The 144179-nt window shown below is 31.6% G+C and overlaps 6 protein-coding genes across 22 annotated transcripts in view; 3 read left to right on the top strand and 3 right to left on the bottom strand.

Annotated features, from left to right (window-relative positions):
• Positions 1 to 303: 303 nt before the first annotated feature.
• Positions 304 to 33574, bottom strand: LOC139520500 (ADAM 17-like protease). The gene is made up of 23 exons (XM_071313168.1): positions 33455 to 33574; positions 30775 to 30904; positions 29776 to 29903; positions 28985 to 29073; positions 28426 to 28526; positions 28025 to 28113; positions 26196 to 26329; positions 25530 to 25616; positions 24757 to 24846; positions 23783 to 23921; positions 19481 to 19594; positions 19039 to 19044; positions 18541 to 18659; positions 18050 to 18119; positions 17284 to 17413; positions 16112 to 16219; positions 15742 to 15801; positions 14189 to 14259; positions 13573 to 13700; positions 12572 to 12650; positions 9828 to 9916; positions 8949 to 9002; positions 304 to 5598 (listed from the first exon to the last, which is right to left on the bottom strand). The coding sequence occupies exons 1-23, from the start codon at positions 33510 to 33512 to the stop codon at positions 5455 to 5457; spliced, it is 2217 nt and encodes a 738-aa protein (XP_071169269.1). The 5' UTR covers positions 33513 to 33574; the 3' UTR covers positions 304 to 5454.
• A 46-nt stretch (positions 33575 to 33620) lies between these two features.
• On the top strand, positions 33621 to 40270 carry LOC139520499 (H/ACA ribonucleoprotein complex subunit 2-like protein). Its single transcript, XM_071313167.1, has 4 exons — positions 33621 to 33866; positions 35518 to 35587; positions 36193 to 36298; positions 39879 to 40270. The coding sequence occupies exons 1-4, from the start codon at positions 33698 to 33700 to the stop codon at positions 40002 to 40004; spliced, it is 471 nt and encodes a 156-aa protein (XP_071169268.1). The 5' UTR covers positions 33621 to 33697; the 3' UTR covers positions 40005 to 40270.
• Positions 40271 to 55859: 15589 nt separating this feature from the next.
• Positions 55860 to 70866, bottom strand: LOC139520502 (DDRGK domain-containing protein 1-like). Of its 2 annotated transcripts, XR_011663898.1 has the most exons (9): positions 70692 to 70866; positions 63996 to 64127; positions 62910 to 63028; positions 60598 to 60699; positions 59964 to 60086; positions 59072 to 59110; positions 58057 to 58113; positions 57049 to 57462; positions 56686 to 56942 (listed from the first exon to the last, which is right to left on the bottom strand). XR_011663898.1 is itself a non-coding variant. In XM_071313169.1 (8 exons), the coding sequence occupies exons 1-8, from the start codon at positions 70786 to 70788 to the stop codon at positions 57226 to 57228; spliced, it is 906 nt and encodes a 301-aa protein (XP_071169270.1). In that variant the 5' UTR covers positions 70789 to 70850; the 3' UTR covers positions 55860 to 57225. The 2 variants fall into 2 exon arrangements, 1 of the variants encoding a protein (XP_071169270.1); XM_071313169.1 differs by having other exon boundaries at positions 55860 to 57462; positions 70692 to 70850.
• A 1675-nt stretch (positions 70867 to 72541) lies between these two features.
• LOC139520503 (C-terminal-binding protein-like) lies at positions 72542 to 97194 on the bottom strand. Of its 16 annotated transcripts, none has more exons than XM_071313184.1 (11): positions 97041 to 97194; positions 89535 to 89685; positions 87798 to 87931; positions 86377 to 86540; positions 85388 to 85532; positions 84644 to 84850; positions 83974 to 84072; positions 81577 to 81702; positions 80243 to 80350; positions 77005 to 77175; positions 72542 to 76311 (listed from the first exon to the last, which is right to left on the bottom strand). In XM_071313184.1, exons 3-11 carry the CDS (start codon positions 87862 to 87864, stop codon positions 76070 to 76072), a joined length of 1329 nt encoding a protein of 442 aa, XP_071169285.1. In that variant the 5' UTR covers positions 87865 to 87931; positions 89535 to 89685; positions 97041 to 97194; the 3' UTR covers positions 72542 to 76069. The 16 variants fall into 16 exon arrangements, with proteins under 16 accessions (XP_071169285.1, XP_071169283.1, XP_071169279.1 ...); XM_071313182.1 differs by having other exon boundaries at positions 96950 to 97194; XM_071313178.1 differs by having other exon boundaries at positions 80219 to 80350; positions 96950 to 97194.
• Positions 97195 to 101727: 4533 nt separating this feature from the next.
• On the top strand, positions 101728 to 122442 carry LOC139520476 (E3 ubiquitin-protein transferase MAEA-like). The gene is made up of 9 exons (XM_071313126.1): positions 101728 to 101840; positions 105542 to 105724; positions 106665 to 106868; positions 110260 to 110382; positions 111125 to 111201; positions 115678 to 115789; positions 116986 to 117119; positions 118005 to 118200; positions 118795 to 122442. The coding sequence occupies exons 1-9, from the start codon at positions 101802 to 101804 to the stop codon at positions 118894 to 118896; spliced, it is 1170 nt and encodes a 389-aa protein (XP_071169227.1). The 5' UTR covers positions 101728 to 101801; the 3' UTR covers positions 118897 to 122442.
• A 17211-nt stretch (positions 122443 to 139653) lies between these two features.
• Positions 139654 to 144179, top strand: part of LOC139520477 (zinc-binding protein A33-like) — a 5859-nt gene continuing 1333 nt past the window's right edge. The window contains exons 1-2 of the mRNA XM_071313127.1: positions 139654 to 139674; positions 143723 to 144179. The exon at positions 143723 to 144179 is cut by the window's right edge and continues 1333 nt beyond it. Coding sequence (XP_071169228.1) covers positions 143736 to 144179 — 444 coding nt within the window. The 5' untranslated portion in view covers positions 139654 to 139674; positions 143723 to 143735. The remainder of the gene's footprint in view (positions 139675 to 143722) is intronic.

Below are 144179 nucleotides of genomic sequence, written 5' to 3' on the forward strand. Positions count from 1 at the left end.
CAGCCAACTAATCAACACTTATGTGTTGACATCAATTCTTATAAACATGGTCATAATTCTAATAGCTTTAAATAAAACTTTGTATTATTCAAATACTATATCACAAATTATAAAGTAGCTATACTTGACAAAACCCTATTGAAATTTTGGGTCCTCAATACTCTTCAACTTCACACTTTATTTAACCCTTTTAACTTTTTTGATGTGAGTTTCATTGATGACTCTTTTGTAGATACACGTCAGGCGTACACAATTACAAGTCCTGTATCTTTGATGAGTTTTTCAGACCGTAATATTATACAATTTAGTCATTAATCAGTATTTTATTTCATAAAACAATGAATAAATATAGAAATAAATAGATCAAATAACATGATAGCACTTGTATACATAGAACATGAAAAAAGGTGTCTAAAATGATAGAAAATCTAAAAATGTATAAAAATATAAAATAAATATATGAGCAAACATGTGATGCATTAACTCACCACTGCAATCAGTGAATACAAACTACCAATGTAAAACAATTGCTTGCTTGCTTGTTATTTGTATAACATCCAGTGACAAATATTTCAGGATTTCCCATCGAAAAAGTAAGAAACTTACATATATTATTTCAATACAAATATTCCCTTCCCCAATAAGTAAGATATGAAAAAGCACAATAATTCTTTAATAAATTGCTTCGCTGAGTGCAGCCTGATACGACCGCAGATGTTGAACCCTGAACAGTTAGGGCAAATTTGGACACAATATTCAAGCTTGATACTGTTTGAATTTGGATTGTGATTACATTTTTGACAGAGTATAGGTTTCTGACGCAAAATTAATGTCAAGATCTTACAAATCTATTGTGCAATACTGTGCAATTAAAGATTCTTCTTCAAAATTTTCAAAAATTTGAAATGTAAAAAATTTGAACCCCTTAAAAAAATTTGGAACACCACAAACTTTTGAATCCCCCCTTGGAGCAATTACCCCACACTGAATCCTAGCCTTTCCTTTGTAATATGTAAACTTGTAGTACAATTTCAGAGATATTAATACTCTTTAACACAAGTTATTGCCAAGAAACTAGAAAAATGCTTGTTTTTGGCCCCTAATTCCTGCATGAATTGGGCAATTACCCCCAAACTCAATCTCAACCTTCCTTCCTTTTGTGATATGGAACCTTGTGGTACAATATCAGAGAGAGCCATAAACTTACACACAAGTTATTGTCCAAAAACTACAAAAATGCTTGTTTTTGGCCCCTTTTTTATCCTAAATTCCTAAACTGTTGGCACCTTAACCCCCAAAATGAATCAAAACCTTCTACTTGTGGTATTGAACGTTGTGGTACAATTTCTGAGTAATTGAAATACTTATACACAAGTTAAAACAACTTATTATTCTAAAAGTAGAAAAATGATTGTTAGGCCCCTTTTGAGCCCCTAATTCCTAAAGAGTTGGGACCATCATCCCCAAAATCAATCCCAACCTTCCTTTAGTGATATTAAACCTTCTTCTTAAATTTCATAGAGATCCATTGACTTAAACTGAAGTTATTGTCCAGAAACCAAATGTGTCTTCGGACGACGCAGATGACGACGACGACATCATACCATTAAACAATCCAAAAAATTTGTTTGCGGTCGTATATAAAAAGTATTTTGACCAAATTCTGTTGATATGAACTCATTCATACACAGACAAATACATTTTTGTTAATTTAGTCAAAGCAGGTAACAGAAACAAAACTAATATTTAATCTTCTAGGGATTTAATATTATTTGTGGGATACATGTACCACTTTTAGAAAGTATATACAAACAACAATTTTAGATATTCAATGAAGCACACATTTTCTATAGGGTTTTATGCAGATTTTGACTTTAACAAGACATGAAATATTCATGAAAATACCATGCCTCTTCCATCCACAAAAATTATTACCCACCAAAATATTAAAATTAAGAGTATGACTGATTGTTATGATATTACAATTAAAAAAAATATGTTAATGTACCGGTAGGTAAAATGAAATTTATGTTGACAACTAAACTTGGAAATAAAAACAGAAAATCAAATGGAATTGGGTGCACAGATAATTTGTGATAGAAAAAAAAAAAATTGTAAAACAAATTTGTTACTGGTAGTGCAAAGAGGATATTCTTTTAACAATTGTTTAAATGTTTTATGGAGAATTTTCAAAAAAATATCTGTGCTTGTTTCCCAACTTTTTCTCTTGGTTCTCTTTATTTCATAACACCTATTATTTTAGGAAGAAATAAAACTATATGAAGGGAATTCAGTTGGTCACTGATTCTTACATTTATTAATGCTGAGCAAATGGTACATGGAAAAAAATAAGGCATATATGACTCTGTATACAAAAAAAAAATCCAGGTAAAATACTTAAATGAATTGATATTTTGCCTCTATTGTGCATCTGGAGTTACTCTCAATGCATACAAGAAAACTAGGTGAAATATAAATGAAACTCTTAAAATGAATAGCACAACCTTACAATGAAAAATTGCACATTAGAAAATTATGGTTTATAATACACATGTTATTATCAATAATATAAAGGTGGGGGAAATTTGCTGCAAATATGGCACAATTTCACTTCTTATTAGGTTTATGTCATAAAGTTCAAGTTTTTTGTAGGTGTACGTCATACACGTAACAGGGGCGGATCCAGCCATTTTAAAAAGGGGGGTTCCCAACCAAGAGTAAAGGGCCACTGTCATACTTACCACAGAAAGAAATTTTTAATAATTGAGAATCTTGTGAAAACCAAATTGGATACATATTTGAAAATTAGTAAATATTAATGTTGCAGTAATGTTTTTTTTATCCTGCTTGATGATAATACAGAAATGTTCACCAAAAAACTACTGGGACACACTTAAGAACACATTGTTTACACTTTGTTAGGTTTATACATGTAAAGTGTTAAGTTATGAGGCTGATATTATACAAAATATGATATAATAGTAATATGTTAATCAAATTAATATAGTCAAAATGATACTTATTTCAATCAGTGATAAAGCCTCTTAACACTTGTTTTCATAATGAACGACCATAAATTAAAACTAGAGACTCTAAAGAGCCTGTGTCGCTCACCTTGGTCTATGTGCATATTAAACAAAGGACAGATGGATTCATGACAAAATTGTGTTTTGGTGATGGTGATGTGTTTGTAGATATTACTTTACTGAACACTCTTGCTGTTAAAAATATATCTATCTATTAAAGTATTATGCACTGTGCCCAGTAGTTAGAGAGAAAAACATTTTGTAAAAATTTACCAAAATTTGTGAAAATTGTTTAAATTGACTATAAACGTCAATAACTCCTTAAGGGATCAATTGACCATTTTGCTCAAATTGACTTATTTGTAGATCTTACTTTGCTGAACATTATTGCTGTTTTTAGTTTATCTCTATCTATAATAATATTCAAGATAATAACCAAAAACGGCAAAATTAACATAAAACTACCAATTCAGGGGCAGCAACCCAACAATGGATTGTCCGATTCATCTGAAAATTTCAGGGCAGATAGATTTTTACCTGATGAACGATTTTACCCAGTCAAATTTGCTCTAAATGCTTTGGTTTCAGAGATATAAGCCAAAATCTACATTTTACCCCAATGTTCTATTTTTAGCCATGGCAGCCATCTTGGCTCAATGATGATTATGGCCAAATTTGGTTAAATTTGGCCCAGTAGTTTCAGAGAAGAAGATTTTTGTAAAAGTTAATATACCACGACTGACAACGACGACACGGACTACGGAAGCCAAGTGATGAGAAAAGCTCACTTGGCCCTTCGGTCCAGGTGAGCTAAAAAAAACATTCTCTCCATCTGCAGAACTTTTAATACAGACAAAAACAAAATGATAACTGATGCATAATAAATGAAGATTAAAAAATCATGTCATGTCTTGATTAAAAATTCTTGCATTTCAAAATGACTTATTTCTCTTTAAAATTCAACAAATAAAAATCTATATGCATTTACATCCTTCAAAATATGTAAAGTACTAAAAATCTAAATTATTATTCAGTTAGACACCAGTCATTTGACCACCTTTCTATGTAAATGTCCCGAGACTCCTGATGAAATTTGTACATTTTAGTTCATTTCTCAAAGAAAGTGCCAATAGAAATGATCATGTAGTTCCAGAAGCTTAGCTGAATCACTGTTTTAAATTTTACACTGGATATCAAATAAAACAATAATGTAAATATTTGGTAGTATTATCCTTTTACTAATGACCACAACTTGACAAATCTTCCTTCTGATGTAACAGTCAAGTAGTGTTCCTTAAGCCACAATTCTGTAGTTGTAAAAATTCTTGTTTTTAAATAATAGTATCATCCATTTTGTTTAGATTCTAAGAGTTTCACTTGGCAGGTAATACTGAAAATAGACCAAAGTTTAGCACGAATGGGTTGCAATGTTTTCTGTATGTAAATTTATGTTAAATATGCATGATCTTTGCTGCCAAAACAAATAAATGAGGTACAAACAATTAATACTGCACAATCACATTTTTGTTATTCTTGTAAAAAAACACTGAATATGGTGTAACACTTTCACAAGAATGAGGTAAGCATTCAGAAGTTCATCTTCTGTAGCGTTTAGAAAAGCATGTCTTTTTTTTCTTTTTCCTTTTTTATATTATTTATATTATATTTATTTTATTTTATTAAAAATTTTCATGACCATCCCTCATAAGGATTGTCAAAGTTTTAGTAAAATCTTCATGAGAACATAGTTAGCCTTGTTTAAACATATATTTCGTTGTTTATGTCTATACATCTTCAAAAGAGATTAAATTACTCTAAAAAACTTAACAATATTATATTCCTTGGATATTTACCCCATAAAAAGAACTCTAAGTTAAAAATCTTTGAAAAAATGGGTATCTGTGAAAAGTGATCAAGCTAACATAGCTTGATTGAAATTTCCCAAATTCATCCTGCGTTCTTTGAATAAAACACTATATAGTGGGATATTTTGGAAAGTGTAAAGTTTGGAATTTTGAATAATTAAATAAATGATTGAAACATAACTTGCTTATTAACTGAGTTATCAAATTATTTACTGAGTTATCAAATTATTTACTGAGTTATCAAATTATTTACTGAGTTATCAAAGTCATAAAAAATTGTTACTAGCAATCAATAAGCAAAGGATTTCATCTTAAAATATTTGCTCCTTTATTTAAGTGTATTTTAAGAACCAAAAGAGCCGAAAGAATCCATTGACAGCCTGTGTAAATAACCCACTATATGGTAACCAAAAGATAAGAGAACTAACAAAATTTACAAAATTCAACTTGTAAAACATATTGCTGACATAAATATTGCCATAGTTAAGTTCATTAGCTTCAATCCGAACACTATCAGGTACTGCCTTGTTGAGCAAAACTTGATTTCAATTTATATTTCAAAGTCAGCGGAAACCAGACTCTGCTGCTAGGTCTTCGTCCAGTTCTGCTCTTCCTCTGTCACGTCTCATACGTGGTTTAAGAATTCTAGTTCCTAAATTTGTTATGGCACGATCATCTCTACGAAGAAGTACTCTTGCTCCCCTCCCCTGAAAAAAAAATTGTTGTAAAATAATATGGTAATGGTAATGGTAGCACAAAAGCATAGTTAAGTTTAAAAGAAGAGTGCATACACATAAATGTCTCGCCTGCATTCTTGACCATTGATTTTATGTTGACAGATAACGGTTTTGCTACAATTATCACATAAACTTTAAAAAAAAAAAATATTTAAAAAATTTAAAGCTACATGGATAGGATTATAGAATTTTATGCTCAATGCACTACAGGGCTTCCAAAAAACATTTGAGCCAGCCGGACATTTTATATCTGATCCCGATTTTAATCCCTTAAGACTTAGTCACAAAAGGCAACTATGGTAAGCAGATGGCCATTCCAATGATAATGACATTAGATTAAACCAGATGCTCCGCAGGGCGTAGCTTTATACGACCGCAGAGGTTGAACCCTGAACGGTTGGGGCAAGTATGGACACAACATTCAAGCTGGATTCAGCTCTAAATTTGGATTGTGATTAAATAGTTGACACAGCATAGGTTTCTGACACAGAATGAATGTGATCTAATGAACTTAAAATTTTTGTTTTCTCTTAGAGCAATTCACTATGCTGTTGAATATTAATCCTCTCAAATGTTTGAAGAAATTTTCTTTTTTATTTATGAAATTTCAAATGAGAAAAATTGAACCCAATTTTTTTAATCACATCCCCCTTTCCCTTATTCCAAAACTAATCTCAATTAAAATTTCTAATGGAGTTTGCAACAATAACTACTCATTTAAATACATCATAAAATATTAAGATGTAAAAAAACTGCTTGTTATCACTGAATGGTAAAGATTATTTTAATTTATCAGTTGGTAGTAAAAAGTGAATATACATTGTATATTGTATATAACAAAGGTTTAAGTTGATTCTGGACAAAGAAAGATAACTCCAATTAAAAAAAAATCTTGCTATTGCACAATATTTTGCAATTAGATATTTCTTGCTTACTATTCTGGACAAAGAAAGATAACTCTAATTAAAAAAAAATTTGCTATTTCACAATATTGTGCAATTAGATATTTCTTGCCATTGCGCAATACTGTGCAATTGAAAAGACTTGCTATTGCACAATACTTAATATAATAATTTTAGATCCTGATTTGGACCAAATTGAAAACTGGGCCCATAATAAAAAATCTAAGTACATTTTTGGATTCAGCATATCAAAGAACCCCAAGATTTCAATTTTTGTTAAAATCAGACTAAGTTTAATTTTGGACCCTTTGGACTTTAGTGTAGACCAATTTGAAAACAGGACCAAAAATGAAGAATCTACATACACAGTTAGATTTGGTATATCAAAGAACCCCATTTATTCAATTTTTGATGAAATCAAACAAAGTTTAATTTTGGCCCCCGATTTGGACCAACTTGAAAACTGGGCCAATAATCAAGAATCTAAGTATATTTTTAGATTCAGCATATCAAAGAACCTGACTGATTCATTTTTTGTCAAAATCAAACTAAGTTTAATTTTGGACCCTTTGGACCTTAATGTAGACCAATTTGAAAACGGGACCAAAAGTTAAGAATCTACATACACAGTCATGACAGTTAGATTCGGCATATCAAAGAACCCCAATTATATTCAATTTTGATGAAATCAAACAAAGTTTAATTTTGGACCCTTTGGGCCCCTTATTTTGTTGGGACCAAAACTCCCAAAATCAATACCAACCTTCCTTTTATGGTCATAAACCTTGTGTTTAAATTTCATAGATTTCTATTTACTTATACTAACGTTATGGTGCGAAAACCAAGAAAAATGCTTATTTGGGTCCCTTTTTGGCCCCTAATTCCTAAACTGTTGGGACCTAAACTCCCAAAATCAATACCAACCTTCCTTTTGTAGTCATTAACATTGTGTTTAAATTTCATTGATTTCTATTTACTTAAACTAAAGTTATTGTGCGAAACCCAAGAATAATGCTTATTTGGGCCCTTTTTTGGCCCCTAATTCCTAAACTGTTGAAACCAAAACTCCCAAAATCAATCCCAACCGTTCTTTTGTGGTCATAAACCTTGTGTCAAAATTTCATAGATTTCTATTAACTTAAACTAAAGTTATAGTGCGAAAACCAAGAAAATGCTTATTTGGGCCCTTTTTGGCCCCTAATTCCTAAAATGTTGGGACCAAAACTCCCAAAATCAATACCAACCTTCCTTTTGTGGTCATAAACCTTGTGTTAAAATTTCATAGATTTCCATTCACTTTTACTAAAGTTAGAGTGCGAAAACTAAAAGTATTCGGACGACGACGACGACGACGCAGACGACGACGCCAACGTGATAGCAATATACGACGAAAAATTTTTCAAATTTTGCGGTCGTATAAAAACGATTTTAAAACTTACTTTGATATGAATTTGATGTTTGGATGTAAACTGTTAAATTGGCAGTGCATCATTCAAAGTGTGCACATCAGCGTGCTCATATCTGCCATAGACTCTTTATTTGTGCTAAATGAAATGTCAAAAACTTTATTTTCGTTTTTAAAATCACGTTTTTCTAAAACCGGATGTTGACTTGACAATGGTAAAACATGGACCATAAACGGATACGTAAAATCCGTGTACGTTTACAAAGCATGACAACAAAATACTTGAAATGAACGTTTAGATACAGGTATCAATGATAATTTTAGCATTTTGAAGAAATAAAGGATGCACAATTAAATTTCCCACCTTTGCACATGTGCACACATGTTCTAGTTCATTCAACGTAGTTCTGACGATTTTTCATTTAAACCTTTTAAAATTTTTCATCAAATAGATAAACTAATTTCTTATAATTTTAATCTTTTGAACTTAATCAATGAGCTACAAACCGCTGAAATGTAAGAAAATAATTGTGAATAGACCGATCAATTTATACGATGTCCGGTACTGAACATAGTTTACCTGTCACCTGAACAGGTAGATATCACCTGTCTATCAACTAATTAGTCTTGATTAAAATTAGAAAGTATTGAAGTAGGGGTTGTTGACCAGAAATGTGTGGATGTTAAAGGCAAAAGGTTGGGTCAAAAAGATCGGAATTATGTTAAAATGACCGAAAAAGCCTTGAAAACTAAAATGTATATGACCGTTTCATGCTTTGCCCAGCCGGACTTTTACCGGAATATATGACTGTTTTGGAAGCCCTGATGCACTATTGTAATTCTACTTTTTATAAAATATTTTCAGACAGACACAAAAATTCAGTCAGTTTTGGTGGTTATTGCAATTTATTGTGCCATGAATATTTTTCTTTGTTTCTTTAAAATTTTCTTTATTTTTTAAAATTTTAATCAATGCCTGATTGAAAAAATGTAAACATCATAAAAGTAATCACCATTGGATCCATTACATCCCTACTTTCTTTATCTTCTTCAGATTTCTTTCGATCCTGAAAAAATAATTATAAATCATATTTTCTGTAAATGCTTTTTACCTCATATTTGAATATACTGTAATGGTAAATAAAATTCAGATAACAAATTTTAAACTTCTTCACTCCATTTACCTGTTTTAAGCATTTTTTTTTTTTACATAATACAACATAATCGGTACATATTTTTCTGCACCAGATGCACATCTCGACTATCCATGTCTCTTCGTTGATGCTCAAAGCCAAAATATTGGAAAACAACAGTCTATATGAAGCAGATTTATGCACCTTATGTAAGTGGAAGAAGAAATATAGACATGGAAATATTTACTCACAACAGATGACTTGGTTTAGCAAAAAATGGAAAACCAAAATATGACATAACTCAAGAAAGACACAAGAGATAATCTTCATTGTGTACGTCACAGATGTCGACACTGAAAACTTGAAAAATGGTCAACCTTTTTTTTTTAATTTGGCTATCTTCCATATTCCATAGTCGGGGAAAATCATAAAAAATGTTAATGACGTCACACTCGCATAACAAAATTATGTCATTGAGCTGATAGACAAAATACTGTCAGCCAATTAGAAGAATTGTTACATCCAAATTAAAATTATTTTCAAAGCCATACTTTATTACCTGAACTAAAAGCAACCACAATGGTATAGATGGAAGGCTAGACAGATAAAATTCCTATGATGCCTTGCATATATATTTGTCAAACTTGTATCGTTGAGCTGTCAACTCATTGACAGTTTCCGCACATATCCCTTTGTCAATATGTAAATGCAGAAAGACAGACAGTTGGATAAGTTATGTCCCCTTAATCTTATACTTACATAACGCTCTATAATTACAATCGCTATGATCCAAACTATTGCAGAAAATAAAAGTATCGTCCATACCAAATTATTCTTCATAAATAATGCTGAAACATAAAACAGAAATATCAGTTCATGGCCACTTTAATCACTTATAAAGTTGATATACTATTGTAAACTATGGAAAATTGAAAATAATTATTATAAAATATCAAATGACATTCTTTTAAATGATATTCTTCCCCTAATAAGCAAAGCACTAGTTGGTTAAAACAAAATGGAACTGGTGAGAACAGAATTTATACAGGAGAAATAAATATTCATTTACTGTCCTAATACGAAAATTTATCAGGTCAATGTTAAACAAAAATTCAAGTTTTTTCTTTGTAACATCATCAGACATGGTCACCTTATCAAAAGAAATAACAGAATAATATAGTTAAGTAAAATTCAGATAAAAATAGGGAAAAGTACATTTCTTTTCATTCAATTGATTGAATAAGACCCCATTCACACTAGGACATTTTTATCGATTTAAACTAGACCGGTTCACTTAAGATCGATTTAAGGGCCAGTGTGAACGCTTTGAATCGATCTTCAATCGGTCTAAACTAAAACACCAAAAGAGGTAGTTTAGTTTGAATCGATCTAAAGTTAACCGATCTTACTTTAAATGTGAAAGCTGAGATCGGTTTAAACTAGTACGATTGAATCGAAAATACGTATGCGCATGTACAGCACCAAAACTATCTTAGAGGTTCGTTGTCTAACCCATATTTCTCTGTTTACAGACATTTAAGAAAACATTTTGTCTTCGCCATCGCATAGATTTGCGAAATCTGTATCTTCATTTCTTATGATGATTTTTTTTCTTTTTAGGAACCGCAATACTTCGTTGTGTTGTTACTTTGTTACAACAGATTTTTTTTTTAAATTAAAGAAAACGGCAATAACACCTGTACCAAAATGTTAACTTCTGATTCAGGAGAAACAATAACTTTTTTTTTTTTTTTTCAAGTGTGTATGTCAGAGTATCAATAGATGAATTTAATAAATCAGTTCTATTTATACACAATGTTTACAGTTTTACGGGTAAAAAGGTTAGATCGATTGCGTTTTTAATTGTAGTGTGAACGCAGTGGATCAGTTTAGACCGATAGAGATCATTATGACTAAAGATAATGTGAACATTAAATGGTTTTATTTAGATCGATTCAAATTAGATCAATTAAAAAAAATGCTAGTGTGAATGGGGTCTAACACTCAATTTGAATGGAAACTTAAAATTGGCTATCTTTTATTTCATAAAGGATGTATGTAAGACACTAAACATGTGGTATGTGTTATTAACTCCAAGTTTTGACAAGTGTATCAAAGTTAAATATCAACAGTATTTAAAATGTTAAATGGTGTCTTTGACATTTTCAAATCTCAAGTGATTTCCTTCAGCCTTACCTACCGTAATCAGAAATTTTAAATTATGAATATCAAAAGATATGAGTTTCATATCAATATTTAACCCTCCACCATCACAATATGAATGTAAATACACAGAAAATTGAAAAAAACAGTTCAATCATAAGTATATGAAGCCTATGTCAGACTCTATATAAGTTGTGATTAAATCTTACAAGGAAACTATAAAGGATTTTCAAATCAATCTCTAAATACATATACAGATAATCCATTTTTAACAAGGTCCAAGGGCACTCCTGGAGTAGACACAAATATGAAACTATTGCAAGAAAAATTGATAAACTGAACAAGAATGTGTCCAAAGTACATGGATGCCCCACTTGCACTATCCTTTTCCATGTTCCATGGACTGTAAAAATTGGGTAATAATCTAATTTGGCATTAAAATTAGAAAGATTATACTATAGGGAACATATGTACTAAGTTTCAAGTTGATTGGACTTCAATTTCATCAAAAACTACCTTGACCAAAAACTTTAACCTGAAACTCCCACTTTCATTTTCTATGTTTAGTGAACCGTTAAACTGGGGTCAAAAGTCTAATTTGGCTTTAAAATTAGAAAGATCATATCATAAGCAACAAGTGTACTAAGTTTCAAGTTGATTGGACTTCAGCTTCATCAAAAACTACCTTGACCAAAATCTTTAACCTGAAACTCCCCCTTTAATTTTCTATGTTCAGTGGATCGTGAAACTTGGGTCAAAAGTCTAATTTGGCTTTAAAATAAAAAAGATCATATCATAAGCAACAAGTGTACTAAGTTTTAAGTTGATTGGACTTCAGCTTCATCAAAAACTACCTTGAACAAAAACTTTAACCTGAAACTCCCACTTTCATTTTCTATGTTCAGTTGACCGTGAAATTGGGGTCAAAAGTCTAATTTGGCTTTAAAATTAGAAAGATCATATCATAAACAACAAGTGTACTAAGATTCAAGTTGATTGGAATTCAGCTTCATCAAAAACTACCTTGACCAAAAACTTTAACCTGAACGGACGAACGGACGAACGGAGGCACAGACCAGAAAACATAATGCCCCTCTACTATCGTAGGTGGGGCATAAAAACAAGCTGAATGAGATTGCTGCATAAATATATCCATGAATCAAAGTAGAATTGACATTTTGAATAGTGTATTTTAAGCATATCGGCCAACCTCTGAAAACGCTCAAAATGGGAGTGTTGGCAGATATGATTTTGAGAGTCCCTTTTGACTCCCTTGGTGAAAAATTATAAAGGATTCTGTATTTAACTGATTGAATGAGTATGTTGTACTATATACATACCAATTTTATCTACAGAGAAGTAATCAAGCACACTAAACAATCTTTTAATCAAAGGTGGGTCTGACTTTTCACAATTTCCCTAAAAAAAAAAAACTTGAATGCTATATAAAACATTTAGATACAGAGAAGTAATCAAGCACGCTTAACAATCTTTTAATCAAAGGTTGGTCTGACTTTCCACAATTTCCCTAAAAAACAAACTTGAAAATAATATACAACATTTATTAACAGTTTACCTTCATCAAAACATATTTGAACACGATAATTTGTCTACTTGCCACCATGCCACACACCAATGATGGCATAACAAGTGGCCATATAAGTACTAATTGTACTATCTGTGTGAAACATTTTCAACAACAACATGGACACAGCCATTTTTTCTAATTTGACAGATTGGATTTTTTATTCATGATATAGAAAAATATTCTATTTCTTTAAGTTATGAAATATTTTGTTTTGATAAACCTTGAATAACATGATTTAAAAAAAATCAAAATGTAGAAGAAAATTGAAAAAGTGAATATCCTTAAGCTGATGAGATCAATCTTTTGTTTTTTGTATGCTAAAAATGTGTGCACAGTCAACGCTTTGACAACCCGATGAAAATGATCATCTGGGACCTCTTGTCATCATGAATGATAGATTTTATTGTGTAATGAAGTTGATTTAGGAATAATACGAGATTGCACTTAGCCAATCAGAATAACGTATTATAATGATACCTTTTTCCCCTTCCCCCTCTACTACGTAACTGATAAAAATTTGGTCTTTTGCTGTCCACCATTTTAACATGCATGCTGATGAGGAATATGATGTGAAGGATGTATAAATATGCAGCAATGATCTGTTTAGATTGTTCTCATACTAAATATATATGAAATACTTGCCACTAGACATTTGGCAAACAACATTAAATCAACACAATTTATTCTTTAAGAATATTTACTTCTAAAATAAGACAGTAACAATATTTACTATCATCTGAACATTATACTCACACTACCATCACAAAATCCTTCTGCACAAGGCCTACCATTTTGATGATACTGATTCATTCCATTATTATTGGTTGTTGGCTTGCAATCTCCATTACTGTCTTCACAACACTGTTTACAGGAATCTGTACCTTAAAACAATATGAAGATGTACAAATACGTTTACAAAGCACAATTGAGTTAAGATACTACCTTAATTTTTTTCAAAAATACTTGAAATGAACATAAGATAAAGGTTTTAATATGTTTTAGAATTTTGAAAAATTTAAATTTATAATTAAATCTCACATATGTGCACATGCACACACATGAACTAGTTTAAATATCTTATCAGTAATTGAAATACATATATTCTTATGGAACATAGTTCAGGACAATGAGGTAACTTTGAATTTTCTTACAGTCACTTAGAGCAGATCTTCTAAATAAAATAATCTGACTACAAGAACCTTAGAAAAAAGTCATTGTCAGGTAAAAGTCATTGAAGAATTTTAGAAAGAAAAAAAATGAATAAACAAGCTGCAAAATTTAACTTACTAAAATAAGTTATGAAGTATATGTTTACCACAGATGTTTTTATTAAATCTTCCATTTTCTTTTAAGAGTTAATTTTGTTTACCTAAACAAATACAGCTAGTTTTGCCTTTTGACTGGCAAATATCAAGACATACTCCATCCTTACAGGTGCCACTGAAGGAAAATAAGAAATAAGTTTTAAAGACAAAATATTATTATGATGTGTCAATTGCATAGTTTTTATTATCTTGTGTTTGGTTTTTATTATCTTGTGTTTGGTTTTTTTCTTCTCCTCAATTGAATAATGATGTTATACTATAATAAAGAAGACATTATTTTAAGCATTTTAGTAAAAACAAAACAAACTAATTTTGGTTTATAAAAATGTTTTTCAGATCATGAGTTGTTTTTAATTGGTTTTTGAAACAAACGAAAAAGGGCCAAACCACACTCTGTAACTTTTTTGTTTAATAATTTTCAAGTTTAAAAGGATACAATTTGCTTAGAATGTTCCAAAAATAAATGTATTGTAGGGGGGAGGTAGGCACTTTTTATTTGACCCCATCATGCATACATGCATACATTTAAATTGGATATTTAATTTAAACGTTCAAGCAATCTTTCTTAAATAACCACCACCATCAAATTTTAATAAAAGTGCCTACTTCCCCCCTTACGATTAATTCTGGAAAAGCCTTTATTTATCTATAAGGCATGTTGACTTTTAGCTTTAAACCAAGGTGGTTATATACAACTAATAATACTGTTGAAAGAAGATTTTACTTGCTTCTTCATTGTTCTGGATTCTGGTTTTTATTTGGAATATATATTCAACATGTTCAGTTTTGTAAAGTGGTTTTGAATTAGAGAGAAAAACATTCATGTTTGTAGAAGGGCAAAGTAAAATTCTCTATATGTACTGTAATTGTATATAAATTCTTTAATAGAAGAAAACTATTTAAGAAATCAATGCTTATTTTAGTTGTTTTTTGGGGGTGTCAAAGTGTTGACTGAAGCATATTTTGTATGAAATGCAGAGGCACCACAATCAAATAATTTGTGCTTTTTTTATAATTAGGAGATAACTGTATTGTATTTTAAGCTCCGACGGCATCAATTGGGGATTTGATGGTCGCAAATTAAGTTTACTGGCGACGCGTTAGCGGAGACAGTAAACGGGAATTTGCGACCATCAAATCCCCAATTGATGCCGTCGGAGCTTAAAATACAATATTGTTATCTCCATTCTAATGAAACTGACAGAAAACAACGTTAAAACATGTATTTAAAATCTGTCATATGCCGTCTGCGCTTGTGCGTAAGTCCCATAGCATCAAATGTCAATTGATGCCATGTAAGAAAGTGACGTTATCCAATCAAAATGAACGTTACAAACGTTGTTGCATTAGAATTACAATTTCATGCCAAGACCATGATTTTTTTTCTTTCTTATATTTACCTGTGCACTTTAATGTGCAAGCACTTGTTATTATATTGATGTTTTGGGAGGCGACTTTCCTGATATGGAACTTGTGCCCTGTCATCACACATGTAACATATCATTTTTATATAAGAGTATTTTTTTAAATTTTTAATGACACATGATTGTTGTAAGCCAATCAAACTAATGAAAAATACATGTAATGTAACACTTACCCATCCTGACAAACAACACCTGATAGCTTAATTGGTGCTGGACATTTAAAGTCTATTCCTCTAAGAGAGTCAAGGAACTATATACTAATAAAAGAAGACATTTTATTTACAAGGTCCATTCTGCATTTTACTTTTATCCTTTCCTCCATAAAATTTTATCTTTATATACATTTTCAAATGACTCAATAGTCAATACAGGATTCAGCACTACCCCCTTCTTCCTTTAGGCAATCTTGATAATCATATATAATTTTAAAAGTGAACAACTTTAGTAACTTTAAAAATCCCCTTTCCTAGTGAGGTATTAAATTAACGAAAATTTATTTTAATATTTACAAAGCAATCAAAATATATTTCACATAAAGGATACGTGCAATTGGAAGGCCCTAAACAGTCTAAATCATCAACTGCTAAAGAATGGCATCTTTGCCCTGCTGGAGCAACATTACATGTTTTGCAACAAGCAAAGTTCATTTCACTGAAAAAGACACCAAATTGTTTATCATCAAGAAGACAACAGATTACAAAGAGAATAACATAATAATAGTTCTTAAATCTTGGGACAATCTAGCCTAGTCATTAATCAGAAATGTCCTGGCATTAAGTGTTCACCTTACTGCAATATTCACCATAATACTTTATGCATCTCAGCCTTGGGAGGCAACCATAGATGGGCAGCTAACCGCATGGTGGACCTTCGCTTCCAAAATTTCAGGCATGTTTGTTCATTATTTTTGTTGGTGTACTACTGAAACTTAGCTGCACAAACATAGCTCTTAGGTCCTTATGATGTTGTTTCACTATTATAGCCAAAAGCTAACTGAAACTGACTCCAAATATGGATTTGCCATTTTGACATAATTCAAGAAAAAATTGGGATTATGGTGACTTGAGTAACCCCTGTATCACTCAGATTACAATTCTATCTTGACAGGTAAGTTGATATTTAGCCTATAAAATACAAACTTACCTGTCAAGGTAGAATTGCAATCTGAGTGATACTGGTGTTCCTCAAGTCACCATAATGAGATCTTGATGTTTTCTTTTCACAGACACTTATTTTAGGTCATAAAAAAGACACATGGAGTAATAAGTTAAACTGTGAGCTACTGCTCACTGATGATATCCCACCACAAATGGATAATTTTGATAGTGTTAAATATGCAAGTGTTCTGTAAACAAGAAGTTGTTGAGTGATGAATCTGAAAACAAATGGTGAATTGTACTTATACATTCAGAAATCCTTATAATGTAGATCCTGAGAAAGATGCAAAGAAAAATATTCAAGGGACAAATGAACAGAACAGATGGACGGACAGACAGAGGTAATAGGATGCACTGTGGTTTAACAGGACTTTGAACAAACAAATTAATGTCAAATCATGGAATCATTTCATGTTAGTTGGTTAACTAAAGTTTCAAAGTCTAAGAAATTAAAATGAGATTGAAAAAAATGTATGGCTGGCTCAATTTTCCAGCTAGCTAGCATTCCACAAATAAAACTTAATCTGCAGTAACACAAATGTTTTGAGATTAACAAACCTGCACTTAGCTCCTGATCTGAGTTCACATTGTGCATTACAACAAAAGTCCCCTTCATATCCTGCATCACACTCCTCCCCTATATCAATACGACCATTTCCACACAGTCCTCTCCCTCCAGTAGATTTTGCTTTAAAAAAATTAAAGAAAATTAATTCAATTGACTTTGGAATTTCTGTTATTATATTGCGTTTGACTTTTGCATCATACCAACCATGCGAGGGCTTTATAGACAATTAAGATTGTTAAAAAAAACATATTAAATTAAAATTTGCGTCTTCTGTTTGGCTGACATTGTTTTGTCTATCAGCTCATAGACATAATTTTGTCATTTGACAGTGACTTCATCAACATTTTTTCATGATTTGAATATATAAGTATCAATCTTTCAGATATTTTAATACATTTACAGTAACTGCTGGACCTGAAATTTACAGTTGCGTTAATTTTTGGTTTTCTTAATTTAATAATATTCATTTTATTTAGATAGATAAAAATATACAACAGTTTACTCATCATTACAAAATGTATACTGTAAATTCAGAAATTATTGAAATGTTATTATTATTGTGAAAAATAAAACAGGGTTATAATCACAATAGTTTAAACTCACTTTTTGAAATGTTTAATTTAAGGTAAACTAGATTCTTTCTCAATATTGCAAAAATTAAAATCAAATTTAAGACTAAAATGACAAATCGCAACAATTAATGCAAGCAATAATTTCTGAATTTACACCATAATCCTTTTCAAATATCACTATTACCATCAAAACAGCTGAATCCTTTTTTCGACACCACTTTGAAGATGAACCTTTTACTACATGGAGAAAATATCTACAAAAAAAAAAAAAATGTTGGGCTAGTGTAAAGATATTTTCATGTAGACTTAACCAAATTCATTTCAATTGTCCACCAAAACTAAAATCAAACATGTGGCAGATTTTGGTTGAACTGAGAGCCAAACTTCCCAATCTGACCATGACCTTACCACATGTATGTAAAAGTACTGTACATCAATCCACCTACTGTAAAATACATTGAGATAATAGTAGTAGTGCATCCTACTGTAAATGACTGACTCTTTATTTCATCTAATCTTATGGTTTGTTTATTTTCTGTGGGTACCAATTTTCGTGGATTAAAGACAAATTGTATTAGCCTGGATCCTTAATATTGTGGTCTGCAAAATTACTTACAGAAAGTAAAACCTTGGTTGAAGGGGGATTTTAGAAGTTTTTAAGTTTTGAACCCTAACCTGATTATTGGCATCATATCCTGTAGTAGCCATATAGTACATGATATATTTTCCATTACTGCTCACATCTGGTGCACATTCACTAGAATCTGGATCATGTTCACTGCCCCAGTTATGTCCTGTAAAACATGTCAATAAGGAAAATGTGCTCAACTTATATATGAATTATGGAGGTGTGAGTCAAATTTGATAAGACAGCAACAAAACAATACAAATTAATGAGATAACTGATCTTCAAGGTCACTATATGGCAAGTCTTTAATTCATTGTCTCCACAACATTCTGTTTAATTTTCTTGCGTGTTACGATAAGGTATGTAAGCAAACTTTTATGATTATATTTGGATTTCATAATGTTATAAACACTGATGTGTTTCTGCCTACTTTTGAAAATTGTCAGCTAAATTAATGGTGTTGGTGTTAAATGCCCAGTGGCAAATGTTACATACATTCTCAAAATAGATGAACTTAATGTTATGGAATAATAATATTTACATACCCAGCTCTGTGTTTCCATCATTACAGCAACAATCAGGTCAATGATATGAAAAACAAACATTTTTACCACATGAATTAAAAGATATTTATAGCATATTTATATATTGTATAAATCATCAAAATCTATTTTTATTTAAGCTTGTGCATCACAGTCAAAAGGTCAATTACATGTTACATAGTTTATTAAATTTCAGTAAAATATTTATAATAATTCAAAAGTTCACATTATAAGAATCCCATGTACTAAGTTTAAAATTGATGTCACTACAACTTCATGTTAAACTATCCAACAAAAAATATGATATGGGACAATGTGCCATACTATTTAGGCAGGACATAAAAAGACTAATGTCTTATGTAAAATGATATGGCTTCCTGATCTTTTGGTTTTGAGGTTACCTAATAAAGACCATTCCAAGATATTTGACAATATATATACTAACCGTGTGATACAGTAATCAAAGCCTGAGCAGCCAAAGCTCTAGACCCTCCAGGATTCTGGAAACTACTAACACCAGTGTTAACTGCAATTTTCTGTCCAGTTCCAATATATGCAGCTGTTAATATAAGTACATATTCATAAAATCATAAATAAGCATTTTTTTTAATTTAATTATAATTGGGAAAGGAAACAAAGACACTTCTTAAAAAATATATATTTTCATATAAAATAAAAATGTATCAACACACAGTACAACTAATAGACAACCATTTGTTTTCTACAGCAACACCTTGCTTATCTAAAATTACAGTTCTGTATTTTGATTCAATAAAGTCATTAGAGCAATATTAAGCATGGAAATATCTAAAGAATACCTGTAATAATATGCCAATAGATAAAATGAACATATGCTTATAACATGAAAAACTTTCATTTCCCTGTAATACAATATTGAAACACAAATGAAATGATGTATTGGGTATCAGGTAATCACTATTAAGATACCATCTGAAGCCTCATATGGAATTATTGGTACAGTGTTTTTAAAATTATCTCCTTTTTACCAATTCATGTTAGCGAAGATGCATATATTGCAGTAAACCTAGGATTGCAAAGTTGCTAATTTTCTAACTAAAATACCATTGCATGCAAGATTTAAACATGAATCCTCAACATTAAGAACATTAAGTAATTTCAACTACTTTAAGTCAATAACATGTATATATGCTTCTTGCAAATAATTTATTCAATCATTCATTCATTCATTTATTCATTCAAAGTTAAAATGAAATGGTAAGCCTGATACTTAACCTTATTCTTATACAACAGATGACAATTACTATTCATTTCTACAAAATATATTCTTATTTAATATATAATTCAGAAACAAATAAATACATCTTACAATATCTGTAAACCTTGAAAAAAGACCATACTGGACCTATTTTTTTAATGCAACTTAACATAGCTTTTCATATGTTTATAAGTTTGATCCATGGTTTTCAATTTTCTGGGTATGAGCATTCCTGATGAAGGGAAATCCAGAAAAAAAACCTAAAGACTCAACAATTTTTGTTTTAATGCTTATCACCAAAGATATCAATGCAGTTATTATAATGTTCTTACACGTTTTAAAATGTAAATGTCTTGCAGCAACCTCTATACTGTAATTTTTAAATCTATTTTCCAAAAAATATTTCCAAGTACATGTAACTATATGACTGATTTATATCAAATAAATACTATAAGATATAGAAATTTAAAAAGTTTTATTGTTTATTTTGCCATGATATAATTCATGTTCATTTTAATTTTTTGACTAGGTGAACACAAAGAAAAATATTTCTTCAAAAGCTTGCTATGTATTTAAACCAAATTAAAATTGTAAAAGTTTGCATTTGTTTAAACCATCAGATAATGATAATAAACCTCACAAAAAGTTATGGCCAAATAAACAATAAAACTTCAGACATTTCTTCATCTTATGATATCTTTTTTAATAAAAAAAAAAAATCCTCATAAGGTAATTACTTGGTAATATATTTTTCAAGAAAAAAATTTCAAGAAAAATATTGATCTTAGTTGAAATGATAGGACATTTTTGGAGTTGGAACTCACTTTTGTCCTATGACTATAGTAGTTCCAATGAAATCAGATATAGAAACAATGATATATTGAAACAGAAAGAGTTAAAGCCAGATAAAACTTTCCAGCATAATTTATCTACCAAGCATATAAAGGGTGCTATAAACAGTTTCGTATAAAAAAAACTAGGGGTTATTCCCCGACTAAAAATAACCATGGAGGGAAACCCCTGTTTATTTACTCAATTGGTGAAAAAGTATCATGTTTTTTGTATTTGATTGTAAAAATTAGTTAATTAGCTTTCAATTAAAACAGGTTGAATGATTGAAATAATTTTAAAAATTATATTAACTTTACATGTTTTGAGGGGAGACAACACTGTAAACATCTTGTTTTTTTGGCAGTGAAAATTGAAAACTTATTTGCAGCCACTGTAGCTCTTTTCGGAGCAGGAAACCGTACCCTGAAACAAGATTTTTTTTAAAGGCCAGGTAAAAACCTACAAATTTCATACAGTTTTGATTATTTAAAATGTGCATGGATCATGTCTTCATGGGTGTGCACATGACCTGGTTTCAAGTTTTTTATGTTCAAATTAGACCTTTTTTCCCCCCATGTTCATTGGATGGAATATTTTTAATATATTAAAAGTACACATTATTTTTATTTCATTATAAACTAGAGAACATTCTGATTCCAGTGATATCTAGTTTTCTACAAGTATCTTTATTAATCAGTCCACCACTAAGGGTCACTTATGCATGGTCCCTCAAAATGTGACGTCATAGAAAAAAACTGTTGATTGCACCCAAAGTGAAGCTGAAAAACATCTTAATAAATGCATTACAGCTAATAATACTAAACATTGACAAATTATTCCCTTCCAAAAATTCATGCAAAAATAAAACAGAAAATCAGCATCCATATCAATTCAATATTAAAAAACAAAAACTGTTATATACATTTATATATATGATAAACATGACTAATACATGCTTTATATTTATCATATAAGAGGAATACATTTTTATTAAATTTTGCTTGAAACAGACCATAAAATAAGCCAATACAAATATCGTCAAAAAAACATATATTTATGAACTTACATCTTGCCACTGAAAAATACACAGCAGCAAATATTACATGCATATTCAAAACAAATAAATGTCTATCATGTAGTTAAGGAAGAAAATAAAGAAACTAAAGAAGGCCAGTGACCAAAACATCCTAAAAATAGTTTAATTACGACAATAATAAAACAAAAGGTCAAACAATAAATCTACCAATAGGATCAAACTCAGAATGGGTTTAGAATTTATACTGCTAGTAGTGATCAAAATATATTTTGAAGACTGATAAAGTGTTTTCTCTAACTTTTGTGCTATTTTCACATTTCCTGACCGGTGTGAGAAAATATTTCTTCTCGCTAGTGAAAAATCTGTTCTCGGCAAATGATTGGTTGAAATTTAATTGTGACGTTAAATTTTCTTTTTTTCTTTTGAATTTTTATTGTGACGTCATGAAAAAAGGCGACCATGCCTGATGACATCACATCAAAAGTACACAACTTTCCTCAAATCTATGAAAAGGAAGGATAAAAATCATTAGAGAAACAGATTCCACAACTGTAACTCGTGTATTAAGGTATTTCTCCACTCTCAACAGTTAAATTTTAATTATTTAAAAAGCTCGGCAAGTCTCACGCTTTAAATATTAAAAGTTAACTGTCTCGAGTTGAGAAATATTGTAATACACTTGTTGCAGTTGTGGAATCTATATATTCAAAAAAATATTGTAAAATTGTATATTCTATAAGCTGTATTGCTTCTGAATAAAGTATTATTATTATCAGCATCTTCAGTTCAGAATTACCTGTGCAAAAAACATCTGATCTTTTGATAAACATTACTTCTAGATATCTAAAGGATCGTCTTTTAAAACCAATATTTCATTTTCCTCTTATATAAAAATAACAGTATGTTTTGAATAACCAGTGCTGAACTTAATGAACAAAGATTTATGAACACTGTTCTTCCACAATGTAAATAAATCTAATTTGTAAATTAAGAGTAAAATTGACCAAGATATTTGCTCTTGTATTTAATATTTTAAATTGTAAGCATTTTTAAGGTACATTTGTTATTTTTTATATCCCATCATCAAAGCTTTCAAATCAAGGAAAAAAAAACATTAAAACAAATTGAGGGTAAATAAACATAAAACAAGACAACATTACAATTGAACAACAAAATATTCAACAGATAGGTGATTAAATTCAATTCATTTCAGGAAGGTCCTAAATATTTAAAACAAGGAAATGTGTGATGACTGAGACATTTTGTAATATTTAGTTTTCATTTTTGGGATACCATAATAGATTGAATTTTCTGCAATTAAGCGATAGTAGAATGAACAGTTAATTTTGATATGTCAAATTAACTAGATTGTTCATAATATCTAAAACACTCTGTAGTTTTTGCATCTTTATTCTATCATATGGGCCTCTGAACTTTTATACAACAAGAATTGTTAAATTAAATTATTGTCTTAATTCAGCAGCAAGTCTGAATATCAATATTGACAGCTTTTTTGGTACAAAATCATTATTATATTCCTTTCTTATCGGCTGTTTGGGATATTGACCTAGATGAATTTTTTTTCCTTTACAGAAATGGTTTTAATGTATAGCTTTAAGTAACAGTATTCTGACCACTCTTACCAAAAGAACATATTCCACCGGGATCTGTATTTCTCCAGGAACCAATGTAAGCCAAACCTAATTTTCCTCTAAATTGTTGGTATGTAAACAGATGTCCAAGACAGAATTTGGTCATTTTTTTATGATCAACTCCAAACCACTGAAAACATATAAAACAGACAATACAAAATAACAATACATGTTTAATAATATGAACACATAAAAGTTTAATACTGTTTCTCTACAATTTCATTAATTATGTTCATTTTTATTGAAAATTAATTATAAAATAAACCATTAGATTACTTCAAACTATCTGTCTGACTTTTAAACACATAAATGTAACAATCAGACTTCAATACAAGTAGATGGCAACAAACAAACTTATCAAGAAGGCTTTTTCTCATTTAGATTTAATGAATATTAAATTACTTTTTTCTTCAAAATAAGACAGTGCCCATATCAATTTGGTGTGTAGAACAGGTTCTCTTTTGCTTACAACCTATAACTACCTCATGATATAAATGACAGGATCAAAGTTGTGTACACCAGACTCGTGCTTTGCTCCAAAAGACTCATCAGTGAAACTCACACCAAAAAAGTTAATAAGACCAAATAACATGTGAAGTTGAAGAGTATTAAGGACCCTGAAATTTTGAAAGTTTTATAGCTCAGTTTGTCTATTCCTGGGATAGAAAATTCTTAATTTTGGAACAATTCAAAGTTTTGTTAACAGATACCATATCTGAAATAATGAACACTTTAATGATAATTCATGTCAATACAGAAGTGCTGATTCTCGGGCTGGTGATACCCTCAAGAACTTCCACCAGCAGTAGCATTGGCCCAGTGTTTGTAAATAAACTCATCAATACAAGGAATAAAACTTTGTACGCTAGACGTTTCAGCTATAAAAGACTCATCAGTGACGCACTAATAAAAAAAGGCAAAAATAATGTGTGAAGTTATAAATAAGTGAAATAATAAATACATACATCTAACACAGCATCCATATCATTGGGTCTAAGTGGCATGTTGTAGTGGTCCCCTACAGATGGATCTTCTAAAGTGTCATGGACCTTCATCTATAATCAAATAATTGTGTAACTCAATTTGCTTTTGTGGTATGTTTTATAAGTAAGCATTCTTTCGTTTCTGACAAATATTTTTAGTGAAGTTTCAATTTTACAAGATGTTTTGTTGTTTAATTAATAATAGAAAGTGTCCAACAGTAGATACTTATATAAAGTGACTCATGCCAGCATACATAGTTAACACTGCTCTATTCTGTAGGTGCCTGTCACAAGTCAGGAGCCCTTAATTCAGTGGTTATTGTTTGTTGCTGTAAATTGTATTTGTCTTTTGTTAGTTGTTTTGTACATAAATCAGGCCATTAGTTTTCTCACCATTATTTGTATTGTTTTTTATTTGTTATTTCAGGAGGGGGTTTATAATTTCTATGCAGTTTGGGTTTTGTTCATTGTTGTAGGACGTACAGTAACCTTTAATATCAGATATTCTTATTTTCATATCTAATCATTACAAAGTATTGTTTTAAAAAAGAATACTGTAGTACATGTTACAGGTTAAATAATGATAAAGAACAAAAGGTTTCTGAAAAAATGAGTCTTAATGAAAATAGTCACTCACTTGTATATATTTTCTAATAATCACTATTTTTTAATTAGTATTCATGTATATCTTTCAATTTTGTTAGTATTATGAAGACAGCAAAACCCTTCATCTACAGTAGGATAATTTTAAGTACCTCTTTTATTTGAAATCCTAAATTAGTAACTCCTTCACCCCAGACTGTTTTCTGATATATATTATTCACTCTTCCTATCATTCCAATCTATAATAAAAAATACAAACACATTATAAACAAGGAAAGTAAAATAGTTACAGAAATCTTAATAAAAATGAAACAAAAAGCAAGGGATTGTTTTAAAGAACAAAAGAAACAAAAGATAACCAAGCCATATGTTGATGTAAGTTAAATGTGTAAGTTAATATGTTGGGGAAAAAAAACTGTGTCAAAAATCCATAACAGCAGATGTAGAACTTTAATATGGGTGCAATATGTTTCGAAGAAGTTTAGGAATATGGATTGAAAGCTGTAGCAGTTCATTACACCTAAAAGGTACACACTTTCCCTTGTCTGCATGCCTGACCAAAAACACCATACTATAAGTGTGTGTTTGGCTAATCTCCTGCTTCTGTCATGAGCAAAAATATCAACATTCAAATGTTTTTAGGATTTAAATAGTTCTCAAACATCTAACCCTATTCCTTTGTCATTCTTACTTATTTAAAAGGTTCTGCAGGTAAACAGATGGATATAAGCCTAAAGACTGACCTCAATTCTAAAGACTGAAAATTGACTTAATATTTGCTTGACAATATAGATTTTGGCATTAGGATCAATACATACAAGATATTCTCCTGTGACTCTCTTATCACTGCGTCCAATCTCTTTAAAGAAGTAATAATCAGCTACAGCAAGTAGTCCACACATGGTGTGTGATCCAACATGTGGATAAGTTTGTCTTTTCTTTCTAATATGACCTGAAGCAACAAAGACTTTAGTGTGAGATTTACTATAACTTCAAAAATGTAATCAGGTTTTAATTGATTGATTGATGGTTGCTTTAAGACACCTCAGCATAAAAAGACAATATTGCAGCAACAACAGGGATTGCTCCATTGCATTAATATATTAGTCTCAGTGAAAAATTTGTGATCTTACAAATGCTCATTGTTCACCATATTATTACAAAACACTCAAAATAAACTATCCAACTTTTGTAATACTACTAAAAAATGACAAACGCAGAAAAACAATAAAATGACTTCTTTTTCCATCCAAATGATTTTCAAATTTATGGTGTGTTAAATCATATCATATGATTATTTTTCTTATCAAAATGTATTCACTTTAAGAAAATTACCCCTTGGGATGTATGTTAAAATACAGTCTTCCAGCTTAATAATACCCCATAAACAAAAACAATTACAATATGAACTGGTCAATATTTGTTTTTTCCAAAGAAGTTTCAAAATGACATATAATTTTGTGGATGCTTGCGGTCATTTCAAAGTGCACTCATCGTACTCACACATCAAAATTCTTTAACCCTTTCCTCCATAATGACGCCTTTTGATGCCACCCCCTTTACTCCATAATGACGCGTTTTGACGCAGTGGAGTACCTCAGTTGAAATGCTTTGACTACGAAATGTCTGCATTAGACTTAATAAAATTTGTTTCCAATATGAAAAGGATATTCACAACAAGAACTATCTTTAAAAAAGATATCCGACGTATTTAAATTTGAGTATATGTTTAAACTATAATTTCGTGTATCTATTATTGAAACAATAAAAATGTAAAATTTTTAATTATTGCGATATAGGGAAAATCTCCATAAAGATATATGTATCAGTTATCAGAATGTGAGATTTTATTATTGTAATACTCACCCAATCGCAATATTCACATTTATAAAAAAAAAAGAATGGGTCCATAGTACACGGATGCCCAATCCACACTATTATTTTATATGTTCAGTTATAACCTTCAGAAGCACAAAGATACCATTTAAATAACGTTTTCTGTGTTTGTGTTCAGTATTCCTGGTCCTCGTATCTTTCTGTTTACATTCACCAAAACAACGCGGAAATCTCACATGCGTAGGTGCATTCTAAAAGTCATGTACGTTCATACAACAAAGTTTACATTAAAAATTATATAATTGTCCTGAATAAACAGCTGTCACGGATGCAAAGAGCTATTGGAGAAACAATTATTTTAATAAAAATATAAATCTCTGTAAGATCTAGTTCAAATATTTATAGTTTTTCACTTGCTTTCCATCACGATAATTAACGAGACGTTTTTTCAAACACAACCAAATCACCCACCATGACAGCATTTTGTCCAATCACAGAAAGGATTTTCGAGCATGCGTATTCTGTTGCACATAGTTAAGCGTCCTTAAGTTCAAAGGGCACAAACCGAAACTATACCGACTACGTCGGAAAAATATCTAACTTAAATTTATTCGATGAAATATTTTTTTCTTGCAATGCATTAATACTTTAAAGCATATTTTCAGCATTTTATTGCAAAATCCTATGCTATTCAAGTATGCCAAAAAAAAATACATCCTTAACTTGCCAAAAATCTATATAAAGTATATACATACTTTTTCAATCCCAAGGTCACATTGGATACATAAGGTCAGACAATTATTATTATTACCTTCATCATCATTGTTAAATAATTTGATATCATCATCCAGTTCTTCATCTTGTTCCTCTCTAAGATCCTTTGTTTTACAAAAACTTTCTCTAAATACAAAAACAAGTTACTGTAGTATATGATAAACAATATTAAGGGAATGTGAGTTCAAATAAAAATGAATTAAACATATATAACGAATAAATATTTTACCTATTCAGGTAAGATTGATGTATTTTACTACAATTGTAACTTGAGGTAAAAAATAGTTTTTTTCTGTCTACACCATAAAATTGGTTTGAAAAAAATCCAAATTAGCAAAGCATAATGATAATATATGAGTTAGATTTCAGAATTTATAGAATTAATATACAGTATATATTTTCTCTAGGAAGACACATTATAATCTTGAGTCTTGATACCTCTTTCCAGCAGTATAGTCCTCTGGCTTCCATTTAAGGTCTGTATGTCTGTAGACAATCATTGAATGATTATCAGACTCTGGAATATGTCTCCAAGATGGCTGAAAGAATATAATTAAAATTATATTTATCTGTTAACAACCATTATCAACTCTTTCCATTATTAACAAACTTTTAATCAATATATGTAAGACAGTTGCATTGTTACACATATAATGATAACAATTGGTTACTGAAATATATATTTAAATGCAAAATTTAACCCATCCACAGAGACAATGTAAATTAGTGTGCCATAGTTCTAATCTAGGCTAGGCATATCCCTTATGTTCATACATTTAATGATGTTCAGAGCTGGCAAGTCGAGGAAAGCTGCATTTTAAACTTTGGTTCACAGCTGCTCATACTCTATATCATTATCTATTCTAGCTAAAAATACTAAAAAAAATATTTTATTATAAATTGTATCCCACATATATCAGGATCTTCTAACTGACTTTTTGATCATAAATGGTGAAATTTTGTCTTTCACATTTTCCAGTTTGATTAGGTCTATTACCTCTATGTAAATGGTATCATGGGGATTTCTTATGGTTGCATGTAAATCATTCCTCTCCCAATGTAACTGTACTTCTGACTCTGAATCACCTAAAAAAATCAGTTGAATAATAATTAATCATCAAATCAGCACAAAGCCTGATAGAAAAAAAAAAATCAACACAAAGCATATAGCATGTCATAATTACTCCTGTCAAATAGAGCATTGTGCATAAGCCACCTTGGAATTGTGTTACTCTAAATTGTTTTATGAAATCAGAAAAGCAAAATAATTTTTGTATTTGTTATTCATAAAAATTTGATAACAAAGTTAATCCTTTTCGGAAATAAATGAATGGATAAGAAGATTACAGGTACAAGCAAAATTCTTAACAGCCATTGGCTCTTTGGTTGAGTTGTTTTTCGACACTTTCACTATTTCTACTCTCAATTTTATTATCATACAAAGGATATCTTAAATAGAGTAGATTCAAACTGAATCTTTCACTATGACTCTCAAGTTATACACAGGTAACAGTTTTAAACTGCAGTCTACTATATTTTATTGTTAAATGTTTTTCTTCAAGCAATATTTTCAGTTTTTTAGTTGACATATTTTAGAAAATCAAGGAATCATTAAAATAATCTTCTCTCGTGCAAACATTTACTCAAAGAACGAGAATCATTAAGAATACCTCATTAATAGCCTAATGATAGGTAATGCATGCATGTTTTCTTTAAAACGTACAAGTTAAAAGTCCAAAATTAAACTGTTTACAGTGGGCATATTGGGTACTAGCATCTTCAACTCACCCTTCAAGGTACCAGTATAAAAGTTTCCAGTGTCAATATCAAGTGGTCTCTCCACTCCATTACTGCTTACCACAGCTTTGAAATCATCAGACACAACTTTAGTTTGCTTCACATACAAATGAAAATTTCTGAAGCAAAAAAAAAATTTTTGTTCACCATTTGTACACACGAGTCACAAAAATCAAATGTTCTAAATAATTATTTTGATATATTTCCTTGTTATGATTTTTTTTAAGTTGCAGAGTGATTAGGTATTACGTTATCAGTTTATAGTGATATATATGATTTAAAAATTTAAAACTTCTGAATAATGTATGAAGCCTATCATGAAGAACCTCACTGTAACTCTAAAATACATTGTTTCTAATTTTGTCATGGCAGGGCTTTTATTGGTGACCATACAGTATGGGTCTATGTTGAAGGTTATAAGGTGACCTTAAGTTGTTCACATCAATGTCATTTGGAATTTATTAAATAATTGTCTCATTGGCAATCATAGTCATGATAGTAATAGCATATCACCTTATTCCTTTTTATAAGTGGTACATGTAAGTGTACCAAACTTGAATTTTTCACCTAATGTTTGCGTTATATATTACCATGATTACAGATAGGATATATTATTTCTTTTTACTGCTCACTGAAATTCAATATTTTTTATCTTATTTGTCAGATACCACTTTTGTCTGTATAATTTCTAACATTATTACAAATATTTTTTTTGAGTGTTGTTGTTTTTATTGTCGACATAAATATTTGTTTAGTAAATGAGAAATAAATTGCCATACATTTTATATCAATATAAATGGACAACAGTTCTTGTGGATTGAGTGGGGAAAATGTACTTTTATAGATACTTAATTCAAAGGCTTTGATGAATCTAAAAAATAGTATATTGTAAATTTCAACTCATAAATTTGTGGTTCAGGTTAATCATACACTAAAAAATTAATGACAAATCCACAGACTTTACAACATATGTACAAAACAAAACCATACCTCCCTAAAGATGAGAACCAAATTTCATGCAGGTGAGAACTTGGGTGTGGATCCACACTTCGTCTTACACGCTTATTTATATCAACTGTCTTCAGGGTCTCAAAATAGTCCAAATTACTTGATATATCAGCTGAAAAAGAAGATATAAAGTCCATTCCCAATGTGAGTTTGATTTGAAAAAATTAGGAAAAAAAATCCGAAATTTTAATGTACAAAAATCAAATTTTAACACCTAAAAGAAAATAAAAAGAGGGTGCAATGCCTCAACAATACTCAAGGGCCTGTGAATGGGTGACCAGTTGACTTTTTGTTAAACAGATCATTTAGATATTTCTATATTTTATTTTAAAGTCTAAGTTGACATAAAAGTCAATAATGACACAAGGTAAAATGCTTTTTCTATAATTTCAACTTGTGACTAAAATTGATTTTATCTTATCAAATTATTAAACCCCTTTTTGGTTTTATAAAACGAAGAATAATTGACCAGGGTTTTCAAGAACATGCAGAGCAAATATTTCAGCATCTCCAAAATTAGTTTTTCCAGAGTGTTTACATCATACCTGTCAACTGACCCGGATTCTGCGGGTGTGACCCGAGATTTTCACAATTCTGAGGGATCACCCGGATCACCCGCCGGTAAACTTTACATTAGAATGAACTTGCAGATTGTGTTGATGCTTTAAGAAATAGATCAGATGTAATAAGCATTGGGTATAAGTTTCATAACATTTGGTTGAGGCAACTAAAGTTTAAGAACAGAAACTAAACATTTTGCATTTTTTCCCATTTATAAAGGTGCATAACTCGAGAATGGTTAAAGTGACCCCACCATAATTCAAACTTGATCTGTATTTTGTGGTAATAAGCATTGTGTATAAGTTTAATAATATTTGGTTGAGCGAACTTAAGTTAAAGAACGAAAACTAAAATTTTTGTAATTTTTCCATTTAAAACAGGGTATAACTTCAGAACCATACACCTCATCGTTATTTCTGGCTGAATGGAGAATCTGTCCCATTTGAACTATTGACGTCAAACAACAATTACTTTTCCATTTGCATGTACATGATAGCGCCATAGTACCGGGATATTCCACTCTGGCACCGAAGTCTTTCCCGTACCAGGAAGTATCAGGTTCGTTCACGCCCAATACACTTTCGCACCCTACACGTTATCACCTCGCACTTTCGCACCCAAGGTCCGTTCACACTCTACATGTTTGCGCCCGATTTTTATTCAAATTCCAGTTGAATAATTGGAAAATCATGATTGTTGTTATAAATTGCTTTGGTGTAAATAAAACATTCAAGATTTTAAATGAAAACACAAAAGATAATTGTTTTTAACAGCTTGGTCCCTTTAATCTGAAACAATAAAATAAAGCGATACACTATTATAACCAAAACATGATAAAATTTATTCAACACACACAAAAAAACGTAGTCAGAATCACACTTTATTTTGAAACAAGTCAATGAAACAAAGTTACATGTATAGCAATACACTAACCAAAACATGATTAAGAGTTATTCAACACAAAATAAAACGTTGACAGAATCCCACTTTATTTAGAAAGGATTATTTTTTTTTTTAACAATACACTATCCAAAACATGACTAAGATTTATTCAACACAAAAAAAAATGCTGTCTCACTTTATTTTGAATCAATGACAACAAATATAAGAACACACTTGCCAAAACTTGATTACAAAGATATAGTTATTAAACACAAAACCAATTAAAATTGGGCGCGAACATGTAGGGTGCGAAAGTGAAAGGGGGCGAACATGAGTGGGTGCGAATGTGAATCAGCGCGAAAGGACCTAGATTCGTACTACGATTGAAGAAGAAAAAGGGATATCCTTCCCATTGCATTTGGAGATTTTGAAAGTTGCTTTTTTTATACAGGTTGGGAACAAACCCCCTGTATGGTGATTATACCTCTATAGAGGGATAATCCTTCTATAGAGGGGTAAAATTATCCCTCTATAGAGGGGTATTTTTGTTTAGACTGAATTTAAATCAAAATAGGGCAGAATGGCATTCTCTACTTATTATGGCAGTAACCTGGAACAGTTGATGCACCAATTGATGTACTTAATTAAATATGCACATGCCCAGTTTGATGCTTATCTGACTAAATATAAAATCTATTGTTCACCATGATTGAAAGCTGTGATGATCAGGTAAATTCTACTCACTTATGCCTCACTGAACAGAATTTCTATTGTTAGATTTAAAATGAAATTTAAAGGTCAACTATTCCCTTTGTTGTTGATCAGGTGTTCAAATAGGTTTACAATAGATTGCATGTTTTGTCACTTTAGCAGAAAACTGGTTATCCCAATTTTTAGTAAAGTGCATATGTTGATGCATATAATGCTAGAGATTAGAGCCAATATAACTAGAAAATGCCATTCTGCCCTAATTTGCTTTAAATCCAGTGCAAACAAAAATAACCCTCTATAGAGGGATAATTTTACCCCTCTATAGAAGGATTATTCCTCTATAGAGGTATAATCCCCATACAGGGGGTTTGTTCCCAACCTGTTATAGTTCAATAGTTGGCACCTTTTATATGTGTTATGGAAATTACCAACATGGATAGTTGTTTTTCTGAAAAATCTTCCCTTCAAGATGGAAGAAATGTATTTTGTGTGTATATTCAATAATTACCTCTACTCGAAAATACACAAAAAGAAGAAATAATGATAACCGAAAGTAGTTTTTCCATCACAGCCTATATTATCTGGTACCTTGTATACAATTTTGTGTGGTGTAAAGAAACCAGTTCAAAGTCTGGATCGCCCGTGTGATTTTAGATTGCAGTATTTTCATCAATGTTAAAAGCTATTTTTATCACTTTAGCACGTGGAGGGACCAAAAATACAAAACAAACTCTAAAAAGCACGCTGTGAAATGGGAAAATCAAGCAAAGAAAAACGAAGATCTGAGGTAGAGGATGAAGCAGGGGACGGAGGTGACAGTAAAGAAATATGGCAAGAGAAAATCAAGTACCAGAGTTCTATTTCCCAGCCGTTAGCCCCAAGAAAATTGACAAAAAGAATTTACAAAGCTGTTAAGAAAGGTACATGTACATGTAGCTAAGAATGAGATTGTTTAAATGTTATTCTCTGTTGTTTCTGTGCTTAATGAATGACTTATGTTCATAATAGAGCTTTCTTTAATAAAATATTTTGTAATGCCGACTACTGGTTCATCATAAATTATAAATGGACAAAAGTGGCTGTGTTAGACCTCACAAATTGTCTACCCTTTGAGTACAGACTAAACTGTCCCGTTGGAAAAGACTATCAACTGGCAGTAGATCATACCCGTAGCCCGAAACCCCCCCCCCCCCCTTGAAATCAAATAAGCACTTTTAAAGCCAACGTTTTGTTCAAATTGTGACTTAAAGTCGAGTTCACAAGTCCAATGAACCCCCCCTTGGAAATTCCTGGCTACAGGCCTGTAGATGATAACAATGTTAATATGACCTCACACTCTATTATTATGCAGAAGTTATAAGAGGGGCGGAAAGGGACACAGGCACTTGTTTCTATCCATACGAAGGTCGACTATCCATATCTATTTATATGGATAGTCGACCTTCGTATGGATAGAAACAAGTGCCTGTGGAAAGGGAGGGTATCTGCACGGAAGAACGCAAAATAAAATTGCCATTTCATGACAAGCGAACAATTAAAAATTTCCTGCTCGTTGATCTTTTTAACAAATTTCACAAAACACAGTGAATAATGAACCTTTTTCATGGCTGCACGTGAAATAAAAATGGCAAAACACGTTGCACAAAAATAACCCTTTACCACCCTCTTATAATTGCCCTGTATTACATGGTGGGAAGTTTCCCATGCTGGAATAAAACTTCAACACATCAAAAAAATCTAAAATCACTGGGTTTTCTAAAACAAAATTTAAAAACAACATATCCACACATAAAATCCCAGGCATACCAAGCACTCGTCAGACTCAAACTTGAAAATTCCTGTTCTGTTTGGGACCCTCACACAACCAAGTCTGTATCCAAAATTGAGATGGTCCAACGACGAGCTGCACGGTATGACTGCAATAAATACCATAATACAAGTAGTGTTACAAACATGCTTACGACACTTAACTTACCATCATTAGCAGAACGCAGACCGCATAAGATTGGTAATGATGTACAAAATATAATATCATCTTGTTGCTATTCCATCAGTCATACTCATAAAAGCAGACTCAAGAACAAAAAAAAATGTACACTCTCATATAGGCATATTCTTACATCGAAAGACTCCTACAGACATTCATACTTTCCTTACACAATACCACAGTGGAACCAGCTCCTTGTGGTACTAGTTCAGGCACCATCCATTAATAGCTTCAAAGAACAGCTCACTTCAGCTGTTTTCTGTTCTATTAATTAAAAGTATCAATTTAAATTGTACATAGTTTTAATCACAAATTTAACATTTCATTGCACTTTAATTATATTTCGTTTAAATTAGGGTAAACATGTTGACCACATCTTCCTATATCTATGTAAATAGTCCACGTATGCGAACAGTATGTAATCATCGAAATCAATGAAATATTGTATACCTACAGAAGAAGAAGAAGAAAGTTTATGGAATTTGAAATAGTGAAAATTTTCAGTAAGTTACTAGCTTTAGTTATGTTGCTGTTACAAATCAGTTTGATATGACTATTTCTTTCATGTACTTTTATGTTTTCAGCTTCAAAACAGAAACAATTAAGAAAAGGTGTGAGAGAAGTGCAAAAATTTATTAGAAAAGGAGAAAAGGGGTGAGTACATTTTTGTACATCTGACTTCACAAAAAGTACATGTAGGAAGTTTTTGTTGGACTTGTCAACCAGGAAATGTTAAAATCACTCCTGTTTATCTGACATCACAAAAAGTACAAGTAGGAAATTTTAGGCCACTGCTTACAAAATCATGACTGAGAGCATCACTCATGCAAATACTTTATTATGAATTTTATACCATCTGCTCATCACTCATAGACCACTTATACTCATCATTCATTATATTTATGGCTGTTTACTTCATTGTTTTTATTGTAATAAACAATTTTATTCATATTTTTGTTAAAACAAGGCAATTGTGCCTAACATATATATTACTGAATTCAGGTTAATGTTGTAGAAATCTATTTGTAAGGATATTACCAGAACAAAGGTTATCTGTAAAAAGTAAAGAAACTTGAGAGTTAGCACTCAAATTTAGGCAGTGGGGCAACAGGACATTAATACTTTTAAAAAGTAGGCCTAAGAATGAAGACAAATACTTTTTAAATGACTAATAAGAATTTGTTATTAACTCATACATTCCCTTTAACACAATGGACAACACATATTAACATGACTAATGAGATTTTCTTTTTTACTAGGATTGTTATATTAGCTGGTGATGTAAGCCCAGTTGATGTTATTTGTCACATGCCTTTGGTTTGTGAAGAGGAGGGACTACCATACTGTTACACACCATCAAAAGAGGTATGACTACATTTATGTTGTTGTTTGAAATTTTTAATGCTACAGGTTATGCATCATACCATGATGTATTGGTACATGTCTCTCAAAAAAGAAATTTATCAGTACATGAAAATTCTCTACACTATCTAAAACATTTACCAAATGTAAGACTTGAAATGAAATATTAAAGTTTTTTCCTTTCAAGACGAAGGTTAGACAAAATGATGACAACCGAAACTAGTCAACCGTTGGAAATATAATAACACAGAAACTATGTCAAAAACACAAAACACAAAAAACTTTTTCCAGAAAACAACCACTATCTGACTTTTGGAAGGAATTTAGATTCTACTGGAGGGTAAGCATTTTTATTTGCTTGTACATGTACAACTTCCATACAGAATATTCTGTAAGTGCTTATTCTCTCAGTTTCTTTTAAAAATTGAAATGATACTGGTAAGTGAAAGCAATTTTTAAAAATGAAAAGGTTCTCTCCTGTTACTCCCTCCTGTTACTCCAGCTTCCTCCAGCAGTTAAAACTGACTGCCACAATATAGCTAATTGTGTGGAAAGTGGTGTTAAAGACCACAAATAAATCAATCATTCCTTAAATTCTGGTTTTCATTAGAAAGGTGTATATATATACATGAATATACATTTTTTCATGGATATCACAAAATTTTGAATTGTTTTCTCAACTTTTATGTGATTTATGTGAGAATAAAAATATTTCTAATTCTATAATGCTTTCTAGCAAAGTAAATTTTGTTATGGCAGTTATCTTATAAATGAATAAAATAAATAAGCTGATGAAAACTTAGACAATATTTGCAAATAAAAGAATTACTTGATGCAATTTTGTTGAAAAATTATCAAGGCTAAGAAAAGACATCAAAACCACTCAGCCTGTAATACTCTTTTATATAAAAGAAATATTTAAACTACTTCTTTATTAAACGTCTACTCATCGTAAAATTGAATTGATTTTGAATACTTTTGAATAGATAACCAATATGTTTGCTAGTGATTTTGTATTAAATACTATTGTCAGTTTGAATTATTTCCCTTGAAAAAGCTGGTTTTCAATAATTTATTTAATAATTCATTACCTTTACACTCATTTAAAAAAAGAATAAAGGAAAATAAATTTTAGCACTTTATTGTAATCTAATTCAATATATTGATATATTTTTAAATCATATTTAAATAAAATTGTAGATAATAATGTACAAATATAGTCATGTTATACATGTTTTAAAATAGTGACATATTACTTTTTAACATTGTTAATGATGCTCCACTAGTGGCACCCGTTAGTACTGCATTAGCTCAAATGCGTACTTTATCTTTGTACGAAGTAGGTGTTGTGAAATGCCTATTCAATTTTACAAATATATATATATATATCATCTGTGTTAAAAACAGCAGTTAATTGTTGCTTTCAGAGTTTCCAAAACCCTTAATTGGCTATTGGCTAAGTAACCTGTTTAATAACTATTGGCTGTTAAATAAATGTAAAGGACTTCTGAATTCAGATAATGCTATAAGGAAGACTTTTTCCCTTAAAATATTAGGATCATAAACTAAAAAAGGAAACTACAATGGATTAACTTATTTTTGTGGATTTGGGAAAAATTGTAGTTTTGCTAAAGCCAAAGAAAGTTGGTACTAGTTGACCTTTTAGATTTATAGTTACCAAATAATCCACAATAAAATTGGTATCCTACAACTAATAATGAATCAACCCTAAATAGTTAATACCAATATTATTGTGGTCAAGCCTTGCGCTTTAAATATTAAAATTTAACTGTCTCGAGTGGAGAAATGTACACTTGTTGCTGTTGTGGAATCTATATGTCTCACATTTATTCCATAAATATTATACAATGAACTTTTTTCATAAATTAAGGGAAAAAATAAGCCACTTCTGGTTTGATTTGACACTAGAAAAGGTAAATTTTAACCAGAAATAATCTAAAAAAACTAGGAAGAGGATATATATTAATCAGAAATGTGTTTACTAATACAGAAATATTTTGTAGTTTTAAAATCTACATGTAAAGTGAACATGTTTCAATGAAAATAAAACTTTTTTGAGTTGACAGATCAAATGTAAACAATTGAATGCAAGTGATGTGTATTTCAATAGATGACTTTCACCGGTACATTTCCTATGTCATATGCTCAAGTTGAAAAATTTTCGTCACATTTTTCTCAGGAACTACAATACAAGGATTTCTGAAATTTGTTTTAAGGGTTAATATAAGTCAGCTATACCGTGTGATGTGTTTTCAGATTCATCACTCCACAACTTCCTGTTTACCGAACACTTGCATATTTTTACACAATTAATATTATCCACTTGCGGCGGGGGTATCATCAGTGAGCAGTAGCTCGCAGTTTCACTTGTTTACACTGATTTGATTGACCAAGAGTCAACAGCTGTAGCTCATTCTTTGACAAGTTTTGTGGCTCCAAGATGTCAAATCTGACCACCAACCTTGGGGGTTTAGTGGGAGAAATTTCTACCTGAGGTTCATATAACTTGACTTGTGAACTTTGATACAGGTTTATTGTTCAATATAAACTTGAGTGTCATTATTACTTAAAAGTGACCTAGTGGTACATGACCTTGGTGAATTTTTAAATGCAACCTTGTGAACTGAGGAGGATTACCCTACTGAAGCCACATTATTAAATTTACCGTAATGGACAAGTCCTGAGTGTAGCTTGGGATACTGACTCACTGTTTGTAGAGCACAAATTGGGAGTATTACTTGTACATGTATATTAATTCAATACTCAAATTATCTCCCCTTAAAAGTGTGGTATTTCATGATGTTTATAAAAGATATATAAATTTAATCTGTATTCAAATATTTGTCCAAAATTTAAACAATTATTTTTAAATTTGAACTTTTCATTTGTATGCAGTACATGTATTGATAAATAGTGAACTAGATACTAAAATTAAATTTTGTTACAAATTTAAATACAAATGTACCAAATATTCAATCTTATTAAAATAAGTTCTCATCACTGTGACACGGCGACATATAAAAAATCGAGGAGCAAGTGATGAGAACTTATTTTAATAAGATTGCCAAATATTTGATTTAGTATTGTTGATAGTCTATACATTCCTTCTACTTTACACACTTGCTATGCATGCGTCACCCGTCATAGTGTTGCAATGAGCACACTATACATCTTTGACAATAGAAGGTGTAATGTTATACCTCTGAAATAAAATGTAAGTCGTGAATATATGTAAAAATCTAATGTAGATGACTAAATATTATATATTATATAGTAATCTTGTTTTGTGAATTAAATGATGTCAAGGGTGCTGAAAAATTCACTTATGTTGTCCATATGATTTGTTTGAATATATACTAGATCAGCTTGTCCTTATGGTCAGATATGCTGCTGTCTATGTCATGCTGTGCCTTTATTCAGAAGATGGTTGTAATCAAAAATTACCTTTTAGTTTGAACCAGTTCTAACTTTTATATTTTTCATAGTACATGTATCTCAAATCTATAAATGTTAATACCAACACTTTTTTAATAAAAATTAATATGTTTTTATTTTATGTTAGGATTTGGGAACAGCATGTGGTTCAAAGCGACAGACATGTATGGTGATGATTAAACCAAATGATGAGTACCGACAATTGTATGATGAATGTTATGAACAAGTTAAAGAACTTCCACTTCCCATTTGATGAACGATAACAAACTTTAACAGGTTTAATGGAGAAAGTTTTCAATTTGAAAGACATCTTAGTTTGCAGTGCAATACCATTTGGAATAAAGATGGACTGTTATATGAATAATATGGATTAAAAAATAGAAATCAATTGTTAATGAAACGATCTGTAACTTGCAAATTTATGTACTGTTTTGAGAAATAAGTGTTTTCAATAGGAAACTATGAACATTTGTTACATTTATGACTATAATTGTTTTATAATAAACTCAAGATATGAGATGCAGACTTTCAGTTTGAACCAAATTAAGTTCTGTCACTTTGTCTACATGTGTATATACATAAAAGGAAATGTAAGGTATAGGTCCATGCAAGCTATAATGGGCCCCCAAAATAACTATTGTAAAAATTTTCAAACATGAAAACTGATGGTCTTATCACAGTGATTGATGACTGCAGTACCCAAATTTTGACAATTTTACCTATTACCGGTATGTCTGTTTTGTTCATGCATCGTTGTAAATATAATGGAATTTGATGCGACTGTGGTACAAGTGAGAGGTTTAGCCCTATAAATCCAGGTTCAATCCACATTTTCTACATTTGAAAATGCCTGGAGCAAGTCAGGAATATGACAGTTGTTGTCCATTCGTTTGATGTGTTTTATTATTTGATTTTGCCAATTGATTAGGGACTTTTCATTTTGAATTTTCCCCAGAGTTCAGTATTTTTGTGATTTTACTTTTTATCTATAAAGATAACTAGAAACACTTGTTAACCACATCAACAAATGTCACAACCACTAAACATCAGGTTTCTGAGACAGATTCAAACAAATGGAATTGAGAATGGAAATGGGGAATGTGCCAAAGAGACAACAACTCGACCACAGAAAAAAAAAAACAACAGCAGAAGGTCACCAACAGGTCTTCAATGTAACGAGAAATTCCCACACCCGGAGGCGTCCTTCAACTGGCCCCTAAACAAATATATACTAGTTCAGTGATAATGAACGCCATACTAATTTCCAAATTGTACACAAGAAACTAAAATTAAAATAATACAAGACTAACAAAGGCCAGAGGCTCCTGACTTGGGACAGGCGCAAAAATGCGGCGGGGTTAAACATGTTTGTGATATCTCAACCCTCCCCCTATACCTCTAGCTAATGTAGAAAAGTAAACGCATAACAATACGCATTTTAAACATTTTAATAGGCACCAACCTTCACTCTACCTTGAAAATGAGGTTAAGGTCAGATGACCACTGCCAATTGGACATGTACACCTTCACCAAATATAGTAGAGTTATTTCATACATATTGAATAAGAAAAACGGACCAAAACACAAAACTTAACTATAAACCACTGAACCATGAAAATGAAGTCAAGGTCAAATTACAATCTTGCCATACACCAAATATACAAGACCTATTGCTTATAGTATCTGAGATATAGACTTGACCACCAAATCTTAACCTTGTTCACTGATCCATGAAATAAGGTTGATGTCAACACTGTATGACAGGCATGACAACACTGCAAGGTACGCACATAACAAATATAGTTATCCTATTACTCCTAAGAGAGAATTAATATTACAAAAAAGCATAATTTTTTATATGACTGCAAAAATTGAAAAATTTTTGGTCATATATTGGTATCACGTTGGCGTCGTCGTAGTCCGAAGACATTTGGTTTTTCGCACTACAACTTTAGTATAAGTAAATAGAAATCTATGAAATTTTAACACAAGCTTTATGACCACAATAGGAAGGTTGGGATTGATTTGGGGAGTTTTGGTCCCGACAGTTTAGGAATTAAGGGCCAAAAAGGGCCCAAAATAAGCATTACTCTTGGTTTTCCCACCATAACTTTAGTATTAGTCAATAGAAATCTATGAAATTAAAACACAAGGTTTATGACCATAAAAGGAAGATTGGGATTGATTTTGGGAGTTTTTGTTCCAACAGTTTGGGAATTGGGGGCCAAAAAAGGGCCCAAATAAGCATTATTCTTGCTTTTCACACAATAACTTTAGTATAAGTAAATAGAAATCAAAGAAATTTAAACACAAGGTTTATGACCACAAAAGGAAGGTTGGTATTGATTTTCAGAGTTTAGGTCCCAACAGTTTAGGAATTTGGGGGGGGGGGGGGCAAAAAGGGGCCCAAATAAGCATTTTTCTTGGTTTGTGCACCATAACTTAAGTATAAGTAAATAGAAATCTATGAAATTTAAACAAGGTTTATGACCATAAAAGGAAGGTTGGGATTGATTTTAGGATAAGGGGGCCCGGCCCAAAGGGTCCAAAATTAAACTTTGTTTGATTTCATCAAAAAATGAATAATTGGGGTTCTTTGATATGTTGATTCTTAATTTTTGGTCCCATTTTCAAATTGGTCTAGATCTACATTAAGGTCCAAAGGGTCCAAAATTAAACTTAATTTGATTTTAACAAAAATTGAATCCTTGGGGTCACTTTGTTATGCTGAATCTAAAAATGTACTTAGTTTTTTATTATGGGCCCAGTTTTCAAGTTGGTCCAAATCGTGGTCCAAAATTAAACTTTGTTTGATATCAACAAAAATTAAATCCTTGGGGTTCTTTGATATGCTGAATCTAAACCTGTATTTAGATTTTTGATTATAGGCCCAGTTTTCAAGTTGGTCCAAATTGCGGTCCAAAATTAAACTTTTTTTTATTTCAACAAAAATTGTATATATGGGATTCTTTGATATATGCTTAATCTAACCATGTATTTAGATTTTTTATGTTTGCGCCCGGTTATCAGATTGGTCCAACTTGAGGTCTAAAGGGTCCAAAATTGAACTTTATTTGATTTCATCAAAAATTGAATTCTTGGGGTTTTTTGATATGCTGAATCTAACCATGTAATTAGATTTTGGATATTGGACCATAATAGGTAATGTCCAATTTAAAGTTTTTAAGTTTAAGTTCTTAGACCACATTCATTATGTGTCAGAAACCTGTGTTGTGTCACCTGTTTAATCAAATTTAGACCTGTATCAAGCTTGAATGTTGTGTCCGTACTTGCCCAAATGTTCAGGGTTCGAACTATGCGGTCATATAAAGCTGCGCCCTGCAGAGCATCTGGTTAAAAATTACTTGATTGATATTTTTTTTTGCTCACCTGGTCCGTCGTCATTTGTCGTTTAAACTTTTACAAAAATCTTCTCCTCCTACTGGGACAAATTAAACCAAACTTGGCCACAATCATCATTGGGGTATCTAGTTTTAGAATTGTGTCCGGTGGTCAACCAACCAAGATGGCCACCATGGCTAAAAATAGAACATAGGGGTAAAATGTAGATTTTGGCTTTTATCTCTGAAACCAAAGCATTTAGAGCAAATTTGACATGGTTAAAATAGTTTATCAGGTCAATTTCTATCTGCTCTGAAATTTTCAGACAAATCAGAGAACCCCTTGCTCTGAAATTTTGCAGTTTTTGGTTATTTATATATTGAATATTATTATAGATAGAGGTAAACTGTGAACAGCAATAATGTTCAGCAAAGTAAGATCTACAAATAAGTCAGCATGATCAAAATGGTCAATTGACCCCTTAAGGAGTTATTGCCCTTTATAGATTTTAACAATTTTCGTAAACTTTTGTAATCTTTTACAAAAATCTTCTCCTCTGAAACCTACTAAGGCAAATTTAACCAAACTTGTCCACAATCATCATTAGGGTATCTAGTTTAAACTAGAGGCTCTTAAGAGCCTGTGTCGCTCACCTTGGACACAGATGGATTCATGACAAAATTGTGTTTTGGTGATGGTGATGTGTTTGTAGATCTTACGTTACTGAACATTCTTGCTACTTACAATTTTCTCTATCTGTAATGAACTTGGCCCTTTAGTTACAGAGGAAAATATTTTGTAAAAACTTACCAAAATTTACCAAATTAATGAAAATTGTTAAAAATTGACTATAAAGGGCAATAACTCCTTTAAAGGGTCAACTGACCATTTTGGTCATGTTGACTTATTTGTAGATCTTACTTGGCTGAACTTTATTGCTGTTTACAGTTTATCTCTAGGGAGCTACCATTTGATTTTTATGGGGGGGGGCTAGGATGAAAAATGTTGTCCTGCATTTTTTTTTTAGCTGTAATCTCTGTCCTGCCTTTTTATTTTTCATTCTGTTCGGTCCTGCCTTTTTTTTTTAGTTTATCCTGACTTTTTTTTACCTAAATTGTCGTCCTGACTTTTTTTTTTGTAAGTGTCTCATCCTGCCTTTTTTTTTACTCAAAACTCCTGTCCTGCATATTTTTTTCAAATTTCATCCTAGCCCCCCATAAAAATCAAATGGTAGCTCCCCTATCTATAATAGTATTCAAGATGATAACCGAAAACGACAAAATTTTCTTAAAAATTACCAATTGGGGGCAGCAACCCAACAACCAGTTGTCCAATTCATCAGAAATTTCAGGGCCGATAGATATTGACTTGATAAACAATTTAACCCCTTGTAAGATTAGCTCTAAATGCTTTGGTTTCAGAGTTATAAGCCAAAATCTACATTTAACCCCTATGTTCTATTTTATGCCATGGCGGCCATCTTGATTGGTTGGCTGGGTCACCGCACACATTTTTAAAACTAGATACCCTTATAATGATTGCATCTAAGTTTGGTTAAATTTGGCCCAGTAGTTTCAGAGGAGAAGATTTTTGTAAAAGATTACAAAAATTTACGAAAAAAAATGGTAAAAAATGACTATAATGGGTAATAGCTCCTTAAGGGGTCAACTGACCATTTCGGTAATGTTGACTTATTTGCAGATCTAACTTTGCTGAACATTATTGCTGTTTACAGTTTATCTCTATCTATATAAATATTCAAGATAATAACCGAAAACGTCAAAATTTCCTTAAAATTACCAATTGGGGGGTGGGGGGCAGTAACCCAACAACCAGTTGTCCGATTCATCTGAAAATTCCAGGACAGATAGATCTTGACTTGATAAACAATTTCACCCCATGTCAGATTTGCTCATAATGCTTTGGTTTCAGAGTTTTAAGCCAAAATATACATTTTACTCCCTATGTTCTATTTTTAGCCATGGTGGCCATCTTTGTTGGTTTGGCAGGTCACCCGACACATTTTTTAAACTATATAGCCAAATGATGATTGTGGCCAAGTATGGTTAAATTTGGCCCTGTAGTTTCAGAGAAGAAGGGCCAGGTGAGCTAAAAATGTGTACGTTTACCGGGCCGACCAACCAAGATGACCACTGGCTAAAAATAGAACATAGGGCTAAAGTATAGATTTTGGCTTACAACTCTGAAACCAAAGCATTTAGAGCAAATCTGACTAGTTAAAATTGTTTATCAAGTCAAGATCTATCTGCCCTGAAATTTTCAGATGAATCAGACAACCGGTTGTTGGGTTTCTATCCCTTAATTGGAATTTTAAGGAAATTTTGCCTTTTTGGTTATTATCTTGAATATTATTATAGATAGAGATAAACTTTATTTATAAATTAAGTGTTTACAAAATTTAGAATTTTTGAAATACTAAGGCTTTATACCTCAGGCATAGATTACCTTAGCTGGATTTGGCAAAACTTTTAGGAATTTTGGTCCTCAATGCTCTTCAACTTCGTACTTTATTTGGCCTTTTTAACTTTTTCGGATTCAAGCGTCACTGATGAATCTTTTGAAGACAAAACGCGCGTCTGGCTTATATACAAAATTTAGTCCTGGTATCTATGAAGAGTTTACTTTAAACAGCAATAATGATCTACAAAAAGTCAAATGACCAAAATGGTCAGTTGACCAAAATGGTCAGTTGACCACTTCAGGAGTTATTGCCCTTTATAGTCAATTTCACCAATTTTTCTTAAATTTTTGTAATCTTTTACAAAAATCTTCTCTGAAACTACTAAGACAAAATGTAACCAAACTTGTCCACAATCATCATAAGAGTATCTAGTTTAAAAAAATGTGACCGATGACCCTGCCCACGAACCAAGATGGCAGACATGGCTAAAAATAGTACATAGGGTAAAATGCATTTTTTTGGTTTATATCTCTGAAACTGAAGCATTTAGAGGAAAACTGACTGGTGGCAAAAATGTTCATCAAATTTAGATATATCTGCCCTGAAATTTTCAGACAAATCTGACAACCAGTTGTTGGGTTGCTGCCCCTGAGTTAGTAATTTTATGGAAATTTTGCAGTTTTTTGCTATTATCTTAGATGTTATTACAGAGGCTCTTTAGAGCCTCTAATTCTTTTAAATTTTATCAATTTAGCCATATGTATAATTTTCAATCTTCCCAAGATTCAAGGAATGGCATTTAGTCAAATGATTTTCTAGTTACCATCCATTCCTATTTGAATTTTCCAAACTCAAACTGTTAAATCTTGAATGCTAAAAGCCTAAATGTCAACCAAGTGCTCCGCAGGGCACAGCTTTATACGACTGCAGAGGTCCAACCCTGAACAGTTGGGGCAAGTATGGACACAACATTCAAGCTTGATACAGCTCTGAATTTGGATTGTGATCAAATTCTTGACATAATATGAGTTTCTGACACAAAAGAAATGTCAAGATTGTACAAATCTATTATGCAATATTGTGCAATAAAAGATTTCTTCTTCAAACTTTTCAAAAATTTGGAATTTGAGAAATTTTAGAAAAAAAAATTGAAAACTTCTACCACCCCCCTTTTTTTTTTTTTTAAATAAGTCCAAAACCTGACATTTCTTTATACATTATTTACAAGAAGTGTAAAGGAGGTAAATCCGAACATACCAAACATTGTTTGTTAACTGTTTTTGATTTACCTCCCTTACACTGCTTTTAAATTGTTTTACCTGTCCATTGACCAAAAAACCTAGTTACCCCCCTTTTTTGCCCCTAATTCCAAAACGTTTTGAGCCATAACCCCCCAAAGTCAAACTAACCATCCCTTAACAGTATGGAAACTTGTGGTATAATTACAGAGAGATTTGTCCACTTAAACACAAGTTATTGTTTGAAAATTACTAAAATGCTTATTTTGGGCCCCCTTTTTGGCCCCTAATTCCAAAACTATTGGGACCAAAACCCCGAAAATCAATCCCAACCCTCCTTTAGTGGTATTGAAACTTCTGTTAAAAAATTTATAGAGGTCCATTCTCTAAATCTAAAGTTTTAGTCCTGAAAACCTAGTTTTCCCCTTTTTTTTTGCCCCTAATTTCTACTTTTTTAGTCCCTAATTCCAAAATATTTTGAGCTATAAACCCCCAAAGTCATTACTAACCATCCCGTCATGGTATGGAAACTTGTGGTCTAATTTCAGGGAGATTCATACACTTAAACACAGGTTATTGTTTGAAAACTACAAAATTGCTTATTTTGGGCCCCTTTTTGGCCCCTAATTCCTAAACTATTGGGATCATAACCCCCGAAATAAATCCCAACACTCCTTTAATGGTATTAAACCTTCTGGTAAAAATTTATAGAGATCCATTCTCTAAATCTAAAGTTATAGTCCTGAAAATCTAGTTAACCCCTTTTTTTGCCCCTAATTTCGCCTTCTTTAGCCCCTAATTTCCGAAACATTTGAGCCATAAACCCCCAAAGTCATTACTAACCATCCCTTCATGGTATGGAAACTTGTGCTTATTTTGGGCCCCTTTTTGGCCACTAATTCCTAAAACTATTGGGACCATAACTACCAAAATAAATCCCAACCTTCCTTTAGTTGTACATGTATAAAACATTCTGGTGAAAATTTATAGAGATCCATTCACTAAATCTAAAGTTATTATCCAGAAACTAATGTGTCTTCAGATCACAGGTATTTGGGGCATGGACCCCCCTTTTTTGGACCTCACTAAAAAAAATATTGTTTAGTGGTTTTTTTATTTATTTACAATATTCTACAATGTATAAACATTTATCATATACTTAGACTTAATAACATATAAATTTTATCGTATGATAATAGCATTAAATTGACGTAAATTCCATATTTTTCGAATTGGTGCTTAGCGGGCTGATATGAAAAGTTTATCACATGCTTCGATTGTTATCACATGCCTTTCCGTAACGTTATCACATGGCATTCCGGTAATACTCGGCCAATTCCGGAAAATACACCTCAATGCTACGTTTTCAGTGAAAAACATTACAAAGTAGTGTACAAAACAATTTTTTTGAATACTGGAAAGTATATTGTTTAAAATAATAAAAAAATAAAAAAATAAAAAAACAAACAAATTATTTAATAAATGCATTTTTTGAGTTTTTCTGAAACATAATTTAGAAAGTTTCTTTAAAAAGTTGACTTTTCCAAACAATGATCATTATGTATATTGTTGAATTATTTTTTTGTCGATTCGTCCATATTAAAATGTGTTTTTTTTTCTCTCTCTGTTGAAGCATATGATAGAAAAATTTCATATTGAATGTATCAAATTTTGGGCCCGACGGCCGTGAACTTTTTTACTCTTTAAACTTCGGGAACCACGTAAAAGGATCAATATATGAATCTGTTATTTTTCTCTACTGTTGAAGCATATGATAAAAAGATCATAACATGTCATTGTTCATATCGCATGTATTATCAGCCATCGGTCAATATCAGCCCTCGAGCCATGCGGCTCTTGGGCTGATATTGAACCTAGGGCTGATAATACATGCGATATGAAAAATGCCATGTAATAATCTGATAATATCAAGTCTCAACAATCCATTGCTAGTCGATTACAATAACTTTTTTACTATCCATACGAGCCCCAAGTGAAAAAAGAAGTGTTTATACATTGTAGAATATTGTAAATAAATTTAAAAAAAACCACTTAACAATATTTTTTTTAGTGAGGTCCAAAAAAGGGGGGTCCATGCCCCAAATACCTGTGCTTCAGATGACGACGCAGACAACGACATGATACCATTATACGATGCAAAAACTTGTTTGCGGTCGTATAAAAATCAGACTCATCCACAGGTAAGTGGTCAAATAAATTAAATGTATTTTATGGCTGCCAACAATTTCTATGCAATAACCTTTCAATCAATGCTTTTCAAATTTTAAGATGTTAATATCAGGGCCGTAACTTAACTACATGGAGGCAAATGAGGCAAATGCCTCATGTTGGAAATTAAAAAAAAAAAAAAAAAAACTGAAACAAGATTGTCTTCATATCAACCTGAATTGTTTTCACGGAAAGTGTCTTGTAAGAAGCAAGTTCTCTTCACTCTCTGATATCGCCCCTGCATGTTTTTTGTGATCCATGTTTCTATTTTACTTTTAGTTTTCAGAGTTGATGGTATATTGTTTGTACTTCTGTGTTCCGGATTTGTCTTTTGTTCATTTATTGTCCTACTTCACTGTGTCTAAACCACACCGGCAAAATTTGCTCGGACTCGATGGTATCTAACATCCGGCACAATGACGGAACACCAATAGACAAAAGAAAGGTAGGTTTCTCCTTATTTTTTTTATGATATCGAAAAATATATATACATATACAACTATTTTCTATTGTGAGGTGCAATATTTTCTACAACCGTTCTATATTTACGGAGAAATAAGTCAAAATGCATGTCAAAATGACGAATTGAGTGAACCTTGCCTCGAAATTGTTTAATTTCTCGTTAAATTGTTCACATTGTACAGAAAGAAAGGTACGAGAAGATAGATATTGACACGGAGATTGCAAATTTAGTTATTATGAGCATCTCAATAATTGTATTTCTGTGCATGTAACGAAAGAAAAGGGTCATGTCAAATTAAAATAAACCGGTTTCGTCAATGTTGTTACTACACAATCACCCGGTTTCGTCTATATATATCACCCGGTTTTTTTTTGTTTTTTTTTTAACAAACAATTTATGAAAAGAAACTTTGGCACGGATCTGAACATTGTCTTTCGAGAATTTAAATATATATTTATTGTAAAGTAAACTTGGCGTGTTAAAATCTATTTGAAACGGGCACTTTTGGACATAGTTAATTATGAAAATACACATTTTCCTAATGAAAGGCGTATCCCTTATTTCACTTAACTTCAAACTAATTTTAAATGGAATATAAATACTGAATAGCAAACACTGATATCTAATTATTTTGTAACATTATTATATGTTCTTTGTTTATAATAGTAGTATGTAAAGATGAAAAATAAAAGGATGTGTTTTGATTGTGCCATAATTTTAATTTACGATACTATATTATATACACTTAGTTTACAATATTTACTATCAATTATTAATACATTCATGCATTCAATCATTGACGAACAGTCCCAAACCGACTATAGTCTATACTGTTCTGCACAAATTAATCATGCATGCAGTCCTGCCAGATTTTCTGGTACTATATACACTGTGTTACTTGCGCGCTAAAGCGAGTTTTCACACTTAAGCATCCGTAACATAGCAGTGAGATTTGTAACTTTCCCCCCGTTTCTGGTAGGCACATTTATTTTCATAGGCATGTTTTTCACATTATTTTTACAGTTCAAATTCATTTTTTGTACAGTTCAAAATCAATTAAAACTTCAAGATAACTTTCGAAAACAATATCTGACAGTTTTGTATTTTCAATGTGAATAAAAGTTGGTTTGCAAAACATGACCGTCATTTATATCTAGGTCTTATTAAGAAGAAGTGACGGTAACCACTTATCCCATAAACATTGACAATGAGACAACTTTCTTTTAGACACAAAAATTATGTTGAATTAATCAAGTTTAGGTCAGCGTATGCCTTAAACAATGAGAAAAACACACAAACTGCATGAAAGCAAGCTATAACAGGGCCCTAAATTATAAATGTAAAACAATTCAAACAAGAAAACTACCTGCCTATTTTATGTTCAAAACGCATATGGTATAAAGCAACCAAAGATAACCATGGAATTACAAGCGTGTGGTTCGTGAATGGACTGAGTCAAAGTGTTGTCGCTGACACAAACAGTACAACAAAAGTACAAATAATAAAAAATGATGAAAAAACCTTAACTCGTCTGATGACAGAACCTGTATAGTAAATGCGCGATGTGTGCCAAAACTTGTATCATAGTTAAAATTATCCCTTAAATATAATAAATATACATGTATTCGCAGTTTACTATGAAGTCCACTTTCACTGAACTAGTATAAATATTTATTAAGGGGCCAGCTAAAGGACGCCACCGGATGCGGGAGTTTCTCGCTTCATTGAAGACCCATTGTGGCCTTCGGCTGTTTTCTGCTCTATGGTCGGGTTGTTGTCGCTTGGAATTTGTATGAACTTTTCATGTTGATAGACATTTTTAAATAATACGTCCACTTTGAAATAAACTGAATCCGTCTGTCCGTATATATTGTCAAAATATATTGATCAACGTCAGTGTACGATCATCATAACACAACGGCGACAGTACAGACTCGTTTTTTTTAGTAATGTTATCAAAATAATTATTATTGAATTTTGTCGATGACCTGAGACTATTACACTAATTTGTACATAGCAGTATAGTTACAATAAGGGATAAAAAAAATTATTTTAATGCATGGTAGTTGTAATCCTACATTCATTTTCTATGTCGATTATGCATGCATATACAGTTGTCTTATTATCAACGTTTATCCTTAAGAAGATTTATTTTTAACGATTGTAGAAAAGATTACATACATAGAATGATTAGATTACTTATAAAGGTGTCCATCCTTTTGTGCGAGAAAATCACATATCAATTGTGTGTTTCGATTTTTAAGACCGTAGACTTTAATTTCCAGTTTAAACATGTTCAACATATTTTCCCATAACTCATATAGAAAACGCATATTTAGAGAGCTTTAATCTCAATATGCTGTTAAAAAATTTCGGAATGCAAAGTAAATTAAAATATTTGTGTTCTATAAGAGTAGGAATTCAATTGTTTGCTTATTATTTATTTGAATCGGAGACTCATATAAATAATAAGCCGTTGTCCGGTGAACAAATTTGTTTTCCAACGACCCACAAAACTCCTTTTAAACGCTGAAGTTAAATAACCAATTATAATATAATGCGATCATGATTTTTTTTATTTGACCAAACCGGGTTATGCATTTTGAAATCTATGACGAAACCGGGTTGTATACATTGACGAAACCGGCCAGTTCCATTTTGACAGGACCCATTTCTTTCGTTCCATACACAGAGATACAATTATGGAGATGCTCATAATAACTAAATTTGCAATCTCCGTGTCAATATCTATCTTCCCGTACCTTTCTTTCCGTAAAATGTGAACAATTTAACGAGAAATTAAACAATTTCGAGGCAAGGTTCACTCAATTCGTCATTTTGACATGCATTTTGACTTATTTCTCCGTTAATATAGAACGGTTGTAGAAAATATTGCATCTCACAATAGAAAATAGTTGTATATGTATATATATTCCTCGATATCATAAAAAAAATAAAAAAATAAGGAGAAACCTACCTTTCTTTTGTCTATTGGTGTTCCGTCATTGTGCCGGATGTTAGATACCATCGAGTCCGAGCAAATTTTGCCGGTGTGGTTTAGACACAGTGTACTTTATAACTATAGTCTGCAGAGTGTTGATTTTCATTTGTAAAGTGTGGTTTTGCAATGTTGCAAGTCCACCGATGTCCAGACATTGTACGAGAAACTATTTTAAGAATATACGATGCTACTGGACATAGAAAATAAATGTTGTTTCTGCATGGAGAATTGAACTTGATATCAAAGAATACAAAACTGGCTCTTTTTTGTAGATAAAACTAGATAGCTGACATGGTTTAAATTAAAGTAAGACCACCAATTTCCCGGTATCAAATCATCTTTAAAAAAACGTCAATGTATTGCCATATGACCTTTTACATTGAAGGATTAAACTTGCATGAAAAGTCGTGTTCAGACTCTTAAACAGAAAATAAAAGAATATGTTAGGAGTGAACGTGCACAGGACCTAATCTCACACAAAGTCAATGCATAGAAAAAATACGAATGATCAATGGCCGAAGTTTTTTTTTCTTTCTTTTCTTCATCTTGATAGTTGATGGAAGGTCTTCAACAATAAAAGAATCATTAATACCGTAAAACAAGGTCAAGATGGTCCTTAGTGTCGACTTAAGCAGTACTAGTACTTAAAGTATAATACTGCATTGTCACTATATTTAAATCTAGTCATAAAAAAAATCACCAAAGTTTTTTGCTTTATCCTACATATCAGTCTACTTTTAATGTTGTCCCCGTAAAACCTAAAAGTCTTAAATTACAATGAATCAATGTTTTTGCTTTGAGACAAGAATATTGTCGAAAGAAATAGTTAAAAATGAATTGCGTTTCAATGTAAGAAAAAGTCCGGGAAACGATCAGAATGCACGGTTTTGCGTTATTTCTCTCAGAGCTTCTGGGGGCCTTGAGCGGCCCCCAGACACCTCGCCATAATTTTTCGCCTCGCTACGCTCGGCGAATATATTTTGCCTCAATATTAAAAGAGGCTAGTTACGGCCCTGAATATTATTGACATGAGTGCACATACTGAAATGTCTCACCTGCTTTATTATTATTGATTTCATGTTGAAAGCCCTAAATATAAAGTTTTATTCAAGTATCACATTAAATTATCATGATCCAAGAAAATGGGGTCAGAAATACACCTTGCAATCATTCCATATATTGAATATAGTTAACCTATTGCTTTTGGAATATAAGAAACCCACCAAACCATGACAACTTTATATTGATCAATGAATGATGAATATTAGTTCAAGGTCAGATAAATATTGCAAAATAGACATGTACTCTTTAATCATTCAATGGATCAATAACATTTGGCATACCAGGTATAGTATCAAAGAAACAAACTTAGCCAAGAACACTTATCAATGACCAATGAACCATGAAAAAGAGGTCAAGGTCAGATGAAATCTGCCAGGCAAACATATTAACATTTTAACCCTTCAATACATTCAACATAGTTTTGACCTACTAACATAATAAAACACAAAAACTAAACATTGAGCAATGAACTGTGAAAATGAAGTCAAGTCAAATATAAAACCTGCCAAACTGTCATTTACATTATAGAATGTTTCCATACACCAAATGTAGCTGACCTATTGAATACAGAATTAGAAAAATAGACTAAAACAAAAAAACTTATCTTTAACCACCGAGCCATAAAATGAGGTCAAGGTCAGATGACACTTGGCACTTAGACATATACACCTTACAATCATGCCATACACCAAATATAGTAGACCTATTGTGTATAGTATCAGATGGACTTTACCACGAAAAGTTAACCTTGTTCACTGATCCATGATGAGGTCAGGGTCAAGTGAAATCTTTCTGATAGACATGATGACGCTGCAAGTTATGCACATACCATATATAGTTATCCTATTACTAGTAATAAGAAAGAAATTAACATTACAAAATATCTTATCTTTTTTTTTTTCAAGTAGTCACTGAACAATGTAAATGAGATCTAGGACAATGGACATATGACAGATGGAAACTTCATAACATATATTCAAAGTATGAAGCATCCATGTTTTCAACCTTCTAAATATAGTTAGCTAATGCTGTCGCTGCAGGATCACTATCCATATGTTAACTTTCCAGCAGAAGTTGTAGGCTCAAAATGGAGGTTTAATTGATATTGACTTTTTCACTTATACCGTTTACGAGGAATGATCCTTGAGGTAAAATGTTATTGAAATTGCTCTTTAAGTGATTTCCATTCAATAACTTATGAACCCTTCTACCAATGATTTCAAATATAATATGCTCTTACTAATGTTATGATATTGTACTTATTGTATTTATTTATGTTGGCCTAATTTGTGTTGTATGGCCTGATAGTTGTTTACAGAATAATTTTAGAATTGTGCAGTTTAGAAATCTCTGGAACAATTACAGAATGATTGGAACTTTCCAGAATGATCCTAATAAAAGATGCATTATATAAACTTCTACATTTTACTAGAAACTTCTGTTGTAACTTTCTAGGATGTTCCATTATAGACTGTTCTAGAATCTTCCATGACAAATATATATATATATACAGACACTAAAGTTAAACTCTCACTCTTGGACTTGGACTTAGACATCGATAGACATTTATATTCATAACATTTGGATTGACACTTTTATTCTACAAACAACATCATACTGGATTGTGACTGTAATATTCAGATTGGATTCCGAAAGATATCCGGATACAGATAAAGATAAAAGATTGGACTCATATTTTGACAGTTAAGTTGACAGTAATATTTGTGTAATACTTCTTGTAAACTTTTGTATAATAAATATTGTTAATTTTTATAATTGATTTGTGTCTTTTGTTGGCTACAATTTAAAGGTAATTTCTGGCCGTAACACTAATGACAAAGTTCAAACCCCTCTCGTGCAGGTGCACTCGACTCCAATTTTTATTGACTAGGATTGTCAGTTTTCCTATCAAAGGTCAGGGGTTTTCTCTGGGCACTCCGGCTTCCTCCACCAATAAAAACTGGCCGCCACGAAATAGCCTAAACGCGGTGCTTAAAAAAATCAATCAATCAATACTAATGACAAAAATGTTGGTCATGCTTTATTTAGACGATTTTTACTTTTGTCATTTAGGAGTTCTGGTCCTTGATAGATTGGAAAACATGGAAAATGAGCAGATAATGTGGTGGGTCAAAAAAGACTGAAAGTGCCTCCAAACATAGAAAAACCATCACTTGCAGTCAATTTGTCAGTCTTGTTCTTATTTTCATAAAAATTGATACCCACAAATTAAATGAATCCACAGAAAGGGAAATACTATGGGATGGGCACAATATTTGCACATGATATGACAGTGCATACAATCAACTTGGAGAAGTTTACATAACTTTCTTAAGAAAACATAAAATACAAAAATTGTCACATCCTTTAATAAATAAACATGTATGCAGTTTAGAGATCATTTCAGCTGTCTAATAATTTCAATTTGAATCCAAAAACATACTTATAAACATATAAAATATTTTTAAAGATAGCAAGATTTATATGATAAAAATTCAGAAAATTATAATTCTATTAGAAAAATCAGTTGAGCAATAAATGAATGTGTCAAATTGTTTTAAATAACACTTCAAAAAGTCCAACCATTAAAAAAAGTACAATAAAACACGAGTTATACCACTGAATGGAATGACTGTTTTGTTCAATTATGAGGTTCATTTTTTTAAGCTTTTATTTCATTTTACTTTAACAATTTGTTAGACAATTCTTTCACAATCTTTATGTATTTGCTGAATTTTAAATGTTGAATGACTGTACATGCTATGCGTGATTAAAATAAATCCTCTGTCATAAGTTGTAGTTTAAAGAAAGATAACAAATTCAGTTTTAAAAACAAAATCTTGGCAAGACAACTTAAAAGCTGAGAATTGAGTCACAAACATGTCCTGATTTATTTGTTGCTGAAATGTTGTTTTTATATGTAAATTTAGAAGCTATTTATTAGTTTCAGCTTGAACTGAGGTTCAATTTTTAATTTATATCATGATTAGAGTTCAAAGTTCCAGACTTTCTTGTCTAGATTTTCTAAACCTTACCATATCTTTTCATCACAAGTCCCAGTAAGTTTTTTTTATTTTAACTTAGCATGATTCATATTAAGATTCAAATCAGACTTTCCATGTAAAATTATTATAGGTCATCTCAGAATGTTAAAAGATCATTTCTACATTTTAATTCTGCATAAAGTTCAAATTGTACTTCTCCTCTTATGTAATAAACTATTGTTCCTAAATGGTCAATGACTGAAAGGAATAACATATATGTTTTTCGCCCCGGAAAAATTTGTTGTAAACAATGCCATTAATGTACCTGTTGAAAAAAATTTCTATACCCTTTATTCTTTTCAATAGGAAAGATGCTGTAATACTTGTTCCAGTGAAAGAATATTTCTTATATCTTTAACTATTATGAGGGAAACTCTTTTTCAAATTAAACTAAATTTGGTCTCAATCATTTTTGAAGTATCTAATACTATTTATTATGATTTTAACCTTATTTTATATGATTTCCAAAACCACAGTAGATACAGGTGAGCAACACAGTCTCTTGAGAGCCTCTAGTTTTCCATTGCAAATCATAATAACAAGTATTTTGATAGTATAAAATTGAGAATGGAATATGATAGTATGCACATTTTCCCCATGATCATGAATTGTATCCATGAATCAAATAAAGTGAATTTCATAGGCTTCAATTAAAACATTGTCTTTTAACCATTTATCCTGAAACTTCTGACATAAGTTTGATTTGGACCTCACTATTGTCTGGATTAAGATTAATCAGTCTGTTACTAGACTCAGCCAGATCTGATATTGATACACGGCCATGCTGTTTAATGTATTTAGCCACAGATTCAAGTTCCTCCATTGTTATATAAATAAATTTTCCTCTGTCATCAATAACTCCAGTTAAACGTCCTTCATCTTGTAATTCCTGAACTCGATTGATTGCATCCTATAATTAAACATCTCCAATATAGACTTTATATCATATTTGTTTTTCTTCATTGTTTTAGACATAAATCATTAGTTTGCTCAATAGTATGTTTTGCATTTGTTATTTCTTGCCTTTAATAGCTTGCTATTGTGTATGGGTTTTGCTCATTGTTGAAGGCTGTATATTGACCTATAGTTGCTAACTTCTATGTCATTTGATATCTGGTGTAGAATTGTCTCATTGGCAATCCTATCATATCTTATTTTTAAATTTACATGCTACAGACATGCTTTTTAAATCATCTGTTATCTGTTGTTGTTTGTCTTTGTATGCAAGTCTGTTTTTTTTTTTTTTGTAGAGTCAAATGTTGGTGGTTGGTATGGGTTGGTGTAATGAAAATATTTTTTGGAAATTTATTTTAGACCGGAAGGAAGGACTGTAAGATGCAGACATACAGACAGATGGACAGATGCAAGGTATTTTCATGTCCCTTGCAAAGTGTATGCAAGGGACAATACAACTGATATCAGAAAATTATCCAAAGTCTAAAAAAAGTTGTTCAAGAGCCATTCAAGTCAAATAAAATTATTTTTTGTTCATCAGTTTACTTACCTGTGTTTTAATTTTAAAGTGAGAAGCTAAATCTTCCAGCATGATAACTTTCATTTCCTAGAAGAAAACAATTTAAAACCATATTTTACATGAAAAAATTAAATGTGACATATACAATGTTCTACTAGATAATTAGCTGCGGAACCGTAGCTCTTAGGTCCTTATGTTTTTTTAAAACTATTTTCTGACCATAATCTATGGTCCCCAAACAGTCAATAAATAACATTGGTTGCAAAACTTCTCTGGACATCCTAATAGAAAACCATAGTGCATGAACAAATTCCATAATTATATATACTACTAGACTTATAAACCTCATGCTATTGCAAAAAGCACACCAATGTGTATAGAAATAAAAAGATACTGGTTAAAAAGTTATAATCCTAATGGAACATTTACTTGATGCAAGACATCAAACATGCTATAAAGGCTGTATACTCATAACTTGAGGCTTTTAGTGTAAATTCACTATTGAGAAAGAAAACAGCTGATGTTTTGTCATCGTCAACTTGATTCATTGTTATGAAAAAAACTAGTTGATCTCAACTCTTTTCCTGAAAAAGTGCTTGAACCAAGTTGGGCATATGTATATCATTTACATACCCGTAGCCAGATAATCAAATAAGCACTGTTAAAGTCAACGTTTTGTTCAAATTGTGACTGTTAAAGTCGAGTTCATGAGTCCAACGAAACCCATGGAAATTCCTGGCTACGGGCCTGTTTTATAGTCAAACTTAACTTTGCTAATACTAATCCGAAATAATTGAGGTTGTTACCGACTATATAGTTGACCTTAGATGTTTTTGGCTGTTATTTTTATGTCCTTTTATAGGTCATATAGCTCTTTTACTGTTTCCATCTTTGGGTTTCAAATATTCGGCTTTAAGAATTCCTCATGAAGGTAAATCTAGAAAATTGCTTTGGATACATGCTATTTATAAAGTGTTGTTTTAATATTTTATAAAAAAAGTTTTAACCCCGGTACACATGATGAAAAACAAATGATAATTCTTACCTTTATATAATCTATAAATTCTTGTAACAGAGATTGTGACTGAAAAATAATAAATGTCATACATATTAAATATCAAAGCAGAAGTTTATATATTGTTTTTATAAATATGACTCAAAAATGCTAGAAATATATACAGTCGTTTTTTTAATTTTTTTTTAGATGTAATATGATAGCGAAGAAAATGAGTTGCCTCCTCATTAAGAAAAAAATTGGAGTCAAGCTTAATATTTGTATAGATAGATGTCTATTGACCTCTAGGTGTTTGTTTTTTGTCTTCTTTGTTTGATATCTCATTGACACATACTTAAGATCTTTCATTCATAATTACTGCATTAACGTGACTGTTCTCTTGAAATGAGGAATGCTATAGTTTAAAGTTGTTGAAAAAATGCATTTACATTTTACTATCACGTTATAATAGTTTCATAGAAACAATCTCTTTGTTAAATTGTCATCCTTAAATTTGACCATTTTTCTATTTCAAATTTTTAATTGGATATTAATTTCACCTGAATGGTGTACTCTGAATTTAATAAAAACCAACAACTAGATGATTTAAACATTTTTCTAAGCAGATTTGGTAAAGTATGAGTCTTCAGAAGATTGTCACCAGCTGTTTCGAAACAATATATGCAGGTAAGGCAAAGTTTATGTTTTGGTTTAGTAAGCCTAAAGAATCTCCCAGATCAAAACTCAAAATAGAAGGTGCATAACAGCATATTCTGTATAAGAATACATGCAATTTTGGTTTGAAGGAGTTTAATAGAGATTAACAAAGTTTGACATGGACATCCATGCTAACAATTACTCAAGGTGAAAAAGTGTTTCCTCGTGTTGCTATAGTTTCTTTGTTAGGCAACACAAAAATTCATCACTTGAATCTAATATATACCGATAGATCTGGCCCTATATCTTCTTCTCCTTCATCATCAACAGTAAAAGCAGCCTTCAATTTTAAATATTCTTCATGTTCTCGTTTTTCTTCTTCCTCTTTTCTAAGTTGCTCTAGTTTTGCCTATTTAACAAAAATGGATATTCAAAATCCTAGCATGAAAATTTCATACACAATAATTGAAAACTCACTGACTGTTTAAGAAATAATATTGTAACTTAAGGGTAATACATAGCATCCATCTGCACAAGTTAGACATAAAGCCGGCTGTATAAATCATTTAACAATGACCATTCCTTCTTTCTTGAATCTTATTAAATCTATTCTTGTTTAAATACATAAAAAACTGGCCACTTAATCAGTTCAAACTCACATCTTTTTAAAACTGTTATATCAACTTTTTGTTTGTCTGGTGTTTAATTTATGGGTGTGATTCTTTCTTTTAACTTGCTGCTACCTAGCTATAGACTCAAATATTTTTTGTGCATTCAAATTTCTTTTACATACCAATATTTTTTTCCATACGTTTCTGCAATATTGCCTTTAAGCTTTTTATTCTTTTTGTTTTACATCAGTAAATCTGTACTAAAATAAATTGTATTTCAATCTTGTCCCTTTAATTAATAGTACCTACCTCCTCCTCATCTTGGGCTTTTTGTATTTCTTCTTCCTTCAGTCTTTGTTTTTCTAACAGTGCATCTCTTTTTTTCTTATCTTCTCTTTCTTGTTCTACTGCCTAAAAACAATTTTAAAATACTGATTTATAATTAAAATTGCAATAAAATACAAGAATGTGTCCATAAAACATAGATGCCCAACTCGCATTTTCTATGTTCAGTTGACCGTGAAATTTGGGTAAAAACTCTAATTTGGCATTAAAATTAGAAAGATTATACAATATGGAACATGTGTACTAAGTTTCAAATTGAAACAAACTACCTTGAACAAACACTAACTTGAAGTGAGACAGATGGACTGATATCAATCACCGATTCCAGTGTCTCAAACAGCACTTGCATGCAAGAAGACAGGACAAAGATGATATTAGTAGACATATGTATTTCACATAAAAATAAATGTCATTAATGTCTTTTATTTGATAAACTTGAATATACAAGTCTATGTTTAAAATACCAATCACAAAAATTCATGTTTGTAAAATTCAGTATAGCTCACTTCTTGTCATGCATTTAACAGTAATTAATAGCAGTTAGTAAACCTGAATGAGGCATGTTTCCTGTCTGCACTAAAAGATCCATCTCAAACCAGGTGCTTCGCAGGGCGCAGCTTTATACGACTGCAGAGGTTGAACCCTGAACAGTTGGGGCAAGTATGAAGACAACATTCAAGCTTGATACAGCTCTGAATTTGGATTGTGATCAAATTCTTGACATAATATGAGTTTCTGACACAAAACAAAAGTCAAGATCATACAAATCTATTATGCAAATATTGTGCAATTAAAGATTTCTTCTTCAAACTTTTAAAATATTTGGAATTTGAGAAATTTGGAAAAAAAAATGAAAACTACTACCACCCCCTTTTTTCGCAATAAGTCAAAATCCTGACATTTCTTTATACATTATTTACAAGTAGTGTAAGGGAGGTAAATCAGAACATACCAAACATTGTATGTTAACTGATTTACCTCCCTTACACTGCTTTTAAATTGTCTTAATTGTCCATTGACCAGAAATACCTAGTTTCCCCCCTTTTTTGCCCTTAATTCCCCTTTTTTGCCCCCTATTTCCAAAACATTTAAAGAACCCCCAAAAGTCATTACAAACCATTCCTTAATGGTATGGAAACTTGTGGTATAATTTCAGAGAGATTCATCCACTTAAACACAAGTTATTGTTTGAAAACTACAAAAATGCTTATTTCAGCCCCCTTTTTGGGCCCTAATTCCTAAACTATTGGGACCAAAACCCCAAAAATCAATCCCAACCTTCCTGTAGTGGTATTAAACCTTCTGGTAAAAATTTATATAGATCCATTCCCTAAATCTTAAGTTATTGTCCGGAAACGAAATGTGTCTTAGGACAATGCAGACGCTGACGACATGATACCATTATACGACATAAAATTTTGCGGTCGTATAAAAGGAGTTTGTGTTGTTCTTGCTTTTGTTTAAAGTGTTTGTTCTTTGTCATGAGAAAATCTCACAAATGGTCAGTTTCAGGGTTAGAAAATTTAAATTACTAATGATTTACAAATCATGTAACGTCTTATGGTTAAGGTAATCCCCTAATCACTTGATATAGCTTATCAACATATTTTATAGGAGTAACATGACAGGTGTCAAATGTGAAGCAGTACCTGGTAACACCCTTGCTTTTGGTGGGGTTCATGTTTCTCAGTCTTTAGTCTTTCTATCCTATAAACGAGTCTTATTTTTGGAGTAGAGTATTATCATTAGTTTTCTATATTGACTTTGTTTACAACTTAGAATTTTTGGATATCACATCGGTAACTTTCACCTCTCTCTTATTTAAAGTTCAAAATGTGAGTAAAAATATGTGAGTATTCATAATGCTGTATGGTGACCTATAGATCCACATTATTTGGACTCTGAATAAAAGTTGTCTCATTGGCAATAGTACCACATTTCCTTATTTAATATTGAATTATCATGACAGATAGAATGACTAAAATTATTCTGAAAATCCAATTGGGTCTTTCTTTTAGTTGTGACATGTCATAAAAATCAGTAAAAGCAAATGTGAGTTCTTATCAGACATGAAAAATTGTGTAGTTTTTTTTATGTTTAAGTCTTATAACTCTTGAATGACAAATCATTCAAATCAAAAGGTGGCTAACCTTCATGAAATCTAAAATTGTATAAAATTTGGTAAGGGTTGATTAAAGCATACGTTAGTAATTGCGAAATGTTACTGGATTGATGAATGGTTAAAAACATAATAACAATCAATGAACATGACTTACTAATCTATTAGCTTTCTTTTCAGCCTTCTCCTCTAATTTTTTTTGTTTTTTTGCTCCAATTTTTCCGTCTCTCTCTGTATTGCCAAACATGTCTTCTTCTTCTCCTTCACTACCTTCCGCTAAAATAATAACAAAAATTACAGAACTTGATACAGCTGGTGTTGATTAATTTACTTCAAAGTTTTTTTAATAACAGGCTTACACAGGCAAAAGTGCCACGCATGATATACGCACAAAGGCCATTACATGCGAAAGTCATGTGCGAATCATGCGTAAATCATGTGAAATATGAAGAATGCGTAAATCGCATGATCTTCATGTGCCGTTTTCACACGTATTTCACATGTGTGTATCGCATAATGTTTTCAACGCATTATTTACGCAAGAAGGCTATTACATGTATAAATCATGTGTGAATCGTGCAAAAATCATGTGTTATCTGAAGTATGCGTAAACCGCATGATCTTCACATGTGCTTTAGAGTATTTGTATTTGAGTTCGGTTTATTTATTTTGAACTATTTTGACTTCAGTGTGCCAGCCCTAGAATATGGAAGTTTAATGTTATATAAAAATAATTTGGCTGCAGTAAAACTAAAAAATAATGAGTTGATCTGATTGAAAATAAGATTTCTTATAGATTCTTATAGTAATCCACACTAATTAACTGAGCAAAGAAAGAGAGATAAATCAGTTTTGACCTAATTGTGACAGTGCAGATTTATCTGATTATCTGTCCTGTTGTCCATGTTGTTTCAGTAATAATGAATTAAATGTCAGGGTTTCTGTAAAGGGCCTAGTCTAGGACTCACCAATTTTGCTAGGACTCATTAACATTTTTGAAAACAGAATGTAATCAATAGTGGGATGCACCAATATTTAGAAGTATTTACTTGGGACTACATACAAAGAACCCTGCCCTGTGAAATGGTGTTTTATTAAATCCCCTTTTTCAAGAGATTTTAAAATTGATCTAGAAATTAAATCAAACTGTAATGAAGGTTGTCAAGAGCTGTCACAATACAGTGTATATTTAATGATGAAGACAAGTGTCATGAGTCTAATTAATAGTTCTTGTAAAATATACCAGAATCATCGTCCCTGTTCATCATTCTTCTTCCTCTTGGTCTCACACGCTGACGTGCCCCTCTTGGAACATTATCAACTGGTGGTCTCTCTGCAATATTTCGTCTTGCTGCAGCTGGTTCATCTTTTTTCCCTGGATTGATCAACAAATTTGCTCATACATACATGTATTAACAATTGAACTAAGTACATATTATTTATTCATTAGTATTTCAAAACAAATACTTAAAAAGAATTATTATCTAAAATTAAAAGAGTTAAGGGATATCCAACCTTAAATAGACTTTACTATCAAATTGTCTTTGTTTCATCCTAAAGAAAAAGACTGCAAAAAGTCAGTGTATATCAATCAGTTTGATATTTATAAAACAATCATCTGTCATACTTTCTTGTTCACCACACTTGTTGAGGATTTATTTTAACAGAGAGAAGTGCAGATCCAATAAGACTCAGACATCAGGGAAGAGTAGGGGTCCATATTTCATGAGAAATTTAAATAGTTTCAGTTGCATAATAGAGACTTCAAATCATCCAATAAGGAGCACCAACCAAGCAGAAACCAACTAATGAGTTTATTTTTTGTAATTATAGTGTACACACTTATATTCTTATTCTAATCAACAGAGCTACATTTTTTATTTGATAGTTAAATCACATCACATTAACTCATATGTTCTTCTTCTTCTGTGGGCTTTTTAAGGACAGCTTTCCTACTGGAAATTGCGCCCTATATGTTCCTAATGTTTTTTTTTCAAAAAAAAAAGAATTTACTTAATTTTTTTTTTTTTATGACTTTTGTTGCGAGTTTTACAAGAACCTAGTGTGTCGCTCATTTGTTGTTTTTAATCAGGTGTTACTTATTTGCTTATGAAATATACGACTTAAGTTTTGATCAGTTGCCCCAGCCAGTGGTCCCGTGAGAATCGTGTATACGCACTATCCCACGGAGGTACTAACCATGGTAGTGTAGGTTAATTGCAAACTGGAACCAGACATTGACCTGTTCTCTGTCTGGTGATCAGTCAGGCAGAGGACATGCCACTGTCTAGATCCCGAAATGCAAAAAACTGTTTCATGATATACCCCCCCCAAAAAAGCCAAATTGTATATATATGTATATATATATATATATAAAGAAAAATTACTCATATGCATACAAGACCTCTTTATTATAATGTAGATATCCAGTACTGATTTTGATGACTAATGAAATTGAAGGTTTGATAAAAATAATTATAAAAAAAAAATTTAAAAATAAAAATTGAGTTTTGCAGAATTTCAAACAAGTCAGTTCAAATTAGTAAAAATTCAGATACAATGACAATATTATCAGATCCAGTTTGCATACATTTTTTTATTTTCAACTAACAGAAAATTGGACATCTACCTCCGTGAATTTGTTCAACCATGAGCGATACTGTAAATAAATGCAATCAATTGTCAATGTAAACCCTTGAGGCAGTGTTCCACCCAATTATATTTAAGTTTTAACACTTATCAAATTTCTTAATTGCCAATGACATACTTATGTATGATATTGGATATACAGTATCTGTAATTTTAACTACAATCCATGAATTTTTGAAGCTTGACAGACAACAAAATAATGAAGGCGATGAGAATTTAAGGTTTGAGGTAGGAATTTAAGCTTGCCACATCTCGAATTTGGGTCTGTTATTTTTGTCATGTTTGTGTTGAATAATTCTTAATACCCCACATCTCCATGCTACAATAGATCATGGTGATCTCCCCAAAATGTTTGTTTAAGGGCATGTCAATAGGAAGGGTCAACAAATGCATTTTTAAGTACAATGTACAAAAGGTAGACACCCTTTTGATAATCGTGGCAGTCTGGTTCAATTTGGTACAGGAGATTTAATGGAGATAATCTTTGTAAAAGAACAGAAGGTGGACGACAACAACCAACATGTAATATTAGAGTATAGGCTAAATGACAGTTCCTTTGGGTAATGCTGATCATGTTGGTGTAACTGGTACTACTTTTGATGTTATGCCATCTATACAACTGTTTGTGCTTAGTCTGACAAAAAGCTCTGAATCTATTTTAAAGTGTTGTCTTATAATAGAGATTCACTTGTTGTCGAGTTGCGAGTTGCGAGTTAAGAAAATCGAGTTACAAGTTAAGAAAGTCGAGTTGCGAGTTACGAAAGTCGAGTTGCGAGTTACAAAAGTCGAGTTGCGAGTTACGAAAGTCGAGTTGCGAGTTACAAAAGTCGAGTTGCGAGTTACGAAAGTCGAGTTGCGAGTTACAAAAGTCGAGTTGCGAGTTACAAAAGTCGAGTTGCGAGTTAGGAAAGTCGAGTTGCGAGTTACAAAAGTCGAGTTGCGAGTTACAAAAGTCGAGTTGCGAGTTACGAAAGTCGAGTTGCGAGTAACAAAAGTCGAGTTGCGAGTTACAAAAGTCGAGTTGCGAGTTACAAAAGTCGAGTTGCGAGTTAAGAAAGTCGAGTTGCGAGTTACAAAAGTCGAGTTGCGAGTTGAGAAAGTCGAGTTGCGAGTTACAAAAGTCGAATTGCATAAAAATGAGGAAACTAAAATATTTTAATTTTTGGTGTACATAGTGTTGTTGATTATTTTTGTGGTTTTGACTTTATCTGAGTCGCTTGTAAAAATAAAATGGACTAGATAATAACTACGTATAGTATTTTCTGTAGAAGCAGATAGCCTTTTGAAATACAGAAGATGGCTTGCAGTTTAATTATTTTTAAATTTCATACATAGCACCGTCGTATTAAACGTAAAGGGAGATAGCAACTAAACTATAGTTCATATATGTAAAACACCCCTTCTGCAGATTTCGTTTAAAGTGGGCTTTGGGGCAGCTGCAGAGCCGGGCAATATTCGTTAGGTACCGCAAAATTTAGTGACACTCAAAATTGAGGATGTTAAAATTATATATGTCTTATACATTGGCTAGAGATGAAGGGGATATGATGGGCGTGAATAAAACCAGTTTAAACCCGCCGCATTTTTGTGTCTGACCTATGTCAGGAACCTTTAGCCTTTGTTGCTCTTGTATATGTTTTAATTTTGGTTCATCTTTATATTTAGCAGCATAGAATGGCGTCTATATTCTTGATCTATCTAATATTGTGTTTCGCGACTCACGGCTCCCTCTAGGTGAGTGATTTTTCGCTGTGTTGTAGACCCAATGACCTTTGGTTGAATTGTATATTTTGATTTGGTTGCTGTTTCTTTGACTCATTCCCCGTTTTTATTCTTTATTTTATAAATGTAGCTGTCAAAGATACTATTGTAAAAACTACATTTGCGCCATTTTACTTGTAAGATTTAATTGGAAAGTATAAAATGATTATTGCTACATCGTGATTTCATAAGTATTTTTTTTTTAAAGTATTGGGTAACTTATTAAACTGAGTCACTTAGGTTTAAACTTGAGTTATATAGTGTTCACATGTTTGATATTGTCAATTATAAGTTATTTTTAACTTAATTAAAACCGGCAAAATAGCAAAACTCTATATAAATCGCTATTCTGCTGGAGCTGGTAAAATAGCCCCGAAGGGAGCCGACAAAACAGCCACTGCCATATTTTATACGTTGAAACGAAATATTATTCTAAATAAGTCACATACATTTAATTCAAGACAGGACCTGAACTATAAAATCATAACAAATATCATTGTTAAGTAACATATATTCATTTACATTTCGTTTAACATCTAGACTTGTAATAACAGGGGCGGATGCAGGAATTTTCGAAAGGGGGGGTGCTAACCCAGGGCAAAGGGGGGGTGCAAAACATATGTCCCGATACAAATGCATTGATCGGCAAAAATAAAGGGGGGGTGCGCACCCCTGGAACCCCCCCCCCCCTGGATCCGCCACTGTAATAATATACAAATGTAGTTCCCTAAATATTTATGTACAGACACATTCTCAAATATACATAACAAATCAAATTTTTGTCTCATTTGAGAAATATGAAAAATTAGCAAAAATACTGAAAAATATCTCCTTGAAAAACATCTCCCTAAAGATCATCTTTGTACATGCTGGACAACTTGTAATGAAATGTTCATCTTCAACTACATTTCTTACAAATCCTTTAAAATGGTCTCTTGCTATATACAAAGTTTTATATCTTGTCTCTTTCTATTTTGAGATCGTGGGCACTGATTCTGATTTTACATATGACGACACTTCATCAAACAATTGTTTAAAGATTCATGTAGATACATTTCTTTAGAAAAACAAGTTTTTAATTTGAAATAAAAATCTAATTTACTACTCTTTGTATCTATTCTTTTTGTGTTCCAAAATTTTACCAAACTATAACAAAGTTTTTGCTTAACTGACTTGATAACAAAGTCACACTTTACTTCCAAATTATGAATATTTCAGCTTTTTGAAAAAAATAATGTATGTGTATGGATGAATTAAAGCATTCAATATTATCAGTGAACATGTTTTTGTTACACATAAAGGTATCATATAATAAACCATCTTTCATATTGTTTTTTTTTTAATTCTAAACCGATTTTTCATAATTGATAATACAACTGAAAAATATAAAGGGAATATATCAAGCTCTCCTAGCACAGCTATAAAGTTAGAAGACTATTTGTTTAACCTAAAATATATTTCATATATTTTAAATTGGATTCATCTAAAAAAAAAATCGTTCATATGTAAAGGTGCTGTCAAAAATAGTCACTTTCTTTCTGGCATGCTGCAGAGATAGTTTTGAACATTCCTGTAATTTCACTGCCATTCATTAAAATAGGTTTTATTGTATGGTCATATACATATATATATATATGTTATAGAGTAAAATTACTTGGATTGTAAGATGATGAAGTTCGCAATTTGAATATTGCTTATAGTGATTTTTTGTATAACTCTCCCTTTCCATGCTTAAAAAGTCAATATACATTTTAAACCTAGATACTTGTAATTGTAAACACATTCTATTATATCTTTTTCGCAATACAAATATTCTTTTAAAAGTTTTCCAGGTTTGTTAAACATATTAACTTTGGTTTTAGATAGATTCACCTCTAAACACCATTTTAAAGTACAGGATAAACTATCAATTCGTTTTTTGAAAGACTTGCCTTGGAACTAGACAAAAAATAACAAGATCCTCTGCATACATGAGGCTGTCAATTCTGCGGTCTTTTATATCAACAGCATCTGGGGTTTCATTAAATGCATCCGGTAAAATTCATTTATAAAAATCTTGAAAAGGTTGGGATTCAAAATATCCCCTTAGTTTACACCAATTTGGGAATACAAATTAGAAGTAAGCACATTGTCTATTTTAGCACATAATTCCCTTTTATTGTACATATCTCTCACGATTGCATGGAAATTACTACCTATGTTTGGCGGCAAAAACACACGTTTTTCAAAACGATGGATGGAATAATGAAAACGGAAAAGATCGATCTTCAATCGGTCTAAAAAAGTCTACTTCCAGATATCGATGTAGTTTTAAAAAGATCAATCTTATTTGAATCGATCTTTTTTCAAGTGTAAATGCTTTAGATCGATCGCTTTTTTCAGGTGAATGTTCGGCGTGTTTAAAAATGATGGATGGAATACGAAAAGTGAACATAGATTCGGCTATTTTTTTATTATCTTCTAAATCAATAAGTTCTATTTGTTTGATGCAAATCCTCATCTTCAAACGCATTGGCCGTTCGTTATTTAGCGATGGTCTACACACATATTTTCTCAATGATTTTGCAATGTGTTATATTTCGCGCGAGGTGAAGAATTTCCTTTACTATTCTATTTTAAGAATTATTTGTTTACGAAAGGTAATTTATAAATTTAGGGTCAGATCGGTTCTTTTTATGTTCGGTAGTGTAAACGCATTGGATTAAATAAGATCGATCTCGTCCATTAAGGATACATTATTTTTTTTAAATGCTTCCAAAACTAAACTTATATTAGACTCTTATAAATAAGTATCACATATAACTGTTTCAAATCCCACAATCACGGGAATAACTAAGTTCGGGTACATGCATGTTTTGTTTATCAAATGTGAATCAAACCTGAAAATTCGGGGTAAACAATATTTTTGTAACTCGCAACTCGACTTTCTCAACTCGCAACTCGACTTTTGTAACTCGCAACTCGACTTTTATAACTCGCAACTCGACTTTTGTAACTCGCAACTCGACTTTTGTAACTCGCAACTCGACTTTCCTAACTCGCAACTCGACTTTTGTAACTCGCAAATCGACTTTCGTAACTCGCAACTCGACTTTTGTAACTCGCAACTCGACTTTCGTAACTCGCAACTCGACTTTCCTAACTCGCAACTCGACTTTTGTAACTCGCAACTCGACTTTTTTAACTCGCAACTCGACTTTCTTAACTCGCAACTCGACTTTCTTAACTCGCAACTTGCAACTCGACGATAAGAAACCCTCCTTATAATATACCAACTTTGCCATATACATATGTACATGTAGGCTTGATAGATTGCATCGTTTGTAGAGTAGACTTACTGGACGTTTGTGGGGTAAAAATCCATTTCATGACGATGTCTGTTGAAATATTTTAATTGTTGATGTTATGCAGATATTTTTGGCGAATAAAATATTTTGTTTCATGTATAAATTGAATGATTTGTGATTCGGAAAGTGACATATGGAGGTGCATTATCGCTAATACTTCCACTGTGTCAAAGTAAACAAACCTTTCTTTTCCTTGCAGAATATTGAAACTAACAATATCGTGACTGTAACAACACCAAGTAAGCATAAATATACTACTCCTGGCTCAACTGGTGCCATTTTAATGTGTTGAAGATCGAACAAATTTCTGAATTTCGTCACCGGAAATCAAAAGACTACAAAAAAAAAATAAACAAGTACGGACAGATAACGAAAAATTTCCGTGTATTAAAAGAACTTTTGGTGGTTCACTTGTTTGGGAGTGAACTTGATTTATAGACAAGAAATCATGTACAATATTTTATAATTTGTTTGTTTTATTAGTTCTTTCAGGTGTCCATGGACCCTTTCCTCCAGAGACAACAGGCACTTGTCTCTGATTTTTTTTTATTTCTCTTAAGCCTATATCTCTGCTATCACAGGGACTCGGTTAGCAGATTAAAATTTTGTTTATCAATGTTTTTCAATTTTTTTTTATCATTTCCTGTCTATTTGTATTACTTTATTAACGTATTTGACATCACTATATTTCTTTGTTTTCTAGCAATGTGCAGTTTACTATCCATATCCCTATACTGAAAAATAGGTTTGTTTTCCAGCAGTTATACTGGTTGAATGCCCCAACAATAGACTACATCAGCCAGGTGAGACCATGTTTGAGGAACTCCTGCCTAAATCTTCAAAGAAGAATTCCCGTTTAATTTTAGCTACTCCAGTAGGAATGGAATTCAATATGTCAGTATACATAAATACATCCTTACAAGATACACCTTAACATTATCAAGCTCCAGATCTAAAAATAAATCATAACCTTTCAACTATTTCATTTTGAAGAACATTTTCCTTGTACAGAGATGACTTTCAAATTTGTGCATATGCCCTACATTTTCTGTGTCGCATTCCTTATGGAAATATGTTACAATAAGAACAGATTGTTCAATGATGTCATTAACAATGATTGACCTTGAGAGTAAACTGGTGCAACTCATTCACTAAAAATAACTTGATTGGTCTATAAGGGTTGTAAAATGTTCCTATTTTCATATCTCAGTAAAATGTTTTTTGTCCTGAATATGCATATGATATTGGCGTTAAGACATTAATCAAACAAACATGCATTTCTCTATGCCCGTCTTATACAAATCTTGAACCAATTTTATTCATGCATAAGATGTAGGTTAAGGATACCAGATTTTTTTTATAGTCTTTGTTGCCATCCAAGACATACTGACAAACCATTATTCTAAAAAGAGATGCAGTTACTTTGATCTGAACCTTAACCCAATACTTATAAGGATGGATGGATGAATCGTAATACTTTCCTTTCCGGTTTCCATTTAAAGGGATACAAATAACCCTTTGCACTCTGTAACATGTTGCTGATCCAATCAGATGTTAAGCTGTCCTAAGCCTGTTGTTCAGTGGTTGTTGTTTATGCGTTTCTCGTTTCTCGTTTTCCATATAGATTTGAACCATTGGTTTTCCTGTTTGATTTGTTTTACACTAGTCTTTTTTGGGGCCCTTTATAGGTTGCATTTCAATGTTATCCAAGGCTCCATGTTGAAGACTGTAATATTTTGACCTATAATTGTTAACTTTGTATAGATTGTCACTTGGATAGAGATTTGTCTCATACCAAATCTCCCTATCTATATTTATGAACTGTGGAATAATTTTTTTTCATGGATATCTGATTTTATCAATCATGGTTTTGCAAATGTCTGCATACAAGCCTATAGAAATCATGCACTTTGATGAATAGTTAACTTTGTGGTTAACCCTTCGACCAAAAATCCACGAAAATTGGTATCCAAACAAAGAAAATTAAGAGTCCATAGTATAAGCATAAACTAAAGAGAGGCAACAAATTGAACACATTTTCTGCAAAAGTTTTAATTGGTAAAATTCTGTGGAAGATCAATAATGTACAAATATCTACAGTGAATTACAACATCAAAACAAAAGCAATATTAACCTGGTCAGTTTGGGACATATCAATAAACTAAATGAGACAATTTATAAAATTCTTGCATTGTTGATTGGTGGTTTTTATTTATTTTATACTGTAACCTAATTTTATTGTTTGTAAAAAATTTGAAGTATGACAGCTGACGTTCTAAATATTTTTGAATACCTAAAAAAAAATATTGAAAAAAACAGTTCTTAATTGAGATATGAGTGGTCAGAAACATTCAGTCTAATACACTGATGTATTAGAACTTAAATTTCACACACAAATCAAATGAGATTTTGTCCAATTCAATATAAAGGAAAAAGTATCATCTCTTTTCTTTCATCTATAAGACTTGCTTAGATCCACTTCCTTTGAAAGTTGTCTCATTTGCAATCAAACTACATCTCTTTATTTTTATATCATATGGATCTGAACTCTAAAGTAATGTGTAATACTTCAAATTAACTCAATTTTCTACTGTTAACCAAACTATAGTCATTACTCTGGATTCATTTATTTTCGTGGGTACCAATTTTCGTGGATTGAGAAAAAAATTGCATTATCTTGGATTGATTTTCATGGTAATGACAAAGTCTGTACACAATCCTCTATATTATTTGTCATTTGTTGGTCATATGAGTTCGTGGTTCACCTGTTCCTATGAAACCCACACATATTGGTATCCCATGAATAATGATGAATCCACAGTATTCAATTTAGAGTCACACTACCAAATTTGGAAATCATAAAAAAACTTATGAAGTAGATAACCAACCACTGTCAGATAAGAAATGTTATATAAAATAGAACTGAAGGCATTCAGCAAGCTGATAGTGTAAAAATCTTAACAGATAAATGAAAGCTCTGGTGCATGTAGATAGTGAATTAATGTGACAACATTCTAAATGTTGCCATCAAACTGACCAAGCACTATATATATAATGTACATGTAATTTTCCACAGAAAAATATCCCAATTTTGGCTTGATGATGAAAGTTGATTTACTGAAATGATATGATCATCTAGTGCATAAAAAAGAGAAAAAAAGATATTAAACAAAACATTGTGACATTTTTGTATTAAGAGAATTTTTCTCCTTCAAAATACAGTTAATTTTTTAGTCATGTAATTAGAGTTCTTATGCATATTATCAGAACACTTTTGAATCTTTATAACATTTAACCATTAACAAAGAAAAGACTTCAAATAATCAGATGTACCAAGCACTAAATTGGATTTAATATTTTTGTAAGTTCCCATGAGTTTTTTACAATTCTTGTATAGTTTGTGATGGACTTTCTAATTAAAAATCCATCTAAAAATATTGTACAGGAATTGCCAACTAATTCCTCCAATATATTTTTGGAAATCAAGAAATGTATAGCACTATTCAATATTGATTTACAAGTGATAAAAAAATTCAAAACAACCTTTAACTTGAAGTTTATTTTTTATATTTTTCCTACATGTTATATAAAAACAACAGCTTTCCTTTTTTTTTCAAAATAAAAACTGACCATTACTCTTAAACATGACTAACCGACCAAAATTTTCCAAGAATATAAAATATACATCTATAACACTGATTGAAAAATTATACAAAAAACAAACTTTAAATAGACCAAAAACAGTTTCTATCTAAACAGTCTTAATTCATTTAATAGCATATTCTGTGGCTTATATCAAGTATAAACATATTGAAATTAAGGATTTATGTGGAATTTGCAATATTTTCTCAATCCTAATCTCTCTGATTCCATTGCAAAGTTAAAAACAAACAGTCAAGGGAATATACTGCTCTTAGTTTCGGTATATTATGGGAAAATGGAAAACTGACTTTCCCAGAAAAAAGAAATTTCCCAGAAAAAAGAAATTTTACAGAGATTTCCAAAGTAAAATCCAATATGCTTATAAAATTCCATCAAAGTACATGTTTATAAATCATATGAAAAAATATTGAACAACAATTATAATCAATTGGTCACATCACAAAAAGCATAAAGTTATAATAGGTTTTTCTGTGTACTGCTGAACAAACTTTTTCTTCTTAAAGCTTATCAACTTTTAATTGCATATTCCAACCCTTTCTAAAGAGATTTCAAAGATTTGTTTTTAAATACCCTAGCATACAACATATGAATATAGCAGAGACAAATATACTATCATGAATTACTGCATAGTACAGGAATACATGTTTGTATTACATAAACAATTGAACAACTAAGTGGACTTATTTTCCTGTGATGTTAACCGATTCTTGTTGATGGAAAAAAGGTGAATTCTATTAAATAAAACAAAGAAGCAGTTCTATACTATTAAAGGCATCTAGTATTTCTGCAACAACAACAAAAATTCCTAATATAAGGAGATTTTTTATTTTTCCTGCTTCAATCCTTTTTAGGTCAAGGAATCAAGAAATTTAAATGGAAATTATAGTGTTTTACTTAATACTACACTCTATTATCAATATCTTAGTTTGCTCAAAATGTATGACCAAATTTGTCCCAACCTAGTTTGTAAAACAATACATAGGTCATTGTATGAAATAAAAATCGGAAAATCTTAGAAATAGTTTCACCCCGTACCCTATATTCATCTACAATACAGATCTTTTATAATTGACAACTGTTCTGTGTTAATAATGTGGTCCCTTAATTTGAGAACAAAATTTTTAAAGTTCTGTTCCCAACACAAAATCTTACATAAAACTGTATTCATGTAATAGCTCTAGCCTATAATAAGCACTATCGACTTAACAGGTCGTGTATCCTCAATCTAGCAACAACCTGTAAAATGTCTGCCCAATTTATACAGGAAAATCAAAATCATTTTAAATATTGAAATAATTCAAAATGAATTCATTTTTTTCTAATAATTTTAAAATATGGTTGTGTTTAGAATGAGAAAACCTTTCCTGTATAATACATATAGACATTAAATATCTAAATCTGCATACTTCTTGATACATTTGATTATCTCTACAAAAATAAATCATGCTGCATGTTCTTTTTTTGTTCTCACAACATATCACAAAAATACTCATTGAATATATCATTCGCTTCAAAAAAATCAATTAAATTCATGGTCTCGAACAGTTTTATGATTCTAAAGAAAAAATGTTGATAAAGCTTATTTTGAATGACGATGTTATGCAATGAATCAATCTGATTACATACATGATGAAATGATCACATGATCACATGAATATACACAATGAGCACTGCCCGATTCTAACAATGCATCAACATTCATACCTCATTTATAACACATATACATGATTAACAGTTGTGGACAGAAAACATTTTTTATGTCGTGGATTTTGTACTCTCCACGAGTATACATCATGATTATAATCAATCATAATGCTGATATTAAGTACAGAGATTCAGCAAGCCAGTAACAATGTTGGAATGCCACAGTTTTTTTCCTCACTCACTGTCTAATGTCTTAATGAACATCGGTACTTTCTTTGCCAAGATGAAGCGCTGCTGATTCTGATAATGTACTATGTGGCTGTTGTGAATGAGGGGCGCTGTGAGGAACTGACTGATGGGCGTCCAAAGCTGTGGCTACTCCCATGCCAGAGGCTGCAGCAGCCGCGGCAGCTGCTGCAGGGTTAGGGAATGGGTAACCCGCCCCATTCATTCCTTCAGGATAGCCAACAAAACCATAAGGTGGTCTCACAGAATCTGCAAGTTAAAAAAAAATAGTATCTTTAATGTTAAATTAATTGTGTAGCAATGAACTTAATGTTTAAAAAAAAAACATCTCCATTTTGTGGATATATGATTAAGTACTCATTTCTTTTGTTAAAACAACAACGCCTTTGTATTTCATTACAAAAAAATTTGTGCTTTGCCTTCTATGGATTCCCAGTATGGTTAAAATTATTTATCTATAGGAACTGAATATAAACACATTGTTCCACTTGATATGATATATGTAAATAGCTAGATTTTTCACAAAACAAAATGGAAGTCAATGGAAATGGTATATAAATATATTTATTTGTGTACATTGTCTTTTTATGTATTTTTCCCAACTTACATTCAAGTATCTTGTTTTTAACTTGCAGCCTTTGCAGGAAATTGAAAATTTACATATAAATTATAAATGATATACATAAACTTAATGGAATCAATATTTTCTTACTGTTTCTATTTTCTAGCATAAAGTAAAATTAAGTCACTACTCATCAACTATGAGCTAACATGTACCTTTTCTGAAAGAGTTTCTGAATATGTTTTTTTTTTTATTGATAATGAGATCATACAATTCATTTATTCTTGGTGAATCTAATAACCCTTTCCTAAGACCCAGTACTGAGAATGCTTGACAAATGGCTAAATGTTATGAATAACTGCCTCTAAAATACTACATACTTGAGGTAAAGTATTCTTTGTTAACACAGTTGCGTAGACTGTCTGGAATGCGACCTACTACTGCCCTTCTTATCTCCCCTGCTGCCATTTCCCGTAACTCGGTCACACTTTGTTCACTGTAGAATGCTGAATGAGGTGTACATATGAGATTTGGACAATCCTTGAGTGGACCTATTTAAAAGCAAATTTGAAAATACAATAAAAGTATCAAATTTCTCTGCTGTCCAGTTTCCATAGAACATTTTTTCAGTCCTTTTTACTTTGTGTGGTGATTTTTTGTTTGAAACTAAAGGATTCTTTCATAAGTCATTCTGGAAAAGATTATTCCATGTAAAACATTGCTATCTGTCAAGTAACTGTTGATTCAGACATTTTTGTGCTGTTTTAATCATTGATCAATGAAACTGTCTATTTATAAACTTTGATGGCTTTGTTGGTATGAAGCATTTCCTGAAATCATACTAGTTAATTAATGATACACATGTTCAATGTTCAACAACCACAATTATAAATCAAAACAAAATTTCTGAATTTACAGTTAAAGAAAAATAATTGAAATCTTCTTGTTAAAAGTGTTTCATTTATAGGAAACATTCTAATACACATACTTGCAGCTTAAATATTTGAGTGTGTACAAGAACAGTAGGTTTTCTCATTGAATTGTTTTACATTTGTCATTTCAGGGCAATTTATTGCTGACTATGTTGTTCATTGTTGAAAGCTGAACTGGACATATAGTTGTTAATAACAAAAATTTATTAATTGTTTGGTGAACCATGACATAAAAATTAACTATTTTAAGAGTTACCATTGCAATTATCAGTCAAACAAATCACAGGAAACATTAAAATATATTTGGAACAAGATTCACCACACAGTTTCTTTACTTTATATAGTACCATATTTTATACAGAACTCATGGTCAAGTTAACATGTCAGGATTGGCAAAGTATTACCTTGGCCTAGGTTTCCCCTAGGTAGGGCAATACCACTGGTATGGGTAATACTTGGCAATATGATTTTTAAAGCTTAGTTTTACACAGAATTGTTCATAGTATCATGGATAAATAATATATGCGTCATTTTCAGAGGATCAAAAGTTAAGATTTTTTTCATTTTCTCCAGTAATTCTCTCGGCAAATTGCAATTAAATTTGGCACATTATTTAAACCTTGGTCTTTTTTTAAACAAATATTTAAATTTTCATTCTGGTTACTGCATTCTTCCGATTAAACTAGACTCTACTTATGCTAGTTATATATTGTATTATACGGGTGTATTAGACATTAGGATGACTTTTTTGTTTAAAGACATTATTTGAAAGATGAATCAAGGCTGTATGATTTTTATGTAGATTATTCCATTGATTTTTCTGTTGAATAGGATTTACACTAGTAATATTTGGGGCCCTATATAGCTTGCTGTTCCGTGTGAGCCAAGGCTTTGTGTTGAAAACAGTACTTTGACCTACAATGGTTCACTTTTACATATTGTGACTTGGATGGAGAGTTGTCTCATTGGCGATCATACCACATCTTCTTATATCTATGTATTATGAAGATTGTATTCATGAATTAGTGCTGTCTACAGTACTAGTCCATACATACTAAACTTGGAATAGAAGTTAGACATTTAAGGCTATGAACAACAGTTACGAGACATGCAAAGAAAGTACACCAAGTTTGTTGAAAAACATTATAAAATTTGTTTTAAATTCATATCTCAAATTTACAATAAGATTTTTTTAAATGTAATGTTGCTTATATGTAAACTTCTGTTGTCTTACACAGTAGAGTTCTAGGTAACTAATATGCTACTAAGATGTCAATTTAATCACTTTTGACATTTTACACAAATAACTAGGTAACAGATTAGTTATTACCCTTCAATTATTCATAATTCACAACAAAACAACAGAAATTTATGTATCAACAGCATATCAAAATCGAAGATAACTCTATTGATTGGTAATTAGAGATTTGATGATTTTAAGACATAGTTCATGTAACTTTCATTAGTACAAAAATGTCTGGATTTTTTTCACAGATTAATTAGATGTTTCTCTTTGTTCAATTTCTACATAGGATATTATATTAAGTAGAGTTAAGACTTGTAGAGGTGATGCAATAGGTCCTCATGTGTTTAAAATCCTAACTGGAGATCTTGACAAGTTGGCAGGTATGCTATATTCCATTTTAATGGATAAAACAAGTATTTATATCACTCAGTATAATTTTCTGAAAGTTAGATACATGCAACAGTAGTAGCATGAAGCAATATAGTTAAAACCAGATGTATATACATAATAATAACATTTCAAAAGTAAAACAACTCAATAACAACTGCATGAATTAAATGACCAATTTCTTCAAGTTCCACCCTCTTTTTCTTTCTCACATTTAAATTTTTATAAATTGATAAAAAAAAATCCAAAATAACTACATAAAAGAAACTTTTTCCAAACTTTTGATAAAATATAAGATGTATAGAAATATGCTTTGATGATCTTCATGCAATTGCCTTTGTCAGTCAAAACTTTTAAACTACCTATCCCCAAAATCACAGCAGCCATCCAAATTGCTAATTAGTATATGTCCATTTATTCAAACTTTTATCAGACAAAATGCTGTCAGAATTAACAATTATCTAAACGATCGACAACTTTTTTTTATTATTATTATTACTTTCTTGAAATCTCAGAAAATGGAATTATTTCCAGATGTTTTATCTTGTAGATCAGTTGAATGCATTGATTTACTCAAAAGAAATATGCATTTTATATAAAACAGGAAGATCAGCTTCAAACAGGAATGCAATTTTTAATCATATCAATTTGTGTTATTGACCAATTATTTATTTTTTTACTATCATCCTTTAACTTATTTTTTTCCAAAGAATTTTGAGCGGTAACTCAACAAGTTTTTATGGATGTGGTCGCAGTGTATCATGTAAAATCACTTAAATTTTCAAAAGGGATTGTGATGAAACTTTTGTACTTTTACAATATTGAAAATTTCATTATCTATTATATTTCAGAATTTGATTCCAAATTTTGAGATTTTTTTCATTTCTCATTCCAAATATTTGCTATACTTTGTAAATCTGTAATAATGGACAGTTTCAATAATTAGCAATTCTTATCGCTGTTGTATGGCTTGTGATATCTTTAGAAATACATTACCACCCATGACTGATTTTGAAATGTTATACATACTATTTGATAAACTGAATGGCTCACTTTCATGGACGTCTAAAGCAGCTGCTCTTATCCTTGAATCTTTCAATGCTGCAGCTAAAGCATGTTCATCGACCAGACCACCTCGTGCTGTGTTTATCAGAAATGCACCTAAAAGGCAAAACATATACATTATCGCTAATTTGTGCATTTTTCTATGATCTTTTTTATTAAGATTTTTTCATATCATGCTACTAGCTTGAAATGGAAAATTATCGCTAGAAACTAAGGACGCATGTGGCATTGCTAATGAAATTGACATGAAATTGACACGTCGTCATAGGTAAAATAGCGATAAACAGATTATCATTGGTCATCTCAACTTGATTGCTTTTCTCGCTTTCACTGTACCGACTCAAGGGAGAAAATCAATCTCGTTGAGATGATCAACGATAATCTATAAATATCTCAAAATAATTTTTCAAAATACATCAATTACACCTGTACAAACTAATGTAAATTATATTGATTGGTTGTTGTTTGTTTCATGATCTTTGGCAACTTTTTCATGCGTATTTAAGATACATTCATGTAAACTGATAATATATATTGCTACCTATATACTGTTATGAAAGCTCATTATCCTACATCCTATAGACACTGTTGACTTTTATTTCTGCATTGCACAAGGTCATGTGTGTCTCAGACTGTTCAAAAAGTCTTTCAACTATATCTGTTGTGTACTGATTGATAGTTTGGTCCGGGAGAACATGATTTTTTTTTTCCAAATTGAACAAGCTAGCTTTCAGTAACAGTGAGTTCTATTCTTTCAGTGCTTTGTTTCTAGTTTTTTAGTAAGTTGTTTTTGTTCTTTGTATCAATCTTTCGGGTAAAGACAATTGCTACTGATTTTTAAAGTTTGTTCTTATGATGCTGTTACAGCACTGTCCCAGGATAGAAGGTTTGAGTTATAACAATTATGTTTAACCCCACCTTATTCTTTACATGTCTATCCTAAATCAATAGCATCTAGTTCAGTGGTTGCCATTGGTTATCGTCTATCACATATTTGCCATTGGTTTACACTTGACTTATGCATTTTTTATATTAGGGCCCATATGGTGTGGTCCGGATTATTGTTGAAGGCTGTACAGTAGCGTAATATTGCTTAAAATTTATGTAACTAAATATCTTATGCTCTGTTGTTCCTCTAAAATAAAATAACCTTATCATGAACAGCATTCCTTAGATTAGCCTCAAGTCTGATCCCTTGCTCAGACGTATATGAGGATAGTTTTCAGAGTTGAAAATCTATCCTGCAAAGTTTTAAATTATGTTGACTAGTATATTTTCACAAAACAATAAAAACATTGAAAGAAATGGCAAATAATTCTTACCTGGTCTCATCTGTTTAATTGTGAAGTCATTTATTAAATGATGGTTGTGTTCATTAAGATTACAATGCAAACTAACACAGTCACTTTGAAATAATAAGTCCTGAAGAGTGTACACTCTTGTGATACCTGCAATTATTAGATTTATACTGAATTAAGTTCAAAATTTACAAATGTATAACTAAATTAAAACATTAAAATACTCAATTTTCCAATGCTGTCCACTTTTTTTTTGTCCATTTCAAACAGCACTAGAATAACAAGCACCTCATATCTCCCACTTGATCAAGCTTACTATATTAATATATGGTGTGGGTTTTGCTCATTGTTGAAAGGCATACAGTACTTAACATAAGTTTACATCTTTCGGTCATAGATGGATATTTCTCATTGCTTATCATGCCACTTCTCCTTATTTTTATATCAAAGACATCTCTTCAAAAGATTTGTTGAAACAATCATATTCTGTCAACCATTTTTCTTCAAATTAACAAGTACAATGCAATCTGAATTTCTATATTATCTAAACAAATATCCTCAAAAGTTTATCAATTTTGAATTAATAGCAATTTATTTTTTGTCTTTGTTTTCAATTGTTATATCACCTCCTTCACATAAATTCTATAAAAAGTTAGAAAAAATAATAAGACAAACATTGATCAATATTTTGTAATTAGCACATTGCCAAACAAACAAACATATATACATGATATACAATGGTAAATTATTAACTCAGGAGATATAGAGCTATAAAGAAATTGAAATAAACAATGAATGATGGGAAATGTCATAACAACATGAGTAAGTGGCACAGAATCTTTTCTGTACAAAATAGGCCATGATGATCCAAATTTTACTCAATTGAAAACAAACAATATCTATGTGATATGATTAATATATCTATATATATATGTAGGACTCTAAAGTGTGATGGGGATGCTAAAGTATGATGGTCACGCTAAAGTGTGATGGTCTGCGTTAAAGTGTGATGCCTCCTTACACTAAAGTCTGATGGTCCGCAAAAGTATAGACTTTAAAAACGCATTTGGATTATGATGGTAGTCAGTAAAATAAAGGTTCCATTTTTAAAGCATAAATATTAAATTGTCGGCTACAAAGGAATAGTTTGTACATATAACACGTTTTGGTACTCATTAGCAAGAGGGAGAAATCTTGGCCAATATTGGATTTTTCTCGCATTTAGATTAAAGCTTATACAAATGAATATTACTTATTCCTCCATTTTGTATTTGTAATTAACAATGACGACTGTAAATAAAAGTGGGGAGGCGTTTAGAATATTGATGAACTGTGTGAACGGCAAGCCGTGCCAATTATCTCAATATTTCTAAAAAAAAACAACTGAATTGCTAAAAAATGATTTAACAGGTAATACAGTATTTTGTCACACCTCAATTATTTTTTTTAACAATTATAACATTGTTGGTCTTCTATAAACAACCACTTGAAGCTACAGTCCAGGAGTCAATTTCACAAAAAAAGTTTTGTCGTAAGTATACTGAATTGTTCATAATTTACGATCAATCTCAGTCAAGTTTTTTTGTGAAATAGACTCCAGGATATTATAAAGCCTACATGTATTACAAATGTTATACCTTAGCATACTAACTTTTACAAAAAGACTCTTTTTCAAAATGCATGTACTTTAATGTTTAAATCCCTCAAACCTTACCCTATTGGTTCATTGCACTTTAGTGTGATATACCATCGTACTTAAGCAAACAAACAACCATCCCACTTAAGCGTAAGACATCATCTTACTTTAGCGTAGACCATCGCACTTTAGCGTGACCATCGCACTTTAGAGTCCTTCATATATATCATTTATAATTTCAGAGAAACTGACTGAAACACAAAACCGAACTTAAGTTGCCAAAAATGTAAATTTATTTTTCATATTGCAACAAAATACATTTGCTGACAACATTTGCTATCAATATGAGACATCAATACAGTAAGTTTTGTTGTCTACTTGCTATCAATAAATTTTTTATGTCTTAGTTTTTTAAACTGGTCTTCAGCATGGATTTAGTTAGAAGAAAGGAAATATTTTCAGAAAGTTACAAGTAAAACGATATTCCTTAGTCATGTATTTTATATAGATTTTATATAGATTAGATCATTGGTTTTCCTGTTTGAATGGTTTTACGTCATTTTTGGGCCCTTTATAGCTTTCTGTTTGGTGTGAGCCAAGGTTCTGTGTTGAAGACCATATTTTGACCTTTATTAACGGTTTAAATTTAAGAATTGTGACTTGGATGGAGAGTTGTCTCATTGGCACTCATACCACATCTTCTGATATCCATGGTATGGGAAGCACTATTGTAGTGAATATTCCATATTACAGTTTATTACAATTTGATCTGTCTATATACATACCTAACGACTTTTCAACACCATCCTGAAGATATGGGTCATAAAATATTACATTAAAGCCAAAAGCCTTCGCTCTTAGAGCCACTGCAGATCCAACACGACCTGGAATAAAAAATAATCAACTATTACTGTGAAATAATTTATTTTCTTGGTTACTAATTTTTCTGATTCCAGACCAGTTCCTACTGGGTTTTTTTAACATTTCATGGTTATGTAACTTCCCTCTATTGTAACAAAAACCGCTTACAAGCCTATATACATTTTACATTTTAAATGTTCTATTTTTATGAACAATTTGCACAGACTATGTCAATAAATGGACATTGTAATTATTCATCAAATTATCACATGATTACAGCTGATAATTCTGTGTAATTATTCTATAAATAAACAATCCTATCTTCAGTATCGTAATTATGAAGATGTATTCAATTTTAAAAGAAAAAAACATGTTTAAACCAGTGGTCAATTTGAAAGCATGGCCACTAGGGCTAGTCAGAGCCTAAATTTACTGGACCTACTAAAATGAAATTTGATTTAAGTTATAATGCTATCTAAGTGAAATTATAGTTAGATTGGGCCAATAGTCTTTATGCTCAACTCGCCCGTTCAAAATTCTACTGGCCTTGGGCCATCTGGCTAGTGCTTAAGTTGTCACCCTGTTAACACTCACCTAACCCAACAATACCGAGTGTATCTCCTCGAATTCTGGCCGATCCTTGTGCTGCTTCTCTTAATTGCTCTGGTCCATTCACTTTTTTACCTTCCCGTACCATATTTGCTAACCAATATGTCCGTCTATATAAATTTAAAATCAAGCATATTGTTGAATCAGCAACTTCCTCTACACCATATCCAGGTACATTACACACGGCAATACCTGAAAGTAAAAAAAATATTTGACATGACACAAGAACAAATGTAAAACTATATAGAAGGGTACAAATTATTTGTTTATCATTTCAATTCTGTTCTAATCATTATATTTCCCAATGCCAGGTTTATACTACAAAGTAACATGTACTATGGGACATTTTTCTTAGTGATAATTTTTTCATAACTTCATAAATGCATGAAATATTTGCTTCTACACAGTAAGCAAACAGAAATCATTAAATCTATTCAAAGTATTCAAAGTATATAACCTTCACGTCTTCTAACATCTGATATATAAAGCTCAATACAAATAGTTTACACTGCCAGTTTGTAATCCTTATATATTGCAGTCTGTGACTAAAGTCTCAGATAAGACAATAAAACAAACAGTTCGGCAAATTCAAGCATTCATAGCTTTGCTGTCTCAAGATCAAATAAATTGAGTCAATTTATATTTCTTATTCTTTCTTGTGCTGAAAACTTAAACATACGTAAGTCAACTAAAAATTAAATTTCGACTCATCAGAAGTTATAAACTTACCAAGTTCTCCAGCAGCTTTGACATCTACATTGTCGTATCCACTTCCAATACGAACAATAACTCGCAGATTCTTAAACTTCTCTAAATCTTCTTTTGCAAGGGTTATGGTATGCCACATTAAAGCTCCTACAGCCTCATTTAATACCTATAACATCAAAAATAAAGCTTCATCTATCAAGATCAAATATTTGTTTTCACATTCATTTTCGTAAATACATAGATTCACATTTCTATTGTCAGTAAATAGGGTAAAATCTGAAAAATTCTGATTCCAATCTTAACTTCAACATTTCAATATACTAAATATGTTGAAGCCCGGACTGTGACCTATAGTTGTTCCCTTCTACATCATTTGGTCTTTGATGGACAGTTGTCTAATTGACATGCACAAGTCTGGATCCTTATGTTCAGTGCTTGTCGTTTGTTGATGCGGTTTATAAGTGGTTCTAATTTTTTTTATATAGATTTGACCATTGGTTTTCCTTTTTGAATGGTTTTACACTAGTCATTTCCAAGGCCATTTGTAGAGCTCTTGCTTTTTGGTGTGAGCCAAGGCTATGTGTTGAAGACTAAACTTTAACCTACATTTATAATGGTTTACTTTTACAAATTGTGACTTGAATGGAGAGTTGTCTCATTGGCACTCATACCACATCTTCTTATATCTATGCAATAGTAATAGAAAGTTTGACATGCGACTTCAGATTCTAGAATTCAGGGAGTGTTTCTTTAGGGACAGGGAGCATGACACACTCTGCAAAGCATAGTTGCATTTAGATTTTTCAATGTCAAATTGCTTTTAATGATTCTTTAAAAAAAATTGCTGTTATTATTCTAGATCATTCTACATACTTTTTATACTATAAATGAAAACCAAAGATATGCTATGGTGGTTGCATTACAATTTTTATAACAGCAAATCTATATGCTATTACTGATTTCCAGCATTACATATTGACTTTAACATACATGCAGCTTGAGAAACTTACTTTTTCATGTATTTCTTGTGTAGACTGAGCATCACAGAAAGCTACTGTTGCCACATCTTTCAGAATGGGCATTTCAATAGAACAGTCCCTTCCATCAAGTAAAGCTATCAATGGACGTGGATGCATAGGTCCATTTGGGATTGGTCCACGAATGGACACAGACACTAAAAACAAAAGCAGAAATAATTCAATAATTGTCACCAGCTTATCCAGATCTGATGTTTTTCATTCTATCTAGACTTTTGTTTTTAACTAAGTGGTTTTATTTATTTTTTTACATCTGTAAGACAGAAATAAATTGTTTTTAACAACATGTAATTATATTTTTACAGAAAAGAAGATTGTATACAATGTTTTGTTGTATAATAAGTTAAACTGAACAATATTAATTATGTAATTGATGCTTATAAACATGGTATGTTACAAGCTTATTTAGCACTTTTTTTTTAACATCCTGGTATGAGTCAACATTGGAAAAAATACCTTTGTAGATCTTTGAATTAAAAAAGTAGAAAATAAAGACCAAAACATAAAATTCATGCATAACGTTTCTTTTCATTGAAAATTTCCATTCATTTGAAAAAAACCTTTACCTACAACCCTCACTATAAACTGTCAATTTTCAACCACATTCAGGACCAACATAAATTGAAGTGAAAAGAACGAGTCCTTGTTTGTACTTTACAACATGCTGAGTAGGACATAAAACATGATAGCTTAAACTCCATAAGAATACCTACACCACACATTATTCCCACTGAAGAATAACTCATTTTTGTCCCTTTCTTCTGCTTTTAATAATTAGCAAAGAACAAGAAGGTGTCCCTAGTACACGGATGCCCCATCCGCACTATCATTTTCTATGTTCAGTGGACCGTGAAAATGGGCTAAAAAGTTGGCAAGAAAATTAGAAAGATCATATTATAGGGAACATGTGTACTAAGTTTCAAGTTGATTGGACTTCAACTTCATCAAAAACTACCTTGACCAAAAACTGTAACCTGAAGCGGGACAGACAACTAACGGATGCACAGACCAGAATACATTATGTCCATAAATGAGGCATTAAAAAACAAAAACTAATTTCAAACTATGAATCAAGTACATATTTTTCACTGAAGATATTATATAATAGACAACAGATCTAAGAAACGTAATAACTATAAAGACTGAGGCCAAAACTTTAAAGATATGCAATGGTTCATTTGGACACTGACCATTGCATAGCTGTTGAATATGGATAGTGTTTACAAACTTAGACCAAGTGTTTACAGTTTGTATATTGTGATACAGGTAGGGTTGATGTCTTCATCTTCTATTCAGTCAACATCTGAATGTTTAATTTTTATGTTTGGTATGACATTTAGACTTTTTCAACCTACTAGGCTTTTGGTTGAAATTTCCGTCTCTGTTATACATACTGTTTGGTGCTTCAAGTCTTGGTCTCTTCACTGGCTGCAGTGTTTTCTTTTTGTCCATGTGATGCATAAGTAGAGGTTAAACTCCACCAACTTTTGGATCCAAGTTCTGCTACAAAGGCTGACAACCTTATAGCCTGAAGAAGAAAAAAAACCACTAAAGGTGTCATATTATTTAGGACCTCTCATCTTTCTTTCATTTCCTTGGAATTTTATTTACATACTTGTTGACTATAAAGTATGCAACATGTATGCATAAAGAACTACTGAAAATAATATTTTATAAGTTTTTTTTATCATTGTAAAATAATGCAACAAGACGGTTTCAACAAATTAAAAAACTTTTTAATTTTAACCCTTTCAATGCTATACACGGCATATGACGCGATGACATACGCCGTCCGCCACCGCTATTCGCAGCATATGCCGCGATGACAACGGATTTTTCATAAGGACTCTTAAACCATTCGGTTTTCATTCGGGTCCTCTCTAATTTTTCCTTGTATGAATCGAGGATATGCAAGGTCTCATTTGCGCTTGAAATCTCGTCAATTTTTATTGTAAAATCATGCAGTAGAAGGAAAATTGAAGGCAAATAAAAACAAATATTTTGACAAATGCAAATGGCGGAAATCGGAAACGAAGCTGTAAATATGGAAATATTTCAGCATTTCTATGGCGAAACTGATGACGAGGATTAGTTAAAAGGTTTCTTGTTATCTCAATGTGTTTATTACATTCAATTCATGTGGGAAATATGATTTGATCGATCATTACGAGACGTAGAAAAAGGGGGGAAAACGGAGGTTGACTGAAAATTTTGAGGACGGAGCCACTGATTTGTGCCATGATTACATACTACGTTGTGTATGGTGCAATACGCTACGGAATCAAGCAATTGGTGTCTTCTTTATTATATGGCAGATAAAAAAACAAAATAGACGAAGACGAAAAGTAGTTTTTATTCAAAATTCAACACAAATGTAACAAATAACATCTTTTACCTGTTAATTACCTGAAAATGCAGGTAACCTGATAAAAAATTTACTGAAATAACTGCCTAACATTACAGTTCATACTCTCCTGAGCATTTTTCGTGCAATAACTTTTTCTGTATCTCTTACAATAAAAAAGATACAGCAGTCTGAAAAGGGAATATACTGTTCTAATGAATGAACACAAAAAAAAATGCAGCAGCAGCAGCCATTTTTCTATTTTTTTGTGTAGCGTTGAAAGGGTTAAAAGGCATTATTTGTATACAGAAATTTCAAACATTGCAATAAATCATATCACATTTCCCCCCATTGGTGCTCAACCATCTTGATAATAAAATGCATGCAAAAATATCTGAATTTCCACTACACACCACAGGTTCTTGTGTCTACTATCCATGTTGTTTTTAGACATTTAAGTAAGAAATACAGTGTTGATTGCAGATTATTTATAGTCTCTGCTTATTTCAATCACAACTTCTACAAGTTTTTTTTTGCCATTCTTATATTAAGTCATTGGTAATTAAAGGCGTCATGAAACTGGTGTTTTCATATATTGATCCTGTTAGTGTATAATGTCCTCTTACAGTTGTATTGTGTCTGGATACGCTGATGTAGTTTTGATGCCTTTTCTATTTCTATCAGATATTTGATCAAATCAAGAATTACCATTTACTTGACAAACACCTAATATCCATGGTCATTTGGCATTATCTAACAGACTTCAGAATTGTAAAATGTATAGTACCTGACTTGTATCACCTAAATGTTCTTCTCAGATGAAGTTTCAGCACTGATTTCAACTATTCTTCTGGCAATATGGTTAGATATGCCCACTTTTTACTAGGCTGGTCTTCATGACCAATTTTGGTTTCTTTTATCTTCTTTGTGTAAAACCTCTAAAAACATAAAAATTATTACATTTAACAAAATGAATAATATTTCATGCAAGTGATATAATCCTGTAACAAACACTTTCATTTTTTCTAGTCACATTCCTATATCGTTTCTGTAATTTTGTTCTACCATGTGCTTTTGTCGATGTTGATATCATGACCAGTATTAACCTCAAGATATGATCTCTGACTTAGATGAAAAGTTGCAAGCAATTGTTTAACAGAATGGAAAAGACAGACAGCCCACTCTTAAAACTTGCATGCGACTGTATAATAGACAGTATACATTGTATTATTTCAATAATGAACAAATGATACACCAATTTCCCAAAATCATTTAATTATTGTGCAAAAACAAAACAAGATGTGAAAAGGTCAAGGAGAGATATAATCTGAGCCAAGATTAATTAGATCAAATCAAAAGCAGTTCATAACTTCTTGAGTATGCAAAAATAAAATGTTGAAATCCATGAACTTCAATAAAACATTGCTATCTCTTATAAAGTCATTAATGCCAATTAATTTAGAAATATGGCCAACTGACACAAAAATAACCTGCAAGTTTGGCTCACACATTTTTTAGTTACATTTTTGTACTCATAGGTCATTGGTATCACACAATACAGATTCAAACACTGGAAGATTATATTTGTGTTATTAACTTGCAGACACAGAGCATTTTGGGTAACACTTGTATGCTATGTCAATAGAACCAAAATAGTCCTGAAATTTACCTACTTTTTACTATCAATTTGCAAACCTCTCTCATATTTACATAGAACAGTTTATATATTACTGAATGAATTCAGTCAAACTGCATTTTTCTTTATTAGAAATGTAAACATAAATGCTTTCCTTAAATATACTTCACATTTATTTGGAAAGCCACATCAATGAAAAAGGTTATTCATTTGCTTGAACAAATTACTAAGAAATATAAATGAAAACTAAAGTACTGTTATAAAATCATTAAGAATAGACATGTGTAAACCAAAACAAGATAAACTGATCTATGCTTAAAAAAAATCATTAATCATAACTGTATAAAAATTAATTTACATCTTGTGTAGGTCATGTATGTAGTGCCATTCAATATAAAAGTCAATAACATTTGAATTTACAAGTAACACACCGTCTATATTTGCACTCTGTGTAACCAGATAACGTCTCTCAAATTATAATTCATAAATGTATTATCATCACGATAGATATGCAGATCAATGCTCCTATAACTTTGTAAATATAGTTGTAAAGATGCCACACCTGATTGCCTTCTAAATCGAATGCTTCAAAGGTTTCTCACTACTCTTACTAAGTATGTCTACCTCAGTATCAAAAACCCAGGAGGAAAATCTAAACACTGCTAAAGTGCTAATTACAAATAGGTAATCTATTGTTCTCTTTTATACCCTCACTGATTCAAGAATCTACACATTTATTTTCGAAATATGATCAGGAAAACGGGTTGTTTATTGTTATAGAGAAAACTAAATTTAAATAAAAATTCCAATGATGAATGACTCATTAATTCAATTGCATTTTTGATACTTCAGTGCGTAGTTATAACACATCTTCTTTTTCAGATGAATTATTTTTAATATACACAATTCTTTCATTTTCTTTATATGATCACCTTAAAACACGGATATGACAACTTAAAACTGTATTTACCTGTGTTATTTTTTGTCACATATTTTTTAATTTGTCAATGTGTCAACAAAACACGACAAAGGAATAAGGTTTATCGACCTACCCATGTTCCGTTTGGAACAAAATTTTTACCTTGATAAATTATTCCGAACATGTCACAGTTTAATGAGTGAATCCAAGGTATTTCGACTTGTGACAAAGGAAAGTGTCATTGCTTTTCTAAATAAATGCATTTGCAATAACCTTCAGCATTTGTTTACAAGTATCAATAACTATCGTTATTGGTTTTTTGTCTAGTTCAACATCTAAAATAAAAGTTTTACATATAAAACTTCTTTTACGATAACATGATACTTGTGATAATATAAACACTTAAAATTGATGTAATTGTTAAGTCCATGCATGTACATGTTTTATACTTTCCTTTCCTAAGGATCATATCTAACAATTAATATAATAACAGAACGTTTAACATAGTCATGATAATATTTGGTAGGGAAAAGACAACTTCCAACTTGAAGAACAATTGGGTCAATGACTCTTTTGTTTTCTTTTGATTTGTAATTTAAAAGCATATAATGTATTTACACATTATGTCACAAGGACTTGGTGTGCATCTACATTGTATTTGAATGCTATATGGACATGATAGATAATAAATGATTTTATCAACTCACTGATGATGTCTACATTTATAAAGTGACAAATTTATAAAAATACTGGTCGGTACCAACAAAAACAGACAAAATCATCAAAATGTGTTGTCTTCAATCAAGAGACACTAATTAGATCTGTTGAAAATAGACTAGGTTGCACCACCTGGAAAAGCTGAAACCAAAAAAATATCAAACTGTAAGTGCAACCCATTAAATAAACAGTGAAGAAAATTTTCAAAGTGCATACATGTATATCTTCAATTACAAAAAATAGGAAAACTGTCACATGTACCTCCAATCCTCCATCCCAGTGAGGTATCAGATGTTGCAAATATTCTAAAAGGTTTGAAGGGATTTGGTAGAAATCATAGTAGGATTTGATTTTACAAAATTGAAAATTATAACCTGTTGGACTGTCCACTAAAATGGTAAAATTTGAAAAGTTATGAGTTCTACTATCAAGAAAATCTTCATTCTCCAAATGAACATCCAAAGCTAAGGCAATGATTTCTTTTATTCCTTCTTAAATCTCGCCAAAGCATATACATTATAATAATTTCTTTTTTAATGTAAAGACAGTTTTTAATAATGGCAACCATTGATTTAATATCGTGTACCGGTAAATGTTGATATAAATATATGCGTCTTTAAAGTTTTTAGCTCTCGATATAATAAATTATATATATATATATATGTACAATGTATTAATAGGTGCATTGAACTTCTTCATGGTCCATAACAACTTCCTTTTTCTCATGTTAGTCAACAATTCAAGTGTTCGTTTCCTTGTGTATTGTACAATATAAACTATAATATATCACAAGTTGTATGTAATATACATGTGGATATGTACACTATGGGATTTAAATATATGTCAAAACCATTCAATGTGAATTGAAAATAACATGTATACATGTGTCTAACTCTTAACTACATGTAATTTGAATGGACACTTAATTTTTAAAAATGCAAAGGATAAAAAGTAGATTTGGAAGAAAGTCACAGTAAATTTTAATGTATTTCAAATTGAAAATTAATAAGTTGTTAATCTTTGTATATTTCATAGAAAAAATATACATGTAAATGTGAAACATATGTTCTTATATAATATGTTGCAACCATGTGTACATACATATTGGTTGTCATCATAAGAACTATAACCTTTACATTAAAAAAGATATAACATTCTCAGAGATTTAAAAAAAAAAGGTTTGATATTAAAAACTTTTTCATAGCATTTAGCATGTTAAGCAATCTTTTCCCTTTCTACATTTGTTTGTTTTTTTGGTTTTTTTTATTAACTTGTCATGTTTTGTTTGAGTGGAAATCTAATTTGCTAACTGCATGTAGACATAGATAATGTTTGCTTGTAGTGTTTCAGATTTATCCCTTAACATTTTGGTGTAAAAGCCTGCATGGTCAACAGCCTCCTGCCCTTAAACATACAAATATAAGCTGTTTCAAACTATTTATGTGTGGCTGTTCATTGCATATTTCATTACAGACGTCTAACTTTGAAGGTACATATAAATTTTGAACTACAAATCTTATGTGTACATGTACATGTATTTCATATTACATGCATGTATGCACCTGGATTTGTAGCTACAGTGAAGTGAATAAAAACAATTTCATTTTGAAGTCACACAGTGCATACAAAATATAAACTAGTGTAGATACATTGTACATATGGCATATTAATTATAGGGAGAAAAGTTCTTTTATAATGAACATTACAATACATATCATGTTTACAGACAGAATCAATCAACATAGAAATATGCATATCATTCCAATTCCTACTCAAAAATCTGGTTTACTAAACAATTGAATAGGTCATGACCTTTTTGCAAATGCCTTCAAAATTCATTACAGCTGCTTGTTAAATCAGATTGTTTATATATAATGTTCACCTATTTTAAAGATCAAATAAACAATTACCTTCCTGAATTGTTTTAAAAATTAATGTGAGGGAGATGTGAAGCATACAGTATGATAATGATACAGCAACCAAACAACAAAAATAACCACAAGAAACATAAAGGAAAACTGTCATCAACAACAGACAAGTGTCTAAACAAAAGGTCAAGCTCTCAAATCTTCACATGTATATAAAGACCTTCATAATGAATAGGTTTATCTGACCATATCTGTGTCCTCTTTTCAGATAGAAAAAAAATCAGTATTTACAAATGCTTTCATAAAACTTTTGACAAAATCAAAAGTCAATAACTATAATTTGTTTTCAATACATGTATTATTGTATGTTTATTTATAGCCACTGTAAATATGATACTGTGATATAACATATGAATATACATGTAATTATACTAACAAAATACTGAAATCGCAAACTTAATGTATTCCTACATCATGTACATGTTTATGTACTTGTTAAAATGTGAAGTTTTATTGTAATTCATGTATGCAATGTGGACTTTTTCCACATACATGCACGATGTGTCAGAGCTTAAGCTACTGAATGGCATGGGTGAAGAAGCTGTTCTGTTACTTAGCTTTTTCCAGTCACCATGGTGAAATAAATTGTCAATCTGGTTGTCCTACAGTTGTCCACTGTGTTTAATGTTAAAATAATTCCTATAATTTTGAACAATACTAACAATGATATATAAAGTATTTCAAGCCTATGTTGGGACATACCCTGAAAACATTTAAACCTTATGCTAGCATGCTTATCATGAAAAGGTTCATTGTAAATGCAATATTGGCACCTTTTATTACAGTACAACCCGCCACATTATTTATGTATGTGCCTGTCCCAAGTCAGGAGCCTGTAATTCAGTGGTTGTCGTTTGTTTATGTGTTCCATATTTGTTTTTCATTCATTTTTTTACATAAATAAGGCCGTTAGTTTTCTCGTTTGAATTGTTTTACATTGTCTTATCGGGGGGCCTATTATAGCTGACTATGCGGTATGGGCTATGCTCATTTTTGAAGGCCGTACCGTGACCTATAGTTGTTAATGTCTGTGTCATTTAGGTCTTTTGTGGAAAGTTGTCTAATTGGCAATCATACCACATGTTCTTTTTTATATGTATGTAAGAATGATCTTTATTTTGCGGAAAAATCCCATTATATGTTGTTTTCAGCTGCTATGAAGCTGATCCACTATGAAGACCTAAGACATTAAATTGGACATCTACATGTACAAATGTACACAAATTTAATGTCTTTAATTTACTCCCCATAGGTTAAAATGTATCAACAGTGTCCCAAATGCAATTTTTCAAACTTCAAATTACTTTCTTCCAGTGACAAAATTTAATTAATCATTGCTCAAGCTGTTTACATATTATTTAAGTTTATGATATCATGTTCAAGATAATTTATTGATAATCTACAATACACCTCATAAAGTTGGTAGGTTCAAGAGAAAAAAATAATATACAAGCAGATCTTTAGTTTGCACCAAATAAACTGTTTTAAAGATCGGGGAAAGGATGATAGTTATGAATTTTGAAGGCTTGTAAAAGTAATAGGGCATTTCAAATTATAAAGATGGTGGCTTAAATTTAATGCATGAAGGTATCACAATGCATAAACCCTCTAGGGAGAAACACTGCATGTTACATGTATTAAAGTTCTTTAGTCACTTCTTAGTTCTAGAAAAGTAGCAATTAATCCTGTTTTAAAACGGTCAGTGACTGTGGTATAAACATAAACAAAATTGCAAATTACAATTATTTTCATCCAGATAAGCAGTTGTATCTATGTAAATCAGTTTCAAAGTTCTATAAAAATTCAAAAATACAAGTCTCTATTAGAAAATAATTCCCTATTTGGTCTAAAATAATGCACTATATGCATGTTAGTATTAAGCTTATTTCAAAATAACTGATCAATGAAAGCTGAAAAGTACAAATTGTATGGATAACCTGTCTGTCACTGTGTCTATCCAATAATAAACAATAAGGAAACTATGAATGCAAATATATATCCTCAAGTTGGTATTTAATAACTACTATATAATTCATTTAAATTACTGTTTAAATCAATAAAAAATAAAAAAAATTATTGCACAAGAAAATAATTGCATCTAAATCTAAATAGCCTGCAGATAGCTTGTACAATATTTGCCATTTAAATAACTGATAATCCATTTTATGGATTTATCTGTATTTAAATATTTTCTTTTAATGTATTTAACCTGTAACAACTTACATATAGATACTAATATCAATTCAATATCAACTCACATGATAAACATGTCTTTATTACCACAAGAACTTATTGATCTTCAAAAAGATACACACGTATATTACACACATATCTTATGACTACCAATCAAGAAAAGTACACTACTGTTAGATAATAGCATATCAGATCAAAAATAAACCACATACTAAAACATCAATACAACTTAGCATGTTAATCAATATGTATAATAAATCATTTGATTATCTGTCTGCAATGGTCTGCTATAATAGACATCATTTTGTGCCACTGTGTAATACACATCAACCAAACAATGACAGGAAATAGTTTATAAATCCATGTTGGCGTGTAATGGACACCCTTCTACTTTGCTGGGGGTCATTTGCATAAACTGCACCGAAACGAAATGCCAACTTGTCCTTCCATTTAATTTTTAACGACTTTCAATTTCTGTTTATAGGGCATTTGTGTATTCAGAACAACCTAATATATGTGCATTTGTTGTTGATTTTAATTAACTTAAAGACAGAAATGAAATAATTGATTAAATATTGTGATTATGAACTATAAATGTGCATATCCGATACATTGAGGCATGCCTTTGATCTCAAAATGGTTGACCCAGATATTTCATCCCTTTTCAAATCAAAGTCTTTCGATGTATTAACAAAAACGTTACATCTAATTATATAGAAGGGGAACTGAATGAAAGCGGTGATAATTAAATGTAAGTGAACATAATGAAAGTGTGTCACTACAGATGAAAGTAAACAAAATTAGCTCACCTATCCATTAGCACTTTAGACAAAGAATAGAGGTGATGATCCTTTGAAACTTCAGCGGCACAAATAACATATATCACTCGTAATATCTCACCTTATCAGGTGTCTATAGATGCAGAAATTATTAATTGTAAAACATGTGCACATGTGGGTAAATACTCCCCCTTTAAAGTGATTTAAAACGAGTAATTTGGAGGCCGTAACAAGCCGGTGCTCTCCGATAGGCTATCCAAGCCGAATATAATCTCGCACAATCTCGGAGGACAAACATTTTATCCAATATCCTTTAAAATTTTATTTTTGCATACAATTTGAATGCAAATGATAAACTAAAATAAACAAAATAAATAAATATGTTTTTTTTATTTATTTTATTATTAGGTTGCGTTCGAAATCTACTTGAGGACGCTCTATTTCCCGCCATTTTAACTCTCGTTATGTTTAAAGCTTTCACATATTGATCATATTGCTAAATTGTGATACGATTTAATATTATTTACTATCTTTAGTTTATACGATAGATCAACATTCTAACCCCTTGATAGATTCTTTGTTTTTATTTCGTTTCCCATTCGTACTGCGCCATACACTTCTTCACTTCTTAACCGCTGAAATTTATTCGATTTAACTTGTGACAATGGTGATATGATATTGAGCTACAGCAATGACCACACAGCAAAGTGTAAATAAAGATAACAGTAGTATATTTGGTAATATAAAACATTCTGTTAAATTAACAATATTACATGACTCAAAGACGTATAACTAACATAATATATATGCATGACTGAAATACATTAATTTTGTATATCATAAATAAATGCAGCAGGGAACATTCAGGACAGAGAAATACATAAATAAATAATATACTAGTACATTTCGAATATTAATAAACACCTACATTAATACAACAGTTCACAGAAAACAGAATAAAAAAATTGTGAATTGTGCAGGGGGCGTAGCTGCCGTTACACATAATTTTTCCACAAATATTTTTTTTTAGTAAAAAAAATAATAAACAACGTTATCTGTAGATGAAAGCCGGTGAAGTTGTCAAAACTCTTTTATTATCGAATGCCATGTGTACACTAGTCTCTCGTCCTTAGTGAATGGAATATTGGATAGAATTCGAATGTTTTTACGATTTTAACTTATATAGAAACTATAAACTAGAACTTTGGTTCAGAACATTTTACTTCTATCAACAAAAACTTGAATGAACCTCAACTTAGACACATGAGTTTTTTTAATTAGTTGTTGTTAGTTTTCAACTAGCTTTCCACTTTGTTTTCACCCAACTTGCCAAAGTTGGTCGTCCGTTTGGCTGTGCAGGATGTAAAAATACGCAGTCACGTCTGGTCAGAATGAGGACATTAAATCCGATGCCTAGTTGCAGAGAGAATGCAACTCTTTGAGGAGTTCGTAGTTGCCAAAATTTTACCTTTCAGTAGACCAACTCAGTTGGTCTACTGAAAGGCAAAATTTTTGCTCCTATCCAATAATCCCTCATTTTCAAATGCATGGCATTTTTAAATTTCCAGACCTTCGTCCCGGACGACACCTATTAAAGGACCTAGCTCCAAGTTGTATTTATTGAAAAAAAAAATCAACCGTTCTGAACTTGCATAAATATTTGACACTGGATGTAAAAAAATCAATCAATCAACTGGCTTCCAGTAATGTTGAGTACTCTCAAATCTGCGTGTAATGGCCACAATTATTCAAAATTCCTAATCATGTAGGGATTTTACAGTAGAGGATATAAACAAATACGATTTTTTTTTATTTTGTTAGGCATCTACTATGTCTGTATGTGTTTGTGTATATAGCTAGGGTGCTGAAGGTTTAAGATTCAAAAGATTGATGGTTGATGTCTAGCCAAAAAGATAATTCTATGTTATATTACATAGGCGGATCCAGGGGGCCCTGGGGGCCCGCCCCCCCCCCCCCCTTTCGTGGGAAAAATTTGGTTGATTATATAGGGAATCATTGAAGCATGACTGGAGCGCCCCCTCTAAGGAAAAGTTCTGGATCCGCCACTGCATTGGTAGTATGCCTATTTTTTTTAATGAAGGATAGTCAATATGTACTATTAATTAAGTTAAACGTATATATCAATCAGAACGGAATAGTCATACTTTCATTTATATGGTATACGATATTTTGGTCCCTTTTTTCAAAATGTTTTTAATCGCTGTGTCTTGAACGATATCATATATAGTGAGTTACCTAAAAGAGTACATTTACCTACTTTGTAATATAACCCAAAAAAGTGCAGTGCCTTCATTTTTCTTTTTCTTTTCTGGAAACATATAGTAATAGCTATACGTCAATATCTTCTCGTGTATAAAAAATATGATTTCTTGGCGACATGAAGTCAGTTAATGAACAAGACAAATTGTTTACATTATAAAGAAATAAGAAGATGTGGTATGACTGTCAATGAGACAACTCTCCATCCAAGTCACAATGAAGTAAACTATCTTATAGGTTCAAGTACGGCCTTTAACTTTGAGCTTTGGCTTACACCGATCAGTAAGCTATAATAGAGGGCTCATAAAGATTAGTATGCAATTGTATTTTTGTAATAGATAAATAAGTCCTTGTAAATTACTAGTCAAAAGACCAAGATTGCATGCAGAGTTTACTAGTATTTTAGAAAGTATTATGAATGTCCTCAGACAAATTTCCCAAGTTTTCAACGATTTTCGGTACTTATACATCTTCGGATTTCAAATGTTTGGCTTTGAGCGTTCCTGATGAAGGTAAATCCAGAAAAGCGCTTCGGACGCAATAAATTATTAAACGTGTTGTTTTATATTTTTACATCACTGGGTCGATACCTCTGCTGGTGGACTATCAGTCCCCGAGGGTATCGTCAGCTCAGTAGTCAGTGCTTCGGTACTGACATGATTAAACAAACTTTACTAAAATTGTCCGTTTATAAATTTTGAAATTATTATGAAACTAAGGTTTCAACTCCCTCAGGCAAAGTTGGCTTTAGATGAATTTGGCTATATTTTAGGTATTTTTAACATATAACACTCTTCAACGATTTTCGGTACTTATACATCTTCGGATTTCAAATGTTTGGCCTTTGAGCGTTCCTGATGAAGGTAAATCCAGAAAAGCGCTTCGGACGCAATAAATTATTAAACGTGTTGTTTTATATTTTTTCCTTCAAATTCATATAGGTAATAGGTCCGATCCATGACATTAATTTTACTAGGTAAATTCTTTGTACTGGTAGAAATCCTTCACATGTAGACCGAAATGAATGTTTAATTGTTATGTTTCAATATTTGTAACCGTTGTTCAACATTAATCTTTAATTATCTTACTTAGATCTGGAACTATTACCCTATGTATTAATATATTTATCATAACGTGAGGTACCCAAATTGCACCTATTTTGACAGTTATTTCACCCTGAGACTACTATAATACTGTTATAGTAGTCTCAGTTTCACCTACGTTTTTTTATGATCCAGACCAAAGTTTCTATTCTGTGTTATTTTGTAGGCCGATCCTTATTTACCATAAAGTTACACCAATATAATTTTGAACACTATAGTGAATCATAGAAAATTGGACTTGAACCGACATCCAAACGACCCATGATTCTGTAATACGGCAATAAATATTTTAATTTAGAATTTAATTTTTGTTATGAGGAGTACCCAAATTGCATCCATGCTTTTTATATAGACTAGACCGTTTGTTTCCAGTTTGAATGGTTTTACATTAGTAATTTTGGGGCCCTTTATAGCTTGCTATTCAGTGCGAGCCAAGGCTCCGTGTAGAAGGCCGTACCTTGACCTATAATAGTTTACTTTTATAAATTGTTATTTGGATGGATAGTTGTCTCATTGGCACTCATACCACATCTTCCTATATCTAGTAAAGTCACTGACATCCTTAAAATTTGAATAAAAGTTGTTCTATTTCTTCAAATATTTAAAACAAGTTGACATTAAACTATGCTTAATATTTCTTTTTTATTTCTAGAAATGGAAGCTTGTAACATATTCAATTTGCTAATTTTTAAACATGACATGTTTTATTTTTTAATTGAATGGTTCATCTGTTGGTATTCTGTGAAATTTTTGTATATATCTAAACATGCTCAAAAATGCTCACCTATGTTAAAAGACGTAATAGTGTCAAATCATAAAATTACAAATGGTTTAGTTCAAGGAAAACTTGTAAGATATCTGCAGCTATTTTGGTTGAATAGGTGCAATTTCGGCACTCAGTGCAATTTGGGTACCGTGACGTTAGCTAAACTATTGGATTTTACACCCGGACTTTTTTTCCTAGAAAAATTATATCAGACTTTTATCATTTAAAACTAATCACAGTTGTTTCTTTATTCAATTACATTTTAGGTTTGAATTAATATAAGGAACTGTCAAACAAACTGACGTTCTAAAGGGACATTTTTTCACCGGCCTAGAAAAAAAATTCACATAATTTTATAACAAGCCAAGGATTTGTATAGTGAGACTATACAACATGTACAAATCCTTGAACTGACAAGCCTTGAAATTAAATTTCACATTAATCACATATTTAAGATTATTATGATTTCGTAGTTTTCAGAAGTGTTTGGTCAAATTTGAAAATTTGTTTGAAAATAAATGCCAGACATGGTTTACAATCTAGACTTATTTACTTTGGGATGTTGCGTGTATATTTTTTTTTTATTGAAACCCTAGTCGTTTTTTAGAACACCAATGTTGACAAACTAAAACGACTGGTTTCCTGCGCAATTACATCACTTGGCTCGTTTTGAGTAAGAATAAACCAGTCATAACGTATCAAGACAGACAGAACAGAACTTCAACAAGACAGAATGGCAGACATAAAAGCATTGGAACACCCAACTTTGAAAGTTTGTTTCATTTAGATATTTTGTAGTATAATTCATTAAAGATTTTGTAACAGTCACAGTGTAATTTACATTTTCTGTACTAAGGAGAATGATCACGAAAAGTGAAAATTGACCCTAGCCTAAGATTTTATTTCTTTTAATCGGGTCAAACTGCTTGAAGTACATTTTCACATTGGAATAGTAGATATAATTATATGCGCAAACTTTTTTTTATAACTGAATATTTTAGATTTTAGGTTGTGGCTCAGGTTATTTCTAAAGCATACAAGGAAATTAAAAAAAAAGAATGAAATCAACATATTTTGGCACTATAAATTATTGCACACGAATTGGAAGTTCTATCAATAAAATTATGTAAATAATAGAGGTTCTACCTCACATGCTTCCAACAAAAAGATTGGACGAAAATATGAACATCGCAATCTCGAGTATTAAAATATTTTTCACCTGAAGCATGACAGACATTGAAAGTTTCTTAACTTCATAAGGGATAGTGCAGAATGGAATTGTACAGTATGCCAATATGCAATACAGACATGTACATTGCTGCATCACTTGTTTGTGATTGCTGCCTCGAGTAGTATCACCAAAATGTGTCAGTATAAAACAGGCTCTCCCTTGAAACTATTTGCGAGTATGGTCTCGAGAAATGATGGTAGTCTGTCAGAAGGTCATGATAAACTACTGCCTTGTGGTAAGAGAGAGCCATATCTGTTGCACGTTAAAGACACCCTTGCAGATTTTTCGAAAAAAAGCAGGCTTGCCGCTACAAGGCAGCACTCGCACCCGCAAAGTGGAAAGTGATTATTATAAGTTGTAATAACTTTTTTCCCAATCCACTGTAAATAAAACATGCTCCCTAAGGCAGCAACCATTTGATTTTCTGGGGGGGGGGGGCTATGGTTTTTTTTTCTGGAATTTTTTTTTTATTTTTTTCGTGACAAGTCGAAAACAATTTTTTTCTTTCAATTTTAGCATTACATATAGTGGCAGCTGAGGGTGAAACAAACAATTTTTTTTTCTCAGAATCAAAAACAAATTATTTTTTTCTCCAAAAACTGGAAACAAACTTTTTTTTCCAAAAAAAACCATAGCCCCCCCCCCCCCCCCCCCCCCCCCCCCCCCCCCAGAAAATCAAATGGTTGCTGCCTAAACAACATACTGGATTTGTAGAAACTGTCATTGTAAATAAAAATTGTATGCAATATGTTTAAATTCAAATAAAAGTTTTATTTTGGTACATATAATCAATTCCAGGGTATACGTACATTGGATTACATTAATGTAACAATAATGCAATGTAACCCCAGACAAAATTATTATTGTTATATTCATAATTAATCACTTCTTTACCCAGCCCTGCATTCCGGCAATTAGTCTCCAATGTAACAATAATTTTTATATGACTGCAAAAATTTTAATTTTTCTTCGTATATTGCTATCACGTTGGCGTCGTCCTGCGTCGTCGTCATCGTCCGAATACTTTAAGTTTTCGCACTCTAACTTTAGTAAAAGTGAATAGAAATCTATGAAATTTTAACACAATTGGTTTATGACCACAAAAGGAAGGTTGGGATTGGTTTTGGGAGTTTTTATCCCAACATTTTAGGATTAGGGGCCAAAAAGGGCCCAAATAAGCATTTTCTTGGTTTTCGCACTATAACTTTAGTTTAAGTAAATGGAAATTTATGAAATTTTGACACAAGGTTTATGACCACAAAAGGAAGGTTGGGATTGATTTTGGGAGTTTTGGTTCCAACAGTTTAGGAATTAGGGGCCAAAAAAGGGCCCAAATAAGCATTATTTTTGGTTTTCGCACAATAACTTTAGTATAAGTACTGGTAAATAGAAATCAATGAAATATAAACACAAGGTTTATGACCACAAAAGGAAGGTTGGGATTGATTTTGGACCCTTTGGTCCCAACAGTTTAGGAATAAAGGGCCCAAAGGGTCCAAAATTAAACTTTGTTTGATTTCATCAAAAATTGAATAATTGGAGTTCTTTGATATGCCGAATCTAACTGTTTATGTGTATGTAATTTTTGGTCCCGTTTTCAAATTGGTCTACATCAAAGTCCAAAGGGTCCAAAATTAAACTTTGTTTGATTTTTACAAAAATTGAATCCTTGGGGTTCTTTGATATGCTGAATCTAAGGTCCAAATCGGGGTCCAAAATTAAACTTTGTTTGATTTCATCAAAAATTGAATAATTGGGGTTCTTTGATATGCCGATTCTAACTGTGTATGTAGATTCTTAATTTTTAATCTCGTTTTCAAATTGGTCAACATAAAGGTCCAAAGGGTCCAAAATTAAACTAACATGTAGCTTGATTTTAACAAAAATTTAATTCTTGGGCTTCTTTGATATGCTGAATCTAAACATGTACTTAGATTTTTGATTATGGGCCCAGTTTTCAAGTTGGTCCAAATCAGGATCCAAAATTATTATATTAAGTATTGTGCAATAGCAAGAAATTTTCAATTGCAGAGTATTCAGCAATAGCAAGAAATCTTCAATTGCACAGTATTGTGCAATAGCAAGAAATTTACAATCTTCAATTGCACAGTATTGTGCAATAGCAAATATTTTCAATTGCACAGTATTGTGCAATAGCAAGAAATATCTAATTGCACAATATTGTGCAATAGCAAGAAATTTTCAATTGATTGGAGTTATCTTTCTTTGTCCAGAATAGTAGTTGAATCAACTTAAATTATTGTTTTATACAATATACAATGTATATTCACTTTTACTACCAACTGATAAATTAAAACAATCTTTACCATTCAGTGATAACAAGCACTTTTTTTACATTTTAATATTTTATGATGTATTTAAATGATTAGTTATTGCTATTTCTTCAATTTTTTTGAGAGGATTAATATTCAACAGCATAGTAAATTGCTCAAAGGCAAAACAAACATTTTAAGTTCATTAGACCACATTCATTCTGTGTCAGAAACCTATGCTGTCTCAACTATTTAATCACAGTCCAAATTTAGAGCTGAATCCAGCTTGAAAGTTGTGTCCATACTTGCCCCAACCGTTCAGGGTTCAACCTCTGCGGTCGTATAAAGCTGTGTCCTGTGGAGCATCTGGTTGTATTATGGTTACATTTTCATATAACCGTAGCTTGTGCCTAAATTATTCCTATTATCCTCAGATCATGAACCAAATTGTAGGTTGTTTAGATTTGTTGAAATTGAAGGCCACATATTGCAGAAAGTGAACCATAACCTACAACCAAAAAAACACTCATATATGTAGTACCGGTAAAAAAATAATGATAATAAAATTGACATATTGCAGAAAGTGAACCATAACCTACAACCAAAAAAACACTCATATATGTAGTACCGGTAAAAAAATAATGATAATAAAATTGACATATTGCAGAAAGTGAACCATAACCTACAACCAAAAAAACACTCATATATGTAGTACCGGTAAAAAAATAATGATAATAAAGAACATAGTTTTCTATTTAAATGTTCAGTTCCGTTCCTCATTACAGTAAAAGAAGTAAATTTAATCTGCATGTAATAAATGCTACTTAATTTGAATATATAAAAAAAAAAACACACCAAAAAAAGCAAACAAAAAGGCGTACAGGTAAACTAAGAAAAACAATAATGTGGTTAATTTCATCTTTAAAATTATGTGAATTTTATTCATTAGCATGAAATGATTTTTTGCAGGTTCCTTATGAAATATTGAATAAGAAGTTTCGTTCAGCACAGAAGACAATTGACAGAGAAATCTCACATGTACATACAGCTAGCAGTGACATTGAGGCCTGTCTAGAGGACAAAAAGAAAATAAAGGATGTGTCCAGAGTAATAGATAATATGGTAGAAAAACTTTGTCTTTTGAAAAGAAAGGTAATCATTAAGTTTTTTTTATTATGAATAAACATATAATATGGATTGAATGTCAATGTGACAGCAACCCCCCAAAAAGTTCACAAAATTAAATTATGACAAACTATTATATCATTGCAAATGGGTCAATCCATTAAAATTAATAAAATATTAGGTGTGTAGACTATACCAACTGGAGAAAATTAAATAGCCTTATCTTTGTGCTCAACCAGCCAAGTCTTGTAAAAATGCAAACTGGCCTGCAAAAATCATCTACAGGCCATTGAATCTAACTAAGTTTTACGTAAAATTCAGCTACATGTACATGTAGCCTACAGGCCTGTAGATTCAAAAGTTAAATGTAAAGACTGAGGATGTCATTTATATATAACTGTATTAAATTTAGTGAAAGTCAGGGATTGAGAGTCAATGAGAAGGCCACAGACCCATTTATGTTTAAAGTGTCTAAAAGAAAAAGTCAAACTCAGCAAACAACTACATGTGTTAAAATAAATAATTCTTTAAAAATTGCAGAGATCGGTACATGTACAGTTCAGTTTAGCTTTTGAGTTTAAAGTGAAGTAAATATGTGACACAAGTTTTGTGAGTGTTACTGATTAACATATGACTGTTTACCAATATCTAGTTTGTAACTTGACAGATTATGGTTAAAATCTTCAACACACTACCAAAGATATTTCACCGCCTGACATACACAAATCTTTCGCTATCAGCAAGGTTTGTGCTTAGTCTTTTCCAAGGCTCTTCTCCAAGTGTAAGTCTTTTACACAACTTACATTTGCAGCGACAATTGCCTGGAAATGATAAGTTGTTGACTTTGTTTTTGTTTATGATTTCCAATTGTTGCCTTGGAAAAATATATTACAAACATGATTAAATAGCTTAGGATACATAGTACATTTTGTAATTAGATATTTAGAAAACCTTTCTTATGTCATAGGCTGACGAGAGTATAAATGAAGAGCTTGAAGCAGCCAGAGTAATAAAGAGACGAGTAGATCACCTTAAAGAAGCTGAATTACTTCACCCTCATACTAAACCTTTATGGCACAAAAAGAGATTAGACAGAATGCTGGTTGAATACTTTCTTAGAGCTGGGTTTTACAACACAGCTATCAAACTGGCTCAGCAATCTGAAATAGAGGTATAATATTATGATTGTACCTATATATCAAGTGATCTGCAGATGTGACATCATTGTTTATGACATTTTTTTATTGGAAAATGACGCAGTCATTGTTCCATTACTGGCGACCTGAACTTCATTACATTTCTCTGCCTACCGCGCTTGGTTTCGTATTTACTATTTTCTATACAAACTGAAATTTGCTTGTGTTATCATTATGTATGAGAGGTCATTGTGTAGTAATCAGCCAGGAACCAGTTTACAAACTAACTGGTTTCTGCTTGTATTCCACTACACTCGAACAAAGTGTTGTAGTTTGACGGGAACCAGTTTAGAATTTGTAAACTACAAAACGTAATCGGTTATTGTTCATTCCGGTTTGGTGTTTCATACCGACTTTTATGGTTTGAATAAGCTTAAGACCCTTCAAACATTAATGTGATAGGTATATTAAAGACTGTTTTACAAAAGGATGGAACTGTTTTGCTTTCAAAGTCGTACTATAGTGATATCTGTTATGTACGGATTTCCACTTTCACCGGTTAATTTCTTCTTTTACACATGCTTTTGAAACTTCCTGTTTAAACATCGCAAGTTTTAAAATTGTTTTTTGAGTGAATTTAACTTATTTTAACAATCATGAAGCGTTCCAGAATCATTTTCAAGCAGTTTCTTCTTCTCTTTGATGATGGAAAATAGGTTTTTCTCAAGAAAATACCGCAAACGATCGCAGAGGAATTGAAACGTACAAGTCAAGTCGGCACCTGGTTAAATTGGCATCTAAGTCAAATCGGCACCTATTTGACGTCAATTCAGCATCCAATAATATTTGTTATAATATTTTCTATTCAATTAATTAATAACTGTTACCAAGTACATAGTGAATATGTTGTTGTGTATAAAGGTAAACAACGAAGCCCTTACCCAAGCTGTTGTTTTAACAATTAGACAATTATTAAAATAAAATGGAAAACTATGAGTCCCTTTCAATAAATCAAACTTTCATGCCAAATAATAAGCAAATTTAAGGTGTTTTTTCAGTAAAGTTTAAAAAGCATTAAACAAACAATCCTGTAAAATGCTCAACTGGTTTAAATAATGCATAAACATATCCTATATCTCATGTATTAGTCCAAATAATTATGACGTCTGGCAAGGCTATTTTATTTTTTTTCTGTGATGTCTTCCTATGAAGTTGGTAGGAAGGCGTCCCAGAAAAAAATTAACATAGCCTTGCGGTCATAGAAAGGTGTCCCAGAATAAAATTAAAAATCCTTGCCAGACGTAATAATTATTTTGACTACTCATATATATATCATTAAAAATACACCAAAAAAGTCATTAAGTTGAGAAAAATAAATATATACAAAATGTACATGAACACCCAAAAATGTGAAAGTTAGTATTTAACTCTTTTTGCTTAAATACTGAAAAAAATTCTGGCAACCCCTTACTTATTTTTTACTCTTTTTGCTTAAAATACTGTTAAAATTTATATTTAACATGGGTGACGAATTGTCGATTTAACCAGGTGCTGATTTGTCCAGGTGCCAATTTAACCAGGTGCCGGTTTGACTAGAATTCTTTGACAAATGTTTGAAATTACCTGAGTTTCATTAGACCTTTGATAACAGTAACAAAAAGATTATTTACTTAATATTTTGTGGGAGAAGGGGGTTCAGACTATGTGGTATCAGGTCTGTTCGCGCCCAATACACTTTCGCACCCTACACGTTCGCACCTCGCACGTTTGCACCCAAGGTCCGTTTGCACTCTACTCATTCGCACCCAATTTTAATTCAAATTCAAGTTGAATAATTGGAAAATCATGATTGTTGTTTTAAATTGCTTTGGTGTAAATACTGAATGTATTTATAGCTTGGTATGAGTAAAACATTGAAGATTTTTAAGGAAAAACACAAAAGATAATTGTTTTTAACAGCTTGGTCCCTTTGATCTGAAACAACGAAACAATAAAATATAGGAACCAAAATATAGCAATCCACTATTATAACCAAAACATGATAAAATCTATTCAACACACAGAAAAAAACATAGTCAGAATCTCACTTCATTTTGAAAGAAGTCAATGAAACAAAGTTATAGCAATACACTGACCAAAACATGATTAAGAGTTATTCAACACAAAATAAAACGTTGACAAAATACCACTTTATTTAGAAAGGATTATTATAACTTTTAACAATACGCTATCTAAAACATGATTAAGATTTATTCAACACAAAAAAAAATGCTGTCTCACTTTATTTTGAGACAATGACAACAATTATACTTATAAGAAAACACTTGCTTACAGAGTTATTAAACACAAAACCAATTAAGATTGGGTGCGAACATGTAGGGTGTGAAAGTGAAAGGGGCGAACATGAGTGGGCGCGAACGGACCCGGATTCAGACTATGTACCAGTGAGAAATATACAAGCCTTTCTACGGTATTTATTTGTACAATTCAGGTAGTCTTGACCTATTCATTTGTCTTAAAAAACAGCCAGTTGTCACCTTCACTTCACACACACACACATATACGAATATCAATTATATGCTTACGAGACATGTTGCATTGTTAAACTAATTACGGTATGTGAAAATCAAGACTTGCATAAAAACTATCCCAATATTAGAGACAGTGGCGTCATTTTTCTTCAGAGCTTTCAGCTCTTTGATTTTGAATTTTTGTGGGTAATCACAATTGAGACTGAGTCTTATAAAATTACATCTATCCAAATGCAGCTTTGTTCCGCTTTTTAAGTTCTGTATCTACCCCCCACCCTACTCCCCTCCCCAGAAAAAACATTTTTTTTTTTTTTAAATAAAGAAGGGATATACTGTTACATCTTCAACTTAAAAGCATTAAAGTAAATACCAGACGAGTTATAACTAATTAGCACATCAAATTTCCAAATTTTTTTTAATAGCAATATACATTGTGTTCTACAGTGTCTTTACTCGGTAAGGACGTTAGTCAAACTGTTTTGAGTTCTTTTTCCGTTTTACTGATTTTAACTTGTTTCAGAAAATATTAGCTCATGCCTTTACTTCTATTTGTTAATTTGGACCTAGAGTTATTCATAGTCACATATCATAATCAATGTCATGTTGGAATAGACATGATGTTTCGTTGTAATCATTGTATACTACCCTAGTATGAATTGGTCTGTATACAGCCACAACTACATAAACCTGGTAGTTGCAGAAAGTGAAATTCGCTTTTAAAACATCAGGGCATTTTATTTTGCTACTATCACCCTATATCATGTATATATCGAGAGCAAACCTAAGTTCACTAGGTTATATGAGTTTATTTGTCTTCTTAAAATAAATGATGTCTCTCATGACATGTGTTTTTAAGGAAAAATTTGAAATACATTAATATTGAATTATATTTCAGGATTTGACAAATATTGAGCTTTTCCTGACCTCAAAAAAGATCGAAGAATCTTTACAAAGAAAAGAAGTGGTACCTTGTCTTACATGGTGTTATGAAAATAAAAACAAACTGAGGAAAATGAAAGTAAGTTTTCTTAATTTAGATAATTTAATCAATATTCATTTATCATGTTTATAGATTGGTAAATGCAATTAAGGTCCTCATATCATAGACTTCATGGTTTACAATTTTTATACATTTTGTCTGTTGGGTGGAATATAAAAATATGCCAACATGCTTGCTTGGAAATAGGAAGGTTAAATCAAAGCATCATGTAGCGAGAGTACCAACCTCTCTGGCATTTTTACAGCGGATTCCATTGAGTGTGTAGTGAAAGGTAATAGCTTGTTAGCTGAACCGTGAAGTCATTATTAGGTGAGGTATACTACCCTCCTTTCGAAGTAGAATAGTCCAACAGACAGATCGATTGTTTTTTTGTCAGACTAGTCTATTCTTAAAGTAGGGTAGTTTACCTAACCTAACAATGACTTCACGGTCCAGCTAACAAGCAAGCTAACCAAAGATATTACCTTTGGCTACACACTCAATGGAATCTGCTGTAACGACTATTTTTATCTGGAAGACATATGTCACACATTTGGACTAAAATGATGTTGTTGCATTTGTAAGATACACATCCTTGCAAAACGTAATATTAATCCTCACTTGGCAGTGTTATCTGAATCAAAATCACTTAAAATTTGGATTTCCATACTCAATGTTTACACTTATAACCTCACAAGGACAACACCAGTCACACATTGTATTAAAACTTGTATAGTTTGATAAAAAAATATTTATTTTCTTTATACTTGTTTCTTTGCAGAGTACCTTAGAATTTAAACTAAGAAAACAAGAGTTTATAGAACACATAAGAAACAGCAGATGTTTAGAAGCAGTAAAGTAAGTTGAGATGTTTTTCTATCTAGAGCATGGGTTAGAAGAAAAACTGTTTGATATAAGTAACTGCACCATGAGAGTTGGTGCAAAGCGTTCCACTGACAACATATGAAACACTATAATAACTAACTAGGATGATATATACAGTCATATACTAATACAAAATCTTTTTAAGATAACAAAAAAAAGTTTTAATCTTTTTGAAACATTAAAAACAAGAATTAGTGTGCATAAGAAACTTGCCCTGCTTGCACTTTTACATTTCCATGTTCAGTAAACCAAGAAATCCAGAACAAAAGCCTAATTTTGCATATATTATATACTGAGCTTCAAATTGAAATGACCACAATTTCATCATAAACTGCCTTAAACCAAAACTATAACCTGATAGAGGAGTTGATCAGAAAACCCTGTGTAAAAAACATCAGGCCCCTTCATTTTGAAAAAGTTCAACATCTACAAACAATATTAATAAGCTGTATCATACATTATATTTAGATTTCTAACCTCCAGGATAACATCCAATCAAATTTAAATATAATGTATTCAGGTTTAACTCCTCCTTTTTAAATTGTTTGCAGATTTCTAAGCAAACATTTATACAAAATATAAATCAATTGCTTTAAAAAAGCAATTGTAGGGGGTCTTTCCCCCTTTAAGATTAATTGAATTGGGGCGGGGGGGGGGGGGGGGGGTTTGTTTGTTTGTTTGTTTGTTTGTTTGTTTCTGTATGGGGTCTATATTATTGTTACCGGAGAAGTTTCATGTTTAGTTTGGAAAGTTTTTCTTTTATTTTTTTAGGTACAGCGCGCGCGCCACATCACGTGACACGGGTTTATAATAACGAAAAGATAGTCTTTTTAATTCTTTTTAGGTGGGGACTTTGAACAGGCAACATGTATAGAGACGGAATGCACACAATGTAATTTCTTTTGTCATTGTAGGAAATTGACATTTTGATGACAGTTCACAAGCAGTGCATGATTTGGATTTATTTGATCCGGTGTAACTTTAAAACACATTTATTGATTATTTTCTGATAATGTACATTTTTCAGCACCTGTTTGTAACACAGATTAGTATTTCAATCTCGGAGCGGACATTTTATTGTAGGCTTTTACTGAAATTTACGGACCTAGCAAGCAATTTTTACGGCATTGCAATTTCTTTTCTCTAGGAAAAGCTTTGAGAGATATCTGCACCAAGTTTTTTTATAAACTTTTAGTACATGTATGCCCTGCTGACTGCAAATTTTGAGGTCGATTGTATTTGTAGTTTCAGAGTACATGTGGATTTTTTTTTCAGAAGTGACGCAAGAACAATATTAAATTTCAATTTTTCATGAAACATGATTGATTGATCATGATCATGATTGATTGATTGATTGATTGATTAGTTGGTTGGTTGGTTGGTTGGTAAAACATGTTGGATAGGGCCAATTGAAACAGCGAAAAAGAAACAAAAAAGATCTTGGACCCTATATTAAACACACGAGACGGAAACATGATTGATTGATTGATTGATTGATTGATTGATTGATTGATTGGTTGGTTGGTTGCAGAGATGGGTCCGATTACTTTCAATGTAATTGATTAAATTACAATTACTTTGTCATTTGTACGATTAAATTAAATTAATGATTACATCATTTCTGAAAGTATCTGATTAAATTAATGATTACATTGGCAAAGTAATCATGATTACATCTGATTACAATGAATTTAAATACAAAACATTTTGAATGATGTGGATGAATAAACGTTTAATATAACTATAGCATTTTTGAGAACATATTTTATTTGGTTCAATTATAAAATGATAACTTCAAATTAAACGTCATCTATTTAAATAAACACCAAATTTCACTACATATATATATATATATACATTACACTTTATCACCAATTTTCTCTAAATTATTTTGAATTAAATTTAATAAAGATATATCATAATCAAGAGTTTTTTTGTTTGTCTTCTGACCTCTTTCATAATTTATATGTATTCCAAGTTGCAGTTTATGGAAGTTTAAATATGGATGAAATAAAGTTACATTTGTACCAGTTAAAACTATGTTAAATTTTAATAGAAATGTTTAATCAAATTGTAAACAATATGTATTAAAGTACTAAAAACTATTGCATTTTACAGGTCCAGTCCAAATACCAAAAAAAGTTTAAACAACATATTTGTCCAACTTTTAATTTAGTTTGTGCTAATTAGATAAATTTTCATGTCTGATTTATCTTTTATCACATATATTTCCCTACAGCTATACTCAATTGGTAATTACAATAAAAACAAACCTTAATTAGTCTCCTACCTGTCAATTCAAAGTTGACAAAAATCACAAAAATTAACAAAAGATTATAATTCAGGTTTAAAGAAAAGTATTACTTGAATATATAACAGTTATTATCAAATATTAATATGAAGATCATTAAATGATGAATATACATGTATGTACAATATCTTTTACCAAGATAAAAGGTATACAATTGTATTATATGTCTCTGCTTAGGCTAATGATGACTTTTCAATACTGTAACAGTTTATTTTTAACTGAAGTAGACAAGCTTAAAGTAACCAAACCATTTTAGTATGTTAAAAATTTATCAAATATGAACAAAGAGGTTCATTTAATGACCAAAAACACAATTTTAGAAATTTTTTCATTGTAATCAGAATGTAATCAAAAAGTAATCACGATTACAGGGTATTTTGAAAAGTAATTGATTAAATTAAATTACATGTAATCAGATTTTTGGCTGATTAATGATTACACTGATTACTTGAAAAATTGTAATCAATTACAGCTGATTAACGATTACAATTACAATTACCCCAAGTCTGGTTGGTTGGTTGGTTGGTTAAACACGTTGGATAGGGCCAATTGAAACAGCGAAAAAGAAACAAAGAAGATCTTGGACCCTATATTAAACACACGAGACGAGACGGAAACATGATTGATTGATCATGATTGATTGATTGATTGATTGATTGATTGATTGATTGGTTGGTTGGTTGGTTGGTTGGTTGGTTGGTTGGTTGGTTAAACACGTTGGAAAGGGTCAATTGAAACAGCGAAAAAGAAACAAAAAAGATCTTGGACCCTATATTAAACACACGAGACGGAAACATGATTGATTGATTGATTGATTGATTGATTGGTTGGTTGGTTGGTTGGTTGGTATGTTGGTTGGTTGGTTGGTTGGTTGGTTAAACACGTTGGATAGGGCCAATTGAAACAGCGAAAAAGAAACAAAGAAGATCTTGGACCCTATATTAAACACACGAGACGAGACGGAAACATGATTGATTGATCATGATTGATTGATTGATTGATTGATTGATTGATTGGTTGGTTGGTTAAACACGTTGGAAAGGGTCAATTGAAACAGCGAAAAAGAAACAAAGGAGATCTTGAACCCTATATTAAACACATGAGACGGAAACATGATTGATTGATTGATTAATCATGATCATGATTGGTTGATTGATCATGATCATGATTTGTTGATTGATCATTATTGATTGATCATGATTGGTTGGTTGGTTGGCAAACACACATAAATTCTTCAAGTCGTGCCCCAAATCACATATGTACATGACCTTGACCTTTGACCTTGTGACCTTTGTCAAGGTCATTGCTTCACAATGTCATTGCAAAAGACCCTATGGATCAAGGACCTTTTGTTTAAAGTTTTGCCTAATAATGGCTTTTTATAAACCATCAATGGGGGTTATGTCCCTTACATAATGGTAAAACCAATACAGTCATAAAGTAACAAAGTTGCCCCTTGAAGTACTGAACATTTTTCACTGCTTAAATTTTCTGTATCTATAACCATTCAAGAATTATAGGGAAATCAAAGACATATGAAAATCTAAAATATGACCTTGACCTTTGACCTTGACCTAATTTTCTAAGTTAGGACCCAGGGGACTCAAATAAAATCATTCCAGGGTTATACGGTTAACGGTTTATGGGTTAACGGTTTATGAGTTAAAAAAACATACCGACAAATTTATTCCGTAAAGGTACATAACTCCTATAAAATTTCATCGAATCGCTTCGATCCAAATTAGCCAAAAATTCCTGAGGATGTAACGAACAATTTGTCAAAAGAATTTTGTCGCTTTCTTATTTTGTTACGAAGGAGATGCACACACATGACAAACAGTGAATAGGGAGATAACTCTTACAAAGAAAATGGTTCGGCTTAGCAGGGTGAAATTTAAAAGCGCATAAACTATACGATACAATATGAAAAAAATCTAAGCGACATATTGCGAAACAAACATTTATCGCAAGAACAAAATTTGGCGGAAAAAAAAAAAATAATAATAATAATAATCAGAACAAATACAATAGGCTTTCCACAGAAAAGTGGAAAGACCTAATAAAGCAAACAAGCCAACCACAAAGTTTCATTCTACAAGCATTATGATATTAGCTCTAATCTTTTTTTATTCTTCTAGACATGCAAGAAAACATTTTTCTGTACTAGAAGATGACCAAAAACTGGCAGAGGTTCAGAGAGTAATGGGTTTATTAGCATTCCCGGGATGTTCTTCCAAATCACCTTATAAGGTGAGTAGCTAGATTTATCATTCTTCAAGAACACTTTACAAGAGAAATAGGACTGTTATAACTTATATGTTGTTTTTTATTTGGATTGTTGTCAAAATGAGATTTTCTAGATTACCATACAAATGAAATTAATACATGTTATAAAGAGTGTCATAGGAATATTTGAAATATCAAAGTTGTTTTGCAAAATCACCATACAAATTAAAGTAAATAAAAAAGTTATAGGCCTGTTAACATTACTGGCTTGTTCTTCAATTTATCTTACAAAATATGTGAAATTTCTTGTTATTTAAGTCTAGCTTTGACAGAGTCAAAAAGCAAGACATGGGTATGCTGTTTCTGGCCTCTGCTGCATTGTCAACAATGTATTAGTTTGTAATTAGGTCAAATTATGGGGAACCACTATTGGTTTTAATGTCAATGATATTTGTTATGCAGTTGTCTCGCCTGTGAAGGACAGCAAGACATAAGGATGGCTTTTCATGGTGGTGGCGTTAACAATTGTTAAATGTTCTGCTTAAGATAGATCATTTATATTTAATATAAAGTTGCATTACCATCAGTACATATCAGTTTGACAACTACTTTGGGTCTTGCTTTTTAGGTCGTGGTCCAGCAACTTTCAATATAAAGTTTTCTGCATGAGTTAGTGTGATAGGATAGATCTACTTGATAGATCAATGATATTTTGTATGAAGTTGAATTGCAATAAGTTCATATCAGTGAGGGGATTATTATGAGGCTCTGCTCCCTACTGGCTATGGTTCAGTGACTTTTAAAATAATCAGCAATTTTCAATAACATATATTCTGCTTAAGTTAGTTTGGAATGAACTACTTCCATTTGGTCAATGATATTTTCTATAAAGTTCATTACTATCAGTGCATGTAAGTTTGACTTCTGTTTTAAGGCCCTGGCCCCTTAGGTCATGTTCCAGTGACTTTCAATCAATTAACAATTTTTGATAATAAAAAAAATCCTTTTGAATTTTTCTTTCTGTATGAACCTTGATATTATTTATTCCTTTACTTGATTATTTTATTTTCTTCTACAAATTTATTTGGATATTTTCTCAGACAGGCTTTTTGACATATTCCCATTTATATGTTACAAAAAATATGCTCTTTTTTGTATTTGATTGCTAATGGAACAATTTAAGATAATGTGTAATATTTATATAATGTTTGTAATTACAGGACTTATTGGATGAGAATTCCTGGGCTGACCTTGTGAAACAATTTAGATTTGAAAATTTCAAACTCCACCAACTTAATACAGATTCTGTGTTCACGATTACCTTACAAGCAGGTCTTTCAGCATTAAAAACACCGTATCCTTTACACTATGATAATATTATATAATATGCTTAATAACCAATATGTTTACTGTTTATTTTATTATTTTTTGAGAAGAGCAATAACAACCTCATGCGAGTCTTAAGTTAAATCAAAGTTTTGTGAATTTCTATTTATTTTGGCAAACAATAAAAACCAATAAATCAAAAAATAAGGAGATGTGGTATGATTGCCAATGAGACAACTATCCAACAAAGTTCAAATGCAGATGATGGAAACACACCACAAATTTCAGATGGAGTTTACACACATAAAGTATAATTAATACAAAGTAGATTTTGGAAGTAACGACTTGTATTAGATGAACCATTTATTCATCACTTTTTTTTAACAACTGTAGCCAAGGTCATGATTGACCGTGATTTGGAGGGTTATAAAAATGTTTGTCTAACCTCCTGATTCATGTTTACCTCCTCCTAATGGACAACTTTCGAGTTTGATGCATTTCCGTCAAAAACGCTGGTTTTAGTGAACGTCATTTGTGCGTTTAGGGGCGTCATCACATCCATTCCAATGTTGAGCGAGTGGTTGGAAATTTATAATTCTATATTGTACAAATTATTCGGCAAATTGAATTTTCAAAATTGAAAACCGGCACTGCTGTCATTGGGGAATTTTCATTAAGTACCTACAAAACGACCATTATTTCTAGTTTATCCTGCACAATAATGATCACTAAGACGCTTGATGAATGTAAATAGTCCAGGGATACCGACGACCCCCTCAATCTGGTAAATGACGTCATTAAGGCGCGTATAATTGACGAGTTTTTACCGATGACGGATGAACTCAAAAGTGGTCTATAGGGTGACTCATAATCTAAGATGATGTTTGACATAATTTATCTTAACTGAAACAAGTATGTGTTACAAGCAACATGCAATGAGAAAAAGCTCTGACTGTCCAGTCTGTAACTGTCAGCTGAATGAACTGGGGAAAGGCTTACCATACTCACACTGTGCTAATTCTAAATTGATATGTGCTATCTCTGGTCAAGCTCTCAATGAACACAATCCACCGATGGCATTACCCAATGGTCATGTTTATGGATATAATGTAAGTGATTATTGAGATTTGGGTTCGCAAAATTTAAACTATTTTGATTATTTGAAAATATGCAATGCAACTCTTCGAAGGAACCTTCCATTCTGTAAACCTCTGTTTAATTTAAACATGCATGGAAGGCTCATTGAAAAATGATGGAATTCTCTCTTTCTCTCTCTCATGAACCAAAACAGAGCTTCCTGTAATTTGTTTTCAGACTTCATGTGAGCAGACTATAATGCATGATTCATTTTGAAACCCACTGTTTTCACCTGTTAACTGTTTACTCATACATGTATATTCTTACGCATACTGATCCAGAGATGGGTATGAAATTTTTGTGACATTTTTCTAAGGAACTACAAATTTGAGCACTTAAAATTAAGTTTCAACATTACTGTGAGCATTATATACCGTTTGATTATATTTTCTCATCCTTTGCTCCTCAATTCCTGATAACTAAATACCAAGTGTAGGTGTATCAACTATGAGCAGTAGCTAACAGTTCAACTTGTTTATAATAAAATCACTTGAAAATCTATTACAGAATAAACTTTTAAAATCCTTGCATAATAATTATAGAATAATTATTCTGATTTTTTACAGTCACTAAATGAGATGGCCGATGGTAATGATGGTAGAATTGTTTGTCCACGAACAAAGGAGATATTCCATATAGACGAAACAGAGAAAGTGTTTGTCATGTGATTGTTTGCTCATGAACAAGAGAGATATTCCACAATAAATGAAACAGAAAAATATTTTTCTTATGTGATATGTTGAACATTTGACATAGATTCAGTTCACATGTTGAACATTTTTATGTCTGAAGATGTCTGGTATAAAAGGACTTGATGCATGAAATGTAAATGAAATCTTATATATATTGCATAATTCATTATATTCTTCATTTGTTAGTCATTTGTTACAGATTCATTTCAGACATTGAACACTTATTTTTTTTGCGATGTTTGGTATATAAAGACGTGATGTACATGAAATATAAATGTAATCTAATATGTATTGCATTATAATCATTTTTTTCTTCATTTAACTTTCATTTTCATTGACTATTGTATATCGTTTTGCTTTTAAAGCATAATTTGTGATTCATTTTGAGTAACAGATTACATGAATAAGCATGTAGACAGATTTTTATTTGCATGAATATTTGCATGATTCTTAACCATCAATATTTATCATCCAGTGAGAAAGAGTTGTAGACTCAAAATGTTCTTTCTAGGTAAAACTTTACATTAGCTTGCTGCTATCTGTGATAGTCATACACTAAACCTTTTTGTGTTAAGACAGGATGCCATAGGAGATTTGGATCACAACTGTGTAAAACTTGCTTGTGAGAACTTTGTAACAAGGTATTATAATGAGTCTTTATCCTTTATGAAAAGTCAGTGTTTTCTTTATAATTTAGAAGGATGATGTTTGAAAGAATGGTGGTAATGAGTATTGAAGGAAGAGGACTTATAAAGAGTAATAGGGAGTTTTAAATTTATAAGGATTTGTACTTAAATTAATGGATGGGGCACCACCAATATGACCATGCATTTGACCTTTTGGGTAAACACTGTATGAAGTGTTATAGTACAGTTCTTGTAAATTTTAGTGAAATAGTGTTAACACAGACCAAATAACTTTTGTACAACAAGTTTTCTATTGTTTTGGTGTCTGCAATGTCTTAAAACTATAATTTCAAGGAAACATGATTAGTTTTGTACCAATGAATAAATGTACATTTATGGTCAACAGTGATTAACATCAGTAAAGTTTGACCTACTGTTGATTTTCATTTGAACAATTTGGTAAAATGTTTGGTACCAACAGTCTGATTACTTGTTTAAGTCTAAGTTTTCTTAATTGTTTATGTTTGTGTATAGATTGGTTGCATGTTTATGTATTGCTCATATTTTTTGTATGTTTGAACAAAGTATCAGTGTAATCACTACATACATGTCCACATCCAACTCACAAAAGACACAGCCATTTTGTTTTGTGTGCAAGTGGATATTCTAACTTTGTGCAGTAAGATAAAGGTGACAGGACCCATTCATTATTCATGCATCAGTCCAGTGGCTTTAATTAATTTGATATCTGATGTAAAAATCTGTGTTCAACAACTAATTTCCGTTATCAGATATTAAATCAGTAACAGTCTTTGATTAGTCAACAAAAAAATCTGTTCTTCAATACCAAATGAGCTCCAAACATATAGCATTTTAGTGTGAAGTTGAATATAATATAACAACTCTGATTTAAGGCCAGGTAAAGTAATGTTATATTATTTCAATACAAAATAAGATATGAAACAAGTGAATTTGGTATACATATACCATGTATACATATATATTTATAGAATGGAATCATTTTGACATAATCAGATTCAGAGATGCAAACAGTTTTTTTTTCCTGTCAGACATTGGGGCCTACAGGGTACGAAGTTTTGCCAGACCCATCACATTTCTGCCAGACCTATATTTTCACTCAAAATAATCTATGTAAAAACTTTGTAATATGTCTATAAATAACAATGAAATGTAACTGTTTCCTGTTAAGGGGTTTCCCGAATTTTCCCGCTAAAAAGCACATGGCTTTCAACAATTCTAAACAAAGCATTCAATTTGTGATCATGGATTTACAGCTTTAATTAATTGAATTTGGATATAGATATTCAACTTAAGGTACAGTCAGGCAATGTTTTTACTTTTTTCTGGATTAAAACTAATTTGAAAGAAAAGTTTAAAAAATAAAATATATTGTGAATATTCAGTGACCCATAGATTTTTTGAACTCTGCTACGGAGGTTAAAGTTACGTCATTTTTCAAACCAATGGTGTGTATTCTCTGTTACAACTAAATAACTGCGTTTGATATAAATATTTCAATAAATTAACGATGTCAAACATACGATTTCAAAACTGAAATTTATACTGCAAAAGGTTTTATTTTTATTTTTTAAGGAAGGATATTTGGAAGGTGTCAGGCTATAATAGTTATCATTAAAACAGTTTTTGAACTCCCGATTTCTATTATGTAATCGAAGCCTTGAATGTTGTTCTATCTAATCATGCAACGTGGTTGTAAATTCACAATTTTATAAACAAAATACTCTGCCAGGAGCGACGGGGAATTAAGTTTTGGCTGACCCAAGCAGACTAAAATATTGACGGCCATCAGGTCCTGCACAGCAACGAGTTTTGCCGGACCTGCATAAATTCTGCCCCTTAGGTCTGACAGGTCCGACGATTAGTTGCATCTCTGTAATCATAATATTTATTTATCAATGCCACTGGATGTAAATCATACTACAATCAACCACTTATCACACAATAATATTTGCTGGGTCAAATGTTTACATTTTTAAAGCTGCATTTTACATTTTATGTTCAATTTTTGATAACATATATTTATGTGAATCTAGTCATTAAGTTCTGCTATCAGATCTAGATCAAATCAATTGTAAATCATTATGGGAAGGTATGGATTATTGCATTTGACTGGAATGCATGATATTTAAGCAGTTCTATGTGAGAGGCCTTTTTTTACTTAAGGAGTCCGATAACTAAATATTAGAGTTTACTTTTGGCAATGATACGCTAAATGCTTGTCCTATGTTAATGTAAGTTTAGTTAAAACATAGATATGGGGAAGAGTTATTTTATTATAGCTCTATTGGGTTGGGACTTGAAAAATAAAGAAATCCAAAATTGGTATGGTTATGCTTTAATCCAGTATGAGCTGTTTCTATATAAATAATGTAAATGCGTCGGGGGGGGGGGGGGGGGGGGGGGGGGAAATATCAAATAATTACATATATTGTACACTTTTTTAAGAATACTTACTGTAACAAAATATCAGTTTTTACTTAATATGTTGGTGCATTAAATATATATATAATGGTGTGTTGCTTATATCTCAATATCTGAATATGTTGCAGTCAAATGATGATTTTACCAATTTGCTGATTGGATCAATCAAATTTAATTTAAGAGAGGCAAACATTTCAATTATTATCCCTTCCCACAAAATTTCCTACTTAGCAGTAGGATAGATGTTTCTTACTGCAATTTGGTCAATTTTTTATCACACTGCAAAGGCAGAATGGCATCACATCCTGTCCAGTCAATGTCATGTTTTTGTACAAAAAACAGTATAGTAGACAATTAAATTTGACATACTGGGTAAAACATTTCCAAACTGATAAAGCATGTAATGTTTTGTTAATAAATCTTCATGAATTGATTACTTTTTGTTATTTTATTTTGTGTCAAATTTTAATACCAAAATGAACATTATTTGTATGTTCCACTATTGATTTTTTTCTGGACTGTCCTTAACCAAATATTCATTTTGAATTTCACAGTTATTTGTTGATACCACATGCCACTATTTGCCTGAAGTACATTATGTTATCCATGTCTCTCTTTTGATGCTTCAAAATTCAAATGATTGCTTGACCTCTGTAGATATTGACTTGAGTTTTGGATTTGCTTATGTTATTACCTTCTTGCATGGAATGACAGGCTTTATTTAGTTAGACAAACTTTTGATAAAATTGTAGCTTTCGGGCTTGGAAAATTGGATGGAAATACAAATGTTTTTGTTTATTTAAGTTCACATGGCAGAAAGGCTTTTCTCATCACTTGGTCTCTGTCATCCATCAACTTCCACAAAAATCTTCTTTTCTTAAACTACTCTGTCTAATTTACAAAGGGCAAAAACCGGTCCAACGATTGACAGAAATTAGCAACGATTTACAGAAAAGAACCGAAGAGAACCAAAAAGGACCAAAAAGAACCGAAAAGGACCGAAAAGAACCGAAAAGAGCATACATATAAATTATTATTTAATATATATACACCAATTTTCCCCCCTCGTAATAAAGAAATGTATAGTTCAAATTTATTTTGAACATTTATAGTGATATGTAGACTTACAAAAAGAGTTAGATTTTCCTGTATCAGATTAAGGCATTTAAAAATTAAAAAAAAATCAAAATGTCATTTCCTTGCTTTAAAAGAAAATAGAATTGTAAAAAACATTTGAAGAAAATTTCAATTCCTGCTACATGTAAACCATGGCAAACTTTAAGATATTCCTGGTTCGTTTCAATTTCTTAATTCAATTTACTGTATAAAACGTTGGGCTACATGTGAATAAAAGGAGATAAATCAAAAAAAAAATTCATCATTATCTACATATTATAAATGTTGTGCACATCACAGTCATTTCATTTCGTCTTTCAGGAAATATAGATAAATGAATAGCGCACCCACTTTCGGTATAACTGATAACTGTTTACTCTTTATTAGGTATAGATTAAAGTGTGTGAAAAAGTTAATGGCCTGTTGATTTCTAATAATTTTATCTTATAAACCATTTAAAACAGCTATGTACATTAGCGAAACGATGTCAGATGGTGATAAAATAAATGTTGGCCTGTGCTAGTATATGTATCTATAGAGAAACTTGTGCATGGAGATAGCGGGACTTTTCCTTGAAGAATTCAAATCCTTGACAGGTTTAACGTGTCAAAGTAACAATTAATGTGTTTTCATTTAACATGTAAGATCAGGGTAGGAAGGGGGTACCTTAATGACGTATAACGGTAAAAATGTTAACCAAAGACGTTAACGATAATATTTAATGAATGACGATAACATGTACACTTTCTTTTAGACGATAAAAAAATCAGCTGAATTTGACGAATCACGCTATTTTTTCCCAAAAATAACGGTAACGATAATTATTTAAGACATCGGACGAATCACGATAAGGATATTTTGACAAATCACGGTAAAAAATTATACATTTGACGCTTACGGTAGCGGAAAATGACCGTTTGACGCCTGACGGTAAAGGGCATTACCTTCCTCATGTAATACACATACACAAACACAAAAAAAAAGAACGAAATATTCGTATTTATTCAATAACTACTGTAAAGTTTTCCGTCACGATATTTTGTTTTATTTTTGTTTTTTGTCCGATTGTACGAATGTCCTTGTTTTTATATACATGTATTCACTGATGAATGGAATATATATGCACATTCCAAAAAAATATATATAAGGAACTGTTGTAATGTTCGAAATGAATTAGCGACCGAGATTGGACAAAATAATGACACTTAGCTTATAAATACAATTAACGTAGAACGATTGTTTGACAGTAATGAATAAATATCTTATATGTTCTTGTCCGTTCTATGTTTTCTATTCCATAAGTTAGGCATCCGACCCTACCTATAATTTTTCACATGTACAGTAAGTTATTATATGTAGTCCTGTCGCAGTATAAGGTTTAAAAACCTAATGATAAACTTTTGTCAAAAATATCCTTTCATTTTTAATAGACTTATATAATTTGCAATTTGCTAATTTTCTTCGATTACAAAAAACGTTGATCTCCTTTTCGGTTCTTTTCGGTCCTTTTCGGTTCTTTTTGGTCCTTTTTGGTCCTTTTCGGTTCTTTTCTGTAAATCGTCGCTCTTTTCTGTAAGTCGTCGAACCCGCAAAAACTAATGAAAATGACGAGTGAATAAAAACAGAAAAATATGATACAAGATCAACAAAATAGAGATTTGTTTATGAATTATATTCTAGTCTACAATGTTGGAGAGTGTCCATTGTTGAGATGCACAAAGCTCTTTCAGAGCCTGTAGTTTACTTTACTTTTCTTTTGATATTTCCCAAGATATGAAGCTAACTGGGTATATGCAGTGTTTTCGTTGTTAGTGATTGAAATACTTTTGCCATTGAGTACACCTAATTTCCTTTGCACAGGGTTATTTGTGAAATATCAACACATCTTGTATATCATACTCTTGTAAGAGATTCAGTCATGCACTTTGTGAAACCTAGCCTTAAAATCAGATTTAACCTACCGCATTTTCTTAAAATGTCCTGAATTATCAGGACTATGGCAATTGTTATCAACTAGTCCATTCGACTATGTTAGCTTTTGTTTTAGTAGCAGTTTAGTGTTTCTGTTATTCCATTGTTTTTCTCTTGGTTTTGGTTTGAGACCGGTACTTGTTTTGTTTCATCGATTTATGACTTTTGAACATAAGTATACAACTGTTGCCTTTATTGGACATATTTAGCGTTTATATTAATTTATAACAATATTTTTGGTGAGATAATCCTAGTTATAAGATGGTTTGAAACCTTACTAGTTATCCCAAGTCGAGTTATTTTAAATATACCTCTCTTGTGTAATGGTTGTAACCTTTCATTGAATTTGTTGGCTTTTTGTCTTGTAATAAACGAAAATCAAATCAGATAATGAAATACTTCTTAAGTTATATACCAAAAAATTGAATAACCACATAACTCATTAATCAGATCGTATAATTATTTATGCTCTATATTCCGAACAAGATAGAGATATAGAGTTACCACAAGCGTTTTACATTGGTCCCATGTCATTGCTACATGCTTAGCTTGTCCCCAGATGTAGCCAATCTCTTGTAGCTCGACATTAAACGTTTTGCGTCCGGTGGTATGAGGTAACCTTGTGTTCTATTTTATGATGGGGTCCAGTTGAGAGCCACGTTTGATGTTCGTCCATTAGGCATTTTCAGAACTTGTCCTTGTCATCTAAAATGTCGGGTTTATTTTTATTTCACCTTGGAAGTTCTTTCTATTATTAAAGTATTCATTGCTGATCATTTTAGGGTAACAGATTGTGCGGAGGCAGTTTTAATCGAATGAATGAAGCATCTGTAAAAAGTAAATTCACAAAATACCGAACTCCGAGGAAAATTCAAAACTAAAAGTCCGTAATTAAATGTCAAAATCAAAAGCTAAAAAACGAATGGATTACAACTGTCATAGTCCAAATTATGTACAGGCATTCTCTTATGTAGAAAATAGTTTGTAAGTCACACTTTGTCATACTCGGAAGCATTATACAATATAACATATTCTATATTGCTGTTGAATAGTTTTAGCGTGGTGTTTATGCTGATACTTTAGGCTTTCCGATGAGCTGCATTCTGGCAAAGAATGGACGTGCTTTTGAAAATCTTAATTTGATGAATATTTAGGTCACTGCCGTCACCGGAGGGGCATTACTGTACTTGATCAGTAGGACTACGGGTATTGCAATTGTTATTGCTCAAACAGTTTACCAAATTGCAAAAATTATTCCCGAACAAACAGATCAACTAAAATATTTTATCAAATTGCTTCAGTGAAAGGTTGTTTGTTTGAAGTGAGTGCAGTGAAATCGACAATAACTGTTTATTTTCTTTATATAACAGCTGTATTTGTACGAGGCTAAGAAACAGATGTTATCCTGCAATACATTTTGTGCTTTGTTTTTGCTTTGAACGACAGAAAAACACAACTCACATATATAACACATATTTTCGATTAATTTGCATTTTTTTTCAATTTAAAAAAAGGCAACAGTAGTATGCTGCTCGAAATTCATAATCGATAAACAAATACCCTCCAATTTTGTTGTTTCGACGCGAATTGATGAAACTTTTGTTTGCAAATTCGTAATCCTGGTATCTGATTATTTTTTTTATAATATGCAATGACTGAAACAACATTTCCCTTTAATTTCAAAAGGTCAGTAATCCTTATATGAAATGTTCTCCAAATCACAATGACATAATTACATCCTCTTAGAAAACATATATAAATTATAAATTATTGACCAACAAATCAATGTTTTGAACTAATTATTTATAAAATTAAATTTAAAGGATAGAAGTTTTCTTGTCAAATTTAGGTCTTTTTAAACCAGTGATTCATATTTTTTATTCATTATTGTGTTTGATTTTTTGTCAAAGACAACAATTATCTGGAGTTGAATTATACCTTTTATTTCACTGCACTCACTTTAAACTATAAAAACCTTTTACTGAACAGTATAACACCATATCTTATTTTGATGCGATGGTTTACCCTAAAGATGATGCTGCACTCAAGCTTTGATGAGTGCTATTGATTTGATTGCATTAAGTAAGTTGTTAGTATTAAAAAAAAGTTGATAACGTGATGTGTGTTGCTCTACTATATTCCGTAGGGCGAAATTTCGTCTTTGCAACCTTTGTATATTTGTCGAACCTTCGACTTTAGTCGAAAAAGCGAGACATAGCGATCCTACATTCCGTCGTCATCGTCGTCGTCGTTCACAAATATTCACTCTGTGGTTAAAGTTTTTGAAACTTTCTTAAACTGTCCTGGGTTTGTACCAAACTTGGACAGAAGCTTGTTTATGATCATAAGATAGTATCCAAAAGAAAATTTTGTATAAATAAAATTCCATTTTTTCCGTATTTTTCTGATAAATGGACTTATGGAGAGTTGTCTTATTGGAACTCATACCACATTACATTCACTCTGTGGTTAAAGTTTTTAAATCTCAATAACTTTCTTAAACGATCCTGGGTTTGTACCAAACTTGGACAGAAGCTTTTTCATGATCAAAAGATAGTATCCAGAAGTAAATTTTGTAAAAAAAAATCCATTTTTTCCGTATTTTACTTTAAAATGGACTTAGATTTTCTGCCAGGAAACAACACATTCACTCTGTGGTTAAAGTTTATAAAATTTTGATAACTTTCTTATACTATTTTAGATTTGTACCAAACTTGAAAAGAAGCTTGTTTATGATTGGAAATTTTGTAAAAAATTTGTACCTGTTTATCCGTATTTTAAATGGACTTAGTTTTTCTTCAAATTAACATCACATACAGTCTGCAGTTAAAGTTTTTAAAACATTTATTCGATTCATAAACTATCCTGGATTTTTATCAAACTTGGACATAAGCTTCTTACAATCAAAAGATGGTATCAAGAGGAATATTTTTATTGTTTTTTTTCCTCATTTTTGTTGAGCTTGCGACGAAACAGCAAAGTAGGCGAGACACTGGGTTCCGAAGAACCCTTACTAATTTCTTGTCTGCTTCTTTTGTCTTCGTTGTCTTAATTTGTTGTCAATTGTTTCATCTTATGTATCAAATATTATCTTACAAAAGAGTTTGCTAGGTATAGATAGCAGGGTAACCTCACTGCAATTTTCACAGATCTGTTATCTTTCTCTGAAAGTGTTTACAGTTAATCATTTATTAAGTCTTGTTGTATAATCTTCTTTTCAAAGATGTCTCTAAAGAAGTTTTATTTAACTTTCATTTGATGAATCAGGACAATAGACTACTTCCATGAAATACTTTTACATCTTATTTTATGTTGGCAAAGAGAAGCGAAATATATGTACCTCTTTTTTTATTTTTTTGTTTATTCTTTGTATGCTTAGTGTATCTATTATGTCCTTGATAACCATTCCATATTATTTATATTTATATACTGATTCAATTTAGACCTTTATCATTTTAGTCCAGTTCTCTTCTACATCTAAATTGTCATCCTCATCCAAGGTGTTCCTTCTGAAGATTGTCAAAAAAGTATACGCACATTTTTGGATGTTAGATGGTAGCTTATTTGACATAGTTTTAACTCAAACTAAACCCTACTATTTGGTCCCAATTCTCATTTCTAATGCAGCGGTCATGGTTTATTTTCAATGACATTTTCTATATTTTTGTTGCTGGATTTTACTTTAGCATTAGTGCATCAATAAAAGATCATATCGTGTCGTGACACTTCGGAGAAGACATTTTGAAACTGCTCAGAAAATTATCCTGCGTATCTTCACTAACAGTTTTTGTTGGCGCATATAATTGGATGCTTGTCAACTAACATTTTTCGGAATTGTGTTTTGCTGTAATGAGATAATTGTATGTTTGTTTCACACTGTGTTAGAGTGTAGGTCGCTTCTTTATTGTTAATAATGGCACCTATAATGTGATTAGTATTATGACTTGAATGTACCATTGTGTATCCAGTTTCATATTTCTAGAATTTATCAAACGACATTCACTTACCCCAATAATACATTTTCCACACTGCTGCATTTCTCAGAGTACTTGCGCAGGTCTTGACGTTTCGTTCATTAAATAATTGTACCCATAATCAAAGCTGCAATTTGGAGCCGGTTTATAGGACTAATGATTCTCGAACTCATTTTACAAGTTTCACTACATGTGCTTTCGATAGGAGCTGTCACACTCATAAGGATCTTGTTAACGATTGTAGTAGTTCATTAGATCATAAACAACTTGCTTTTAAAGTGTCAAAATATGCTAGACGAAACACTGACGGGATGTATGAGAAAATAGAGTTCTTTTGACGCCTGTTTCTACTTGCTAGAAGTATACCGTGGGTGGTCACCTTCCGTGCGATAAATTATTTGATGCCAATGCTAGTTATTTTCAGTAAAGGAAATTTGGTCTTATTTTATATTTTATCTTGATATTTTTTTTGTTTCGAAACCGCCACAGCGTGTAAAATGTAGCAAAACATCAAATGTTGAAATAAAAATATAATTTTGTTCACCACATAGAAAGACGACACAAACAGTGGTAATACATTACAGTTTAGAAAACGGTGCAATAAATAACTTAACAAGACAAAGTTATAGCTATAAGAATTTAGAAAGCCCAAAGTTGTCTCATTGTCAATCATACAACAATTTCTAATTTGTATATCTTTTGTGTACAAATTATTATTAGTACGGATTTTTGGTACAAGTTCTCAGGGGTTTATGGACCAGCACTAGCGCACAGTCGTTAATTTTCTCATATGTATGTCATATTTTCATGACTACAAGATAAGTCTAATACTGAGCATTAATACAAAAACATTACACGAACAGACTTTTTATGGATATGATTTTGGCATAAGGAGAAAAATAAAATTAGACTTTAAACCATTCAGGTATCCCTATTTCCAATTTGAGTACAGGGAAACTATCACTAAATGTTTGGTTAAAGTATATAATTTGATTTTGAGACATTAAACTGATGTGGACGTTTCATCCCAAAGGGTATCACCAGCACAGTAGTCAGCACTTCGGTGTTGACATGCATATCAAGTGTTAACTACATACTTGTGGCAAATATAAACATCGCAAACATAATCTTAGTTTGCCAACAGCCCGTCATGCTCGATGGACGCCAGATTGTATGAGGGTTTGCATGGGGTTAAATGATTAAAGAATAATGCCCTTAAAAAATGAAGATTAGAGAATAACGGGCAATAAAAATGAAGATTAGAGGAATGAGTGCCATAATTTTTTGAAGATTAGAGAAAAAATGGGTTAATTTTTTGAAGAATAGAGAAAAAGGGGTGACAATTAAATGTTTACAGAATAACAGACCCCATCCAGACCCTCTTGTATTATAAATATTCACAAATATTATTGTCATCATTATTACAATTACAATGTATGTTCAAACATAATACAATTCCTATGTACGTATTAACCTAAATACACCAAAACCAAACTTCCGACTGAATGCACCCCTTCATAGACGGTCAGGGCCGGTCATGAACAACTGGAGATCAAAAACGATATAATCGACAAAAAAACCCTCTAGAAACCTGTGTCAGTGGATGCCAGGTGCGCAATCCCGTCTCCAGGGCCAGGTGCTCTGACCTACACCCTAAACGTGTGTGTATTGGCAAATTGAATGCAATACAAATATCAACGTATATACATGTACATCAAAAATGAAAGTTGAGTGTTCACTTGTTGCATGACAGCTAGAATAAAATTAACGGTACCAATTTTCTTGCACCAGATGCGCATTTGAAAGTGACCCTATGCTTTACTAACAGAAAGTATACCCATTGGTCATTATAGTTACCAAAAGTACCAGGATTATAATTTTATACGCCATGTGTGACCCTATTATATATTCATACGACCCGTACCCGTCAGTACAATATTTTCCCGCTATACTTAAACGAAACGCGGGAAAACACAATTATATAGTCATTTTTATAAATTTCCTGTTACAAAGCTTTTCAATTTTTGAAAACTAAGGATTTTCTTTCCCCAGGAATAGATAAACTTGGCCGTATTTGGCACATTTTTTTTTTTGGAATTTAGGGTCCTCAATGCTCTTCAACTTTGTACTTGTTTGGCTTTATAACTACTTTGATCTGAGCGTCACGGATGAGTCTTATGTAGACGAAACGCGCGTCTGGCTTATTAAATTATAATCCTGGTACCTTTGATAACTATTTACATAGTATCAAAACAATTATAACTTGATCACATTAAAATTATTTGTACAAACTTACATCTTGTACACAACATACGCATAAGCTATTTCTGCATATTATTATGTTGTTATGCTTTCTTTTATACTGTTTATTTTTGTATAGAAAATATCATTATTAACAACAAAGAAATTATGACTTTTATCAACACAAAATTAGCATTGAATTAATATAACAGCAGTTTGAACACATGGATGTTATCAAATACAATACAATAACAGTGAACATCATTACAATATTATGATGGTCAATTGTGTCGTCCTCCGTATTTCGGTCTTCTCTAGGTTGGATAGTGAAATATGTCGTCACTTGGATAACCGTCCGGGTGTATTGACATTCTTTAATACCAACCATGTTGTAAAATAAGTTAAATTCTAAATCTCAAATAGGCATTTGAATTTAAATCAACTTACGAATCACATCAAATGTTTGCTTTGCACAGTATCAACATCAAGGAAGTATATACAACATGCTGAGTGCATATTTTCGAAACAAGATGCGAATGGCGTATTACATTGAATCGTCATACACCCCAAAATAAGTACAGATACATTTACTATACCAGTTACTTCTTAGATGGACAAAGTGGTAAAAAAACCTTTATATAATCGCCAATATATGAGACTACCTGAGAAAGATAAAAGCAAATACAGTTTAAATAATAAACAAAGTTCATAACAATTGTGTCACACAAAAAACAAAAACTAGGTTATCAAAAATTTGAAATATATTTTGTTGACTGACACAGTGATATTTTGTGAAAATATGATTGATAAATTACTTTTTCAAATTCAAATTCAAACAACAATATCTTATATTTAGTCGCTATATTATTCGTATGTTTAAAATATGAAATCAGGGTTTGAAAGCCTTATCATTAGTATCCTACATAAAGATTTAAGATGTGGTATGAGTGTCAATTTGACAACATTTCATCCATGTCATAAATTTACGCTTTTAGAATTGAATATTGTTCTTTGGCATTATAAGGCTTGTCTTTGAGGATTCCTGGCGAAGTTTGACTTTTAATAATCAAATACACCATATCAAATATTGTACCAACTTCAGATTGAAAAATGAAAAAAAACTTCTTGATATCGCTGAATTGAATATGTCTGAAACCGATTATTCTTTCCTTTTCTCTTGTTGTCTCCGAACATAATGTGAAGTGTTTCAATTTGAAATTATCAATTATAAAAAAGAAGATGTGGTATGATTGCCAATGAGACAATTCTCCACAAGAGACCTAAATAACATAGAAATTAACAACTATAGCTCACCGTACGACCTTTTTCTTTGCTTTCTTGGCTTGTTTCTTTAAGCATGTTACTCGTACTATCACGTATACATTGAGTACATTCACATTGGTTTGCATTTCACAAATTTTGAGTTAGCATTTCGTTTAAAGTAAGACTAAGCCTTGCACGACGGAGGTTGTACATTTAGATGTAGGTCTACATAATATTAGATAAAAAACGAACTAATGAAGTAAATCGTAAAATTTAATCGCATTACTGATTTAAAGTTACTGTTGAAAAAAAAATGTATACTAATTATGTTTCTTTAAGATCCTGCCCCGAGCTGAGAGACAAGTTCTAATTAATTTCATGTTTTTAGGATTAACAATACCAATCAATATACTGGACAATTGATCTGTCTAATAAATTACAACGACGACAAATTCATTTGTAAATAAAACATAACTTTTTAATGATTTCAAAACAAATGTATATCAAACCTACCAATTTTGAAAAAAAAGTCCGGTTAACTGGTTAGCGATTTTGGTATTCAGTATTCGGTCGTTCGACCGGTTAACCGGTTAACCGTTGACAACACTACAAAAAAACGTCTTTTGATCTTAAATGAAGACGGGACTTTGAGTAGTGACATACCTTTGTCACTGTCACACCCAGTTGATGTTACCTGTATCGACGACAAGACGTTCGCTGTAACATGTTATTGTTCAGAACAGATACAAATCATAAGCATTACAACTAAAACAGTTGAATGCAGAATAAAAACGGTCGGTAAATGTTTTGGAATATGTCACAATGATGGCTGTTTGCTGTACTGTGATGTTGATATAGTATTCAGAAAGAAACTTTGTCCGACAACTGCTCCTCCAACTTGGTAAAAGACGACACCTTGTCCGTGTGGAGTTATGTAACAACTTATGAAGATGTTATATACCAATAGCTCAAACTCCACCGTAACATGCTGCTTTTTGACCGGAGGGAAGATGTGGGAATACAAAGGCCAATCAGTTCGTTTTCCTCGAGGAATAGCTGTAGACTAAGACTCAAACGTTTATTTTGCCTCTTCTGGTAATAAAACCATTTGTATTATCGTCAGAGGGAAAACAATAAAGAAAGCTGCTTGGATATTATGACAAAATTAACAATCTTTTCGGACTCGCATTTGATGTAGAGAAAGAAAAAAATGATAGTTGGGAATAATAATGGACCTAAATTATACGGACTCTCTGATGGTCTTTAGTTTTCTATGTTGTTTCTTGTGTACTATTATTTGACTGTTTGTCTTTTCCATTTTTATCCATGGCGTTGTCAGTTTATTTTCGATTTATGAGTTTGACTGTTCCTCTGGTATCTTTCGCCCCTTTCTTTTACAGCTAACTAAAAAAGATTGTAAAAAGTTATTGATCTGCTTGAATTATATTGCAATGACACAAATTCCAAAGTTCGAACAGAGCATTATTACTTGCTTTAAAAAAAATATTTTGAGAATGTACTTAGGTCAGGTTTAGAATGTTTTGTTCCTACGATAAGGGTAAAATAATTTGCCTCATCACACCATTTTGTCTTTTCATTTAAGACTGCAATAGCTCATAAAAGGTCATTTACTTAAATTCAAGCATATTCGAGATTTCTTTTCTTTCGATTTGAGACCAAAATAATGCCAATGCAAATATAAGGTAAAAGTTCGAGTCAGCCTTTACGCGCCATTTAATCGAAATAAAAATAATAGATCGAAAAGGTGCTCCATAACCTGCCAATATTTTATATAGCTTATTTTGTTCCTTTACTGATGCTCTTCTATCTTGTAGCATCAATTTTAAATTCTTATATTTCACCTAAGAACATCCTTAATTATTTATTATAATGGTGAAATGATATGTCTGGAAATTGATAAGCAATTATTCTCATTTCTGTATCTATTGTGATTATTTTCAATACTACTCATTTATCCATTCTTTCAGCTCCAACATGCACGAACTAATGATTCTTGATATGCGATCATCATATATTATCTGTCAAAAAAGACAGTATTTAACCCATGTCAAATTATCTTTAATATGTTAAAAAAAACAGTAGTTTACTAATGTCCAAACATCTTCAATCTATTAAAAAAGACAGCAGTTTACCAATGTCCAAATATCTTTAATCTGTTAAAAAAGACTGTAGTTTACCCATGTCCATATACATCTTTAATGTGTTTAAAAAAAATTCACTAACAAAAACTGATGAAATCTCTAAAAATAATCCGCAATGCGAATTCACACAAAATGTCAACATCTGTAAAAGGACAAAATCCTTTTGTTTACAGATTAGGTGGCTTTAGATCTAAGAACTTAAAAACATCCCGTTAAGTAAATTTAGACATCGACTCATTATTCAAACAATCCGCGATAGTAAGTGGCGTCTAAATCAATCTTCCGCATAATTCTGTTGGATCTGTTACATGAAGGTAACTTTTTTGCCAGATAAAAGAGTATACATAGTGTCGAAAAGGCCTCTATTGTGATCAAATTAAAGTTTGCGGAATAGTATACATTTAAATTTGTTTGCAAACAATAGGAACATAATTTTAACTTCCAATAATGAATTTGATCGCAATTTCAAGTGGTCTTTTAATATTTGGTAAATTTCTTATTTTTATGATACCCAAGATACGGTTTTGTCCGTTGAATCACTTAAATGAAAAATTTAATTTCTGCGCTCATTTTAGTCGCTGAGGAGTATTAAATATGATGTGATATCCCGTTAATATAAGAATTATACAATTACAACCAAACTTTTAAAACAAATGTTTAAATCAAATAAGGAATGTTATAAGTTTCAAGTAAATTATGGTTCCGAAATCCCCGAATCAGTAATTTGACAGTTATTCATAGATCACTTTCATTGTCATGCAAACCGTCACTATAAACAAGGGCAAAGCGAACGAGTTACAACATAAACAGTCATTGACTGTCCCTTTGGTATCTTTCGTCCCTCTTTCAGGAACACGCCCTATATTAGTTTGTAGAATTGAGTGAATGACTTGTTTCTTATTAATATTTTGTTTTTCATAACTTTTACCCCACCCCCTTTTTATCGTTTGCAGTTCTTTGCATTTCTGCTAAGAAAATGTATACTTAAGTCAATTCATACTGTATTAATATTACATTAGTTTTGAAACAAAGTACAATCGTATGTGCTTCTGAATACATCAAAAGAAAAACTGTTATCAAAAGACGAAAAAACTATAATTTTTTTTTACAACTAATCAATTTCAATATCTTAAAGAACATATCTAGAGAAACGATTCTAACATAAAAAGAATTAATAACAGCTGAATAAACATCGTAAATGTGCAATCTATATGAAAAATTATCTGTCAACACAATGGTTAAACTTAACTAGACAAAAAGACAAACAAGAGTTCACAAAACAACATAGAAAATCATAGAATGAGCAACAAGAACGCCACAAATATGGGGGTTATCTCAAATGCCTTGCAAGGGTAAGAAGATCCTGCGCCACATTTGGCACCCGTCGTGTTTTGGCATTTTAGTCCAACTCCGGTGATATGTCTAATACTGCAGGTCACATTCGGGGGAAGGCAACGAGATTTTAATAACAACAATGGGAAGTTATTGTCGTCATCTCACTGGTGTCATTCGATTTATCGAGAGAAATGATAGTGAAAGAATACATAACGGTGGTAAGGCATAGCGCTCAGATCGTGGAAGATCTGGTACCGGATCGTGAATGTTATGAATTGAGATTTTACTTCAAAATCTTTCACAAATCTGTTGTGTATATTCAAAACGCTGAACAAATCCGTTGAAAAAATATGTTTGTCAAAAGTTATCAAAGGTACCAGAATTATAATTTAATACGCCAGACGCCCGTTTCGTCTACATAAGACTCATCAGTGACGCTCAGATCAAAATTGTTATAAAGCCAAACAAATACAAAGCTGAAGAGCATTGAGGACCCAAATTTCCGAAAAGTTGTGCCAAATACGGCTAAGGTTACCTATTCCTGGGATAAGAAATCATTAGTTTTTCGAAAAATTCAAAGTTTTGTGACAGGAAAATTATAAAAATGACCATATAATGGATATTCATGTCAACATTAAGTGCTGACTACTGAGCTGTTGATATCCTCGGGGACGAAACGTCCAACAGCAAATCTTTCAACTTACTCAATAATACTGTGCTATGAGATAATAGAATATGCAGTACTTATGAAGTAAACACAAAAGTCCCAACACAAGTCTATGGGATCTATTAAAAAAAGAACACGTTTTGTACCTATAATGACTACATTCCAATATAAAATGATATATTTGAAACTGAATATTCGGTGTGACCGATAATACAATACATTAAGATTTTTTTCCCTTGAAACTGTTGATTTTGTTTTTTAAAAACACTGATTTATGTTGATTTTTTTTCATAAAAACTGACCGTGAAAGAACGGGCAACTCATTATCTCGATCGTGAAAGACAATGCGTGACCAGACAGACGCAGGACGTTTGTAACTTTTTTTACCTGTAACACTAAATAAACTCATCATAGATACCAGGACTAAATTTTGTATATACGCCGACGCGCGGTTCGTCTACAAAAGACTCATCAGTGACGCTCGAATCGAAAAAAGTTCAAAAGGCAAAATTAAGTACGAAGTTGAAGAGCATTGAGGACCAAAATTTCTAAAAGTTTTGCCAAATCCAGCTAAGGTAATCTATGCCTGAGGTAGAAAAGCCTTAAAGGACATTTTTACCCTAAAAAATCGGAACAAAATTGACAAGACAGTTGCGCTTTTTACCTATAATATTTGTATACCTGTAATCTTCAGAAAATTTCTCCCAAAGTCTTGGAAAGATGTTTACGTATTTTTTTAAAGTTCATCTGAACAAACGGCAAGTTCAGAAAAATTATAGGGTAAAAAGTAAAATCACAAAAATACTGAACTCCGAGGGGAATTCAAAACGGAAAATCCCTAATCAAATGACAAAATCAAAAGCTTAAACACATCAAATGAATGGATAACAACTGCCATATTCCTGAATTGTACTTGGTAAACCAGATATAAAAAATATAGGATACGTTTCTGGGGGCTCATTTGTGATTAATTTCACTTTACGTTTGCGCGCAGCCCTTTGATTACATTTTCAAATAGATCAGAGTATATAGCCTTCTGTTTACTTATTTCACCGAATGGCAATTTATTGACTGATTTAATTCAGTTTGTAAAATTACACCAAGACACACACATTGAGTTTTGTGTGTCAGAAACATGTAGGAAATGCGGGGTTGATATGTGTGCGATGTAACTACTGTCCGTATAGAAAAAAACACTTAAGTCATATTTCCATAGAGATGCACCATAAATAATTGCAAAAAGTAAAATCACAAAAATACTGAAATCCGAGGAAAATTCAATAAGGAAAGTCCCAAATCAAAAGCTCAAACACATCAAACGAATGAATAACAACTGTCATGTTATTATTTCGCCGGAATCTATTCATTCAAATCTTTTGGGTATCCATCGGGAAACAAGCGTACTACATAGTTTTTAGCACGTTACAACGTGTTAAATTAATACTTTTATAATTTAGTTTTAACATTTTATTTGCAAATGTAGGAAAAGGGATTGGACACAAGTTATACCAACATTAGTGACGTCCTCTCTGTATGTAAATATAAACACAAAGTACATTAGATAATGACAAAAAACATAGTAGGAATGCATGTTTAAGTACAAATTATAAACAAACAAAAAATATTAAAAAAAAAAAACCAAGAAAACAATATAATATCGAATAATATATAAAACTGGACTGGAGTGAATAGTTTGAAAGTAGGAGTTCAGAATGTTAATTGATTGTTTTAAATCTTTAGGTCATTCTGAGACCTGCTTGTACAAACTGTTAAATTTCTTTGTTTTGCTGTAAAGAAGGGTCACCGTCACCAGCCAATAGAAGCTCAAAGAATATAGCATACCTATCTAATTTGAAAACAATATTTCTCTTGCTTCGTTGCTTTGAGTCTTAAGCTATACTTGTTTCTGCATTTTTATCTGATATTGTCCAATGACTAAGTGCGTGTGCGTAAAAAAAGGGACTTATCCTGCTCGAAAATAATAGTTGAATCAAAGAATAAGTATATTCTACCTTATATACCAGAGTTTACCCATGCGCGCAAGTGTAATTAAAAGCTTTGCCCAAACGTGATGATTATTTTGCGCAAATGTAATGATAATGCGCACAAGAGAAATGCACCGGTGTCTGGGTAAAGAAACTTTTATGGATGGAACAATTAAATTTTTACCGAAATTCTTTAATAAGCTTTCTAAATAGTAGGTAATTAAAATTGCAAATTATATTCCTCTTGTGGTTATTCTTTTGCTGTATTATAGTTTATCTAAGATTGTATCAATTTGTGGAGACCGAAATTTAAATTTTAAACCACCTGATGTACTGATGTCGAATTTTAGAAAGAGTCATGGTTGTTATAAGGATTTTTCTTTCATCAACTCTCTTGGAGTGTTGTCGTTTCCATCCGACAAAAGCATGTTTGGGAAAGATTGATGCTTTTAGCTGAGTATTAATGTATTAATGTTTTGAGTATTTTTTTTTATACGACCGCAAAAATTGTTTTGGTCCGTATGATGCTATCATGTTGTCATCGGCGTCCTCGTTTACGTTGTCGTCCGAAGACACATTTGGTTTCTGGATAATAAAATTAGTTAAAGTGAATGGATCTCTATGAAATCTTACCAGAAGATTCAATACTCTAAAAGGAAGGATTGATTTAGGGGGCTATGGTACTAGCAGTTTAGAAATAAAGGGCAAAAAAGAGGCATTTTACATTTTAAGTCTATTTTTGACGCCTGAGCATGTATATACTCTTTGGTTATTATAACGCTGATATTTCTAATAACATGAACTGCTACCAGGGTTTTTTTCAAGAAATATATTATGGATCACCACTGTTACCTCTATGATATTAAATAGAGTCACGTGAGTTATATGTTGTGACGTAATCGATTTTTTCTTCTTTGTAATCTTCTTGTCCTTGATCAGTCATCAATGCAGGTAAATGTTTTTAACATTTTACATTTGATGTAGCTTTCAAACAAAATCACTCATACATAAGGAGTACATATGATTACCCCCGTTTCGCTGCTTGTGTCAATATTGCTCAATCTCTATTTTGTCTGTTATTTTTGTGGATTGTTGCCCCGAGGTGTTACTTCCTATATTTGTAGTGGTACGAGTGTGCCGCAAAACAGTGTCGCTTTTTCATGCCCTGCTGGTTAGACAATGGTCCCTTCATGTGAACTGCTTGTTAGAACAGGGTAGCTTTTTCATGCCCTGCTTGTGTGAACAGGTTTTTTTTAAAACAAAGTATTTGTTTACAACAGGATTGCAAACTTTGACAAAATTCATATTGCAAAACTAAAAAAGTGCTCATTCAAACCCGAAATTGAGAAAACTCCAAATGAAATATTTAGTGTCGGTTCAGGTCCAAACGTACAGGTAATCAAGGATTTGTATAGTGAGAAGGATTGGAATCTCGCGAGCAGTTTGCATTGGCTATATATAAAAAGCTGCGTATACCAGATTTTGGCGAGATTAACCGTGATACATCTGGTTTTTTTTTATGTCATCCATTAACAGTTGAATTCGTGTCGCATCAAGATTAAAGTCAGCCTATTGTAAGTATAATATATATATTTGCATGATAATGATACTTTTATATGTAAGATTATGTCAGTTCAGATTAAGAAATCAATTTAAATCGTTACAATACGCATTATTTACAGCTAAATTGACTATGCATATTCTCTCCTGGTCATCGCCATAATCCCGCCCAAAAAGGCTGTCCAAACCCCATCTTTGAGTTCAATCTCCTCCTTCAAAATGAGGAATTATGTGAAAAAACTTTAATAATATGAAATAAATGTGTTTGATACGTGAGCAGTTCAAATAATGTGGTGAAAGCTGCTTTGGTTGTTGCTATTTTGATGAATGTTTCAGGCCGACCTGTCCAAAATGGTTCCGCGTCAGTGCAAAGTAGGATGGGCTTAGATAAATTCAATAAAGTATCTCATTTAGTCGATTTCAGCTATGAAACGTAATTATTTCATTCAAGTATAGTTTGTTTGGTGTACTTTAAAAAAAAAAAAGGGCTTGTAAATTGATAACGTGTGCTATTATCATCGTTTTAAAATACCACTACGGTCACCAGATGCATCCAAATGTCGTCATTATGGGCGGGATCAAATTAACATAAATTAACTTCCTTGATCTCGAATTTTCTGAGAAAACGTGATGGAAATGTTTACATCTATACATGTACTTGTTTCTGTGTTAAATTGGATGTTAACAATAAAGGTACTGTATTTCTCAACAGAATTATGTCTTTTAAAACGGCCTATTGTGCATATGTCCCCTAGAGGTCGGAGAGAAGCATTTGTAAGCAGTCATATATTCCCTTTTTCATATTGCTTCTTTTTGTGTTTACTATAACTATGGTGAGAATGTCTACCCTACCAGAATTATATATTAATGATATGTTACAAAGGTTTCAGGAGTAGGAGATGGGTGAATCAGAATGTCCGTAAAAGAACTCTGAAATCAGAGACAGCTCACAGTGGTGGATCCAGCCATTTGAAAAAGGGGTTTCCCAACCCAGGACAAATTGGGGGGGGGGGGGGGGGGGGGAGTTTCCAACTATATGTCCTCATTCAAATGCATTGATCGTCCAAAAAAAAATGGGGAAATCCAACCCTCGGAACCCTCCCCCTGGATTCGCCACTGGCTCATGCTCATGTTTTGTCTGTTGTTATTTACATTTTATACAAATCCTTGGTCTAACTCTAAATAAAATTATTAAAGAACATCTATATAATCAGAAAGAGACTACAACATGGTATAATCCAGTGTTGAAATGATAAAAGCTCGAGGATAAAAGAAAGGTGCACATGTTTGTGCTGAAGCGCAGCTTGCATTTGAACACCCTGAACCCCTTTATTCCTTCATTGAATAATTGGAAAATGCCTCTATTCCTATATTGAATAATTGGAAAATGCACGATCATCCGAACATCACAATCTACAATTTTCTACCAGTACAAGCTAGTGCTACGACTTAAAACCTAGTGTAAAATATTCATCTCGCTATACAAATCCTTGGACGCGCCAAATAAATGAAGAGACATAGAAAAACTGCTTTTATGGCTTGTTAGTGTGGCAAACATTTGTTTAGTCTGAAATTCATTAATCCCAATTTGAAAAAAATGGCTTAAAATTGTTCCCAAACAGACAACTTTTTTCCCAAACAGTGCAGTCTCAGTAGTAATTACTTTGCATGAATTCAAACTGAAAATACTCAAATAAATAAAAGGTTGTCTTAATTAGGAGTCCCTTCAAAAATCCTTAGTAAGAACCCTGTATTAATAGATATAAGAAGTTGTGGTGCGAGTGCCAATGAAACAACTCTCCATCCAAATAACAATTTATAAAAGTAAACCATTATAGGTCAATGTACGGCCTTTAACACGGAGCCTTGGCTCACACCGAACAACAAACTATTAAGGGCCCCAAAATAACAAGTGTAAAAACATTCAAACAGGGAAACCAACGGTCTTATCTATATAAAAAACGAGAAACACGTATATTAAATTACATAAACAAACGACAACTACTGTACATCATATTCCTGACTTAGGACAGGTTCAAACAAAAACTGTTTTCTGTTAGTGTTACATTTCCATTAAATACATGAAATAATTGCATATTTTAATTTCAGGTTTCATATTTCAAGATTTCTTGAGCCTATGTAGTATACAGCCCTCCGAAGATAGAAAACGTTTGTGTAGATAATAGCCAGGTAAATATTTTCCTTTCTTACTATTATGCTTAAGTACAGTACACTGACTACTTAACACATGGAGTTTATTTTCATCTGATCTTAACCTAATTTTCATGATTCAATGGTCAATGGGTCTTTTTTGTGTTCAGTCCAGTATATGAATAAGAGACAAGACAATTGTTATATATATACACCTTTGAAATCGGCAAATCAACCCACTTGCGGATAAAAAGTTAATAACATAAAAGACAGGAACTGCTCCTTTTTGGATGTATACTTATCTAAAATTCTGAAGTTGTGACTGAAATCTTTATTTATCAATATAAATACTATAATAATTAGTGGTTTTAGTACTCAACTAGGCTATTATTTTAAGATGGACACACTCATTATATATTCCGGGCGTACATTTATATAGAACTTATACTTTAATATTATGCTCTGTTAGCATGAAGAAAAAGGAAGATGAAATTTTTTTCTAGCAATCTTTTAAAATGTGCTATTTGTCAAATTGTCAGTAAATAATTGTCAACCCATATAGATGTATATATATAGTACTGCATCATGGATTCATGCATTGTAAGTTATTCTCACTATACAAATCCTTGAGGTAATGTATCATAATTTTATCATCGTAGTACTGATACGTTATCAAAATCTAGATTAAAATTTCAACGATATTCTTAACAATATTGCCCTTTCATATCTATTTAGCATCGGTAACAAGAAGTATCTTTTAAATTTGTGTTGAAATTGTTTCACTGACAAAAATTTAATGCATTAAAAAGTAATAGAAAAGAGCAAAATCCCCAAAACCGACTGCTTGATTTACACCTTCGTAAATGTGTGTTACTTGAACATTGAAATACTTATTTATTATCAAATACTTTACAAATCTGTCCAGAGCAAATCTGATTAAATGAACAAAATTGTATATCCCTGAAACGTTTGTAACATTCTGACTGATGCCACCATGATTTTTAAAGATTAATAATTTAACATTGTTATCATTGAGACTATTTGTTCAGAGGATCTTGATCAATGGTTGTCTTGTCAGTCAATTCAACGAAGGGGTATGTCGATTACATTGGTTTATTATGGTACCATTCCCACAGAAGAATATATTTAACTGTATGGCGCCACTAAAACTACTTCGGGAAACTAGTATTGCAGTAAAATCATCCATTATTCAACGAGCGGTTATAAATCAAAACAAAAAGCTTAAATATTAGAAATAGGCTAACGGCAATTATCATTTATTCTGCAGAGTAAAAACTAATATGGCATCATCAAGTATCGTAGTGTGTGGTGTATGTGAGTCTCAACACTCAACTATAACTGCAGAGTTCTGGTGTCCTGAATGCGACGAAGGACTGTGCTCCAAATGTCTTAATTTTCACAATGCATCGAAAGCTCTACGTTACCATGGAGTTATATCTATCAACAACTATAAACAATTGCCTCAATCGATCGCCAATATTTCACAGTTTTGTTCTGAACATGACAGAAAATTCCAGAATTATTGTTTGCAAGATGAAAGCCTCTGTTGTCCACTCTGTATCCAGCCCAACCATGATAAGTGTATGGGGATAATATCACTGGAGAAAGTCATAGAAAACGCAAAGACTTCTGTCTTATTTGAAAGTCTTTATCTTAATCTGAAAGATATCAAAATAAATGTCAAGAGAGTCGATAAAGATAGAAAACAAAATCTTGCTGAAATC

The sequence above is a fragment of the Mytilus edulis genome, chromosome 4, assembly GCF_963676685.1.
Source record: "Mytilus edulis chromosome 4, xbMytEdul2.2, whole genome shotgun sequence".
NCBI lineage: Eukaryota > Metazoa > Mollusca > Bivalvia > Mytilida > Mytilidae > Mytilus > Mytilus edulis.

Bases quoted from the DNA above. Each gene is read 5' to 3' on its own strand.
- LOC139520499 (XM_071313167.1), top strand. From the start codon at position 33,698: ATGGGAAAATCAAGCAAAGAAAAACGAAGATCTGAGGTAGAGGATGAA. The intron at 33,867-35,517 runs GTACATGTACAT...TTATGTTTTCAG, and splicing joins TTACAAAGCTGTTAAGAAAG to CTTCAAAACAGAAACAATTA. The intron at 36,299-39,878 runs GTATGACTACAT...ATTTTATGTTAG, and splicing joins GTTACACACCATCAAAAGAG to GATTTGGGAACAGCATGTGG.
- LOC139520476 (XM_071313126.1), top strand. From the start codon at position 101,802: ATGGCAGACATAAAAGCATTGGAACACCCAACTTTGAAA. The intron at 105,725-106,664 runs GTAATCATTAAG...CTTATGTCATAG, and splicing joins TTTGTCTTTTGAAAAGAAAG to GCTGACGAGAGTATAAATGA. The intron at 117,120-118,004 runs GTATCCTTTACA...AACTGAAACAAG, and splicing joins CTTTCAGCATTAAAAACACC to TATGTGTTACAAGCAACATG.
- LOC139520502 (XM_071313169.1), bottom strand. From the start codon at position 70,788: ATGGCACCAGTTGAGCCAGGAGTAGTATATTTATGCTTACTTGGTGTT. The intron at 60,087-60,597 runs GTAGGTACTATT...TTTGTTAAATAG, and splicing joins AAGCCCAAGATGAGGAGGAG to GCAAAACTAGAGCAACTTAG. The intron at 57,463-58,056 runs GTAAGTAAACTG...GTTTAATTATAG, and splicing joins ACTTTAAAATTAAAACACAG to GATGCAATCAATCGAGTTCA.
- LOC139520500 (XM_071313168.1), bottom strand. From the start codon at position 33,512: ATGGAAAAACTACTTTCGGTTATCATTATTTCTTCTTTTTGTGTATTT. The intron at 18,120-18,540 runs GTTAGGGTTCAA...TTTTTTTTGTAG, and splicing joins GATATGATGCCAATAATCAG to ATATTTTCTCCATGTAGTAA. The intron at 16,220-17,283 runs GTTTGTTAATCT...TGTCTTTTTCAG, and splicing joins AGATCAGGAGCTAAGTGCAG to TGAAATGAACTTTGCTTGTT.
- LOC139520503 (XM_071313170.1), bottom strand. From the start codon at position 87,864: ATGCATCACATGGACAAAAAGAAAACACTGCAGCCAGTGAAGAGACCA. The intron at 84,073-84,643 runs GTGAGTGTTAAC...TTTTTATTCCAG, and splicing joins ACTCGGTATTGTTGGGTTAG to GTCGTGTTGGATCTGCAGTG. The intron at 81,703-83,973 runs GTATGTATATAG...TAATAATTGCAG, and splicing joins TGGTGTTGAAAAGTCGTTAG to GTATCACAAGAGTGTACACT.